Source organism: Centroberyx affinis, unplaced genomic scaffold (assembly GCF_046629955.1).
Source record: "Centroberyx affinis isolate AG114_WGS23_722 - 3 ecotype Tasmania unplaced genomic scaffold, CSIRO-AGI_Caff_v1 ptg004219l_1, whole genome shotgun sequence".
In the NCBI taxonomy this organism is placed as follows: Eukaryota; Metazoa; Chordata; class Actinopteri; order Beryciformes; family Berycidae; genus Centroberyx; species Centroberyx affinis.
The window spans coordinates 1-144,179 of NW_027281963.1; the positions used below are offsets into that span (position 1 = coordinate 1).

The window sequence follows — 144,179 nt, forward strand, 5'->3', positions numbered from 1 at the left end:
ACACTACCCACAGTATATAAATGTTCTCATTCTCTACAGTATAGTTACATAAACACTCACTACAAGGATACACTTTAAAAAAAAAAGCAGACCCTTCATGAAAGGTGTAGGATTTCCTCTTTCAATGTCAAAGTAACTGTGATGACGATGACAACCACTGACCCACATTTATTCACATATCTGAGCTGCTTTCTTTCAACTGTTTTTTTCTATCACTTATTTTCTGAATAGCAGAATCCAGGGTTCACTTTCCAACAATGTGTCACCACGACTAATTTTATCTAATCATAGCAATACAGGCCCGTGAATGAGAAAATCCTTCACATCGCACCTTTAAATGAGGCAAATACTTCAGTCTGAACCTTGGTCAGTGGCACAATATGCAGCGTCGGTTGTTAATTTGAAGCGGGCTGTGCGGCACTGTCCTCTTTCTTAGCTGGAGCGTCCTTCCCTTCTGTGTCTTGAGCTTTGGGTCCCTCCAGCTCAGAGCCGGCCGTCAGCATGGAAACCCTCTGGGCCAGCCGCTGCAGGACCAGATCCGCAGTGCTGGTGAGGCTATGCTGAAAAGACAAAGGGGGAGCAAGGTGTGTCAGATGGGAAATAACCAAGTCTGTTTGAAACCTCATGCCTGAGCTACTTCAAGACATCGCTTTAGAAGTGGTGCAGCCGTTGTCTTGTGGGTTCAAAACTGGCCCTTCCTACAGCAAACTGCATTTATGATATTATCCCCTTTTCATTTGGATCTCATGGTTGAGCCTTGAGTTGGTTAAAGGAATAGTTCACCCAAAAATGAAAATTCTGTCATCATCTACTCACCCTCATGCCAAATGAAACACAGGTGAAATGTGTTAGTCCATATAACACACAGGGAGGCTGCCAGCACAACTTGGTAGCAGCCTTCTCCAAAACAACTGAAGTCAATGGGGACCTGTTCTTTAGAGTTCCAAAACAAAAACAGCCAAACAATCACACTGTGAATAGAAAGACCTATACACCATTATTTGTTGCAAATCAATCAGCTGTAGTTAAGATTTGCACTAAATGATGGTGTAAATATACTGTAGGTCTTTTTGGAACTCTGAAGAACTGGTCCCCACTGACTTGAGTTGTTTTGGAGAAGGCTGCTATGGAGTTGTGCTGGCAGCCTCCCTGTGTGTTATATGGACAAACTTCACCTGTGTTTCAACTGGCATGAGGGTGAGGAGATGATGACAGAATTTTCATTTTTGGGTGAACTATTCCTTTAAAAAGGGGAAATAAGTACGATTTTTCTGCTCAAAATGAGCATAATACATCTGCGGGGGTGGGTAGGGTTCTTTATCAATAACGATGACGCACCGATCACTTTGCCGGGCGCTGAGATTTCTGGCTTTCAAAACTCACTTCCCAGCCGAGACTATTTTGGAACAAAACTCCCCACCCATTGGCATTTCAAAAGAGTCCCAGTCTCATCCGCCCACCTGCTGGCATTTTCAGCTGCTCAGCGATGGCGGACGGTGCTACGGGTTCACCACCGCTGTCGCAACACAGTCCAGCCACCAGGGCTAAAGAGCCTCATTTTCAAGCCAAAAAAAACAAATGACAATGCGGTATTATTATTCCAGTATTTAGCGTGGCGATACCTCTTCAGTAGACTTCGGTGCTCTAATTCGCTAGCTTACTCCTCTCTATTGTGAAAAGAAGCTCTAGAGAAGTTCTATCAATGTCGTTGCACTTCCGAACGCTTGATGAAGGACTGACCTTCCTCTGTGACCCAGGCCCTTGCGCCGACTGTCACATACCTGCAAAATGTGCAGTCCCTTTAGCGTGAGGATAGCCAGCTCTCTCAAGCCGTCCCCTGTCAGGTCTAAGTAGATGATGGACAGCAGAGGGCTCTTGAAGCTCCGCCTCCACAGCAGCTGAAACTGTCCGTCTCCTCCGCTCATTGGCGGCTGGAATTTATAACAAAGCAGCTCCTGTGTGGCAGAAAGATACGCGAGATAACCTTGTTACCACCGAGGCCTCGACCGCTTCAGACTGTCATTCTTATCAGATGCTTGGAAAACATCAGTCATGTCTTATTCCGCCAGGTTTCACGGTATTCAGTTATACTAGCCATTTGACTTTTTGTAGATAAGGCAAAGACGCTTTCAGTTCACATGCTCCGACCTGTCCGTAAGTTCCCAGCAGCACCTCCTTCTGCCCGTCAAAATCCAGGTCAATGACCAGAGCACAGAGCACCGCGTCCCACTGGTCACTCTCCGAGAGGTACATCGGATGAGACACGCCACGCTCCTGGACATCTCTGAGAACACACACACACAAAAACACTGTCCTGACCTCTGCCAGATGCTATATTGAGAGAGGAACTCTAAACGCTACTGAAATGGCAGGATTACTAGAATCTGCCGACCTGTAGACAACCGCCATCTCTATAGTGCTGGTTACCAGAAGGTTGTAGCCTTCTATTTCCACACCTGGAAAAGAAAAGAGGCACCGATCATCACCCAAAAATGCAGAAAGTGTGGAGAAGTGAAAGTGGAACGGTTTGAGACGTGAAACTGCGGCGGACCGACTGCTTACTTTTCTCTGCGGCGGTGTGGTCGGCCTCGGTCTGGCAGCTCAGAGGGAACAGCAGCACGGAAGAGATCGGACTGTCCTGCTGCACCCGCCAGCTCTGCAAAACCTCTGACACACACACACACACACACACACACACAGAAACACACATGATCTTTATGAGAAACACACTTGAGAGTCAGTTCCAAGAAGAGAGAGCTGGGGCTGAAACAACATGAACATAAACGCTATTCCCAAATATGATCCAGTCTCTTATATCAATAATCACTGCATGATAATCACTCGCCATACCCTTTTTAAGTGAGTCCAGATTTGATCTTGTGGGTTTTTATCGTTATAAAGGATTGAGAGAAATTGCCAGAAATGTCATTGTAAGCCATATCTTAAAAATCACATCAGGAAGCATTCAAGACCAATGTTCCCTCTATAAGCTGATAGTTTGGTGACCAACAGTCCGTCTAATAGTCATTGACCAAATAATAATATCTTGTCAGTCATAAGTCTTTGCTCAATTTTGTATGGGTCAGATTTTAATTAATATTTACACAAGCTGAATGGGGTTCAACGATACACACAACCCAACTGTCATCTTCCACGAAGCGTAAACAGGAATTTACTTCTTCACACATCATTTCTTAGGCTTATGCACAGGGGGAACAACATGACACAGACCCCCCCCCCCTCTCCTCACCTGGTCCGGCCTGGTTGACCAGAGCCAGTCCCACGCAGCCGTTTTGACAGCCGAACGCCGAGAGGCGCCGACCCCCGGCGGTACTCAGCATGTCCAGCCACAAGACACTGCAGGGAGGCAGGACAGAGGCAACACACACACACACACACACACACACACACGACAATGAAACCACCATTCAGCATGGGGCGTTATGGGCCGGGTCAAACAGATACAATGAGATCCATACGTGTTTTGGACATCGACATACAATGTTTTATCCCTATATAGTGACTATGAGATTAAATTATAAACTGTCAATTGGAATTTGAGGGCAGCTCTTCCCATATCCAATGAGCTAAATGAGCTATTTGCACATTTCAAGATGGCAAATGGACAAGATCCTAGTAGACTCTTGTGTGTCTGTAACCTATACACAACACTTTACTCTTTATATTATCTAAAAGTCTTCCTTCCAGCCTTTGTTTGCATTTCAGTTTCTCTCTATGTGGAATCTTCTGTAGACAACATTTACAGTTGTGGAGTACAGAGTGCCTGGTTGGCCCAGAAGAGTCTGTTATTGATCCAGTCATCTTGCTCCTGCTACAGAGCGTCATGACAGGCACGGATAACTTCAGCTGTCGTTTCTCCTTACTGTTTTCAGCAGAGAAACTGCTAGAGAGAAGCAAACATAACGTGTGAAGTTATCCATCCACTCTGACAATGTAATGAAACACAGATCAGACGCACTGACTGCACGCACAAAAGATTATTTGGGTGACAATTTGAGAAACAAGGAAATTGGATTACACAGGAAAATCATATGCCTGACTCACATACACACACAGCAATATGGCTCACAGGCTGCTGATGGTGTCAATCACTCACCACATACACACACACACACACACACTCACACACACACACACACACACACACAGACTGACTTGCTGGGCAGTTGTTGCAGCTCGGGGAAGAGTCTCTCCACTGGCTGCTCTTCAAACTGGTGGAGGGAGGCGTTCTGTGGGAAACAGGAGAGCCGGGTGAGCGATGCCCTGCTGTTCGCATGATGAATCAAAGTGTTTGGAAAGTCTTCTAATTTGCAAGATTCATTATCATTTTTTTTTTCGCTCTCATGCTGGCAAGTAAAAACTCTTCGTCTTGCTTTCATCCCTTTTAATGAGCCCTCTGCTTGACAAGGAACCAACCAATCACAGCAATGTTTTTTTTTTTGTTTACTTATTTTTCATCAGACTTTCATTTTTTTCCACACAAAGAACAAGTCGCAAGTCATCATCTTGTATATAAAATGTTACACCTCTAATAAAAATATAGGATAAATTACTTCTTATGCAATCTCATTATCAATTTAAATTTATATTCCACAGGTCCATGCACAAAAGAGGGGGAAAATACAATGGGATGCACTGAAAATAAGTTAATAAATAAACAAACAAATGTAATTAAATGATATCATATAAATGTTTAAAGATAAAATAAGATAAGTACATGAAGCAAATTATCTCATTTTTACCCCCAAGTGTTGGGGGTAAAAAATAAAGAATAGATATACAGTACATACACACATATACTCACATATACACATATATACATACACTCATATATACATATACTATACATATAGGGGAGAGAAAAAGAGACCTTCTACATTTTAAAGTGGCAAAAGGTGGTGATCTGATCAAAATATATGCTAGTATATATTAGAATCACACACACACACACACACACACACACACAGACATCCTACCTCCTTGTACAGGTGGATCCTCTGGTCATGACCGCTGAGCAGGAACACCGTCTCGCTGCCTCCGCCGTCACACTGCACCCTGACAGAGAACCAGCAGGTTACAGAAGGTTACTGACGTTCCCTGTCAGCCAGACTCTGCCCTGCCTTCTGTCTTTATTCCACATTCTGTTCATCTGAGCCACAAAAACACCTGGTACCATTCTTCGGGACGAGTTGTTAAATGTTTCACAGTAGACTCTCAGGCAGCAGAATACTTAGCAGTATTGCAGGGATGCTATACTGACACATATACCGATATTGTTTGTACTGAAGCTGCCGATATTCAATATTTTCAAATTTGACCATGCCAAAAAGATTAAAAAAATTGCAAATATTCAGTGTTTTCCCAAGAATTGTATTCTTGTCAGGGTGGAAAAGCCTCTTAAACAGCATGTAGACCATGGGATACTAAAATGATCCATTGTAAACCAGGATAATAATAATAATCATAGTGACACAACATATTCATGCTTATTCATGTGGAATCCAATCAAAATGTTGCATTAGAATCAATTCAGGTTAAGGTTTTCCCAATAGACAACCAGTGTAGTTTTGATCAATTATACAATAAATATGTGATTAATCAACCTGCATCATATCCATCATATCAGAGGTGGACGACACTGACTAGACCAGATCAGATTTGTAATACAGTATATATCAGTCTGACCCTAACGGCCTACTTACTCTGTGTGGTACAGTTGGAAGGGAGTAAACTGCAGCTCCAGATTCAGGCAGCTTTCTATTGAGGGCACAGAGAGAAACATTGACATCAGAGTGTTATAGTAAGCAGGCAGTGAACAGTGTGAACAGTGTGAACAGTGTGTACGGCCGGAGACCGTCTGACTCACGGGCGATGGACTCCAGGTTGAACTCGGAGCCCGGCTCGTAGTCACAGTAGATATTAAGGAACGGAGTGGCTTTGTCACCAGAGTCCTGACAGAGGAGATGAGGAGACCGAATGTTTCTATCACTGCAGACAGCATTCATAAACAATTACAGTGTAGTGGACTTTGGTATGAAAGTACCTTTATGAAGGTGATGCCCACTACCAGCCCTCTGTTGGGTGGAGACTTGTTGAAGGCATCAATTGATACAATCTCTGCATCAACTGGATAAAGAAGACAGGATGTAGTACCAATGCATGTCACAGCATCCAACACATATGGAAGACAACATTAAAATACAGTTAGGGAGTTTACACATTACATGTATCAGGACTAACGTAATCTGATACAAAAACATGTTAAAAACTCAAGAGGGAAAAGGGATTTTGACTGAAATTCTATGCATACAATCTTGTATACCATTATCTTGACAGAATGGTTGATAATGGCTGTAGATTATTAAAGTAACAGTGGATAAAACTCAAACTGTGTGATGATATTTTGTGATGAACAATTTTTATACTCACATGAAAAGGATTTAAGAAGAAGTTTATCACCTCTAAATAGGCTGTTTAGCTGAACACACATTTTGACAATCTCTAAATTCAGCTTTTTAATGGCTATCAGCTTCTAATGCACATACAGCACTAAAGAGGTTTAATCTATAACATACAGTGCTGACTCTGTATAAGGTCTGAGCTCTCTGAAATCTGGCATCTTTCCATGTGAACCATAAGATTCAAGTGCTATAAAAATTAACTGCACATGTAATATATGAGGTGGAAATTAAAGAGTAGGCTAGTCCATAATTGGTGAAGTTCATATTTAATGGATTTGGATGATATTAAAGGTAATATTTTTTCAAAGCATGGATCATTTTGTCTTTTAGCATGGCACAGCTCAGGAGCAGTCAACATTCAGCATTATACATTCCTCTGGAAGAAGAGGCTGTAGATCAAAACATATAAATATCACACACCAAGTTCACACAAAACAACAAAAATGAAGAGGAAGAAGCCCCATTGCAAGTCAAATTAGACAGGTACTGAATAAAACACACTGTGGGTGCTATGGAGTGGTAAAGGTCTTGACCCATAGATACAAATTTTAGACAGTTGAAGTTTTCCTATCCTTGCCACCATGTTTTTACATAGTGATTTTCAAGTTGATGAATCATTTTTAAGTTATATGTTGATTCTTGGCATTCTTGGTATGCCACTGTAAAACAGACATATTAGTGTGGATATTTCTGTCAACAAAACTAGCCTGTTAGTTATCTTTAAACATAGTTCCATAGGTTGTGTGCTTGTGAATAATCTTGCTTGTGAATAATCTTTTACGAAATTTCACTATCTTGAGATATGAACATTCAATATAGCCTTAATGCAGCCACACAGACCTTGTTGTACTTTAAGGTTTATTTATTTATTTATTTGTATCTACGGTACCACTGTATTAGTTTTGCTGTGATGTTTAGTATTGCTCTGAAATGTATTATTGGGGTACTATTAGTTCTTGAGGTCACTATTAAGAGATCAGTGGAGTTCACTGTTCACTGTCTGATTATGCATTAAATAAGACAATGCAATTAAAGCAGCTTTCCAGTGTACCTGGTATGTAGGTGAACTGCACCTCCTTGGCCACAGGTCTGATCTTCTGCTGCAGGTCCTGGTATCTGAAACACACCACCTTCCCTTTGAGAGTGGCGGCCAGCAGCTCCTGTTCCCCAGCCTGGCAGAGTCCGTAAATGTTACTCTGCGACGGGAAACGGCTGAAGCTGTCTTCCGCGAAGGGATACGAGTCTCGAGGCATCCCGGCGATTCAAACGAAATCCGCTGTTTTTATCTGAAATGACAAGTTGGACTACTCATGGTCACCGGCGGCTCTGCTCCCCAACGCCATTTACAGCAGTGTCAAACCAGCCCGGCTAACGAACAGCAGTTCCGGTTATACATAGCAAAATAACGCACCCTATGACGAACAGGTGTTATAACGGCGGGTTGGGTGAAAGTTATGCTTTTATTTTGAAGGCAAAATCTTCCTACCGCCGGTCCTGTCCTGACTAATTATGGTTAGCTTGATACAATTATTAACAGGAGCAGCAAAACATCCGGGTTTGGGAGGAGCTCTAAAGCTGCATTCAGGTACAGTGGGGAATATTGGACTCAGCACTCGAACGACCCAACAAAACGATAAAGACTGGGAAAGTCGAAGCTTTCTTTTTCTTTTTCTTTTTTTCTTGAGGAAAAAAATTGCATCACATCAAAGTCTTTGTTTAACTTTTAGTTATTCTGCAATTTTGTTTTTAATTAATGAAAACGTCAAGTAAATGGCTGGTGTATTTTTCCCTCTTCATTATGCCACTGCAGCAAAAGGCAGCTCTGTGCTGATCCAAAATAAACAACACATGTTATTTATGCTTTTGTTACACTGTCCCTTTTGTTATTATTTCTAAACCAAAAGCATTTTAATGCGCGACAAGTTGTATTTTCGACTATATTGATTGGAAGTACGAGTTTACGAAGAGCACTGGAAGGCAGCACACGGCTATTCTACTTCTTCTTGTAGCTTTATAGCAGATTACACGCATCTAATCTGTATTGCTGCCCTCCACCGGTATCATATTGTATCACAAACAAAATAAAGATATCATAGTCCATTTAAATTCTTGTGGTCCTGTTATTCTGCTTTAGTCGACATAAATCCCACCTCATCACTTAGTACAAAACCCATTACACTGCATTATATTCCAGAGAGACAATGAAATCCTTTACTATAGGTAATTCTCAAAGATGCAAACCTGCCATTTTCACTATCCAGAGCTCTTCTGCCTGCAGCTATCTGCTCCTGCTGCCCACTGCAGTTTAACCACAGCAATAAATGCACAAATCTTGCTTTATCCAAATTAATAACCTGACACTCTCAAGTCTACTCTTACAGAAAAGATCTACATTCTACAAAAGTATCAAAGCAAAACTTTAAAAAAAATCATACCACAGATAATTAGACAATAATACCATAGGTGATACAATTATTGTGTAACCAAATAAGTGTAACCATTAAGTGTAATAAAGCCACTACTGAGTACCAGACACACTATAAGCACCTATAGGAATATCAAAGAAATAATACATGTATTTTTCATTAGGACTCCCCTCACAGCAATGGGAAACTACTGTATGTGCGTTTCTGAATCCACAGCAAGGTAACTAATGATATTTGTCCACCAGATGTCAGTGAAAACTCACACATCAAGTGTCTACTTGTCTGGCACTGAGTTTGAGCCCAGCAGTGACCGATCAGTCTGTTGTGGAAAGGGAGAGTAGCAACAAGCCCTCCTGCTGCTCAGCTTTACTCCTGAGCAGATCCAGGTCGGCCCAGAGGCCAGAGGCTGAGCAACAGGCTGAGTGAAAGGTAAACCTGGACTCCAACAGTGAGCTGGTAATACATCTATGATGCCCAATAAACCCACTGAAGTTTCCTAAACCAACATTTAATCATTTCAATGACGGGAAGCAAGTTCCTGGACAACAACTAGCATTTAAATCCAAGTGTGCAGCAGAAACAATGCAGTTCATGCGGGAACTGATAGCTGTGAACTGTATTTAGTCTCATGTGACTTCTTGTTCAAGGTACCCTGCCCCAAAATTTAAAGAACAAAGCCTTGCAAAGGGAAAATGCCTATGAATTATGTAAACTGGAGGTGTGATGAAGGTAATGATAAACAAAAAAAAACAAAAAAACAGTTAAACAGGTTTAAAACAGTTTCCACCTGACCTGCAGTCACACAGCTTTAATGGAGTAATTCAAGAACTGTTTTGGTACCAAGCAGCCAGTCCCAGCTCACCGGGGAATGGGGTAAAAATTTTACTGTGAAATGTCTCTTGAGTCAAACAAATTTTGTATTTGTTAGAATTGAAGAGCCTCTCCTTATATCACTCATTCTAGACATGCTATACCTCATTTAAAATGTCATCACACCTTCATGAATCTTTACATCCAGAAACTAGAGACCTGGAATATTCAGAGGATGTGAGGTTTGTCCATGTAGGTTCAAGATAACGGTCTAGTTCTGAGCCGTTTATAGAAAAAGATGCTCACTATCTTCCACTAAAATGCCCATTTTTTGCAGGAACTTCTTGTTATCAAAGGTTATTGATACCATACCGCTTTATTTTTTTATTTTGTTAGGAGTCTTAGGGTGGAGTTTTAGGGAGATTTATAACCATTTATGTCGACATTTTGTTATTTTTTGAGTGGCCAAAAATGGCTCAAGAATTGACCAAAAGTATTAATGTACTTGTATTAGCTCAAAGTTTGGTGCAGCCACTAATGAAACATAACTCAACTTGGGAATGGCTTTTTTAAAGTGTCCCAAAGCCTTCCACACAATGCATTTTTATTATTTGAATAGATGAGATTCATTCCACCACACACACACAAACACACACACACACACACCATGGCAAGTTTATCTTCATTTAATCATCACTGTGAAGATTTTCTTGCCAAAAACAAGATTTCCCTTTAGCTGACACTTATTTTCCCTTTTGGCAGGGCAAAGTATAAAATAACAACTATATGTGTATAGTGCAATTTCTTTACAAAGTTAAGTGTGACAAAATAAAAGGAACAAAACGCCTTTACAACAAGCAGACTTGCACTGCTGGCTCCATTAAAGGGGCATTAAGTAATGTATGAGACTCCACTCCTCTCACCCCTCCCATCCGCTTGAACTACGGTGGCCTGTAACTGACACAAACAATTAAGTCACAGTTTCACCATAGAGAGGAGTAAACTAACTACTTAGAGTAGAGATCCAACAGAAACGTCTAGTGAAGAGGTAAAATATCACCATGCTGAATACTGGAATAATAGTACAGCTTTGTCAGGTGCTTTTTTTGGCTTGAGAACGAGGCTTTTTCACTTTGGTGCTCCTGTGTTATGGAGACGCCCATTCAGCAGAACTGGAACACCATCAGAATATACAACCTAAAGATAATATTAACACTATAAGCTGCAAAATCCAGACAGCACACTGTTAGTCCGGGATGTCCTTTTGTCCTCACGTCTCCCGTCGGTCCACAGTGTGTGTTACTGTGTGTGTGTGTGTGTGTGTGTGTGTGAGTGTGTGAGGAGGAGAAGCAGACTGGCCGAGGCCCTGGGAGCGGCGGCTCCATATTGTGACAGTTCGGCCGGAGCGCTGCGCTACACCCCCAGTTCTCCTAATACCACCTGCTAATCCATCTGCAGGATTACTGTCCACTGTAATCACTCATCCTCCACACTGACACGTCTCACCTCAGACTGCAACTTCTGACTCATCACACACACACACTCACACACACACACACACAATATTATAAAGTGCACACCGTAAGCATACCTTGTGCTATGGGTTGATTGTGGCTGTATTTAGATTTAGGCTGATATGGGACAGACAATATGGGAATCAAGTTTTCCATTATTGCAGTTTTTGCAGTTATTAGTTATTACCTCTGCTGATACGGCTCCATTCACTTACATCATAAGACAACATAGACAGTAGTACTGTAAAGTAGACACAACTTGAATTAGAATTAGAATTAGAAAACTTTAATGTCCTCAATGAAATTGTTTTGCAGCTTAAAAGTAGTTACAGCAGTTACACTTATTTCAACATTCAGCACACAATCATCACATGATAAAAGTGGAATCACCTCTTAAAATAAAATGCATACTGTGCAGTAATAATACAATTGCAGAGTTTCAGCACTTTATTGTTCATGTCCAGATAAAGCGCATACTATGAAGTGCACACCCCACAATATCATCATATTCATATGCAGCGTCGTATTTTACTGCAAACAAGTTCAAAAACATCATGAGTTAAATCATTTAAGATATGTATGAGGTGAATATAGTAACTATTTCAGAATATCTTAATACAGTAATGGTACATTTGTCCTGTGTAAGTAATATTTGTATATACAAGTATGAGAAATAGTATGTTATATATGAGATATTACGCAGTGACATTTTTGTGAACTAAACTCACACTAAAAATATAAAGGGGTTCTTAGTTAGAGACAGTAAAAGTGTTGTTGACATGTGGCTCCTATGCTGCTCTTGCCTTGGCAGGAGTTGCAGTGATACCTCAGTACTCCACAATAACATCCAGTGTCTCTGAAAACACGTCAAAATACACTGAAATAACCACATTTGATCAAACTGTCATGCTAAGATGGGATCTAGTTTAAGGTAAGCCCAACTAAACTCAGTTTACCCACCTTTTTTAGAATCTTTAGGAAGTAAATTCATTGTATACACCATCGTAGGTTGTATCAAACAGATGTAGGTTATTAGGTACATTACCTTTATTTTTTAAATCTTATTACCTCTTCTCTTTATTATCTTCTGTACTTATTTTTCCCTGGTACTGTTCAGCCAGTTGCTGCTATGCACCCGAATTTCCCCAAGGGGATTAATAAAGTGATATCTTATCTTATCTTATATGAAGATATGATTTTTTTGAGACAAAAACAATCTAAATTTTCAGAAAATATAATCAATTTTAAGTTTATGTTTTGGTTGTTTGCTTTTTAGCGATCACCGACTGGAGGGCATCGTGGTCTCCTTTAGATTTACTGCTGAATCGCTGATTTTAAGGTGTTGCTATTTTTTTGAAAAGCTTTTCATTTATGTCTAAATACTGTATATCTAACGAGGACAAAAAGATGGTTCCTCCTCAAACTACATATATGACGAGGAAGAAAAAGATGTTGAAAAAGATGATAATGCGGCTTATTAATTCCTCTTAAAGCAATAATGACATAAACTGGTACCTCATAGACCCTGGTATTGCTGCTTACAAGATGAAGTTTAGAGCTTTTTGTCGTTGACTAACTTATGAATTTTGTTGAAATATATAGTGGACTGAGATTCATTTTACCTCAGCTTCAGTTATTATTTTATTCATTGAAAATTATTCTGATGTAAGACAGTAAAAATAACAGAGACTAGTGAATTTAAAATTGCCTCATGGGGAAATTTGATAATAGATTCATTCAGTCAAGACTTGGGCTCGGTTCAGATAAACCATCAAAATGGTGTCAAAGAATGTGATTGTAGTTGCAGTTTTCTCTCTGATTCATTTCTAATATCTTAAACTTGCCAATATGAAGAAAACATTTTTAGAATTTTCCTTTTGTGCTTATGGACACACACAAGACATTCAAATACCGGTGGGGTTGAACTAACTGTTTCTTCATGTTTATTATCATTATCCACTTATTAACTCTATTGGTAAGTGTTCATTAACTAATGTTAACTAATGCATTTACTAATGTGAATTAAACATGAATAGCAGCACTAACAAAGATTAGTTAATGGTAAATGCACATGAACAACTGCGTTACTTAATGTTGTTATAAATGTTTGTTAATAATGTTAACTAATGTGTTTACTAACATGAGTTAAGCATGAACAGTGACATTAACAAAGATGAGTTCATATTCAATGCACAACAAACTCTCATAACACAACTCTCATTACCATTCTGTCTTTCTTTATTATCGATGCAGATGAAATGAGAATGCGTGCCTCTGCTCGAATGTGGAAACTTGAGCCACCGTTCTTGACGGTGTGTTTTGTATCAACCTTTTGTTAGCGCTCTACTTCTTCATATGAGTCCATGAATCCATCTCACAGAGGATCCTGTCTGGAACCCACAGTGGGTCTCACATGACAAAGCGAAGCCCTTGTCCGGCCGCACCTTTCTTCTCCAGAGCGCCGGCCGGGTCCTTCGACACGGTACGTCCCATGTTAAATCTGCAGGTCATATTGGGCTTTATGGTGACTCAGCGGGCTGAAGGTGCGTCCATACTCGCTGCGTCATGGGTCTGAATCTGGCCCGCGACCTTCTGTCTCCTGTCGCACCCTCTGTCTCTCTGTCTGTCTCCACTGCAGACTGTCTGATGACTTGAAAACTATGTTAAAAAACCACCATAAATGTGATACTGAGTGTTGAATATTGTGCTTGGTGTGACTGACTGTCCTGTATCACAGTGTTGTCTGACTGGATGGAGCTCCAGTGTCTCCAGCACAGCCAACTGGTATCCGTCCTGACTGGGAAGGGGTGTGGGGGTGGGGGGTTGGGGGTTGTGCTGAGCTGCTGGTGGCACCTGGTTTGCACAGAAGAGATTATTACAGTCTCTCTCTGTGTGTGTGTGTGTGTGTGTGTGTGTGTGTGTGTGTGTGTGGTGAGTGATTGGGACTGACAGCGGCCTCTGTATTGCTGGCTGGCCCGCAGATTTAGTCGACCTGTTTTAGACACTCTAATCTGGATTAACCGCAGCAGTGTGTCAGTGGGGACGTGAGCGGGAGCCTCCCCCCCCTTCCCACCCCCCACCCCTCTCTGCCCCTTCACCTGCTTCTCCTCCTCCACCCCCCTCCATCGCTTCCTCCTCCTCCTCCTCCTCCTCCGTTCGCCTGACTTACATCGGACTGCGTCTACCTGCCTGTCTCTCTGCTCTCGTCTCTCCTTTCCTTCTTTTCTGCCCCTCTCTCTGTTTTCAGGCCTCAATCTGGCCCATTAAGTCGCTCCATGCAGTTTTGCAATAAAAGCTCTTGCTTGCATCATTGCGAGTGTGTCTCTTTTGCTGGGGGAGGGGGGGGGGGGGGCAGTCGGACGGGGATTACGGAGGCTCAGTCCTCTTCCCCACTTCCCTATTTGCTCTTGCAGCTGCGGGACGAGCTGCTCTCCTATTGGCCGATGAGCGCATCATCCTCATCCTCATCTCTGGGACAGTGTGTGTACATTTGTGGACTCTTCGCCGGCTGAAAAAATAAGTCTGTTTATGTGCCACAGAAACGATCACCCGGTCCAAAAATGACGCCCTAACCGCCACATTTTGGCCGGCGATTCCGATTTGTCGACTGCAAAATCCTTCAAAAATATAATAGATGATATCGGTTATATAAAAAAAAAATGTCATGTGTACAAAAACTTGATCGAGAAGTCATAAAACGTCAGTCATTTCCAAGTCTTTCAGTCCATGCACAATACATACAGTCACAATACATATAGATATGTCAATGTCTTTTTCTGTAGTCCCTCAAAACACAGTGGGACTCCCAGGGTCCTTCATCCATCTCTATGTAAATCTGTCCTCTCCTCTTCTAGATCCCTCAACCATATGGAGTGTCTTCAGTTGTAGGTGTCCATCCATGCAGCAGATGTCTCCTCGCTCTGAATCCTCTGTCCACGTCGCTCTCTCTCTCTCTCTCTCTCCCTCTCTTCCCTTCCACCTTAACCATCTGCCCATCGCCCCCGTGCCCCAACTTCTGCCGTTTTTTTCTCGTCTTTCCCTCCTTTGTCCCATCCACACCCATCCACGTCCCGTCCGTTTTCTCCTTTGGGGTGGCTCCTTCCTTCCCTCCGTCCTCCTTTCCCTCTCTCCCACTGGACGGATTGCTCTGTCTTTCCTGCCTTTATCTGGAGATAAGATACTTACTTTTCAGATAAAGCATATTATGATAAATCAAATGAGCTTTGTCGGTTTTGTGCCTCTGCGTGTTTGTGTGTGTGTGTGTGTGTGTGTGGGTGTGTGTGTGTGTGTGTGTATGCAGTGTGTACAGCGTGTTTGTGAGGTAAATGTAATCTGTCAATTATGTGTCAATGTATGAAGTGCAGCAGGTCTGATGGACTGGATCAGGACTGGAAAAGGGAAAGGGAGAGAAGGTTAATGAGTTTGAAGGATGGCAAAATGAGAAATGAAATTAACTGCATTTCCACAACTATGGTGATTCATATAAAATTGAAATTCTTGTTGTTGTTGTTTTTTTTGTTTTGTTTTTTCATTTTTCTGAACTCACCTGTTAGTTATATAAGCAAATTGAGATATATCAAATAAAAATGTATTATTTAGGTGGTACATTTTACACCAAATACACAGAATCAGAAACAAAACATTTTTTATGTAATATCATATGTGGACTGATGGTGTTGATGGAGCCAAGCCCAGTTTATCTGATAACAGTTGTATTTATTTACTTGGACCACTTTCTTTTTCATGTTTCTCTTTTCTTTTTATGCTTGCAATCTCAGTATTTGCAAATCCAGAATAAGCGAGGCTTATTCATGTCTGGGGAAACTGCAAAATGATCACATGATCAAACTAATAATTCAGAACTTTATTCAAAATAAACTTTGCTCGGATAGCTAGGCCTACAGTATGTGTGTAGCCTGTTGGCGAGGATAGCCTATTACAGCATGTTCACTTACCTTGAGTGTGCGTGTGTGTGTGCGTGTGTGTGTGTGAGTGCGCTCGTGCGTGCATAGTGGGAGGGGTTTTCTGGAGCCACTTGCTCCCTCTAATTAGCAGAGTGTGCCGGTAAAGGAACTCAGTGGAGCAACCTCACCAAGGCGCGAAGGCATCAGGGGCCACTTCACCTGTCATGACTTAACTGTGTGAAATTTACTTCCGACAAGCAGCTCGAATGCTCGCTGTGCTTAAAGTGTATAGTCTGCTGGTAAACTGAGAGTAAAAGCGAGAAAAAGTGCAGGTAAAAGAACTTTCAGGTTCCTCCAGACTTCACCGGCGCGTCCCGCTCCTCTCCGCGGCAGGTTGGAGAGTTTGGATCGGACGCACCGACTCGTCGCCGCGGCAGAGCTCCCAGGGGCCCCGCAGTTGTTGCGTTGCGTGTCCGAGAGACAAGTGAGGGAGAGGACTTAAAAGCCCGCTGTAATGATGATGTCCTACATAAAGCAGCCCCATTACGCCATGAACGGGTTAAATTTGCCTGGCCCCGGAATGGACCTGCTTCACACAACCGTGGCGTATCCATGTGAGTATAAACTGTAATATTTCGTTCATATATTCTACTTTTACGCATTTGTCTGATGCTATTTCAACATTTTACGTAACGCGGTGGCCGAACGAAAATAAACTAAAGGAGAAGATAAACTATTTTTATGAGCGCCTCTGTTTTTGATAAAAGTTTGGATAATGATGACATGATTAAATGATTTATATATTGATATTTATGATAATTCCATTGACATTCTCTGATAAAATAGGCCTATAGAATAATTCGTTATTATATGAGAAATTATTTGATGGTAACCAAATATGCCCATTCATTCATTAATGTCCATAATGGTAAACTGTAAAAAAGTTGATTTTAGTATAAGGTTATGTATATGCAGCTATATTTAAACTCTTAGAGATAGTATTTTTGTAAAGAAATTTCATGTAATCTTTGTATACTCCTGGCTTCATTTATTAGGGAATCGAATAACATTTTTTTTTTTTCATACATTTCCTCTATGTCTCAGCTATCTTTTACCTCAAGGCGTCTCAGACTTTTTCCTACCGGTGCCCCTCAGATAAATACAGATATAGACGGAGACTTTTATTGTGGTAAATGTTAAATTCAGTAGCGAAATTTAACTACTGCTCACTTTTCTATTTCTGAGAGGGCCACCAAATATCCAGACAGATAGTGACTTTGACTGTGCTAACTGGTTAAGTGAATCATAATACCATTTAACTGAACTGGATGGAACCCTGTGAAGGACCAGTGACTAACCCAGTCAGGTTAATATAGTGAGCAAACACGTTTGGCCCCATATTGGTCACATGCAGTGAAAGTGTAAAAGTCAGACTGTCACTCAAACAATATCACTGTATTTCATGGATTGAAACTAAATTTAGAGTTTCTCATCACCATTTTTATCCAGTATCACACTCAGTATATTGGCTTGCACATGTCTGCACTATGCCACAGACACAGATAGTAGAAGAGCCTATGCTCTCATTACCTAAATAATTGTGGATTTACAGCATTCTTTCCTTAATTCTAACTTGCACTCATAATTCATGCTCCCTATTGCTGCCAATATCATAATCCTGTCTCTGTATGTGTTGGATTTCCAGCCACTCCCCGGAAGCAGCGCAGAGAGCGCACCACCTTCACCCGGACGCAGCTGGACATCCTGGAGGCGCTGTTCTCCAAGACCCGCTACCCAGACATCTTCATGAGGGAGGAGGTGGCCCTCAAGATCAACCTGCCGGAGTCACGTGTCCAGGTACTGGAGGGCCGCCAGCCGAGATGGAGGCCACTCTGTTCAGTTCTTTGCCTAATGTGACACTAGAGCTTGATACCTGAGGTTAACTGGGCTGCAGACAGAGAACAGGATTTGGAAGAACAGATTATCCAGTGTAATGTTGGTCACAAGTCTGGTCTCTCTGGCGTACTTTACCAAGTAACAGTACTGGTAAAGCTGGTACAGGCAACCTGCAGTAATTCACCAAGAATTAATTCATGCTTTATATATGGGAGGCCTTATCCCTTCTCTATTCACATGATATAATCATTCAATCACGTAATTACAAATATATCTTAACATAACAATGGCATTACTGCTGCCAAAGCACAAAGTTTCTAAGACATTGTCGCCCCTGAGAGCTTTATCACCTCTGTACCACAAACATCTATCAAAACTATTCATTTAGAGACTTATATTTCCGAGTGTCACTTGTTTTCCATGCTGACGGACTGCGTCTTTTCCTGTGTTTCTGCAGGTTTGGTTTAAAAACCGCCGTGCCAAGTGTCGTCAGCAGCAGCAGCAGAGCAGTGGCCAGTCCAAGCCCCGCCCTCCCAAGAAGAAGGCGTCCCCTGCCCAGGAGCCCAGCGCCCCCGATCCCGTCTCCAACCCCTCCGGTTCTTACAGCCCCACCTCGGCCCCGTCGGGCCCCGCTCTGGCCCCGAGCTCCAGCGCCGGGAACACGGCCGTGTCCATCTGGAGCCCGGCCATCTCGCCCCTTCCCGACCCCCTGGCCTCCTCCTCGGCCCCCTGCATGCAGCGGCCCTCGCCCTACCCCATGAGCTACGGTCAGCCCTCGGCCTACACCCAGGGCTACGCCGGCACCACCTCCTACTTCACCGGCCTGGACTGCAGCGCCTACCTGTCCCCCATGCACTCGCAGCTGTCGGGCACCGGGGGCGCGCTCAGCCCCATCACCGTGCCCTCGATGGGGGGGTCCCTAAGCCAATCCCCGGCCTCGCTGTCCTCCCAGGGCTACGGCACCGCCTCGTCCCTGGGCTTCACCTCCGTCGACTGCCTGGACTACAAGGACCAGCAGGCCTGGAAACTGGGCTTCACCACGATGGACTGCCTGGACCACAAAGACCAAAACTCCTGGAAGTTCCAGGTCCTCTAGAGGGAGGCGAAGGGCGCCGTTCGGGAGAGTCAACTTGTCAGAGTGCGTCCCGTCCGCGTGGGGACGAGGCGATTCTGCCAGAGGACTTGTTATCTTTTATTCTCAGTTTCTTGTTTGTAAGATTTTTTTTTTTTTTTTTCTAAAGGCAACCTCTGTAGAAAATGCATTTTATTTGAGCGAGAGCGGAGACGAGGGGACCGGTGACGATCATCGATTGCTGCCTCGCCGCAAATCATCGTCTGTTCTCTTCCTCATGCTGCGTTAAATAAGAGAACAAAAGCCTTTGAGAGAGTTTGTAGGAAGAGACTCCTGGTGGAAGCTGAACTGACTGTCCGTAGTTCCAGTGGAGTCCTACCTGTGGAAACACACTAAGACACCCCTCCTTCTGACATGAGCGTCTGATTCAGCCACATATCTACACACCACACCTGTTCGTTTCCATTTGTTGCGGATGGCTTACACTTTTGTTTTAAAGTTGCATTATCATAGAGTAAAAGGAGAGACGCTTTCACAGCATGGAGATCTGAAGTTCCTATAGTCTTCTGAAAGAGCCATCAGGGTTGATTTATTTAAATGTATTTATTCTTATTATTGTATGCTACACGTAAATATTTCATTTGGTTGCATTTAGATTTTTGGATCATATGTGTTACGTGTTACAGTGTTAGCCTAGTGTCACCCCAATCTGTTTGATGGAAAAAAAAATAGATCTTCTGTTTAGTTGTGTGACATATTAAAGCAATCTTGTCTTTACACTTTTGTGCACTGATAATCATTGGGACTACTGTATATAAGCTTGTATTTGAGTTGTGAGCGGCCAGTATGAACAGTGACACATTATCGATATCGATGTGAAGTGACCATGTTCTGCCCCTGTCATGTTTGTCATATGGCCTGCATGGCTCTCACTGGTCCATCTTGGTTATTTTAGCTTATCTGATTCTGGGAGTGTCCCAATCCTCTTAGCCTCCCTTCAGCAATGCCCTAAGTGAATTAGTTAGGATTATTCCCCTATCCCCCTCTGTCTCTTTCTCTCTCTCTCTTTCTCTCTCTCTCTCTCACCCATCTTGGCCTCCCCTTCCTTTCCTGGCTCTCTCCTTGCTTTTTTTTTTTTTGTCCATCGTCTTCTCCGTCTTCGTCTCTCGCCTCGCCCCATCTCTCTCCCTCTTCTCCCTCCACTTCTACCTGTTTGCTCTCCTCAGGTTGTCTGTCCTTGCTACTTCCTATCTGAAGTTCTCAGTTTCCAAAAATGACAGACAAAACGTCTTAATCACTGATAGCAGTATGAAGTATAATAAAGCCCTTTTCCTGAGTTTCTTTACTTAATGGTATCAGCTGTCAAAAACAACAAAACATCTCTCCCCGCTGTTTCCCCGTCTTTCTCTCTGCCCCCCCCCACCCCCCCCCCTCCCCCCGCCACTCCACCCATCTCCCCGACTCCTCTGACAAGTTGGTAATCCCTAGATGACCTGATTACAGCCACGCAAACTTGACTAGGAGTACAAATATGTGAGTGTATAGTGTGTGTGTTGTGTGTTTTGTAAGTTTAAGTGGAAGGGGAGAAGGGGAGGGACGGAGAGGTTTGATTCTGAGAATAAAGAGTGTTACTAAACGAAGACAGCCTTTCCAACACAGATGACCACAATTATTTGTTTGTTGTCGCATAAATCTGATCAAATCTTCCATTCCCTTCTGGATTAAAGGGCATATTTTGCCATGTTGGGTAAAGTTCATTTAAATTCTAGGCTTGTCAATCTAGATGAATTATAATAAAATTTCATTTTATCTAACTTTAAGTTTTTATTGCCATTTGGCAATCAGATTAAAATTACGCAAGTGACTAAATAAAGTGCTTCATATCAACTAAAATAAATTGCTAGGGACAGAGAAAGTAATACATCTATGATATAATTCTGATGTAAGTAATAATAACTCATGTTATTTTGTTTTGCTACATATAAACTAATTTGATCCCTGTTTCAACCACGTAAAGTGCCACAATATTTTGAACATAAATGCAGATCTACTGCTCTGAGAAGTAAACGGGTAACAAGAGACATTTCAAAGCATTTCTGTGCACTCAACACTGACCTAATCCCACTCTGTACTGGGTTTAATCCCTTTGCCCTCCCTCTCTCTGGTGTGATTGGTTAATCCCTGTGTCTCTGCGCCCCGATTGGTTAATCTCTCTTGGAGGGTGCAGTGCACTTGTAATCTTCCCCCTCAGCACTGAGAGTTTCAGACAGACATTTGCGCTGTAATCCCAGGGAGGAGCAGATGTGATGGGGGATGGACAGTGCTGACCAGACCTTGAGGAAGGTGAACACAGAAAAACACAGCACATGGTCCGCTACTTTGACAAGGAAACCTCCCTGCCTGCCTTAGTTGACGTTAACAGTGTCATTCAAAACAGTCGTGGAAAGAAATGCATTCAAAAAGCTAAGAAATGGGTTGAAATTGATTGTTACAGGTCAAAAACACACCCATAAATATCAGGTTATTGATTATTTGACTATATGAGATAATACTTACACACCTTTTAAGGCAGATTTTCTAAGGATACATTTACCTTTAACTCCCGACAACCCAGGCTCAATTGCCAACTAATGACAAGAAACTTTCTCCTGTTTAATTTTTAGTGAAGGTTTTTCTTATTCAACCATGACCACAACCCTAAACCTAACCAAACTGTTGTAGTTGCCCAACCTTAACCAAAGCTTTAGTCGCCTAAAGCTGTTAGCGAACCTTTTTACCTGACGAACAGGAGAAAATGGCACTTCCAATTCATGTTTTTGTCGCATAGCATGTCACATACAGTAGACACACAATTGGTGGTGAAGGATCTTAATGGTTACATAATTCATGTCCACAACACGTAATCTGCATTTCAGAGTTGTGCTCATTTCACAGCATTTTATGAGACCGTGTTTTCTGGGTAATGAAGTCCTTCAAACTTAAAAAAAAAAATCAAAAAGTTATCCCTTGCTGTCACTTGGGGTTGCCAAGTTGACAAATGCAAATTTAAGTTTTGCAAGGGACCTGGTGCATAAAGATGGCAGCTTCCTGGAATGACGCCATTGAGTCCTCCCTATCTGGCAAGCTTGGCCTTTGGTTTTAGAGGCACGGAGGAAATATTTGAGTTTCCAGCAATAAGGAGTATTGTGTTAACAGACCTGTGTGGAAACAGCAGCTTCAGTAAAGAAATATGAAGCACTGATGAAACGCACTGCGACAGTGCTTTGGACTTAGTAGTGAGTGATGTCGTTTCTCATTTGAGTATAATGAGTTGGCACAAGTTGACACATCACTACATACTGAAAAAACCCCATAAAAAACTCAGGCTACTATATATGTTTAGACACATTTCATAATATGTAAAAATAGACAAAACATGTATTTCTACATGTAGATGACATCCATTCGGAATATTTTGGACACTGAATATACATTTACCTGCATGTGATTCACTTTTTCCATTACCTACTAAAGGCACAGGAATACTACTCTATAGAGAAACTCATTATTAAGGGGCGTGAGCCAAATTAATCCCTCAATAGATACAGCTACATCATTTAGTCACACCTGGAAGACAGATGGAGTTAAAAATGAAAAACACTGTGAGACGAGTTCAGCTAGGTTGAAATGAACTGTGAATGTGTGTGTGCAATTTTGCCTCCATGTTTCCTGCCAAAGGACTTACTTCAAAACCTTATTCTTGTTTTAATGATGCAGATATTACACACTCTCACCACACTACATGCTTTCTATCTGTAGACTCTTACTTGCCTCCTAACTACAGATATACAGTATATTAAATGGAACTGATGTTGAGATTGCATGTAGTCTAGTTGTAAAGGCACTTCTCTATTATCTATCGATACAAAATCAACAAAATTATGCATATATAAAATGTTTTGGGTAAAGTGCCAAGATTTTCATCTTCAATAATATTTTCAGTGAGTTATTATTTAGAACAGTGATTCTCAACATTTTTCATATCAAGGACCCCTAATTTAATACACATTAGAGCCGTGGGCCTCCATTTGATGAGATTTTATCTCCTGGACACAAATCTGAGAATATTTTTATTGTTCGATATGATTTTGTCCAGAATTCCATGACTCTCTGTATTGTAGGTAGAGAGATAACAGTGAAACTATGATCAAAACAGTCATTCTTCTACTCTTCTTCTCTCTTTGTGTTAACTTCTTGTAAATGAAGTAATGGTGAAGTTTAACAATTCATCATTTTGCTGGGATCCCCTGGAACCCTCTCAGGATCCCTGGTGGTCCCTGGACCCCACTTTGAGAACCACTGATTTAGAAAATAGAGGGCCCTTGAGTATTTTCGTTTCTGCGGTGAAAGGCTCTCCATGGCTGCCTTGTTTAATGTCTCCCCCATGTGGTAGACTGGTTCCACAGCACTGTGACACATATTGCAGTACATTGCAGGTCTGACATATCCAACCTGTAATATGCTGTTCACATACTGTAATAAACTGTATCCCCACAAACTCATGTTTATGTGGGCTTTCCTTTTAGCCACTGCCACATATCCTTATATGTAATACACTGCAGACTGAATAACAAATGAGGCAGACCAACCGAAATCAGTTTTTTTGTAACACCTATTTATTACCACCATAATATGAGAAATTTGGAAAATACAAAGATCAGCTTATTTATACGTCTGAAAATCTCGAGGAATAAGAAAAAATATAAAAGAAAACAAATATGAGGTTATATTGTGTATCACAAATTTTGAGAAACAGACAGATTCTACAGTCAGATCTACACAGGAAGCAGGAGACACAAGAACCTAAACATGCAGAGAAAAACTCTCGCTACACTGTCATTTATACTGTTGTGACAGGTCTAATGCCTATCTAGAGAGATAGAGATAGGGTAAGAGAGACAGAGTAGCAGAATGTGAGGTGAAAGATGTAGTGAGAAACTGAATAGGAAAGGAGCTGGTAAATCGTCGCCCCCATGTGGCTGCCATCAGAATACAAGTTAATTTGGGAAACACAGAAGCCCTTCCTGATTTTCTAAAACAAAACAGATCACTGTAAAAAAAAAAAAACATGTTGACAATATCAATCACTTTTTCCTCTTATTTTGATGATTCTGGAAGTGGTAAAATGAAGAGATGTTCTTCCATGAAGTATATAGGTAAAAAAAAAAAAATAGACACCATATCCACAACGATAATCAATATTCTTAAGCAACCAAGAGATACTCGTTTGTTTGAATACAATGGGTTTGGCAGATCAGAGCTCACACACACACACATAAACAGGCCAACAGACAACCATCCCCTCCCACCAGAGGTTACAGAGGGAAGTGGTTTCAAAAGGTATAGCGAGCCGTTCTGGATGTGGCTGGAGAACGAGGGAGGGGAGTCGGGGTGTAGAGGGACGGACTGGGCGGGAGGGGAGGAGTGTGCTCAGATGGGGCGGAGGCCTCGGGACTAGTTTTATTAGCACCCTGCTGTGGAAGTTGCAGCTCCCCTTAAGCAGACTAGACCACACCCCTCCGGACTCCGTGTGTCGGGGCGCTGTGATCGGTGTGTGTTTTGTATGTGTGTGCATGCATCTGATCAGCGAAACCTGTTACATGCACGAAAAAAGTACCCTAAAACATTTGGTGAAGACAAAAAAAACCTATGAGAGACCAGACGTCAACATATTTCTATCTCTTCATAATCAGGATTACTCTAAAGTCTACTGAGAAAGCAGGGTGGGCTGGGGGAGCGGGTGGGACGGGGACGGGTGGATGTGGGTGCGGGTGGGTGGGAAGGAAGGAGACAGTGACAGGTAGAGAAAAAAAGAGGACAGAGGTGAAACATTGCGGAGGCTGTCTAAGCGCGCTCCCCGCGGATGCGGCGTGCCAGCTGGATATCTTTGGGCATGATGGTGACACGCTTGGCATGGATGGCGCACAGGTTGGTGTCCTCAAACAGACCCACCAGGTACGCCTCGCTGGCCTCCTGCGGGGGGGAGAGGGACAATAAAAAGGTGAGGAGGAGGATCAGCGTGGCCTCGTGTAGTTTTGTTTTATATCTGTGCACACGCGCGTACGTACCTGCAGGGCTCCGATGGCGGCGCTCTGGAAACGCAGGTCGGTCTTGAAGTCCTGGGCGATTTCCCTCACCAGGCGCTGGAAGGGCAGCTTGCGGATCAGCAGCTCGGTGGACTTCTGGTACCGACGGATCTCTCTCAAAGCCACGGTGCCGGGCCTGGAACAAGCACAGAAGATCAACACCTGGCTTACTCCTGGTGTTTCATTACGCATTTCCATGCCCACTACATAAATGGTTCCAATTCAATAGCTCTCATTGAGCAAGTCAAGATATGACAATCTGATCTCAAAATGTGCCTGAAAAAAACAAACTATTACTAGAAATTAACTTGATTGTACAACAAGATCAAACTCAAATCTAATCTCAAAGCATGTGAGCCTATACTCAGTAGCAGAGGTGGACAAGTGGTTTGCTACACGTTACAGAACACAAACAAAAAAGAATAATGCCTGTTGCATTATTCATCTAATCTTATTGAAGAATCCCCCAACAGTCTTTTTTGCAATTACATTATATAGTCAGTTTATCCTATCCAATTTGTCCTGCTGGAACTAAGCTAAATAGGCACATACTCCAATGAAATAATGCTGCCATGGTTTTATTTTGGACTGTTTATTTTGTTTAGTGCAGACTTCTTCTAGTTGCCTTGCTACGCATGAATTGGTTTAGTATTGGGCAGCGTTCAGCTGCACAAACAGAATTTAAATAATGAATATCTATACACTCTTGTGTGCAAATTAGCTGGTTCAGCTTGATTTATTTGACTGGAGGTGCATGTGAAAACTATGGTGCTTGATTGTAGACAAGTTATAATGCTGATCAATGTGCCTATGTTTCATTTCGTGCGACCAAGAAAGTTTAGTAACTCAGGATGTCAAAACATCATCAAGATAAATTCGACACCTTTTTAATATTAGTTAGAATGTAATATAAGCCCAATTAAGCAACCAAAAACAAATGAAAATGAAAACAACCATAGACTCAATCTATCACAATGTATTGGTCCTTGTGACTGGGCTGATTTCTTACTGGAAACACACTGCATTGAGAAACCACAGCATTTTTAGCACCTCAAAGTCTGATTGTTAAGACTTTGCTAAAATGCTGAAATGCTATACTGAACTGTATACAAGACTGTTTAAGGCCTTGAGTGTAGACAATATAACGTAGGACATGTTAAGTTGTTTTCGGGATCAGTAGACACCTTGGTAAATCAGTGAAGATGAGCTCCAACTGATAACCTCAGTGTTTATAATAGTGTTGGTTTCGACAAAGTGAGGGTCAAAATGAGTCAGACAGACAGCTGTTTGTTCACCTGTAACGATGGGGCTTCTTGACTCCACCGGTGGAGGGGGCGCTCTTGCGGGCAGCCTTGGTGGCCAGCTGCTTACGAGGAGCCTTTCCTCCAGTGGACTTACGAGCTGTTTGCTTGGTACGAGCCATTACAACAAAATATCACCTGGAGAGAAAATTATAACACATACAGATGTTAAACAATTACGCTTAGTACAGCTGAACTAAGGCAAAAGCTAATAATTATTGTTTTCTTCATATTAGCATATTTTCTAACTTGTGAGATATTATCTTTAGATTTTTCATTATTTTCATTAATTTTCATACTGCATAGGCTACATTTCGTGTTTTTCATATATTTTCATATTGTTAATATTTTTCATTTGTTTATTTCCTTTGTCTCTGTATGTTTTACTGCTATTTTTGCACATCCTGCATACACACAATAATGAATGCATTTTCATACATTTCCTGTATTTATTTCTACTGAATACATTCTGGTGTTGTTTAATGTCATCTATTCTCATGGGTGTCATTTGGGAGCATTCAGGACCAATGTTCCCCTCGAAGCTGATAGTTTGGTAATCCATGTCTAATAATTCATCACACTGACCAAATAATATCTTGTCAGTCATCTGAAAATTGTTTCACTTATATCACCAGATATTTAGCCTATACAAGCGGTTTTTAAATTCTGGTGATACATAGTATTAAAATGCAGGAACTTGGTCATATCTTAACCTTAAACCTTATCTACGTGATCATTAAAATGCCATCTTATCTTTAGGTTTTAATCTATTCCACAGTATATGCCTTTTGTTGTTTTTTAACTCGCACAATGTGAAACTCTTCGGTGATCAGTTATTATGTATTTGGCCGCCTGGGAAAACTTTTCCTCCAGTCTGGCAGCTGCACAAACAGAGCCATGCCGGGCCGATCCATGCACTGTGGGACCCCGACCAAACCAATCACAATGGTATGCAGATCATCATCGGAAAATACACCAATCCTATGTAGCTATGTGGTATTTTAGGACCAATGGGGTTTTGTTGTGCAGTTTTAGGGCGGGCCGACCGGCCCTAACCCCGCCTCGTACCGCAAGATTATGGCCGCAGATCAGAATGAACCTACCAATATACAGGCAAAGAGCGGGACGTAAACTTTCAAATTTTTCCACAAAACTGGACAATGTGTACACACACGACTATCACAAAACAGTAGGAGACAAGTGTGGCTATCAGAAAAGCGTCACAGATATGTGAAGCGACGACAGTTTACAGCGAAGAAGCGAGGTAGAAAATGCCTATGAAAGTGGAGCGGAAATTTCTCTGCCTCGGCAGTGCAGTGGAAGTAGAAAGCCGTTTTTCTCTCTGGGCATCGCGGCAGCTGGTTTTTCCGTTTCTACAACGTCGAAATAAAAGGCTATTTCAACATAAAATTAAGTTTATCCGTCCTAATTTTTTCACAAAACGGTTAATAGTAGTTTAGTGTGAAAAAATCATGACAAAAATCTAACTTACCGAGGGTGAATTTTACGTTTTTCTTCGCAAGGATACAAGTGTTATGGTTGTCTAGCAGTGTCAGATATTTACTATCTCTCACACAATGGAAGCAGAGAGACCAGGAGCAAAATGGCCGCCGTGTCAATCATCTGTCTCCCATAATGCAACTGCCAACATTTGTAAACACTGTAATGGACATTTCCTGAAAATAACTTTATAACTTTATTTTTATCTGTTTTAAACCTCGTTGTCGTTTAATACCGTATGATGTTTAAATAATTTTAAAAAATCTCGAACATTTATCTGTTATATGCCTCGTGGGTTTTGAACATTGTATGTTGTTTGAATAAAATAAAACTTGAATATTTATCTGTTATATATGCGTTGTTGATTTTTAGTGTATGTTTAAATCATTTAAAAACGAACATTTACCCGTTATATGCCTTGCTGGTTTTCAATATTGTATGTTTGAATAAAACCAAAACTTTGAATATTTATCTTACATGCCTCATTTTTCAGTATTTTATGTGATTTAATTAAATAAAATAAAAAACAACTGACCATTGATCTATTATATGTGTTTGATGAAAGAAAACATACCACTGCAAAATATTACCAACCATAAACCACCATGAAAAACAGAAAAATTAGCTGTAGACATATCACACAATATCACAAGTTCTAATATTCATCAGACTAAGAGCATTGGATTGAATTGTACTTTATTAATCCCCATGTCAACTTCATGGCCATTATATGAAACAGGAAGGAAACTAGAAAACTTTAGGTGTAAGGCATGTTTTCAGAGTTCAAGCCTACATTGCGATGATATCTAAAGCTTTCACCATTCAAAAGCTAAATGGGAATGATTAATGGTTATGTTTTGACACCGCAGGTTTAATCCATATTTATGATGACATTACTGTTTTCTATTTCTATGCCTATTCTAATGCCTTTTACATCCTGCAAACAGTCATCCTGACATGCAGCCAGTGCCAAAGTTACAAACTGATCATGGAAACCCCCTTTCATTCATAACAAGTCGTCATGTAGGCCTAGTGATGAGTAATTGGCCCTGGAGAAGTCAAATAAATGTTTATCATTTGTAGTACCCCCTGTTGGCCTAAAACATTTTGATTTGGCTGCCTTTGTTGCAAATGCATCCCAACTTTCATAACTATTGAATGTCCTTACTAGAATACAGCTGAATCCGAGTCAGCAGCCATAAAGTTAGGTAAAGGAAGAGCTCTGTTTGGTCATTAGTATGGATTAGCACTCCCATCTCCCACAGCACCAGTACTGAATCAGCTTGGATCCAGACTGTAGCGGGACACCAGGCCTACTGAGGCCTCTGACCCAGCCGTGGCAGCACTGACCAGGCTAGAGAAACTCACCTGGCCAGGTTAGACTCCACAGTCTGTGGTTGAAGCTGCTTAATAAGCTCCATGCATGCTGCGTCAGCAAAGACTCATCAAATGTTCCCAGCAGGAAGAGCTGTGTCCTACTCAATCCTCTCCAGACCCAACACACTTCAGCCACAACACACCCAGCCTCTATTATGCATTAAAAAGACAGGTCATTTGAAAATATATGGAGATATGAACATGTATGTATTATGTATTTAGATAGCAACAATTACACATAATGTAATAATTTAGATCCCTATCATGTTAAACAACATAACATTGTTGCTCCTCCTTTATCTTTTATGTGAAGGGCCATCATTATGGTATAATGTTTTCAATATTTAACACTCACTGACAGTGAATCAATCCCCTTTTTATTCACATTCAAAATGTAGACATCTCAGATTATTAACACTAGGGAGCCAATTAATGCACATAAGTAACCGGCTGCAGTCTGAGTTACATCTCCATTACTTAGTTGTCAGCAATCAAATATTGCAATAGACCCACGGAGTCATTGTACAGTATAACACACAGCAGACTCCGTGTATGGTGAGCTGAACATGGGGAAGTGGTCTGCTTCATGCACTAGTTTCAGTTAAGATTATTGTTGCTAATAGATTCTCCAGAGAGGCATCTCAGATATCCAAAAACCTTGATCAATATAATTTGGACAATAGTTTAGGAGGAAAGATGAAAAGAAATGTACTGATGAAAACAGATAATTGACTGTTAAGAGGAAAGCTTACCCAATGGTTTGTCACTCAGCTCTTAGTGAAAGCTTTCCCACCCAGCATGGTTTGACAATCACTGCAGAGGATGCGTGGATGTCTGGAGATGTGTTATGTTTTTATGGAAAGGCACTGGTGATGGAGTAATGCAAAAACGTTTTGCACTTTTTCCACTTGAGCACGTCATGATATTGGTCAGGTGTAGAATAAAAATGGCAACTCTGCATTTTACCATTTTAGAAGGTTTTTCCTTCCATCTCCCCTTGCTTGTAGTCTTTATGGAAAGTGAGGAATTGAACTTGGCACATACACAAACATTACACATGGACTGAAAGTATAGCGGTTCCCCAGAGCAGCACCTTTAGCGCTGTAAGATGTCAATCAAAATGTCCTGGCCCCATGTGCAGGTTGAGTAAGCTAATCTTCACTGAGCGTTTGTAAGAAGAACCAAGATTGATTCTGGCTTGTTTACACCACAGATTTCTTGTATGCTTTGAGGGCCCATTCTTAAACCCATTTATCATGCTTTTCTAAATCATGGGCTGAACGTTACTGCACAGTAACTCAATAACCAATGACCAGTCAATGTAATAACAAAGATGGAGTGCAGTTATTCTGAATGCTACTATACTATTAAATGTACTGTATGCATGGAGACTTTCTGTCATGAGCTATTTACATCAAGGGACTGCATGGTGCATGTCAAGTCATTTCCAATGTAACAACTATGCAACAGAGGTTTTGTACTGTTGATGTTTTTCTTCTAAGTTTCCATGTTTCTCTGTTGTTTTCTCAGTTCTATAAAGAGAAAGGATGTTGCTGCACACCCATCACCTCTGCATCTTTTTATTGACGCTTGGACCAAAGGACCAATGTAATGGTTTTGTTACATCTTGAGAAAGATCCTTTGATGCATTTAAAAGTGATGAGAAAGCAGGAATCTTTCTCTTTACGGATTCTGAACGAAGGAAAGCAGTGTAGTGCTCGTTATTCCTCTCTCTGCAGGTTTTATAAGTTCCAAGCACAAGTTATTGAGGTCAAGAAACTGCAAGTCTATAATAACCGCCTTACTACACTGCCTGAAAGGAAATGACTAGTTATTTCCCCCCCAACTTATATTGAACATATTCATTTTTCGCATAATCTACCATATATCAATGTAGAGTTGTAATCTATGTAAATATTTGGATTCTTTGTCCTAAAATCCACAGAGGTGCAATCACACACTGCCTACCATCATATTATGCTGTGGCCCAAACCTCCCATGATAAGGAGGTAAACAATTCTGCTTTGAATGCAGAGGTCCACAGACTGATACAGAAAGGTTGCCGTTTCAGCACATATTTACATTGCTATCAAAAGCAGTGTGTAGAAAAAAGCTCTTGGTTGCTCAAAGCACTTTATAGCAACTGTAGAGTTCATGGGTATGGCAGTCACAATAAAGCTTCAGTATAAGGGTGAAGATTTCAAGTTGCTTACTTTTATACTTGTAGAACTACAGTAGGCCAACAGAAAACGTTTGAAAATGACTATACCCACCACTTAAAGTGATTGGAATTCCAGATTATGTTATGGCATGATTTACCACAGAGAAAATCATTATTTCTACATTTTGTTGATGACATCTTGAATGCTGTGCTGCTCTAGCATGAAAGACACTAAAAGACCTGCAAATTGTGGGCCAGAACCTAGAAAACTTTTTGGCATTGTGGGGACACTTTACTGTAATTGAAGACACTTTGGTGTAACGGCACACCCAGGACCAATTCTGTATATAGAATAATCCTGGTGGAAGGTGCAGTAATCCAGGATTATTCAAGTACATGTCTTCAATAATGGGGAAATTAAACACCAAACACCAGAATTGCTTGTTTTACAAGTTGATCCATTTCATCTGTTTCAAACAATATTTGTCTAAGATCATTTTTGGACTAAATACTTGAAGGATTTATGACTGCAGAACCAGAAATGTTTTCCACTGTCAAACTATAACCTCCCCAAAACGTGCATTCCTCAGTATGGGCACAGTATTAGACTGAACCAATCAGCAGTGTATCAGTGACACGCACATATTAATAGACATGAATATATAGCTATTCCTGAACAGTTTTATTTATTTATTTCATATCTAACTTTAGATACCTCCAGTTTGAGACAAGAGTGTTTTCACATTCAAGTACACAGCGCCTTACTTCAATGCCCCATCTGAAAAGGTAGGGGTTATAGATAAGGCAAGAGGAGCAAAACCTGCAAGCGATATAGAAGTGAAACAGTTACAGAGTACAACCTGGATTTAGACATATTGAAACATATTGGAATCCATCCATTGTGGTCAACCAATAATAATAATATTGGATGAATGGTACCATTATTTGCCAGCCTGAAAATAATTGGCCCTACATGTCTTCCAAAAAAATAACATTTCCTTACCATTTTGAATTCAGAACCCATGAGGAGATACAAAATTGAATAACTTCAGAAGCTCGCCTGTCAACCCTGAACTGTCAAAAATAAAGAGTGGTCTTAAATCAAAATATCACAATATTTGTGCATTATGACATTGGAGTTAACGTAACAATAACAGTGAACAAAGTATGGTTTGTAGGAACAAAATGTAAGGCTCGTCACCAACTTGTTTTTCCAACACAAAAATTCAACACAGCAGCGGCAACATGTACTTCACCACATTGTTTGAGAAGACATTGTTTTCAGGTAACTTTATTCAGTTATTCCAGTTCACGCAAGTTCTTTGAAAGTGGTGAAAAAAAAAGAAAAGAAATAAAAATAACCTTACACATCCGAAGCTATCATAGGCATTCATCCATCTTCCCCTCTTAATCCCACATGTGCAAGAATACTCTGATGAGCCCAGACTTCGCCAAGTTGTTTGGTCCCTCTTACAATGAAGAACAAACAAGTACCAAAACATTCCATTAGAAGTCACTGAAATCTGTTTATAGCAAAGTTACATAAAAATGGCACAGTCACAGAGTAAATAAGACATTAATAACCACTATATTAATTGAAAGTAACCCATTGCAGCTCCTTAACTAACATCTCGCTCTCGGGTCTCAATCCCAAGCGACAGACGTTTGAAGACAAACGTGGACACGCTGTAACGCCTAGTTGTATAGTAGAGGGAGGGCGCCATGACTTACATATTTCCTCCTTCAATGACTTGTGCTGTGACATCCAGAATGTACACAATGGATATTGAAGTACACAGAACTGTTCTGTAAGAGATAAAGAGTACATGCATTTCTAAAATGCAAACCTTAATCCCAGTTGTTTGTACCCAGCGCCTCGCCTAAAAAAAGGAAAAAAAAACAACAACTAAAAATCCCTTTTTACTAGTGATTCTATTCATATATATATTTTACATTTTTCGTGGTTCCTGTTAAATGTACCTTGCGTCTTTCATATCATATACATTTATGACTGGTACTGCCTCAGTCAATCAGAACTATATGACCCCTTGGACAATAATTTCAGGTACATTCAGTACTTTCTGTAAAAAGTCTCGAGATTTTCTTTACAATTCAATAAAAATACAGAGGAACAAAAATAATGGTGATACGACAGTCCACTGTCCTGCAGAGGCTGCTCAACCTTCGCTCATTAGAGTCTATTATCTGCTTTCTTTAACACAGCTAAAGACATGTTTCCCCCAAATCGCTTCATTCTGTACGTATTTCTGTCTCTGGCCTTTGGATGGCCAAATCAGTCTGAATAAAGGCGCCCTGGCCCAAGGCTGTGGAGTAGGCTCTGTTGCCGTGGGTCACTGTGAATCCAGGGGCGGGGCAGGTGCTGGAGCCTCCACGTTTTTGAACAGGGGCCTGCGGCTGAGGTACTGGGTGGTAGTCGTCCAAGTTGTCATAGTGGGACTGCACCACTTTGGTGCCGTGTTTCTGATACGAGTAGTCTCTGTCCAGGTCGGGGTTGCCCTGGCTGTAATGCTGCTGCTCCCGGACGCTGTGTGACCGCTCCGGCTTCGAACGGGCCAGTTGTTCCCTAGGAGCCGCCGGCTGTTCGTCTGTACTGTGGTAGCCGCTAGACGTTTTCACCTTATTCTGGTGGTGGTCGGGATCGGGGCACTCGTAACGTGGTTGGAAGTTCCTCTTGTTGGGATACTCTTGCTGCCAGTGTTTAGACCTGCTGCCATCCCCGCTGAGCTTGTCGTCTCCGGACTCGTACTTGGCCTCGTGTCGGTTGCTCTCCTGCTGATGGGAAAGACTGTGGCTCAGAGTAGCTGGAAGGGAGTGTGAGGATTGGCATTTCTTGGAGCCGCTTTGTTTGACGAGCCCGTCCGACTTTTCACTCATTGCGTTGCCCTGGCCGTGCTTGTCAGTCTCCATGTACATGAGGACATCAGGGTCTGACACCAGGTGTCTGGCGTGGTATCGCCCGTCTTTGCTCTCGGCTGCAACCAGTATAGCTTTACCTGGGTCAGATTTACTGCGCAAGTGCAGCGTTTCATAGCCTGATATATCTGCTGGTGTGAACAAGCCTACGTTGTCATACTGAGACAGGACAGGACCTTTAATCTTCTGTCTAGCCCTGCTCTCCCTGCGGATGGAGTGCATGCGGAGCCTTTCTGACTCCTCAGGGTCCCAAGCAAAGTAAACAGCAGCTCCCTTGGGCCCGTGACTGGGGGGCATGTCCCTGCTCACGAAGCTGTGCTCTGCCCCAGGTGGGAGAACGTGGCGAGAGAGATAGTGGTACCCACTCGCCTTCCCTCCCGATCGGCCGACGTTGGCTCCACCATCTTTGCCATAGGAATGGAAGTGCCGGAGGCGGATGGTGCCGTAAGGGTCCACATCATAGTAAGGCGCCTCCAGCGGGTTGGGACCAGAGTATGGACTGTAGCGGTACTGGACCCGTCCATTCTCAAAGTAAGGCTGTAGCTGGGTGACGTGGTAGTCGGCCTGTGAGGACTGCTGCGGTTGCTGCTGCGGTGGCTGCTGGTAGGCCTTACACTGGTACACGGGGCGGTGGTAAAAGAACATGTCATCGTCTGGAGGAACCTCGGTCCTTTGGATGGGCACTGAGCGGATAGTGGAAGGTACGTGGAGCGAGTGCACTCTGCGGATGGTGGGATAGCCATGGGCTCTGTCCATCGGGCTGTAGCCCTGACCTTGATGCCCAGACCCAGGGGAAACATACACACTCCTGGAGTTGCTCCTGGACTTCATGGAGTGGTGGTAGGACCTGGGGCCCAAAGTGCTGTAGCGGTTGTCTACTCGGGCACTATAAGGTATCTGAGGCTCAGACTTGGACACGTGGGAGAGGTGCGGGGGTACGCTGTCTGGCCGGTAGTGGTGCGGCATGGACTGCGGCCCCAGAGGAATGGGCCTCTGGTGGTAGTACGCAGCCCCTGGAGACTCCATTAGGACCGGCTCTCCTTTAGTGTGGTACAGGTAGGCTGCCTGGTGCGTGGAAGATTTACGAGGAGATGGAGGATGGTGTGGCAGAGCATCCTCCAGAAGGCCAGGCGTAGCGCCCTCACCCAGGACATGGAAGGAGGCCTCAGTTTGGCTGAGCGCTGCTGTGGCCAGTTTGCTCTCAAGGGTGCGAATGGGAGGCGTTGGAGGTGTGGGTCCATGCGGGTCGTGGTGTTTCGCAGGCTCTGTGCAGGGCTGTACCGGCTTTATGGCCTCCCAAGGCTTCTCTACAGGCTCAGCAGAGGTGGGGGCCACTCTAGCGCTGGCCTTCGAGTGTGACTGAAGTTGGGGCAAGGGCTGGGTTTGCGTCTGAGGGTGGATTTGTGTGTGAGACTGTGTATGAGGCTGCGACTGCGGATGAGGCTGCATCTGAGGCTGAGGCTGTGCTGGAGGATGAGGCTGTATCTGAGCTTGAGGCTGGGCTTGCAGCTGAGTTTGTATTTGAGGTTGGGGAATTGAGACAGACGGCTTTTTAGGCGGCTGAGCTGTCGGAGGCTGCTGCAGTGAGGGTTTTGGAAGGGTTGGGGGCGGTGCAGTCTCCTCCGCTTTGACCTGGGAATGAAACAACACAACAGAATGTTTTGTGACCCTTATTTAATGAGGGGAGTTTATAAAGAACATGTAGTTGCTGCAGCAGGACAGAGGGTCTCACACACACACACACACACACATATAAACATGCTAATAGACACAAAGCTGATGTGCAATTGATAGTTTGTAACAATTGCACATCAGGAAAGCGTTAAAGTAGCCAGGTGAAAATCTGTGTGTTAGCAAAGAGCTGTGAGTTTGCAACTGCTGATTAAGTGATTAAAGGTCCCATTTTTACAGGCCCCTTGTAACTGTACTAAATCCATCACAACTGGACTTGGTCCTGATTGGCTCCCCTCACTAAATACTTACTGAAATCTTTCCAATCAGGCTAGTTTGCAGCATTTGAACTAGAAAGCTTCCACTCAGCAGGTTTACTTCATTAAAATTAGAGGACTCATTTGTTGAACAATCAGGATTGCAACATTGTGGCACTTCTGCCTGGGAGGACTCAGTTTTCAAATTCATTCAGTTGAACAAATTCAATTAAATTTATTTGCAAAACTGAAGAACAGTATTCTTATACCATAGTATCATAACCATAGTATATGTGAAAACAAAATCATGGAAACAGAATAATATTGTTGCAAAGATATACAGTACATCAGTGAGGTGACGTATGATCAACAGGGCCATTTGCAGTCAGACCACTGACAGAGCATGATTTGACTGTAAATGGCCCTCTTGATCGTGGGAGATCACTGGAAATGTCCAAGGTCTTCCTAGTGTTAAGTGGCCTTGCTCAAGGGCACATGGACACTCGTTAATTACTCATATTGGGCTGTACATTAATTTTAGCTAATTATGGATCATGTTTATTGCAGCAGGATAATACTTAATATAGTAATACTTAATTTATGAGCTACTCATGAAACTGAGTGGGGTGCAACACTTACCTCAGGAACAGGTTGTGATAAGACTCCTGTCTCCTTGCAGCTGCCACTGGGGGTCCTGGCTGGTGTGCTACTGGACGAGCTGGTACAGACTGGGACCTGAGCCGGAATAGGCTGCTGCCTCTCTGGACTTTTCCGGGTTGGAGAAACCTGGCTGGCTGAACCGGACAGGGGGGCACACTGGTAAAGGGGAGTGCTTGGTGTGATGGTATCCGTTTCCTGCCTTGTTCCAGGTGGAGTGGTGGATGACTTGGCACTGTTTGACGGCTTGGTAGTCATGCTGGTCGACTCTGGCGGCTGCTGTTTGCCTGGAGGGCTGGAAGTCGGGGGATAAGAGGCTGTGGCGAAGGTGGGGGTGGTGACATTTGATATTGGGGAACATCCACTTCCAGTTCCCTCCTCGAAGAGAGCCTGGAACTGTGGGATTGGAGGAAGGGGCGACTCCGGGATGTTGGAGACCTGTGGCTCGTGAGGTGACACCGGTGTGGAGGGCTCAGAGGATCGGGTCTGAGATAGAACGGAGGCCTGCTGGGCGGATTCAGCGAGGGCCAGGGCCAACATGCGGGCAGCGTTTTTAGGAGGGGGAGGGGGAGGGGCAGAAAGGAGGGCCATGGAGCTGAGGGAACCAGGGGAGGGGTCCTTTGGAGAGTCCAGAGCTACGACTCCTGGGAAGGGGACAAAAACAAACAAACATGGGATCTGGAGTTGAAGAACGAATAAACGAGAGAGCACTAGGTGAAGAAAAAGAAATGACAGAATGCAGGCAGGTTTCGAAGTTCTTCAAGAGTAGGAAAGAGATGGAAAAGTTAAGCATGGTGCTAGGGCATCATGTGACAAGATTTCTTTGAGCTGAAATCCATGCAAGGTGTTAAAGGCATGAACCTGGGAAACTAAACCAAGAAAGAAAACAGGCATTTGTTTTAATGGCATATTGAAACATAAAGTCTAGATATCATAAAACAACATGATCATGAGAGAGAAACATGTTAGAAAATGTAATTAACAGGATGTCATTGCTGCACCTACCTTGGTGCTCTTGGCTGCTGGCAGCCGGCGCTTGTAGTATGCTGTCTTCTCCCTTCAGCTCTCGACTATCCACACTGTCGAAGGCAGCGAGCTTACAGTGCAGCTCCATTTGGAAGGCTTCACTCAGCGATGGTTCGGCTGCCCTCAGCAGCACACTGCCCATCAGAGGAGGAGAGTCCCGGGGTACTGAGGGGGGAGATAAACCCTGGGGAGGCACAACCTGCCCTGCTGGGTTCCTGTCAGGCATCTCTGTACAAAAAGTGGCCAGTGGAGCCAAACTGGTGGACTTTCCACATTTAATAGGCGACACAGCCTGCGTGGGTTTATCGGAGTAAGAATAGGAGGTGGTCAGCTTCTTGCTTTCCACCTTCTCTCCAGCAGCTGGGATGAGGTCTGCGGACAACAAGGGGCAGGGCAAGTTGCCCAGGAAGGAGGGAGAGATGAGCTCAGAGCCATTGGCCTTGCCAACAACGCTGCCAGAGCTCCTCTTCAGGGTGGAGCCCTCAGCCCCCGCCGGTGAGTCGTCCAGGGGGAAGGAGTAGGAGGTGCACTGAAAAGACATGGGGTCGAAGTCCAGGGAGGCCATGCCGATGTCTGGTGGGCTGAGGTCTACGTCTTCGCCGGCTGAGCGGGGCGGGGAGATCAGGGCAGGCACACAGATGGGCCCGTCGTCTCCATCGCTGTCCTCCGTGGCGTCCAGGTTGTCGTAGGAGTTGCAGTGCTGCCGGCTGTCCAGCAGCTCGCCGTTGAAGGAGGCTGACAGGGCGTCGCTGCTGGAGCGTGGCCGCCGAGGACGGTACACCTTAGACTCTCCTGCAGGGGTGAAGGTCAATATTATCAGAAACAAATCTCCTGAGACACTGTGGATAAGAGTGGGCCAATAGCTGTGTTGTAAAAATGGCACTTGTGATATACTGAGTGAAAATACAAAACATTACCTTCAACATTGTGTAGGGACGTTAGCGACTCTTCGCTCTTGGCTGATCTTAATGTTCCCGTGTCCCCTCTGCCTCCTGGAACATGACAACAAAGAAGCATTTGTATTTAGTCTGATGATTTGTCAAATAAGGTATTCAGTCAACTTAACTGGCATGTCACAAGATGATTGGTAGCAGCAGAAAACTCTGTATTCCTTTCAGTGGTGGATGGAGGACGTACCAGCTAGAGCCATGGCCTTGAGCTCATTGGGCTCACTGGGGTTGCGGTGCAGCTTGCGCTTGGACATGGAGGAAGACTTGCCCAGGTTGAAGAAGGAGCGCCAACTACCCACAGGAGACTTCTTGGATTTAATGGGAGGCCTCTTCCTGTGATTGAAGAGTAGAGGTGGACAAGCAGGTAGGGATCAGGACAGGCATGAACTGGTTTATTCTGATTGAAGTTAATGTACGTATGTTTCACTGAGAACTCTCACTGACAGTTCTTTAGACACAGGGATGAAAAATAATCACTCAATTGTAGTCAAACATATGTGCTCCTCTCTCCATCTTGTTAGTCAGCATAGTTGTCACAAGTACGTAGCGTTTCATTTTTTGTTAATGGGAAGGCAGTGTTGTTAATTATAATAGTAAAGAGAAGAAGAGCAGCAATAACAATAAAACAACAACAATCCACACTAACAATAACAATAATTAACCCCCTTAATAACCATTAACCGTAACCTACAGTGTTTAATGAGTAAACATTCCATCACAGCATGAGATAAAACATTACAGCATTTAAAGTTCTAACATTTCTAAAATTACCCTTTCAGTTAATTCAGAGTATTTCTGGAGGTCTCACAAAATGTATTCAATCATGTTGCCAATGTGGAATCTATTCAATACATTTATCATAGATCATTGTCTGTCCCTTTTGTTTGACAGAAGAACTAACAGGACTAACAGTCACTATCTCAATGCACTGTTTGCAATCTTACAAGCAAGAAAGGCCACGCCACAAAGAAACTAGGGATCCCTCAACTTCTGCAGTATGCACTTGGAGCCAAATTACACCCGATAATTTCATCAAATGACATGACAGGAAGAGCAGTGACAAACCTCTCGGTGGGGAACTCGATGACGGTGTGGAACTTGCCCTGCAGGGCGGCGGGACCTTCGCCCACCTCAATGTACTTGCTGTCTTCAGTGACTGGCGAGTTGATTTGAGCCTGAGTCCTGGCCTGGGCCTCCTCCAGACTCAGCAGCTTAGTGGAGGGAGAGGAAACCAGCAGGGACTTGGGCCGCGACAGTGAGTTATGACCTGGTGATGTGGAAGGAGGTATAACGATTAATAATGGCTGGAAGGAGCAGTGGCTAAGGAGATGACAATGTGGAAAAGAGCTCTCTGTTATGAATTTTTAAAAATCCTCTAGATTTACTAGAAAAGAAAATTCTCTGGTGCATATACCTGCTCCCTCTCGTATGAGTGAGCTGAGTTTGGTGCTGAAGAGTACGTCCACGTGGTTTAGAATGAACTCTACCACCACCGACTGGATCCGGACTTCCATGAAGGCTGCCGTGCCGCTGAAGCACGCCGACTCAATCTGTTTTGACCTGAGACGGCAAAGGACAAATAACAGAACAAAAGGGGAGGATTAACTTTGATTAGAATTTACCACTTGAATTTGTTTAAGTGGTTATATTTAGACTTACAGAATTTTCTAAAATCCATTATTTTTGACATGTGGCTTCAGAGTAGCTCCATTTGACTTCCACTTGATCAGTGCCCATTATTGTGGCTGTTCTATGTTTGGCAATAAACTACACTTATGTCAAAACATGGAGCACATTGTTCTTATCCTGGGACGTACGTTTGAAAACAACTTCATTAACAGTTATGGAAACTTTAAATCTAATGCCAATTCAGAGAACTTTTGGATGTAAATTTACACTATAATCAAAAACAATATAATACGCATGCTGTGGCTGTTGAAACAAAAACATTTTATAGAGCAGGATATCATCTCACCTCAGCAGGTTGGGAGCCCAGACAATGGCCAGGTTCTTGCTGTGCATGTTGGTGATGTAGCTGAATGTGGCCAAATGGGAAAGGTGTCTCATGAGGAACTCCAGCGTCCTAGGAACCAAATATTCATTCATTCAGCTTTAATTGGCTTCCAGTAGTGATCTGCACACTAATGTCATTGATGGAGCTGAAAATTCAATGAATCATCAGCAGATTCATGTTAACACTAATAGACACCAAATAGATCGACACAACTGATGTGATGTTAGTTTTGTGTGTGATCATCTGCTGGCGTTTCCCGTTGCTGCCAAAGGGGGGCACTGTGCCTCCACACTGACCTGTAATGCGGCGGAGGAAGCTGCTGGATGACATCATGGATTTTGATGAGTCGCTCCTCGTCCGTCGCTGCTGATACAGCGTCCTTCAGGATGAGAAGAAAGGGAAAGATGGAAAGATGGAGAGAGAGAGAGAGAGCGAGAGAGAGAGAGAGAGAGAGAGAGAGAGAAGGGTTAGATAGTGGGATGTATCAGAGTATCAACATTCAACTCGTCCACTTGACACCTTGGGCTCACGCTGCTGCATTGAGCAAGAGGGAAGAGGGGAGCATCAGGCTGCAGCCACGCTTTCCTCTTTCCTCCCTCTCTTTCTTCCCCCTGTCCTCAGCTGCCATAACAACCAGCAAACATTTACTCCATCTTCAGGGACGGCTCTGTTGTGCTTGGAGAAGGTTTTTATTCCAAGTCACACAGAGAGCAGTTTGCTGCATTGGTAATGACAGGGTGCGTCGAGTACAATGCTATTATTTTAGGGGCGTCTATGACCTATAACTATTAGTGGTTGAAGAAACTCAGGGTGAAGAGTTCCTTAGAACCCCTGTAGATAAAGAAGAGTCAAAGGGAGAATTTGGACACAATTAATACTGTCAACAACGCCCAATCGGTGTCTTTTGGGGTTAACAAATGTCCTTCGGGCATTACGAAGCACTGAAACTCAAAACAACCTCAAAATGACAATGACTTAATACTTAATAGAATGACTTACACTCGCACATTAGTGTAAGAAAGTGGGGTGTGTGTGTGAGAGAGAGAGGGCTAAAGTGTATATGTGAGTGTGTAGCAGGAGTTGGTGGTCTTGCCAGGGCTTTACTTACAGAGAATTTCTCATAGAGCTGGTAGGTGAGCAGCGGGTTGGGCAGCTCCCTGAAGTAGAGCTTGCACAGCGAACCAACACAGTGGATGTCCTGGATGTACACATCTTTGGTCAGGTCGGGGATCTGCTCCGAGTCAAACTCATGCCTGAAGAGAGAGAGGAGGGGAACAAAGGCAGAGAGTCAACTCATTCTCAAGGAAAACGGGTCAAACACACCACTGGACTGCTGCTGAACATGTGATGGATGGATTCGTGACATACAAAAAACCCCAAAAGCATCATTTCAATTATGTTTTTGAAAAGATAAAAGTATTGGTATTTCCCAGTGTGCCTTCACAATGCTTTGAAAAAAATCCTACCCATTTCCTAAGGTTCAAACAACTCAAAGATTGTCGTAATCTCTTCTTAGGTTACATACAAAGAGTGAAGTGTGTTGATGTCATCCCCACACAAGCAGGGGCTGGAAATGCATTTGTAATGCGAGGCACCTTTTGAATCTTCCTTCAAAGCCTCCTAATCCTCAATCATACTCTGAGCACAATCCTATACATCTACATGTAAACCTTTGCATTTGGCTAGTACAACCCTTATACAGCTTACTCACTGCATAGAAGAAAAAAAGACAACAATCAAAACTCCCATAATATGAGCACATCTCTTTCTCTGTTCAAGCCAAAAATGCCATAAATGTTCTGATAACCAAAGTACAAGTCCTTATCCTAGCAGGGCAATGTAAGATAGCAAAAATTGTTGACAAGGAATGCCTGTTTCCACGCATACCGGAGTAAACCCTCATCATCATGTGGCCGTGCAAAAGATAATGTTTTTTTTTTCTTTTACAATGGCAATAATCCTGGATGGAATTCATATGCTATCAGTCTTCAGATGTGGGCTCAAGTAGGATTAGATTTGTGAGCTCCACCTATGACAGGACATTCCTGTGAAAGCAGCCAGCTTTGATGAATGACACGCTGTATCGAATGTGTCCTACCGCAATTTCTGGATATTAGAGGCGATTCCAGAGAGGCGGTAGATACCATCCACCACGCCATGCTTCTCGATGAACTCTGTGCAGCTCTTGAGGACCTGGGGAACTGGGAACAGAAAAACAGCATGTCATCACATACGCATCTCTTTCCGTAAATATTTGTCCGGTGTTCGCCGAGTGCTACAAGGTCAAGAATCGGATGGCTTCCCTCTTTGAAGTGTGTGTAGTGTGCGTTCAGGCTAGGGCTCAGGGGCTTCCAGATAAGAGGCTGCAGAGCTCAGAGCGAATATTGACTTGTGAAAACCTTTTTTTTTTTTTGGGGACGTTTTTGGAAGGAAAAGCACATTCCAAGCTGCCAGCCGGTTAAAAAATCTGTTCATTTCCACCATGATAATATGGAATTTCCACATTTCCAAAAGTAAAAATCGTAGGGAAGAAACATTTCAACTCTGTACATATGCCTTTGCAAGTGGCAGTAAATATGTATTTACCATTGTTTCACAAACATTTTATTCCTTCATTTGATATGTGGCAATGCCTTCAGTCGGCCTAAACTGTTTTTATATAGATGCAGTTTCCTACGTGAGAACAAAACACCCAGCTAAAAGTGCAGCAGACCTGGCAGTTAGCTGAACCCGATCGTCAGATAACATGTTATTGCCTGTGAGAGACATATCAAGTGATATACACACAGCTCTCAAGTGTGTGTGAGTGAGAGACGCAGAAAGAGAGCTTCTTCACCCGACCTTAGCGACCGTGTATCATAAAGACATGTTATTTAGCAGTGTGTGTATTGGAGATAAGGACTGTGTGTGTGTGTGTGTGTGTGTGTGTGTAAGAGAGAATGTCTATGTGTATGAGGAGGTTCCCAGGCCTCCCACTCCTCACACATCATTCAGAGGGTGACAGAGAGTGGGACCCTCGCCGAAGCAGCTGTTCAGACAAATTCCACACATAGCGAAGGAGGAAAGGAGGAGAGATTGGAGGGAACTAGAGGCTAAACCGCTGGCATTCTCCAGCAGAGGAGATTTACACTTCAGGACAGTGGAGGTGGATAAACCCACTCCAGGGTCTTCACTTACTTTGCAAATATTTTGTTATGAGATCTAACTGATCATAAAGATGTGTAATGTGTATGTATATGGTATCAATGTTAGATACGCTACACAAATTCATCCTCATTTAGCTAAGTGATGTACAGAAAGGTCATTAGTTATAGGGAATTGAATTGAAAGTGAACAAAAATGTGAAAAATCTTTATTTCTGCATGGATTATTTAGTAGTAATAGTTTCAGCACTCTACTTTAAAACACTTTTCGAAGCTAGAAGTCAAAATCATTAGTTTGGTTTGTTAAAATGTGTTACCCTCTCACCACTACATCACAGTTACCTTTGAATCTTCACAAGTCACTGGAGCAGGCAGAGCGCCTTGACCCTTTGACCCCGCAAAGTGTGACAGAATGGCTTATCTCTCTTTGTCAAGGTAAGCCAAGATTTACAGAGGACAAGGTTTGACTCCTTCACCCATGAATGTGTGACCACGATGCAGAACGCCCCACACTGATCTCCTACCATAAGCCTGTTAAATGGACAGGACTCTGACCCTTTTACCAATGGATGTGTAAGGTGAATACACAATGCAGAAGGCAAAGGTCAGCTCTGATGCAACTGTGTGAATGCTGTGTAAATTGATGCGCTAGCAAGATTTGAATATTCCATTTATGCCATAAGATAGCATATGTTCAATAACTTGAATGAGTTTTCAAGTTGCCTTCAAAATGACCGAGTTATCGATCAAAGCTCATGGAAATAGTGGCTTAATAACATTGTTTAGGCCTGATCTTACAATGCAATCACCATTATCCTCCCACTCTGGCATCACATCAGCTCAGCTGCCAGACACCAAGCCTCTAATAGCTAAAACCTCCATGTGAAATTTGTGCCTGCAGCAGCTAAATGTATGTGTGGAAAAATGATTTCTTTCCAACTAATATCTTGGTTGCAACAAGAAAGGGCTAACAAAGCCATCCTGTGTTTATATATGTGGTATGTGTTTGGTTTGAGAATTTCCATTTTGGATTTGGGCTAGAAAGCATGAGCTCACCAGTTGGAAGGCAGGAAGCAGCAGGTGTGTGTGTGTGTGTGTGTGTGTGTGTGTGTGTGTGTGTGTGTGTGTGTGTGTGTGTGTGTGTGTGGTGCAGAGCAGCAACAGAAGTTGTGAAGGGACTCTCTTTCTTAAATTTAGCTGCAAAAAGGCCCAAGTACAATTCACTCTAACATATATGGACACTTTTGTTTGGCAAGTGCTCATGATGTAAGCGGTGTAAGCCCTTTGAGGTGTACGTTAAGCAATTTGAATGAATGACACACAGGAACCACCCAATGCAAATTCGTTTGACCCAGAGGTTAAACACACACCTCGTTGGATGTTATCTCTGGCACATTCTCTCCCTTATGTACAGAGCCGTAATTTAGCATTAGTCATATTGATGACAGAGGATATGTCGAGCTACTGCATCTTGCATTTCTAAATGATCTTTTTTTTTTTTTAAGCACATTGCCCACCACCCATGTTGCACCTGGGGATGTAGTGATGGGTAAACACATCTAAACACAGTCTGACATTAATCTTTATCATATAAACACTGCATAGTAATGAGTAGCAAACCAGAGTAACTTATATGAAGATAGGGTTTTAAGCGCAAATGAATCTATTAATCTATCTATCGATTTCTATTCATATGGGTGGCTGCTTGCTTTATGACTATCACTGACTGGAGGTCACAGTTCACCCATGTTTTTCTTTACCCCTACATCATTGCCTGTGGTCCTACATTTAAATAGTTTGGACATCCTGCAATAAGAGGTGAGCATTTGTTGCTATCTATGAAAATCACCACATGTGTTTCTATGTCTGCATGTGACTGCGTTTCTCACCATCATGGCCTGAGTTGAGGAGGTGTTCTCCCAGGTCGCAGCCGAACACCCTCTCGCGGAGGATGCCCCGCTGCTTCAGCTTCTGCTTGGTGGGCCTCGACTTCATGAAGGTACGCAAGAATGTGATCAATTTCCCGTGCTTCTTAGACACTGAGGGAGGGAGGAAGGACACAAACGTCAAACATCATACTCTCAAACACACACTCAAAGCTGTTCAAACCATTACCATGAACCATGATTGTTAGAAGCCTTGCACATCTGTTTACTACTCTAAGTGGTGCAACTCAGTTTTCAAACTAGGTCTTTGTGAGGTGCAGAGCTACTATCCATGCATTGGTATGAAACCCCAAGTTTGTCTCATTGTGGATTTTAACCTCATTCTAATGCAAACCCTTCCATTATGCATGTGTAGTTTCCTTGAAGCATAAGCTTCACTCTTAAATACCACCTCCCTGGCAACTACAAAGGAATCCTCCTCCTTCAATACCCAGTATCCTTTGCTCCCCTTCAAAACAAAAAACTAGGTTTTGGTTCAAAACCAAAACCGCATTAATCAGATAATGTGTCTGGAAAAGGGTCTTAAGCTTCTTTAAGTGTAGACGAGTTGTTTTCTCCATTTTGGAGTGATGTGGAAAAGCTATCAAGTGAATAAAAAAATTAATCTGCATTTAGACACCAAACATTTATTCACTACTGAGATTGTAGGCAGAGCATTTTTCTCCCATCAGGTCAGCTCACTTGCTGCTGCCTAGCCACTGTTGTGCGAGTGAAAGGAACTTGCCTTGTCAAAACTCTAATTTCCCTTAAACTGAACATTCAGTACAGCACCTATAAGCCACCAATCAGTCTTGGTATTGGTCACTCTAGACTGCTTCAAACCAACTTTTTCACCAACTGCCCAATTCATTATCACAGCGCACCAGTCTATCCTATTTTGTAATTAAATGCGCTAATGCCTTCTTCTCCTTCTAAATCTGTGTCAGACTAGATGCTATATATTTGAATCGCTCCTTTCTAGGGTTACTGAACAAATAGGCTAATTGTAGGGGGAAAAAACAAATGATTCCACTTCACTTACTTACTAAATTAACTACTAAACTACATTCTAATATTCAGACCAGTGGGTTTAAGCGATCCCTGCTAAACCATGAATATCAAACTCTTAGCTGCAGCGTCCATGACCCTGTCTGTCCTCTGAGCTTTTCAACCTTCAGCTTATAACTTTTGAAATAAAAGCAAGAAATCTCAAAGAATCTAAGAACATACTGATCCTCTCTCATCTTTTGTTTTCTCTGTTCTCTTGCTGATGTCTCTGATCTGCCCTCAGCGCTTTTCACTACTTCAGGAATCTGAAGCAGTGAAGATCTCACCTTTTCTAGTTGTCTCTCTTTAATCATTTGCAGACACGTTAGTGAACTTGTATCATGTTGCCCTTGTCCGACAACTTTCCCTCTTCTTGATTCAGTTCGCAGTCCTCCACTGTGCAACTATGCTTTCCAAATCTTCCACACTAACTAGCCATATGCTCCTGATATCTGACACATTCAAGTTGAAAGTGCCACAGTCTCACTCAGTTTTCTATTAAGGACAATACTGACAACTTTATTTCCCAATCCAATCTGTGATGATGGTATTCTGTCAGTCTCTTAGCCGCACAAACACCTGGAACTTCACTAAATCTTGCAAAACTCACTAACGTCTCCTTTCTGAGGTGCCTTGGGGTGAAGTGGAAAAACCGCTGTGGCCCATCAGTTTTTTTAAAATTCCAGGGCACATTCTTTGAACTGATTATAAACGCAGTCTCAGTCACAACCATTCCACTTCTCTCATGCATTTCCCAGACTTGACATCTTCATATTTGCGTAGCACCTCATAGGGATTTGAAAGACAAAACCAAATACACAGGTTGAATTTTGGGATTATTAGGCATTTAAGGTTAATTTAAATAGGCTAAATGGAGTCATGCAAGCTGATACATATACTAGACTTTGGAGAGATACACTTTCTCTTTGCTGTTTGTGGAGCCAAGCTGTGCCTTTCTCATTGCGTTGCAATACAACTGGAAGTAGGCCACTGCTTACCATCCCCTATCTCCCAAAACAAAACAAGCTGAGTTACAGAAAGTTACAGCTGCACTGTTTATTTGGTGGAACAAAAAAGCATTAAGACAGTTTTTTAACTCTTTAGGCTATGATTTGTCATAGGTGATGATATTGTGATGAAATTGGAGAAGAGACGTATGTAGCCTGGTCCTATATGAACCACAGAAATTAGCTGTTATGAACATCATTATTAAACAGGGCTACCCCAAATGACCCATCTTAGTGAAATTTGGCCCTCTTGCCCAGAGACTAGTAAGAGAAAATGAACGAGAGGCTGGTTGTTTTGCATGCTAAATACACACTATGGAGGTAAATAGCCTGAGGCGCACTCAACTGACTGTCTATCATTGAGTACATTTAGAATGCAAAACATCCAGACCAGAGCAAAACTATTGAGTTGCTTGGATGGACAGTCTCATTAATGTGCTGGCAGAATACTTACGACAAGATTGACATTTACTCAGTCTGGGAAAGAGTTACTTTGGATAGGTATGTAAGGATGCACCAACATAAATTACCATTTTAGGGCTTAATAAATCTGGCAAAACAACCTGGTTAATGTATGGATTAATATTTGAGTCACAGGTAGACAGTCGATTGTTAGAAAATAATTTCAGTACACTTTCAATTGTTGAGAGGCAATTTTCCGAAAATGGGGTTCAAACTTTGCTTTGCTTTCCCTTGCAGTTCCACCCCCCAAACACCCAATAAGGTACTTTGCTCAGATTGTGGAATGGATTTTCCCGTTTCAAGTTTCTGTAAATGGCTTTTCTGCCTTTGGTTAGCAACCCGATTCTAATTATGTCATTAGTGTTTACTAAAGTTCAATTTTATTTGGCTGACATTCATAACACACTCTGTAGTCTCAAAATAAATACGCCCTTGCCAAGGCAGATTTATAGCTACTTCACTCTTCCCAGTAAATAACCGATGTATGAAACAAACTTTTGAATGAGTTTCCATTGTGTGCCATTTTTATGAGAGTTGCACAGCAGCAGAATCAATTCCGAATCAACAGCCGGCCTCTGAGGCAGCATCCACAAACAAGACCCATCGTTCCATTTCAGGGAAAACTGGAGCTTCAATTCGCCCCTCTGGGAGAAATTCCTTTTGTGCTGCTGTACCCACAGACAAAACCGCTGAGGCAGCTTTGTTTACTCACTGTTGAGGCATCAAAAGGGCCTTCAATATCATGTAGGGGGCTGACGGTGCAACTGTGCTGGCTTACACTGACACGTCGCTTTTATTTAGGAACCCAGATTGACTCTAAGCCGTGAGGGGGAGTGCAGTGGCAAGCATGACTTTCCAGAGAGCGGACTGGGACTCCCATCTGCTTACTGTCAACCCAGAACACAGCCTCGGGGCCAGCAGCTCTTCAAGCGCTGGAGCATCAACACTACCTGCAGTAGCACTGACAAACTCACTGCTGCAATCCAGCAGGGTGAAAACCATTTCATTTAAGTATAGCAGACAGGATTGGAAAGAGCCCTGAAATTGTCCCCTGCAACATTAATTCCAAGATTCATAGCTTGGGGGAAGCTGAACACAACCAGCTGGAGTTAGCTGTTTTTCTATTATGTAAAACTTTTCCAGGCAGTCGCTAAAAGCACAGAATCTGATGGTATGTGCGTGATATGTGATAGAACAGGCTGAGTCATCACCAGGAGGGTCAGAGTTGCTTTTCTGGTGGTGAAATGTTTTCCGAAGTGCTCGAGGAGGGGGTGGAGGCCCTGCTGGTCACAGCTAGAGAAATGACAGCCAGCAGCCCCTGCCTGGCATTTGCATGTGTATCAGATAAACTCCAGAAGGCACAAAACTAAACAAAGTGACGTTTGGGGAAAACTGACAGGTTTCAGCTGCAGCATTCAAACTGAAACGGTCGGCCCTGAAGTGATTGTGTTGCTCTGACAGAGGCTTTTCCCAAGAGAACCCAGTGAGAGGTTGGACTATGACGAGTGAGAGCAGGATGAGGAGGAAAGAGGCCAAGCATTACAGCAGTAACAATTAAAGACGTAATGGCAAACATCATGCTCTCTTTCTCAGCTCCAACTCCAAACCAATTGCCTCATTCCATTCAGTCAGGCAGGAGTTTTTCAAAGGATGCACGCTAAACTTACAACTTAACGGGGAAATTAAAGGAAAATTCCACCTTCATAACAACACAACAGATGCTGCCGCTGCTCCCAAAGTAGAGCAGTGACAGCATGGAGCCAATCAGCAACCTCTAGCCTGAGATATTTGATACAATTACTGTGCATGGCAGTTTTCCCTGAATACAGATGAACCACGAGTAGGCGTGACCTCTGCTCCTCTGGGATTTCACAATGCTCTCATCCCAGCTCCGCTCAGCCTTTTCACTTAAGCCAGCCCCCCCCCCCCCCCAGAATGAATGGCCATGCACGCCCATGTAGGCAGGGAAGCGGGAAAATCAAACTGCACTCCATTCTTGTTATACTTTTTTTTTATTTTATTTTTTATATCTGAATGGGTTGGATATGATTACATTATCCATCTCAGAAATCCACATGCTGTGAGACTGCGGGTTTTGACTAGAATGTGCTCTGTTCAGCTATACTAAGGCATCTGCATGAGCCAAAACCTCCGCTACATGGGCTAAATGTTGTTTTACAGTGGCGTGTCCCTTTAATGACAGCGCTGTTCCTCTGGGATAACTTCATTAAATGTATGCCTACCACCGTGTTCACATTAACGCAGAAATCTAGAGGAGTTTGACAATGTTGTGAAATCAATTTTCCAAATGTGTGTTCCAAAAGTATGTCAACCAGTTAAAGTCTCCTTCAATGTTTTTGAATTCACTAAAGACACCTTTGATGATGAATATAAAGTAACAAAAAATTCTAGAGATATAAAAGTCTACATTATATCCCTTTGCCACAATTTTTGACAGCCAAATTTGAGGGATTTCTTTCCAATGAGTTTATCTTTATCTTTCGAGTTTATCTTTAACAGTCACCAAAGACACTGTTGGCTGGTAAACTTAACAGATGTTGCTTATTTCTGCTCCCTGATCACCGTCAATGGAAATATATGTAAAAACCCGGCATTGGTTCAGGACGTCCTACCAGCCACACGTCCACAGATAGCTCAGAGTGGGAGGAGGCTGCTACTACTATGGCGACAATGTTTACATAACTTATCAAGCTAGGAGGAACCAGGAGAAACCACTACTGAGAGACACTGTGTTAACACAATAGGTGCTACACATTAACACATCATAACCATGTCCCGTTGGTGTTGTTGGAGGGCCGTTTAGTGTCTAGTGTAAACAGCAGAGCAGTGTCCGCCCATTAAAAAGGCGGTCGTGAGTGACAGTGACCTCTGTTTGGAAATGAGAGCTTGAATGTGTGCTGATAGCAGCAGCAAAATGGCTTATTGTTCCATCTCTGAATGAACACACTGAACACAACTTGAGTTGAGGGAAGAGAGGACAGAGGGGCTACGTCAGCTAGGCCATGTGTGGTCTCACCCAATACTTATACCAAATGGGTCTAACTGCAGAGAGTAGGAAAGAAATCACACTTTGTTCATTTTCCAGTGTTACTTGTACAAAGAATTTGTCCTGGTAGAGCCTGATAGGTCAAACCTAAATAGTAAAACAAAGATCAAAAATCATCATAAGGAAAAAAAGAAAGATTTACTTGTGCATAACGTGTGAAGGGGAAATCATTTAACAAATACAATGCCTTCTCCTTTTCAATAGTAGCCTCAACAAATATCTTTAACATATCAGCACCAACCACTAATCACACCAAGATGAATTTTCAAACCACTGAGCAGCATATGGATGAAACTCCTCCAAAACCACTTTTGGTTATATTCAATTAAGAAACCAGAGGCAGGCTATTCTAAAAAGTAACGTCATTTTCAAATTTCAGTAATGAGCAACTGAATGCCTTTCATAGACTGGTAATTTGTAATCAGACAAAATTAGACTATATTTTCTGAGCACAATGGCAATAATACATCTTATGGGGTTGCTGTTTTGTTAATGTTGTGTCTATTATACAGTAATAAATGGTTGTTCAGACGCTAAACATCTATACATTTAAAATGTTCAGATACTTTTTCTGCTTACAACTGGTTCCTTCCAAACTCCATTTCAAAAATCCATTCTTTTCCCAAACCTTCAATAGCTTGATTTCAAGTTTTTAATTCTTTGTTCAGTATGATAATTATCAGAATATATCATTGGCAATATGACTAGACCTCATCACTCTATGGTGAAAAAAGTGAAGATTGTTCTTAAATTATTACAATATGTGAAATGGCAGTGGATAAAATGTGTCGCCATATATATGGGGACTGAGCAATATTTTCCGCACTTTTCTCGACTTTTTCTGTAAGACCTGGAAATTACCCAACTACTTTTCCATACTTTTTTAGACATTGGAGACGCCTTCAAAGGGCTACCTCCTAAAAGTCTACGACTAGATTATATGCTTCACATAGTTTATTCACAAAGAAACAAACAGGCTACATCTAATTGCTACATTCGATTTAGAAAACGGGATATCCATGATACGGGAATCTTTCAGTGAATAAAGAGGCCGGCAGAGAGAGAGAAAGACAGGCGTCCCCTCACTCAGAAAATATACAGCCTAAGGACTATCGAGTAGAAATGTAAACTCCAAACGCCTTTTCTTACCTTTGCTCCATAACGTGGGACTTGTTTTAGCCTATATGACAGGATTTTAACACGTCCGAAGTAAACTTAACGAGCCATCGTTTTCCTTTCGATACGCGTAAAGCTGGGCAATACAGCGGCGGATCTCCACCTGAACGTCGCAAAAGCGGCGAGTTTTTTTTTTTTTTTTTAACCCAAATAGAAGGATAAGAAAAGTTTCAAGTTTACACACACCGAGCACGGGAGCGTCGCAAACTTTCCTCTTTGCCCTGTCAGCTAATACCCAAACCTCTTCTTCCCCCGAATCAGTTTACAACCCGACAGATGCTGCCTTCATGTACACTCGGAAATTTGAGTATTACCAGGTGATCGCACTTGAACGACCAATAACGTGGCAAGTGCTACAAGGAAAGTGCAAATGTTCTATGAAACCTAAGTTGTCAGGGAGCGAGTATGGAGCCGTGTCAACAATTGATGGTAAAAGTGATGTTAGTAACAACTTTATAGATAGATAGATTAACACATCAATGCCTGATGCTCATTCTCCCCTCTTCAGTCTGTCACTGCAGCTTAAAGCAGCTTTGTGCTGCTTTGTTTCTAAAGTAAAACAGCTACCCCCTACTTTTTGCTGTATTCAAGTGCTTCTCTTAAGCTCCTATTTAATAAGTTTAATTTATAAGTTCAGAGGCTGTAAATACAACTTGTCACACATTCAAGTGCTTTTGGTCAGAAATGAAAGCAAAATGGACCCTGTTACAAAGGCAGCTTCTTGATTGCTGTTGTTTTATTTTATAAATCAAGCGGCGCAGAGCTACTCAAGTCTTTCCTCCTGAACATCACATCTCTGCAACTTTGATATGACAGAAAATTCTGAGTGTCCCAGTCGTATTTAACGCTTTGCTGGTTCGTTCATGTGTGTAATCATGATATTTCCGACAGCACTTGAAGGCAGCATAAGAGTCCAGCAGGCGAAGAGCCATCTGCATGCTGGTGGTTCTCCACAGTGGAAAATGCTGCCTTTACACGGTATTCACAGCCCGCTCTTAACCACCAGCACCCCCACGTTTACTCTCTAATGGTTCAGTCCAAATTCACTTGTTAGTGAGTTTTAACCAGAAGAGTCCAGTAAGATCGAATGAAACACACCTCATATTCACACTGCAGTTACACTGAGGCTGTTAACAGCATTATGGTTGAGTAATTATGCATATTAAGCCCATTTGAAACTCTTTACTATGATGTTTATATGCAGTTTGGTATCAGTCTTTGATGGTGGCCACTCAGAGTAGATAGCAGCAGGGTGCTGCTAGAATATCTGGCCCACCTGACGAGATGTGACACCTCGCCCCCAGCCCAATGCATCTAGAAGCTCAGATCAGACTAAATGACTGGTCTTGAGTAAATGTTTGCCTTGTGGTTGGAAAGGTGTGCACACTGGGCCACACATGAAGACGAGGATCACACACTGCCCGATTTGGTCAATCAAAAAAATGTTTCCCATCTGTCCAGTACAGTTCACTGAAAATACTTTTATAAAATAAGTGTTTCTATCGTTTCTTGCTCCATGGTTCAGAAGCTATAGTTTGCATTTACATTACAAAAGCATTTTGAAGTTACATAATTACAAGGATAACATTGATGAAGACTTTTATACAAGACTTCTTTTGCATAATTTGTAGTTGCATACTTATGTGGATTGGCCAGGCACATTGCCATTACATTCACCATTTTATATGAGGTTTATTCTTTCAAATAAAATTATATAACAACTTACCAAGACTAGAGCAAGAGGAGCTGTGAATCTCTACTGAAGTAAAATTTCTATGAGGGTGGAAGTAGTTAAAGTGATTCCTCTTTCTGTTCACTGTCTTTTATTTCCCCCTTGAGCTGCACTTCCATTGGCTGTTGCCAGGATCGCTGTCAGATTTCAGCCTTTGGTGAGTTCTGGACCGCTCAACACTACACAAGTCCACCCAGACTGAGGCTGACTAAATCAAACATATTTGAAAAAAATCTTGTCAGGGTCCAACTAGTCTGGAGTCGTCACGGGGGCCAAAGTCTCAAACCTTTCACACTACAAGATAATTCTGACCGGCCGTCGGACCCGAGTACCCCCCGGTCCTCCCAGTTCAGACTCACCCAGACAGTCAGAATGGTCCAGTTAGGCTTACAATGGGTGTAAAAATCATCTAGTGTGACATATCCTTAACTTGGGACAGTATCACCTCTCCCCTCTGCAGGGCCCCCTCCAGCTTGGGGCCCCCTGAAAGTACTTCCCCAATTCCCACACTAGCGAAGGCCCTGTATGACGGTAAAAACACAGAGCACTCCCTAAGCAGACATGTTGAGTCAAAATAAAGTCAAACTAATTTGTTGTGGGTCCAGAATCATGGGACTGCAGTCAGACTCTTATGCTGCATGTGATCACTTCAGCTCCAGTATTTAACAACACACAGTTGCAAAAAAGACTTCTTTGGGTTGATCCTCAAGTTCTGTCTTTTTTGCTTCCCAGTAAAAAAAAAAAATATGTTAAGTATTCTGTAAAGTATTAAAGTATATTCTGATAAAGTTTCAGCTTTGAGTTAATTCTAACAACTTCTTTTAGTAATGCCTTTTTCGTGTGTGTGGGATAAGCAGGTATTTGCTAAGCCAGTTACTTGCTGTTGATGCTTGCCCAATTTACATTTATTGCTGCTATAACAGTGTATGTCATATTCTATAATTAATAATCCCTCTTTGCTCTCATAGAAACCAGCACTACTTCCTCCTATTTAGGGAATAAAATGATCAACAAAGTCAAAGTGCAAGTCAAACAAAAGCCACTTCTGTGCAGCACTGGTCACAACTCTATCACCCGTTCTATCTGTATAGTCCAGATATACTTCTTTAAGCAAAACACAAGGTAAAATGTGAATTTTTGAAACTACAAAGTGAAATCTATTACCATCTTCTCCTTAAAGTGTTTGTGAGGACGAGCTGTAACAGATTGCGGGGGAGTGATCACACAGGGATGAGATTGGATTTTTCTCTCCTCCAATCAGTTTTTCCATATGCATTCATTGCCTTTCACTTTCATTTGTAATATCCATTCGGTTTTCAGCACAATAAACACAGCAAGCATTTATTTGTTGGAACTCGCTCTACCTTTGAAATGAAATCACATGAATGCGTTATTATTGATATTTCATAAAAAGCACTGGTAGAATAGTGGGAGGAAGTTGGCCTGCCACTAATACAGTAGAAACAGAAAAGGAGTAGGCGGAGGATGGCCACTACTGATACAGCAGTATGCCAGCAAGGCCCATGGGTGGCTTCTGGGGCAGGATTCCACTGAGGACCATTAGCAAAGTGAAGAGCTAAATGCCAGTCGTCTCCCTGTGGTTACAGCCATCGGGCCACAGACACAGGAAATAGCCACATCTCAGCTAACTGGATGGAAGCTTTGTGTAACTTGATGTAGCACACAACTGCTGTTTTGCATTGATTTGAATCATTTATTTCACTCCTGGTAAGCGCAAAGGATGTGGAAATGTATTTTACAGCTGCAGGCCAGTTTCAATGTACGGGAACAGAATGTCATGCTGTCTGGAATATAAACATGGCTATAAGTTTGACTTTGTAGCTGCTGGCTAAATGCCTGTAAGCTCTAAAGATTGCAATAACATATCTGACATGTAAATTTGTTTTAGTAATGAGACCAATACGATGGTGATCCGATGCAGCTTTGGTTATTGCCACTATGGATATTCATCGGCACACACGATTACACAGAGGGCAGCAAAGGTGTAAACAGTCTGTTTTACACGCTGACCGAGTTCACAACGCAGTCGAAGTTGTTAATACATAAACAAAAGCAGCCTCCCCCTGCATCAAAGCAAACAAAGGTGCGGTCTCCCCTATTGCACTTTGGAGCAACACATTACGGGTCCCAGCGCCTCGCATAGTTTCACAGCCCAGAGCCTGAGCACCAGGAAATGATCTGAGAACCGCGGGAACAGGAGGACAAATCGTACCCTGTCTCACACATTCTCTCTCTCTCCCCCCTTTTTCCCTTCCTCTCTCCTTCACATAACCAGCTGTCTTGGCTCATATATGCTCACAGCTGCCCAAATGACTGGTCCCCAGACATGACGAAGGCCTGCACTGCAGAGTGGGGGGGGGGGGCTACATCTGGACCAGCAACTGGTAGGTCTAATAGGGCTGTCTGGAGAAGCAAGACTGCTGGCCATCACTCTGTGTCCACTGATAGTGTTGTGTGAATAAACTGCAGCTCAGAAACACATCATTCGGAAATTAATATCAACAAAAGAGTTTACTTGAACTGCCGATGGATTAGACTCTACCCCCAGCTCACATTCCCTACGACACAAGACTACAAGTTTATAGGTCAAAGGATTCAAAACACACCCAGATTCTGCGGCCTTCTTTCCAACTGAAGCTGTGCAGTGTATGAACAATTTCCTTCATTTCACTGTGTGAAATCGCAAAGGTAAGTGGTGGCCAGAGTGGATCTAGGCAGAGGAGGCATATTTTTCCAATGCTGTGTGGCTCCCTGCAGGAATGTGCTCTTTCAGTCACCATGGTGAGGGAGACAGAGATTCTTACTGTTGCAGCACAAAGCTTAACGCTCAATGGATGGGTTTACAGGCCCCCTCATTGTAAAAGGATTAAATAAATCAAGGCCGGTCTAGACCTGGCTCCATGGCACCCCTGCCGTGGCCTTTCAGCTTCGACCAAACAGACACACACAAACACAGCTGGCCCTAGTCCAGACACAGGGCTACATTCAACAGCTTGGAGAACCGCTGTAGTAACCTTATACAGTCATTTGCATACACCTTGAGGAGTGAAAACAGTAAAGGAGAGAAAGAATAGTGAGCAAGACAGATATAACACTATTCTTTTTTTTGTGCGTACACTGAAAAGGATTTGCAGCTTTCCTGTTTTCACCCTCAGAAATTGATTTATTTGTTTTTTTTCTTTTACTGAAGACTTGCATACACTGGACTCAGGAACATGAATTCTGACATACCTGAAACGCATACAAAATACAGCAGCACATTGATTATAAGAAGAATCATGCAGAGTACAGAAGGAATCTAAAGGAAAGGGACAAACTGAAAGGGAAGGTGGACGTGGTTTGTATCACACACTCCTAATCTTAGAAGTGAGTTAATTCATATATAGTTAAAGAAAAGTTATCACAAGCTCTACACCAAGATATTCTATGTATAAGTAACTAAGATGTACTTGCTCTACTCTTGGTGCACAACCAGGTGTGGCTAAAAGCTTATTGGACCACTAACTGAGAATGGAAATACTGTGGATACGTGTATTAAAGGACAGAAAGTAGACCGTTTTTCAGTTTATGAGCAAAGAGAAAGATCCTCGTCTTGCAATGCAACACCAAAAAGTGCACAAGATTTTTCATGTGGTAGTGATGTAGACATGACTAAGCCCAGTATTAAAAAACATATCAGTGAAAATCCCCGTGTTACATCCCAAATTTCAAGCTACTTGGCCAGTTTTAGTGTAGTTGTGTTAGAGTCAAATGAAGTGAACTCATCGCTCAAGGGTGTGGAGTTAGCTTCTTGGTTAGGGGAGGCAGTGCGGCACACTTAAGGATCTTTTTTTAACGTTGTCTACCTGAACTTAGGCTGTAGTGGTTTAGCGGGTCGGCCACCCATGCACTGTCCTGCTTTACACTCTCCATCTCCAAGTCTGCATGCAGCCCGATTGACAGATGGACCAACAGACAGATGGATGGATGGATGGATGGAGGCATGGGAGAATCAGCAGAGGGAGAGAAGCACTTAAAGTTAGAGAACATAATAACTGTGTACTTTGGGATTCTGAGGCAGGCAGCTTTGCATAGTTCCATACTTAGATGCAATACTAAGATGCTAAAGCAATAAACAGTGTTTTATCTCAAAGCATACAAAGAAATGTTCTGTAATCAAGCATACCTCATTGAATAAAATTTGCATTCATCAATGAAAGTTTTCATGGACAGGAAAACTTCAGCAGCACTTAAAATTCATTTGCTTAGAGTTATCAGTTCTTGAACTGGAATCATTAGTATCAGTAATAACTAAATCATATGCCAAAATGTGCAATCATCCAAACTCTGAAGAACAAAATGCCATGCAAATGCAAAGGTGTATATGCATGTGTGTGTCTGAGTGTGTGAGGAAGGCTCAGTGGGGGGGTGGATGAAGTGTGTATACCAACACGCACAGGGGGGGAAGAGACTCCAAGAAGCAGGCTGCAGACCAGAGCAGGGGGAGGCTGAGGCAGAGGAGGCGGAGTCACAGTCAAATGCAAAAGAACAAGACAAACTCTAATACTAGATTCCCTGTGCAGTGAGACAACAACAGTATTAAAAATGCATTGAGGCAGTGGAGAACAAGCAGTGCAGTTTTGACACAGAAACGGGCAGCTCAACCACCAAAACACACTGTCAGTTATTTGTTCTGCCTCTGAAAATGATTGAGGGTACAGTACTGGATCCTGGATCTACAGATTTGGGCCATGTTAATGTTACTGAATACAGGGTACCTGCAGGTTTCAGAAAGCCACAGCTAATATTAATATAGCTAATTAAAGTTATAAAACTGGGGATTTTAAGACAAAAGGCACCAGGAAATTAATTGTTATGGGACATTAAGTCTAATTGTATTTCATAAAGCAAATACACAAACAAAAAATACTGCATGTTCTACTACTAACTCTGTTCTGTGTAAATAATATAGAGGGGGGACAAAGAAACCTCTCATGAATCAAACAATAAGACCTCTAATCACTGTGTTTAAGACATTTTAATACTCTGTAAGGACCTTTTAAGCACCTGCAGATACCCTGGAATAAAACAAATACAAAATCATGACTAACAAATAATCAGACATGCAAATGGTTGAGTCAACATAACATGGCAAAGAACAACAGAAACAAGCATTGAAACATCGCCTAAAAGCCGGGGAGCGGGCAAGCAGATTAAGTCAAGCCTTGGACCGAGGAGTGTGCTTTGCGTGCACTGCAACAGTTAACTCTACACCGCAAGATGCAGTTCTGATCACAGTCTCAGTCTAATAGGCTGACACTCTCTGGGCTGAAACTCCAATGGTACATCAGATAACATGGACGTCCAGCAGCATCTGAAACCCTGTGACTATAATGATATCATCCCCCCCATAATTGTGGATCTTGTGGGGATGATTTTTTATTTTTCGCTGCGTCATCACTTCTCCAGTTCCTGGATTCCCCGAGGCTTTTCCATGGTCGGGATCCGGCTCCGCTCGCCCACCCCAAAAGCCAGCCGGATGGTTGTGACAGTGAGTCATATTGGTGGAATCAGTCTTTGGATTTGGAAGATGTGATGTGGATTCATACTGATCAAAAGGGATTAGTCATTCTAGGCGTGACGCAAGCTGCTGTTTTGGCTGGCTGCAGCAGGACGTGATTCAAGGTGTGAGGAGGTGAGGGGCAAAGTTCAAGTACAGCTCCAGTTTGTACTGCAGCTGCTGAATGTCGGAAGCGTACTTTCTGATTGGAGGAGGGTTTGTGCTATACTTGTGTCGTCGTTTGGCTACATTTGCCTTTGACACTCTCAGCAGTGTGCTAAAGGGCTTATCTGTTTGCTTTAATTGGCAATACATCAGCATACTTATTTGCTGTGGATTAGCATTTTGCTGAGTTATTACAACATGATTAGCTGGCTATTTAAGTAGATTATGTCTTGGAATTACAGGTTTCCTTTCACTGTAACTTGCTTATAAGTTGAATTCCCAGTGGGCAGTCTTTATACCACCATGATAACTGTACATTTGATTATAGGCGTAGGTTTGTGACCTTCACCTGGGGCTCTTGGACATAATCACAAGAATATATATTAGAATATATACTGTATATATATTGCATTTCACTCATTCAAAATCAGCTTGATTAACGGTGGAAGGATGAATATTCTCATTATACTAGAGATGTGATGCGATATAAAGCTCTTGTTGCCATTATACAAAAGCACTTCCCTGATGCAACAAGACTCTCAGACTGGCAACAATATTCACTGGCACTTAGTCATTATGATACAAACATACACACACACACACACACACACACACACCTAGCCACATCATCCATCACAGACCTAACCTCTTCCTGAGAATACACGCATATCAGTCAGACATTAACTACCGTCGGTGATAACGTTCTTCCAACACACTTCTTGTAAGTGGTTTAAGAGGAGGCACAATACCTGGTTTTGGCACAGAGTTGGTCACGGACTGCGGCACTTTATCATTTATGAGCTCCACACACTCGCTGGGAAAGAAGCCAACCTGGATAGAGAATAGGAGGGAGGGGGTGGGGGTGGGAGGAACGACAATCACCTTTAGATAATAAAAGCGAAGATTGGAACGGCTACATGTTATCCGCACACTTCATTCCCTCTTTGTGAGCTGTGGCGGTGCTAAAATCCACATATCAGGGATTCTGCATATTATGACTGGCTCTGGAAGGCTCTTGTCTCCAGAATAGAAGCTATTGTATATGGACATACCCAGGGAAAAGACATGTGCCCCACCCAAAGTGGTGCACTTTGTGACAAAAGTTGTCACCTTGGCAAGGAGGTCACATGACTTTGGTACTGTAAGCCCCGTGAAAGAGGTGGCATTTAGGGCTTGGCTCTTCAGATTCAGATCAGGAGGTTTATATGTGAGTTTGTGTCATTTTATCAGAGGCATTTCATCTCTTGAAATATTCATGATCGCTAATGAATAGCAATCACAAGTTTGTCACTGAAAGTATGTCAAAGCATATCATGCCCTTTTCTGTCTAAATTAACATCCTTTTCATCTTATGGTAAAATTGACTGACGGGGGAGCTGATGTCTTTGGTCAAGTGGCCTCACAACTAAACGGAGAACGCACATACAGTATGAAAGGTGAAACCATACTGTGAAACCAAAAGCTCCACAGCAGAAGGTTTCCCAACATTCAAACATGCTCACATCTATCACTATTTTCTGCTTCCCTCTCTCCTTCTGGTTTTCTCTTTCCTCATTCTCCTCCTCCATCCCCATTTCACTGGCAGCTGACTGGCATGCAGTGTGTGTAGCTCCTCCACTCTGCAGCAGACAGTCAGATGCTGCCCTATGGCAACTGGCACTAACACACACCACCTCTGGCAGCACTGACAGACTCACTGACTGCCCCCTAATGGAGAGAGCCGGCACCACAGCTGCGTTTGTGAGTCACTGCACTCCAGCATTTGCTGGTCGTGATCAGTTCACCAGTGCTTGCCTTGGGTGGGAGCTTAAATCTGCCTTGGGTGTGAATCTCAAAAGAGGAGATTTGATGTATCCAACAGTTGGGTTTCCTGGCTGCAGGCAATATAAGAGCGCACAGTCAACATGTATCAATGGAAAATAGCCCATTCATAAAATGCATTCAGAAAGAGCAGCTCTCTTAATCCAGAGTAGGCCAGCCGTCTCTCTATAACATAATGGAACTGATCATTAAATGCCTGAGCATCACTGCTGACTGCCGCCCTGCCAGCGGGCCTGAATGGGAGGACTTCTCCCTGTGGGCAGAGAGCCAAAACACACAAGAGGAGAGGGCAATATGGAGTGAGGGTAGCCTGTTGGCCGTGAACCCGCGGCGGCCAGAACCCACCAGGGCCGCTGCAGAGGTCAGAGGAGGTTCAGCCAGGCTCGAGGCACAAAACCAGGCTTTGTTGCTGCACTCAAAAAGCTATTGATTGGAACTAATGGAATCTCCAGAGACGAGCGTTCGCTCTCAGATTCAAAATGCAAGTTGTTTGAATGAGGGACAATATTGACATGATTTGATCAGACTTCATGGAATTTAAACATGGAGTGGTAATTATTTCCCCTTTTGCTTCACACCAATGTTCTAATTATGTGGCTGGCTCTAGGCTACACACACAAACAGGAACACATTTAGAGATACAACTCTGTTGATCTGTTATGACACTATTACTGTACTTTCACTGTCATCCTTGACAACCATTTGAACATTACACATGTAAAATAGGCTCGTAATTTAATATCTTGCTTTATCATAGCTTCTGAGATGCTTTATAATCACATAAACAATGGGTTATAATAATTTGATTTAACATTTTTACACTCCAGTTCAAGGGAAAACAAGGGATAACACAAGCAATTAAAATGTTAAATTAGACTACAGGATGTGGTGAGTTAAAACTGGTGAAATGTAACAAGATTAATGAATAGCATATGTTTCAATGTATTCTGTACTGGATTATATCAAAGACCATGTATGTATATGAATCAGTTCCAAGTTAATAGGGGGCAACACACACCCCTACAATCTGCTCAACCGGTTTGGCTAACAAGAGGCTTTGTATCTTGCTTCGTCTTTGATAGAACTGAGAGTATTTTTAATTTGCTTTATACGACAATATTCTGTCCTTGTCTGAACAATTTTTTAAGCAGAAATCTAGTTTAATTCTAGTTAAAACAGTTTTATAGCAAGGGAGTGAGAGACAGAGAAAGAGAAAAAAAAATGTGTGTGTGTGTGTGTTTTAGCCCCCAGGCTGTGTGCTATTTTCTGAGCCACCCACCTGAAAGCCATGCTTGCCCCTCCACCATGTGGTGTCTTCTTTGGGGGGCATGTCAATCACCGACACGATGTCGCCAACCTGCAGGGAGGAATAAAGAGAGGAAAGAGAGAGGAGGAAGGTAAAGATGTGTTCAACTGTCCATTTTCCTCTTCTGAATAGAGGAAATCAGTGATCGCTACAACTTTAGGCATTGTACAGCATGGTTCCCACTTGCAAAAGCAGATTTTCAATAAAGATCCTTGAAGTGCTTCATCACTTGAGAAATCTTCCAAGCGAAAATACTTCCTACCCTCAGCCGAACATGTCTAAACACTGATCCATTCAGCTGCTGAGTTAGCTCACAGTGAACATTTTCATTGGAAATGACAGCTTTATTGCTCCTGCAATTCTTTTTCTATCCCCATCTTTCTCACCATCTCTCAAATTCAATGTTATGAAATCTTAATGTAGCAAGGGATAACGCATGAGGAAGTATCTGTTAAGGAATTTTAATGGAAAACGTGGATGTTGAATTTTAATGCAATACTCTTTCGAGAGAGAGAGAGAGAGAGAGAGAGAGAGAGAGAGAGAGAGTGAGAGAGAGAGAGAGAGAGTGTGAGTGTGAGTGTGAGTGTGTGTTGATGGTTGTCACCTCAAAGGACAGCTCGTCGGCTGCCTGGGCAATGTAGCGCTTGATGACGTGGGCGGCAGCAATGGCTGGCACGTTGATGGACGACTCCTCATGGACCAACAGATGATTCCCCTTATTGTCAACCTGGCACACGCACACACACACACACACACAAAAACCTCGTACATGTCATATCAACAGTGGCAGCCATTGGCTATGAAATGACTGGAAAAAAAGACTGCAGCACCTTTCTTGTTTTACACTGTACAGTAGTGAATGAATTGAACTTTCACTGTATGACCATTCAAAGAGTAGAATATACCCATTGAAAGACAGAAACCTGACTAAGTTAGAGCAATACATCAACTTCTTGGCAAATAAGCTCTCAGATCCACTTATCGGTGTACAGCATAAGGATCGGCGCACAAGGGTAAACTGATTGAAGAGTTTTTTGTCAATATGTCAGTGCATTCCTGTAGGATAAGAGGACAGAACAGCCTTACCTCCATCCATGTGAGGGCAGGCCCACAGTTGATCTGGTTGTCAGCAATGGCTGAGAGCCGAGAGAGATAAGCCAATAACATCTGGGAAACTGACTAGCAGGGAACAAAAGGCACAGACCAGTTAGAGAGTCAATCCATTTAGACCTGATTCATCCAATGCTAAACCGCTGAATATCAACCTTACATGATATGACGGGTATTTTCAGCCAAGCAATTTAATTGGTCAAAGACTCTTCCTATTCCCATAAAGCACTGCTAGCAATTTTTAATAGGCATTTGTTGAATGACCTTTATGACTATGACTGTATATGACTTAATTTTCTAGTTTCAAGCACTCACTGAGACAATCCATATGTTTGAGCTAATGCTGACCCTAAACCATGAGTGGGAAGAAGACGTAGCATGCCAAATCCAGCTCTTGTGGCTGAGATCATTTTTGTGTGTTAACCTGGTGTTAAATCACTTGTTAACACTATGACCTGATGGACTTTAGGTTTCAAATACAGCCTCATGCTATATAACAACACTGGTGGGATCCTGGCAGATTTTCTCTGGAACAATTAATCCTATAAACACAGCTTTTGGGGAGTGACTGAAAGCTACAATTGTCTGCTCCGGGCAGCCTTGTAAAACCATTATTCTGAAACTGCCCCCACAACTCGGTGATAAACCGGTTTTACCAGTTTGGTTTTATTCCTATGCATTCCACTGGAGCACCTGAGCTTTTATAGTCAGCTCAACCTGACCATAAAGGTTTACTCCGGTTCAGTATTCACAGGTGGGCTGTATCTCCCACATAACAAGTAAAGTAGTAGCAGTACATTCCCAAACCTAAAGCCATGTATAACAGATGACAGATACACACACATCCAATCATCTTAGTACAGGTGGGTAGGAATAAACGCCAAAGCTTGTATAATTATAGAATGAAGTTCTTGCATACTTTGAACAGAATACATTCCTCTTCAATTTTCTTGAGACACACAGTTATTCAATTCAAGATAGTAATAATTTACACCAAATATTGATCCCCATATGTGACTGATGTAAACAAGCAACAGCTACTCTCTCACACATCTTTTGGCAATGCCAAAAGTTGTTCGATTTCTAGCTTTCAATATTCAATTTTCTTTCAGAGGCTTTAGAGATAACCATAGAGCCCTCTGCCGTTGTTGCAATATTTGGAGTAGTTCCATCTGATATTCCAATCAGGAGACATGCTAAAATAATGATAGCTTTTGCAACTCTTCTGGCTAGAAGATTAATACTATTAAAATGGAAGGATATTTTTTCTCCAACTTTTAGCCACTGGATTAAAGATCTTATGTATCATCTAACATTAGAAAAAAATTGTTGGTCTACAAGGGGATATTCCCTTAGATTTTATGACATATGGCAACCTATACTGACCTGCATAGAGAAGATAGACACTTCTAAGATTTCAACTATTAATAATTAATCTTTTCTAAAATGTTTTCTGCATTAGTGTGCCAGTAGACTGCTGTTTATTGTAAATTTTTGATATTCAGAAACTTTTCATTTCATTAGTTTTGAAAGCATCTTTGCTTTATGGATATCTTTGACATATGCCTAAGACTTTTGCACAGTACTGTATATATTTTTTTATTTTTTATTTTATGATTTTATTTTATTTATTTTTGCCTGAGTATATATGTCTTGACATATTCTCTCGGTGTAAATCTAGTATATATTGTAAATTGAATTGCTAGTCTGGTTTTGCTTAACTAATATTGACTAAAGATGAAGCAATTGTGCAATAGGGGTGGGGCTCTGTTGGAGAATCACTGAGGGAGGGGACGGTGAATATATTGTAAAATTGTCTTGTCATTTGTATACCACTTGGAAAAAAATAAAATAAAAAGACTGAACAAAAAAAAAGAATGAAATTCTTGCACACACTGCTCTTGCAATACACAATTATTTACAGTTATCTTGTCGCCTTGCACTTCAAAAGTGTATAAGCAGCTAATGCTATCAATAACTTCATGTGGGAGCTGATCAAGTGTCGATTGGCTCAGTGAGAATGGAAACAAAGCACTGTGAGAAATCTGAACACAAGAAAATGGGATCTAAATCTGTAAAAGCTCCATATTGGACCTTAAATTATTTTGTTGCCAACTCGGAATGATTTATTCTCTTGTCAAAATACGTGTCTCTGTCTGTGTGTATGCATTGCATGGGGATCTTACCTCTGACTGATCTGTCAGACTGTCGAATCGAGGCAGCTCGGGCAGCTGCGAGAAGCGTCGGTCATAGATGCAGAGGTGCAGGTGCTTGTCCAGGACACGGAAATCCTCATAACTGCGCTTCACAATCCAGCTTCGGCCCTGCGGAAAGACGACAAATATATGGGTGAATTCAGCAAGAAAACAGCTCAAAAGACCAAGGACTTAACAGGGGCTTCATGTATGAGCTGTCAGCACTTTACTGCCTTCAACTGTAAAGTGAATTTTCAGTGAACTTTTGAAATGTCGCAAAAAATAAAATGTGCAAAAGGTGTGGTTCCATCAGCTGGGTTGAAGCGGATAAATAGGATTCCTGAATGTGGAACATAGTCATGTAAAAAACTGAAAGTCTTTCAAGAATTGATTAGTATTGGGCAAGGTGTTATTGTTCTTCATGCCAGCTGATGTTGGCAATATTTCCTGTTGTCTGAAGATGAAAACAAAGAATTCTGCACCCACAATATTCTAATGACACCTTGTAAATGGGAGCGACAACACATACAACATTCTGGAAGGTCATGGTGAAAACTAACTACTCTTATACTTTGTTTATAGCACTGCGTGTTTGCCTGGACATGGTTAAGATGTAAATTTGTACATTACGCACTCCTTGTTTGTTGGGAATGTATGAAATGTAACCTAACTAAATGATTGTCACTGGTTTAGGTGTGGTTTAGTAGGGGAGAATGGTTCCCAATGGTTTTGATCTGGATCAGAAAGAGAGAGACAAGTCCAGTGGAAATAGTGGAAATATGGGAGAGGTGGAAATCTTAATATGATAACAACCACGCACCTGTACATAAACAGTGATTTAAAGGGACAATAAGTATGATTTTTACTGCACCAAAGCACAACATGACCATAATATATCTGCAGGGGTTGATAGGGTTGGTGATCAATGCCAAGGTCTGAATAATTACTTGGCCAGGTGCTGAGATTTCTGGCTTCAAAACTGTCCAGCCTGTACTGTTTTGGAACATAAACTCCCCACCCAGTAGGAATTTCAAGACACTCCCAACTTCAAATTTATCTGCAGGTTGGAGGCACGCTGATGGTGCCTAATGCAAAACAAGTCGCCATAATGTGCCCTCTGTGCGCCTAAGAGGCAACTGCCTCCCAAGGCCAAGACTTCGTCCAACTATTAAAAGCTCTTTGGAAAAAGACCCAAGAGTGAGCCATCTTGTCAGCCATCTTTGGGCAGAGACAGACATAAACAAATATGTCACCACAAACAGCAAGACTTGAGATATTCCAATACTTGCCCATCTTTGATTAGGAAATTACACATTTTAATTATGCCAAATTCTTTGAATATGGAACTGGAATGGCAAAATCTTGCCAAGTGTGTATCAACAAACCAATCATGTTTTCTAATCACAGAAAATAAAAACCCAATCATGTCTTCTAATCACAGAAAATAAAACAAGTTAAACTGTCGCATAGCCAGAATTCATTGGCCATGGACACTGTGTGTAACAAAAAATTTGTATTCATAAAGATTGGTACATATTTTTTGTTTCTGATAATGGAGCATCTACTAGAGTGACCCTTACTCCACCCCATTTGTGGTTTTACCATCTAAATTTATCTGCTGCCATCTTAGTACATACTTCTTGAACAAACCACAGCATGCTGCTTGAGCTGTAGCAAAATCTGGACTACAAATCAAGGTCAAACACTGACACCAACAATTTTGTTGCCAGCAGTTCAACTTTGCAGATAACATTAAAAAGCCACCGGCCTCTGTGTATTCACAAAGACAAGTCCACTACAACCTTTATCAACCCACACTGCTCTCTCTTCTATTTTTCCTTCTTTCCCTTGTATTGTCTAATCTGTTTTTGTCTCCAAAGACTTTCTCTTCTTTTTATCCCTCAAATATAATGGCATTGTCCCTAAAAAAAAAAAAAAAGACTCAAGGCTCCCATGGACTGGTACACTTTGTTTATGAAGACATTCCCAATATCAAAGAACTTCAATGGCTTACTCAGCCCTTCCTAGTAAAATGTGGTGATTAAATGCCAACAGTGCAAGTGCAAACCAAGAGAATTTTGCCCTCGATCCGCCACATTAAATGCAACTTGGCTTACAAAAAAAAGGGGGAAAAAATCATCTTCCAGTTCTTCCATGGATTTGTTGTTTCTTTTTCATCTAGTAAGAAAGGCTTCCAAACCTCAAAAAAACCCAGACTGAGAGAAACTAGTGGTGGTAAAAAAGTCTTTTGCTTTGATTTGGCCTAGAAAGATCCGTCTGTACTGGGGCCAGGGCTTGTGCGACTGGGACTGCAGTGCGCCACTCAGCCCACTGATTCTAGTGCTGTTTTAAAGTGCTGGCTGGGAGAGACACCGCTGGGAGGGCTCTGTGGGCTCGGGGAACTCTTTATGCTTTCCTGTCCCACTTTCAGACGGTGCTTCCAGTTACCATTCCCCCCCCCTTTTCTGGGTCTGTGGAACTGAACCAATCTCACTATGCTGTGCTACTTTCTCTGTTTTATGCTCTGTTCTAAGTGTGGGGCTCAAGGCCAACTCTTTGCCAGTTTTTTTTTTTTTTTTTTTTTTTTTTTTGTAAATGGAACTGGTATACATTTAGCTCTTTTCCGACGGCTTGAAGGAGTTGGAATTTCCAAGTACAGAGGCGCATACTTCTATGGGATTGCCAAGGTCATGCAAACGGAATATGATCTGTGGAGGAAAATGCATGAAACCAGAATCAAAGATGTCATTGAAGGAGGCCGGGGTAAAACTTCTGGGCGGCTGGTGTGCATGTGTGTGTTCTCCCCCAAGGCTATGCCCAATTTTGGGATCAACTAAGTTTCTTGCAAAACGTAATGTGATGTAAACAAAGATAATTTGACCTTTATTTTACTACAAAATCATCTCAAATACTAATTTTGAAGATGACTAAGCCAACTTTTTCCAACTTTGATGAAGTGCATTTTGACAAAGACCTGCACAATTAAATTAAGCAAGGAATTCACAGCTAGCTGGAAATGAAGACCATGGAAAACGGCAGTGCCAGACAAAGAGAACACTCTGCATCACTTTGTTCCACAAGGCCTTTAACCGCACTAACGCTGAGCAGCAGTGGGAGAAGCTGGTGCTTGGTGGACGCTGCCATCAGTGACTGCCAAAAGGAGTGAATTAAAGTTTCAACAATGCCACATGAAAACATCTGACAGGGAAACACTATGACCTATCCTCTGGAGAACTGGAAAGAGATGACCACAATACTAAATAGCCATCCCAGTTCCATTTAAGCATTTAGGCATTTAAACCCTACAAATTGCAGCAGAGCATCCAACCTAAAATATGTGTAAGCACATGCATGTGTGTAAAAGTCAGGGCTTCAGTAATGTGCACTGTCAATGACGGTGAAGACGTATTCTATTTCGCTTTCCTTTTAAGAGTCGCTCACCCATTCTGACATTTGTGCATAGTTCCTCTCACTTCACGGTTCCCACATAACTTGGAGTTTTGAAATAACAAGTAAGGAGGTTTCAGAAATGTCTGAATTTGAGCCAACACTCTGCTCAAAGGGAGGAGTGCACCGTGTATCAGAACAGGTTTTATTGAACCATCATTTGAGGGACGGCAATTGCTTTCGACAAGTTTTTAGAGAAAGGTTCGGTGCATGAATAGGTTTTTACTCATGTCTGGGTGTGTGTGTGCTTGGAGAAGAAATGGAACCTGTGTGGGAGCTCGTATGCAATGCTTATATAAGTGTATGCATGCTTGTGGGAGGTTACATATGTATCTGAAGTTATGTATCGCTGCATCATCGATTGAGAAGGACAGGGGGGGGTTCCTCTCTTACCTGGCAGTAGATTTGAACCAAGTACACCAGCTCCTTGGACTCATAGCCATTCCGCGTCACTTCACACTGTTCATCCCCAAGGGACAACTGGAAGAAAAAAGAGAAAGAGAGGGGGCGGCGCGTTAGATGAACAATTCTTCATGTTCAAGATTTACAAAGTCATGCAGGACAAGGGCTCTAGTCAGATGGTCGGGGTTGGGACAGGAGAGGACAGCAGCTCAGCGTAACAACCTCTTAGCCTTCGTCTTAGCTCATGTGTCTCAGTTACTCTTTCATTAGAAGCGGAACAAAAAACCATCATCCCCGACAAGCTCCTTGCACTTTGTCCTTATTAGAGTGTAACATAGCAGAAAACTCTTCCTCAATACTGCACCAGTCAATCTTAGCTTACGTTTTCACACTCAAATCTCATGGCATCGTTTCTACAGACACGAGACAACAAGGGCAGGACAGAAAATAACTCCAAGGCAAGAAGTTCAAGCGTCTCACTCCGAGACATGCAAACACGGTCCAGGCCAATGAAGCATCTGAAAAGAAATGGATATTCTATAAGAAGGGAGATGATTATGCTCATGAGCTCCCAGCGGAACAGTCCTGACCGCCCACACCTCAATGAAATATAGATGAGGAGGATGAAGCAGTGAGTCACAGTACAGCTAGCATCTGCTGCCGGTCCTCAACAGAGCAATAAAGAGCAAAATACGGACAACTGTGGACTGTAACAAGATAAATTACGTTGAAGAGGAGACTCCTGTGACAGCTTCATCTTATTTTGTGGATATTGGTGAATATATTGACCGTAACAACCAGTCCTCAGTTGGATGTGATCTCTTTTAAAAGCAAACACAATCTACATATAAACTGGAAAATAAATGAAAATTAAACCCAGACTAATGGCTTACATTCTTTCCAAAGGCTCATCATAAGCAATCGTTACAAGCAAAACCATTTCACCACTTAGCTGATGATATACTTTTCTTTTTGTGACATGTGAAATCAATTCTCTCAGCGATTCTTATCCCAGTTTTAATGGTTCTTTGATCCATTTAACAGTGTTCATCCATAGAATGGAGTGTAACACAAGTCATTTGGTGCATGTTTTTATCCATAGCACCCCATGGCGTCATGAGCACACCTAACCCCAGCAGTGTTGGTGCCATGCTCTACCTACTGAGCTACAGAACACCAACTTCACTAACCTATTCATTTTTAATCAGTGTATCAAGGTACAGCATTATCTACTTCACCTAGCCAGGTGGGGTGAGGTCTCTGCACATGTGGAATATGTAGCAGGGTGGAGAGAGTCTTCAGTCAGAGAACAATGGTTATATTGTACAAGTCCAATTTCAGTGCCACTGAAACTCTATTACAACCTGGCAGTACCTACTGTTCAGGACTGGCTCTCTCTGCGTCCACGTCTCACCATTCCTCTCTACCTCTCAATGTTCCTTAAGCTTTTTTCACGCTTGCTACATCTCAGTCACCTCTCTCCCCACTGTCTTTCTCTCTCACTTCGACTTGCATTATTCTCTTAATTTACTAAGTATGTGTTCATTTAAAAATTCTATTTGGCTTAGCCTATTAGGTTAAGTCGGCTACTGTGCTTCAGACAAAAGACACTTTCTGCTCCTAAGACGGAGATCATAAAAAGCGAGACTGAAGGCATTTATGTGCTTCGAAGGTCCACTAAATAGACATTGTCTAAGCAATGACATGGTGCCAGTGATTGGAGAAAAGCACATGGAAGTGTTTCTGTTCCCGTTAAAGTTGGCTTGATTTAAAAAGAGTTGTTAATGGAGGGGCAGGGGTAAATAGAGCCTCTACAGAAAGCAATGCCCTATTCTGTGGTTGTGTTTCTCTTCAAAGACACAAACTAATATGAGTGCAAATGACCTAATTCCCTCTCTCTTCTTCAGTATCAGCACTGAGCAACTAGGAAAGGTTTTGCACTCGATGCACTACCAAAAGCCATTGTCTTCTCAGAGCAGCCAACGAAAGCTATAAAAACAAACTTTAAATGCAAGCCCAGAGAGCCGGGCATTTGGGCGGAGTGCAAAATGCTTTCTCCCTTTTCACTGGGAGGGTTTGAGAGTTTGGACCCTTGTTTCAGAAAGAAAGGGAAGGTGCTCAATGACCAACAGTGATTGAGGAGGAACAGACTGATTGGTTTGTTCAACTGGGATCCCTGCTGTTGCACCACATTTAGGCAACATAAAAACAACAAGACCAAGAGAAACCTTTCTGTATGTAGTCATTAAGTTATGGGATGGTTCAAAAACTCAGAACAAAGAAAAAAGTGCCATTGCAAACTCTAACTAACTGATTTAGTGTATCAAAGATTTCCGACAAGCAAGCAAACCCAAAACTTTCAGCCAATGGATGGTGTTCATTGCCTGTTTTGTTGGGTCTACTTTTAGCCACCACAAATAAGTAACAGCACGCTGCTGAAAATAGTCCCTGTAAAACATGCTAATACTGGCATTACAAAGCAGCATTTGATTCATTCATGCACTGCAACCTTTTTGCAATGATGGATTACATTTCTCAAGCGGGCAGTGTGCTTCTTCATGGCATTCAGCATTACAGGGGCCAAGGTCACTAGACTGTCGTCTCGTAAGGACACAAGTGAAGATGAAGAATGCATGTGTGGGTGTCAAAGTGAGAGTGTTAAGTGAGAGTGTTAAGTAAGAAACAGTGGTTAAGGTTAAGCTTCATATTAAGTAAAGTGTAAAAAGGGTTAGGGTTAGGTTATGCTAAGGCATGACCAATGGTTAGCTAATATTAGCATCAGCCAAAACATCAGCAAAACTTCTATTGATTGTGGGGATAAAACTCAAGGCCTTTGAGTAAAACAATAAAACAGAGCCTCGGGCTGCAGTTCAGATATCAGTCAACACAGAGTGATACTTAAACCAGAGGCTCTCCATTTCTCCTGAGATTTAAAACAACTCTCAGTGAGCAACCCATATTTAAAGATATATACACATACTGTGAAAGGGTAGGACTACTTATAATAATTTAGCAATATTCAGCTCCCTCTGCAATTCCAAATACAGACTATAAGCTAAACTTTGAACACAACCACCAGAGGGTGACATGACTTTCTGGAGAGAAACAGTCCATGCCAGGGCTTCACACTGATGAACTGTCTGCCCCTGTAGCCCTACTAGCCCACCACACAGTCTGTGGATGAACAGTGGTAGCAGCTCCAGCTCCACTCATCTGACACAGAACACAGGAATGCACTTCTCCCATTGTGAAAAGAATAACTCTTCAGACACAACCGGCCAAATGTTCATGTCCTCAATTGTCAACATCTGTTCACAGTGCTTTAAGGAATTAAAGATGGCATTTCTGAATTAGCAAGATAGCGAGGAAGCCTACTACAAGTTGGCTCCCAGCTGCATAATTACAGTACTGTACAACAAACATTTGTAGCCAAGAAGTAACCTAAAGTTGGTGCTTGCAGAAGCATTATTTTCAGCAGTGTATTTAACAGTAAATTCAAAGATCTGTGCCCACTTGACATGACAGTTTAACCACTTATGGAAATAATAGTACAAAGCCAGCAAGTGGTTTTGCTTTTAGCCTGTAGTTTTTCCAAATTACTACACAAGATGAAACATTCACTTGTGCATCCCATACTGAGTGGCATGCTAAACAGGTTGTTTTTTTGGATTTACCATTCTGGGCCTTGTCACAGCAAAAAGCTACACTTTTCTTTTTCCTGTGTGTAATGTATTAAACTTGAACACACCACATTAAAACATGATTTCACCCAAACTTGCACTGCATTAGCACAAATTCTACCCCTAGTCCCTGTAGTTTAACACCAAAGATGGTTGCAATCTGGCCAGTCCAGGGTCATAAATTAATCAACTGAGCAGCACTGGATTTTCATTAGAAGCATAACTGTCAGAATAATTATACGAAAACATTGTCTTTCACAAAATGAAATGCTAAAAAAAAGTTCAAACCTCAGCGTATTCTGGTGAAGACTGAGAAGACGGTGGACATTGCTGTACTTTAAGGAGGGCTTTGCAGCAGCACCAGTCCTCTACGCCTACAGCAAACTGATGGATAGCCTTGCTATTTCTATCTTGATTTATATTTCGCTGTGGAAAAAGTAAACTGAGCACCTACTTCTTACAACAGTCTAGGCTGCTTCCCTAATAAAGAAAACTTAGTAAGCTTTGCTTGCAGCAATTTCAAGCACAAACAAAAGCAACTTGATGAAGTGTGGATAATCTGACTGGCTAATTGGAAGCTGCACCCCGAGTTTGCCTGCTGAACAGTTGGGTAGATTCAGGTGAAGCAGAGCCTCTTTGACACCACAGGTTTCGGTGTGCATTTATTTAGCTCCCAAGAAGAGATGCCTCAGCACTGTACTGTGCTTAGACTGATAGTGTAGGAGATGCAAAGACAGCGCTTAACCATGTATGCTTTAAAGATTTTGCAGCAATGAAATTATCCTCAGACTAATCATTGGGACAAAAACAAGCATTCCAATTATAAATCAGAATTTAATCGGGACGCCTGGTTTCTCTGTGCTCAAGCTGTATACGGTCACATTAGTAATGTGGTACATGATATTCATCCTGCTTTTCCAATTAAGGTCTGTGGGCATGAGCTTGACTGCTTATCATATACAGCTTGAGGCACGGTGGTAGGAGTTTTAGGTTGGTCCACTGCCGCAGAGCTTAGAAGTTAGTTGTAGATCAGCCATAGACCCATCCATGTATTTTTCATACTACTGTAGCATTACAGGGAGAGTATGGGATGCTTTTCAGGTTGGTAGAATATTGCAGTGGAAGATGTCAGCAGTCAAGTAAGGTTCACCGATCACAAACTTCACAGTTATTACATTTAATCAGTTTGTGACAAAAAAAAAAAAAGATCTGTTACTTTGCCTCAGTACTGATTAAATACTTAATGGTGAAACCGAGGGAATGACCACACAAACTGATATTCTTCTAAAATATTATTTCAACATTAAACAAAAAAAAAAAATCAGAAATGATCAGAAATTGACATTTCATTTACTGTATACCATTTCAGCCCTTGACAGGGTCATCACATGCTCCCGGCCAGTAACTTTGCTTTTTTTGCACCAATAAAATAGTGACTTGGTGCATAAATTCATGACAAAGAGAAAGAAGAGATCCCATCCATGATGGTCATTTTCCCAAGAGAGCAGGGAAGACGCAGACAGAGAGACAGGTTCATTTGCACTGTCCCTCTAACAAAGGTTTCTACTGAAAAAGCCCCAAGCATAATGCAACAGCCATATTTTACCCCAAGCTATTTTAATGAGTCTTGCAGACACACAAGGACAAGGGGGAAGCAATGCTGTGATACCTATAGACAAGCAGCATGGAAATGAGTTAAAAAGCAAACAGGAAGAATGGAATAACAGAGGAAGACTGCCATGAAAGAGAGAGAGAGATACACTTTGTACTCACAGTAGTCCTGTCTTCACTCGTTCCCAGTTCCTACACTTTACTTCCATTCATGCCACGGAGCTTAAAGCTGAGAGTTCGCCCCTCCTTAATACTCCAACACCTGTCCCCGGAATCTATTTCTCAGTGTGTGTGTGTGTGTTTCTTGAGTGTGTGAATGTACATCCCGTCCTGCAGAGTCCTGTTTCGCCAGTCCGGAACACAATTCCCCTCGGCAGGACGCAAATGTCAGCTCTCCACTTTCCCTCACAGACAGTGTAAGCTCTCCCTGTGTGGGATTCAGAGATAGCAGGAGGGCAACAATATCAGCAGCAGCGGTGGTGGTGGTGGTGTTGGAGGATGAGAGCTGGTGGTTTGGCGGATTCCTCGACGGGACAGCTTTCATCCCCTCCATTTTGCCCTCTCTCCCATCCCACTGTTGTGATACCTCATCTTCTCTTTCTTGCCTTGTTTCTCTTGCTGGCTTCCTTTTCTCTGGTGGCCGGCACCCAACAGAACTTTCTTAACGCCCAATTTGCTTTGCAGCGGGAAAGAATGGGAGAGGGAGGGAAGAACCGGATAAAAGAGAAAAAAAAGCGATTTTCTTTTCTGTTTTGTTCTTTCGCCGACCTCACCGTCTGCTTTTTCTGTCCCTCCGCCACATGCTATTCTCTCTCCCTTTTTCCTCCTCTCCCCTCTCTGACATGCTGGCTCACCCCTCCCCCTTCTCTTCTCCTCTTCCCCCTCTCTGGTTGGTACATTCCCCGGGACAAAGAGCAGGGATGGAGAGAGAGAGCCAAAAGAAACAGAGGGGAGGGAGAGGGCAGGAGGTAACAGAAAAAAGGGGGGGGATGCACTTGCGGGAGAGCAATTTTCTTTTTCTTCCGCACGTGCCCTCCCTCTCTCTCTCTCTCTCTCTCTTTCTCTACTGTTGTCCTCTATCTTATTGCCATTGCAGGGAAGGGGCCTCTAGTAAGTAGATCTACACCTTTTGCAAGTAGAGAACTAGCAGAGAACCAAGGGACAGATTATCTTGGAGGATCAGATTTTAAAAAGCATCTAAAGATTCAGTAATTTGTGATATACCAACAGTAATGATGCTTTACAGAGCAAACGTGTCACATAAATAGAATATGTTTTGATCATAGGATTGCATCTAAAATGGGCTTCACTGGACTGAAGAGGATCTACCATAGCCAGGACTCTCTGTATGTGTGGACTGTGTGTATCACATAGATTTAGGGCTGGCTTCACCTCCTCATCCTGCCCATTACAGCCAGGCTAAAATGGGAGGCCACTTGGAATCCAGACACTGATGAAATCCTGGTTTTGAAGACTCCCTCCACAATAAATAACCATGCAGTGTGGCAGCTTGCAGGCTACCACACTGGGAAAGGAGAAACAGAGTGACCAAAAATAAAACCTTAACCTCCCTCCTGCAAAACTGCTCGCTCTCAGGTTTCAGCCAAATAACTTAAACAAAAAAAAAGGAAAGAAAAACATTGGTTGCATCAGCTGTGATGACTTCATACGTGCCATCCACCATATGAGATGGATTAAAAAAGGCCTATTGCTGGAGAGGAGAACGGAAAGCCGCGCAGCCAGCCAGCCTTACTGAGGAAGACATGTGGGAGCCAAGAGAAGCCAGAGAGACACTGGGCTGCACAGGACCTGCCCCAGCCGCAAAGTTCCTCCCTGCATCGGCTGAAAAACATGCAAACCGGTGTGTGTGAGAGGAAGACATCTGACAACCAAAGGAGGGAGATCAAATATCCACACAACTCAATGAAACTTATGAGGTGTAACGGTGTAAACATTCAGTAACTGCCCTTTCAAATCTTACTGCTACCTATTTACTGACACCTTCTTTTTGTTCCAGCATCCATCCTTCAATGAGTCAGAGGAAATAATGTGAGGCAGTATTCCACAGAGTGTAGCTGTTCACAATGTCTGCGTTGTTGAGAGAATTTCAACAAAAAAGTTTCAGCCAAAAAGTTGGATCCACAATGTTTTGACGAGAAAACTCAGGCCAACATCAAAAGTTCAAAAGTTTAGGCTGGTTGAAAAAACCAGAACAAATTGTTACTTTACTCAGTTATATTTAGTATAAACATCTGAGAGTCACTTGTAAAGAGACGCCTGCCTAGACTTTTGTCCCCCCCAAAAAACTCATGGTTAATGGAATTCATTTGCCATCATCTGAAATTCCATGTCACAATTTGTTTTTATTTTATTTCTTACACAACTGCCATTTTAAAAAGAGAGTCTCGGGATTCTATGGAATCTATCCTATCGATAACCAAGCCAGTTCTTAGGACTTTTGGCTGGCAATAGGCTTCTATTAGAATTTGATTGCAATAGTGCAGGTCAATGGGGAATGCAACCATTTTTGTGCAATCTGATCAATAGTGAGCTGGCTGTAAGCAGTGTGCAGACCTTGAGCATAACCTGCATAACGTTGGCCATTACTGTGAATAAGTGAATAAATTACATTACGATTTAACTGAATTTTCCTCAAAAAGGCACAAACAGCTATCCAGCCGGTGTTTCACAATAGTGCTTGTATGATCAGATTAGTTTCATTGCTGCAACCTGCGCTTGATTGAAACGTGATTGACAGGACATGGAATGAAAAGGAAAATGTATCCCTAACCAACGCTGGTACAAAACATTTACAGAGGAAACATTGCAATGTGTCAATTTGCTAACAGTCACCACTAAGCCAAAATTGTCCCAGCTTTCCTGAAATAGCAGAGAACAAGGCCCACGGTGAGCCATATTGCTCAATTAGCTGGGATGTCCTGTTGGGGTCGGCTGCCATGGCCCAGCCTGGCTAGGGGATCAGAATATCAAATCATTCTCTACTACAACTCTAGCTATAAATATCAAATGATAATCCAATGGTGACCCAGTTCATTCAGCCCTCTGCTCTACCACGCCAATGACAGGTTGTCTAAGCTACATGTGGGGGACAACCTCTGTGTCAAAGGTTGTCCAGGAAATGTAATCACAATGCAAGTTCCAGGCACTACTGCAAAGCAAAATAGTCATTTAATATCCTCTTTACATTTCTATCCCATGACATACAAAGTTTAAAATGAAAGCTGTAAGCTGCTACAAAACCCGAATGTTCAGCCACATTTCATTTCAAGCAACATATTTTAGTAACATTTCTAAAGGCCTGCCAGGCTGCAGTTCACTACTTTTAAACAGCACTAGCTGTCTGCAAGGTAGCGAACTGATGTACTGAGCCTTCTATGCAGCCCGGTACTTTGCAACTCTTTCACTGAGTGGGTTAGTATTGTAAAGTCCCAGGTGAATGTCCCTTATGCCCAGATATGCGTCTCAAAGAGCTCAATTTGAATCAAGAAATTTGAATTGGAAAGTTAAAAAAAAAAGTTTAACAATTCAATAACAATCATGTTCAATTTAAAGCTATTGCATTACATTTTTTTTTCTCCAGTTTTTTCAGTTCAATACGGGGCACTTTTACATAAGATCCATTAATGTTATATGATATGAATTTAAACAAATGACAGTCTAATTTACCAACAAGTGTAATAGTTTTTGAAAAGCTACTATTTTGATAGTGAGCACACAACCAGTTTGATATGATAAGTTATGATAAGTTTAGTTATGACGGGATATAATTTATTTTTCCTCATTATATACAATTTCGGAATTTTCCTTTATTTAATACTATTGAAAATAAGTGGAGAATAGTTAGAGCCAATCAGTGCAGTAGCCAAAGCATTTAGCTTTAGTTTACTTTTTTCTGAAACTGCAGAATTGTTTTTTCCTCCTTATCTTGTATGATTCACCAAAAACAACCAAAATCAAAACAGATTTTGAATTTTACATAAAGACACAACCGGTTGTAATTGTATATCATTTGGGTATGTTGCCATATTGCAGTAATTTGATATGAGTTAGTACAACATAAGCAGAAGCCCTCTTATTGATTTATTAATTTAAAACATGTGAAGATGGAGGTTTGCAGAAGATGAGTAATGTTGCAATGAAAATAATGGCTGGTCTCCCACGCCACTATTTTCATACTGTGGTATTTTTGTCAGACTGCAGAACTAGAGGGGTTTCAAGTGCAGCGATGCCTATGGGGCTTCACTGCAGCACTTCAGAGCTGAAGGAGGGAAGTGTGAAGGTGCTACACCTGAAATCATTACTAAAGGCTATAAAGACGGATCTAGTAAGGGATTGAAGTCTGCCTTGGGATTTAAACACCGAGAGAGATTGCTGTAAGGGGATGAGATTACGACTTGGAGGGGGCTGACAAAACAAATCCCATTATAAGAAAGATTTGCTTACTCTAGTATATATACACACACACACAGCTACAGTCTAACTCCATTGCAATGACCCAACTCAGCATAACCCCCAATTGACAGGGCACTCACTGGGGCTAAAAATGGATTCTCGCCTTAACACCGAGAGGATATTGTCAATATGTGGGCCTGTTAATGCAGGCCACTCTGTTTGCACACTGCCGTTATCTCGCCTCCTCTAGGCCCATTTCAAACAACGACACACCAGTGTGTTAGATAATGCGTGCAAAGCATTCTAATATTCACAAACACAGCTCATGATCCATATGCTCAGTGGACTGTATCCTTTGACAACAGTCACATAGACAACTCAGGAAATCATGCAGAATGACTGGAATGTACTGAACGCCAAAAACATCTCGCTGTCAGGAGGATATTGCAATTTTGTCTTCTGTATCCCCAATTCATTTCATGAGGCCAAGGAAGGGGCGAGGCGTTCCAAACATGCTTTCAGCGCTCCTGTAGTGAACCGGTTACTCCAACAGCCAACTCAGCAGTTAAAGGTTCCCACGTCCCAGGCATTTCCCCACTGGAGGCCCCCCCCCCCCCAAAGTCAGGTAGGAGAGGGGGGAGAATGTTTTTCAAGTGTGAAGGAGGAAAGGGGAATAAATCAGTCTGGTCTAGCTGCAAATGCTATAACAAGAGAGTATATGGAGCAGAGCTCGAGTTCCAGAATCCATTTTTGCCAAACGGAGAGTCTGGCTGGATGTCAGTTTGCTGGACAAAACGCAAACAATAAAGAAGAACATAGACATATATACTATCTATCGTCGATTGATATAACACAATAGTGATTAAACCCATAGCCAGTTCAAGTGATTATATGCTCTAAAATGACGCTAGTTTGTAAGCACTGAGCATAATACACAGTAGCTTATACCATCAATATAATATCAAAAAGGACACAGTTATATTTTTATGACAGCATTCATTTTGTCAGAGTAGATGTTCAGTTTTCCAAATTGTGAGCATCTCCTTTTGAAATGAAACTCTTCAAATCTCAAACCCTAATGCCAGATTGACCTTACTGGCAAGCCAATTTCTTTCATGGACAATCCAACTGAATTCCAACCATTTCATTTACCAATGCTGGTATGCACATACAGCATGTTATACACCTATCGTGAAGTCTTGTCAACTAAAACTTTTTTAAACCAATAATGGAACAGAAACAGAAAAGCACTTTAAAAGCCTCGACACAATATGCTGACATTATCAAGAGAAGTTGCTGCTGGTCTCCTTCAGGTTTCTGACTCATACTCTTCAAGTGAGCGGATTCTCGAGCACTTGATAACGTGGACTGCGGCTTTAAAGACAATCGCATCTTCAGCAGGGAGGAGAACCCCTCTACACTGTGGCACATTTGTCTTCCAACAATGACGGTGAGAAAGAGAGAGAGAGAAACAGAAAGGTTAAGAGTGTGCGAGCGTGTGTGTGTGTGTGCACTTTGGCTGGTCCTTTGTTTCCCTCCAACAAGGGCAGGATGAATCTAGCAGTTACATCATCCTCTGCTCACAAGGAGTGGAGAATGAACATGTGATGAGGGTTTGACATCATCTCTTTCACAGGCCATGGCCATGAGATTGCCTCGACCGGAGTAACGTCGAGAGCCGAAACAACTCTATTGATATCGATCCGAAGTTTGCTCTTTGGTGCGTTCTCGCTACGGCAAAGTCCTCACTTAAAACCTAGCTTTTTTCGTCACGGATATTCTTAACGGTCCTGCTGTTTGCCCACCCTGTGCCTTTAAAGGACGGGCTTGCTGGGTGTGTGTGCTGGCTGGTGCTGTCTTCGGCGTAGCGCTGCAGTTGATGGATTGGGTCCCACTGGGGGAGGGAATTCATCTCTATGCATGTCTCTTGGTCCTTTGTGAGTGAAAGGGGCGAGTGGGCAGTAGGAGCATATTGTGTCATGATGCTCGGCTAGCGGGGTGGAGGCAAGGAGGGATGGATGGACGGATAACAGGAGAGAGAGCGGTGAGCAATACGCGCCTTACATTTACAGACCGCCTCCGTCCTATCGGTGTCCTTAGGTAGAGAAAGCTGAGGCGAGGCACATCTGCTATACAAGCTATACAGCAACACACACACACCGTTAACTGGCCTGATGAATGGCTGAGAGGGGCGTCAATCTTCATCACGCGCATGACCGCATGCATACATACAAGCCATCTCTCTCATTCACTCGCACACACACAAAATTCGCCCCGTTTATAACTGCACGCACTGTTGTTGAGATGAGAGAGGGGGCACTCCTTCACAGCTGTTAAACTCAGATTGATTGCCGTAATTATTGTAGAAGGTTTGATACGCCCCCCTTCTCCACACACACACACACACACACACACACACAGGCCAGTGTTCTCACTCCATGTTTCATGCAAAACCAGCCTACAGCCTATAAAAGACGCACCATACTTTCTAACATTTTTGTATATTTTCAATCTTCTTTTTGTACTTTACCAGGAAGCATTTGATGGACGGTGACGTGCAGGAGGTGGCCAAGTTCAACATCAACCCAAAATAGCAAAAAATCTTTCACAATATGATATTATGGCACAGTAAAAACTCATGTTAAAACAGTTTTGAAAACGGTTTTGAACTGATATCAGAAAGATATTTAGGTCCAGATTTCATAAAATGATGCAGGTAGCAGCTATGGACGACTACAGACATCATGTTGAATTTCATTTTGGCGCTACATTTACATTTACACAGGTTTTCACATTGCTGCAGGCCATCATATCAACTATTTAAGGTCAAAATATTTGCTGGGATGTGTCTCTTTACTGTTGAGTAATCTTACTACTTTTTATACATTCATTATTATTCTGTATCCCACAACATCAGTGAAATGTTAAATTGTCAATGCGCACAACTCAGTTTGTGTAGTAGTTTTATGTAAAATTCTCACATCAAGATTTTCTAAATCCAGGACTTTGTGGTTCGCAATGTGTTTGCATGTACACACCCTTTATATGTCTGGCCTCTGGCTGTTTGTATGAGAGGGAAAGGCTTTTGAGCAGAGGTGCTGTCTAGCTGGTTGTGATCTTGGCACCACAGCGGACACACCAAGCCTTGACAACAGGAAGACAGAAGGAAAAAGGTAGATGGCTGCTATCAGGTGGATCACACACTCAGAAAGCTAGGGTGGTGAAGACTGAAAGCTTTCAGTAACATGTATGGAAAGCTCTTATGTAAAGCTTGCATATATGGATACATTTAGAATGGAAAGGTATGGAATAGTAAATGGCTCTATGAGTCACAGACCCAGGAGCTGTGGTAATGCAGCAGTTATAGCGCTTCTTTAAACATTTTTGAATAACTTCAAAAATTGTTTATCATCCTACACCATGCAGTAGCTAGGAACTCTGACATGTAGTATTTGGATAGTTCAGCTTGTGCGGTTACGGACTCTCCATTAATAGTAAAATGTGTAAGAGCTTGAGCCTCAGTGTGGTCTATGTGCGACAAGGCGGGACAAAATGGTAGGTTGTAGATAAACCATATGGAAGAGCAGAGCCGAGTGGCAGAGCGGGATAGTGGTAGTGAAGTCAATAAAGTTGTTTTCCTGGTGTCTGGCTGCAGACTGTATCATGTATCCACACTGGCCTGCTAGGGTGGGAGACGGCTGCAGGGAGTGGAGTTGGATAGGGGGAAGTTGGGAGAGACTGAAGAGAGACATCAAGTAGGGGAAAGGCCATGGACAGAGAAGTCAGCTGCAACAGACCAAGTTGTCTGCGGGATAACAGTGGAATATGAATTGAGAATAAGTACAATTTTTACTGTCCCATAGCACGAGATGACCATAATATATCTGCAGAGGTTGATCAATACCAATGACTCAAAGATTACTGCACCAGTTGTTGAATTTTAGCTTTCAAAAATCCCCAGCAAACATTGTGACGTTGAATAGATGTCGATACAACGGCCTGCACCAATGTTGAAAACATAAATATAGCGCCAAAGTTAAAGTTGAGATGATGTCCGTAGTCTTCCATTGGTGCTACCTGCATCATTTTGTGAATCAGGACGTCAACATCTTTCTGATCTCAGTTCAAAAAACTGTTTCTGAAGCTCAAAGCTGTTTTTACTGTGAAAATTTGGAGGGGCGGTTGGGGGGCCAGAGACCTGTGCAGGTGGAGATAAGAGTATCGATGTTGTTGCAATTCCTACTGGTGACTGAGAGAGATCGATAAAGGTAATAATTATTTCATGCCCCTTCAAAATGCAGCAGAGGTAGGGGGAGGTGACTTTGAGGTGACCGCTCTCATCCAATAGGGCCTCAAAATTCTGATTATGGATTATTCAGTGTGTTACTTATGTAGTAAGACTTCTAGCACTGGATGGCACACTGCTCACACAAGGCTCATAAAATAGCCTGCAGCGAACAGAACTGAATGAACAACAAATGCCTGAGCTACAAAGCAAATAAGAAGTAATACATTTGCAAATAACTTACCAAACAAAAGCCTAGACTCATTAGAGCTGTCAATCTTTAAATAAAAATGTATTTCCAGCAAACTAATTGAGGTATGAGGTTTGTAAAGTCATTTAGAAATCCTTGCAATTAGAGATGGTCTGAATGTAGTTGGTGTGACAGCTGTGGCCCTTAACAATTGTTCTTTTCTTGAAAATGTAAGTCTCACAAGCCTTGCAATGTTAACCATATATTTTCCCTAATCGCAGGAAGCAAGATGACACTAGACTCCCACAAAAAAATGGAAATTTGTGCTAAGTCCTCTCCATATGCTGACGTCCTATCACCACCGCTGATAGAGAAAACATTTCAGATTTCTTTATGAAATACTACAATTAGGTTTGCTTGTCTCTCGAAGGCAGAAGAATGAGTATAATTGTTCTTACACTGTGCCGGCATCCTGATTGTCCCATTGTGTCTGATAGCATAACTTTATCTTTAGGTTACTCTATTCTTTCTAGAGGCTCTATAGACATCGTCTTTAAAGTGGAGGATAGAAATTATAGGCCTATCAGCTACTGTCATTGTGTAATTTCCATGAAAAAAGGCCCAAAATCCGCTATCGGGTACAAAGTGGGCAAGATATGGGAAAACAAAGTAGCGTTAGCGAGAGCCTGCAAGTGTCTCATTGTCGATGCATGCACTGTGTCAGATTGCTGTTGTGTCTTAGGTTGAAAAAGGACAAAGTTTAATTCCTGCTTATCATTTTGGCATCACCCAGCCACGACCACCCTGAAATTGTTGGTTCCCAAAATCCTATCCAGACTGCTCTCTGTTCTCACTGACATGTGAACAGAATTTTGGAAAGGTAGGCCTACTGTTCTTCTTTCTATGTGAAAAATGTCATCTCTGAGCCATTACTTCATTGCATTCATGTGATTGTATTGCCACAAGGCAGGTGGATGGAGACACACAGTATAGCAATAGCAAAGCATGAAATGGCTTCTTTAAGTTTGTGTAAGCGCCCATGAAATAAGGAGATGCTGTCTGGATTGAATCGGCCTCAATAGAGGTCTGCACAGGTGGAGAATCCGAGTCCGAGCCTGACCTTGCGTGGCCCGGCCTGAACCAGCCCGTCTCTCTACATTTGATGACCGAACCTGAAATCAGTGAGTGCTGCAGCCCAATTACATGCCAGTCTACCTCTCTCCATCTCCCTCTTCACCTCAAGTGGCTTAGTGTATTGTGTACTCAACACCCCCATGGAGAAAAACACAAAAAAACGCGCACATCCCAAGGTGCTGGACAAAGAAAAATCAAGTAAATCAAAGCAAAGGGGCTCTTCGTCAATGTTTGGCCTTGTGATGAGGAGCATAAGAGCCTGTGTGCTCGAATCGTTACAGCAGTGTAGGTGTTAATAAATACACCGTGGGAGCATTAGACAGTGTGCGGACTTTGTTTGCTTTGATTTACTCACGCACCCACCCACGCAGAAATACACACACACACACACACACACACACACACACACACACAAAAGCACATGTGACACAGTTGGCTGTGCTGAGTCATTAACAGGGAATGCCTGTATGCCATATAATGCCATTTGGGGACACTTTTATTCAAAGCACCTTACAATACCATGTGTACATATTTTTAGTGTGAGTGGCCCCAGTAGGAACTGAACTCCTAAACCATCAGTGGTAGCACTATGCTCTGATTATTAGAGTTTCAGTGAGTATGAAACAATTTGCAAGGAAAAACCCAATCATTTGCAAAGTGTTGCCTATCACTTCGCTACAACAACAAAACAAATGAACGGGAAATTTGACAGTTGGACACCACACAACCTCACCGATATCCACACCCAGCACAAAAACGTCAAGATAAAAAACGACTCCTTTCTGTATTAAAAATGGAAAACTAAAACACCTTGGTTGTGTAACTGAAACTCAAAAATAAAAACTAGAAAATTTGAAAGGGTTTGTTCACTTTTGATAGCCACTATATATTTTGGCCTACACACATAAAGCTAACAACTCCTCGGCCGAATTAATACACAAAAAACATGAAATTATAATAAAGGAACTGCTGTCACACTAATTCATAACATCTACTGGGACAAAAAATCCAAAATCGTAAAAGTAAATCCAATCCCTGCCAATGACTGTGGATGGTTGAACAAAAACAATCTCCTTTGCCAAATGAACTGGCAGGTTACCAGTACCATGTTATCCTCAGTATCCAAAATACCAGCAAAATAAGAAAAAATTGCCATGCGACTGCTGCACTGAATGTAGCCAGCAGGCTCGTCTTTGGCCTTTTGTGACCATGAGATCCTAATGTTTCCACAACAAAACCTTGCCTGACTCACTTGGAAGCAACACGTTTCATTTCCTTGCTAAAGGAAATGAAATGAAAATGAAAGAATATGTCAGTTCACCTCAAGCATACGACCCAAGGCCAACCTGAGAAGTGAGGCAGCACGACTCTGCCTCACTCCAACATACCTCATCAGGCTCTGTAAGGTTGGATTCAGGACGCAGAGCCCTACATCTATTGGCTGATTTCTAACCAACAAATAAATATTCCTAAGCCTCGGCAGCAGGCTTAGGAATCACCGGTGATTACAGCCAGTAATGGGTCACAAAGTTAACTAGGTTTTGTTATTATGAGCACTAAAACAAACCTTCTGCTATTTATGGTGTCTCCTTGCATGACCACAAAGAAAAATACATAATTTATGCATGAAACGTTATCACCATAATGACACCTTTAGTGCTACCACACACGGTTGGGCTGAATTTATTGCATTGAATACGCAGGCAGAACGGTTGCATTGTTCGGCTGCTGCGAGTTGAACATGAATTTCATTTAATTGCGTTGCTATAAAAGGCTTGTGCCCTTCCATACTGTGTGAAGGCCAAACATATTACAAAACAGGGAGAAAAAATGAAGTACAGAACATAATTTCAGCAAAGGGGACAACTATAGAAAGTATTTGTCAATGCATGTGTGTACATCTGTCTGAATCATGAACGGTCTGAATATGTGGGGAACAGAATCAAATGGTACAAAAATTAGTAGCATGTAGCTATAGACTTGTCTGGCAGAGGCTTCTAGCAAATCACCAGTGAAGCCTGACCTACCATCAGAGCAACATCCACTCCATGATGAAGCCTGAACATTCAACTTGCTCTGAATGCTTAACTAAGCAGCAATGTTTTCATCCATCAAAAAATGTTGAAGTATTTATTATCATGTCAGACTCATTCGGGCCGCATTAACTGAATGACTTTGTGACCATTTCATTAAATGAGCGAGCATGCTTATTTGATGTAACGTTATACATAAAACATACTGATTGACATGGGGGAACAAACAGACTAATAGAACCAACAACGAACAAAGGAGGCATCAGTTTTAGCTTGGGGTTGTGCTCACTGAAAAGCGGATTCAGGAGACATGTTCAATACTGAAGCCACACAGCAGCAAACATGCAAGCAATACAAAAGGGAGCACTACTTACAAAGCAATGCTAAAACCACAGCGGCTGAGGCAGTCATGCTGCTCAGTGCCAGTACGGCCGGCCAGCACACACAGCTGGGATAATAAAGCAGAAACAGTCTACTGAGGAGGGAAGAGTCACATTAGCAGGAGAGTTTCCTTTGTGAATGCAGTGAATGAACAGACAGTGATTCTGTAGCATGCCCATGAGTTAAGTCAACAAATACCCTGCTGATTAAGCAGAGAATGACTTTTTAGCAAACACTCTCCTGCTGCACTTCCCAAAGCACTGCCCATCTAATACATGTAGTTGAATGCTGACCCCTACTGGACCCTTATTAGAACAACATCACATCGGATTCTGGGTATGGGCTTAGTGATGATGACAAGCAAATCTGTAGCTGGAAAATCCTCCCGGTTTACTGCTGAGATGCTGAGTGAATTTTAGAAACGCCCGGTTATTTCAAGGGAATGGCAGGTGAAGGTGGAAACGGTCTGGCCAAAGGAAAGTAAATGTTATGAACCTTACACTATGTGAATTCCTACGTTTTGTGTGTGCAAGACGGAAAGAGTCGAAACAAATGAATGATCAAAAATGTGTGTGAACAAGAAGAATTACATCCAAGAAAGATATTGTGTGTGCTCATCATCAACCAGTGCACATCTTCTTATGTAACCACCTTATTCTAATTCTCTACTTCAACAGCTTCTCTCTGATGGCTGGATCTATTGAGATGCAAATAATGGAATATAGGAAGTGCAGCTCAAGGAGGCCAGGCACATAACATACACAATATAGAAACACCACAAGTTAAAATAAGATATGAACACAAGTGATCAAACCCATGGCTCGAGAATCCAAAGTACCAGATGTCTAAGAAAACAGTTTGTGTGTTATGGAAAGGTTGTTTAGGGTGCGCGTCATGCTGGGGTAAAAGCTTCTGTAAAGACAGTCTATGGAGGTTTTATAGAGTAGCAGTGTCACTAACATGCCGAAGAACAAAAAGTATAGTTACAAGATGGCTAGGGTCTTTGACAAAGGTCACTGAACAAGAGCACATTCTGGAGACGGAGATTTCTTTAACTGCAAGGAGATCTGCAGCAATTACACCCGAGGACCTTGTTCTCCTGAGCGGTAAGTGTACGGAACCAGACAGCGACAGAGCAGGTTAAAATACTCTCTATTGTACATCTTTAAAAGCTGCACCGCACAGCGGTATCCATTCCAAATTGCTTGAGCGTTTTAAGAAAGCAAATATCTTTTCAATTCTTTAAACAGGTGCTTCTGTTGCTGATCCAGGAAAGGCCATGAGAAAAAACAGAATGGCAATGCATTTAAAACAACTAAACCTTTCCACTTCTACACACTCTGCATGTAAATGGAGCAGAGTCAACATCAAAATCAATACCTTCCTATCACTTCCTTGGTCTAATTTACATTCATTCTAAGTTGTTAGTACGCTCACCTCAAACAGTGGACTCTGCATCTCACTACTGGCGTTTATAAAGCCGACAACTACAGCGGTGTCATCTGCGTATTTCACAATATGATTATCATGACAGAGGGCTGAACACTCGTAGGGTGCAGATAAAGTATATCATGGGACCTGAAATTAAACCCTTGACGCTGTGCTTAAGATCCAGGAGCACGTACAGTTTAAGTATCTCTGCTAATGCCGCAGGTTTGTGAAAGCCTATCTAACATTCAAGTTGCTTTTACCCAAATTGTTTCAGGTAGAGAGCAGCGTTTTGATGTCAGCATGCAATTTTCCAATTAAACCAACTCATTAAAGGCTAAGCAGCTACCAGTTAGCCCATGAGGCACTAAAAGCTGCACCACTAGTTAGACCTACAAGGAAATTCCAGTAATGCTGTACAAAAAACAATTTTTGCATCAACAAACTTTCTGTTCAGTAGACCAGTCAGCTGAGATCTCTTAAGTTGAGATGAATGAGGTTGTGCTGTACTGTAGCCGACGGGGGCATTCCACAAAATATCAAAGAAATGCAAATCACCTATCATCTCAATGATAACAGCAAAGAGGATAAATTCTACTTAACACCAATTTGAAGAGACACATGAGTCATATTTCTGTCTTCATTGACAGCATCTTTCCATTTTATACCAAACACTGCAGGGGAAAAACTGGAAAGAACATAAATCTTTGAAAACGACGGGGAAGTTCAGAGAGTAGTCTGTCTCTTTGAACAGGAGCACACAGCGCTACATGAATCCACGGTGCCGCAGTATAAAACCGGTTCCACTAAAATCTTAACACCACATCAGTAAAGCAAACACATGGCTCTAAGAAAGCTGGGGTTCGAGTTCTTTACCTGGATTGTGCCGAAATCCACGTTCTCGTAGTGGAAGTGAGCGCACTCTGCCAACTTTGGGAAGTGGCCTTTGGTGAAGCAGAGTCTGAAACACACACACACACACACACGCACACACACACACATCCCTCGGTTATCATCCTCTGGTCATGACGATGCAACGGAGAGAGTGTGTATGACAAGGGGAAGGGGAGTGCGGTGCAGAAAGAAGGTGTGAAGACAGGAATAAGACACAGAAATAGACTCGGGGAATGGAAGGAACTCGGGGAGGAAACGGAGGCGATAAACGGTGAGTTAGGAGCGATAAATAGAGGCAGACAGAGGGAAGGAGAGAGGTGCAGCAGACAGACAGAGGCAGGTGTGTGTGTGTGTGTTTGTGTACGTGTGTGTGTGTGTGTCCACTCACTTCTTGACGTTCTTGACCTTCATGCTGGCCGTGCTGCTGCTGCAGGAGCGCATGAGGGGCTCGGCTCGCAGCTCGGGGATCTCTGCACTTCTTGCCTAAAACACATACACACAAATCAGCTCTCCAGCGGGTGAATACTTGATTTGATAACAACAACATTAAGTACATTTGATATCTGGTCTTAGTTTGTGTGGTGTATGTAGGGTAACTTCATTAATCAAAATCATATTGACAACTGTAATTCCAACTATACCCAACCTGAACAACTATATTAATCAAGCGAGCCAGCAAGTGACTGATTTGTTTGCATAAGTGATTTTCAAAACAATATTTTATGCCATTTAATATGATTAATTATCAGGAACAGCAAGTTCCTTTATAAGTGTGTTTAGCGTTTAGATTAAGAGGTTTAGTAACATGTCAGATTGCTCCAGTTGAGTGGTAATTTGTTGACGCTATTTGAAATTAATTATTGTGACTGACTAATGTAACTGAAGCTATAGTGGATGGCACTGTTTTGTTGCATGTAACCCGTTGTGATGAGCTGACCCCCTCATCTGCCACTGGAACTAATACGATTGATTAGTTACTGGTACCGATTAGTAAACGGTGTCACGGTACCCTGGCAACTCATACACCATCCATGTGTCATCACTGTTACCGGTATGGATTAACACATGCCTTTTCACTGTGTTGTTAAGACAAAAACCTAATTTTGTTAGTGGGCAGACTGTCAGGAGTGATTTTGCTCATTTGAGCTTTGTATTGCATGAGGTCCTAGGGGCCATTAAGGTGATTAATGACATGGGAGAATCCAAGCATCAATAATATTACCAGCATTGCTGTTCCACTGATATTTTGGCTATCTAACATTAGACTGGCAGGCTGAATAGGCGGGTGCAGGTTTCCAAGTACTGCAGAAAACAGTTTGTTTGAAGTTATTACAAGCCGAAATAACAGTTTACTCTGAGACAAGACTATTAAACAGTCTTGATTTTTTTACTCTTTGGCAAACTGGTCACAGTGGCCATTTAATGCACTCCTAGGTCAATGAAATGTTTTTAATGAATGATGCAAAGCCAAACAACCAACAGAGATACCCCGTACATATTACAATGGATTCATTTAACACAAAATGCCTGTTGGATGACAGAAAACTTAAAGCAATATTTCAGTTCAGTACGGCTTTAGGCCAAGATATCCGCATGGGGTTTTATGAACAATCAGCCGCCGACGCTGGCTTTTTCAGTATTCCTTAGTGAAGCCACTCGCTTGCTTTATTTAGCTTAAATTAGTCTGAAAATTATGTGTAGCTGCGGTCAACAAAACATAAAAAGAGCCTAGGGAATCCATTTCGGTGCAAACAGATTTTATCAGTGCCTGTTTTCAGGATGGAATTTCCATTTAGAGAGCTGCCTGCCTACCTGTAAGAGCATGTCTTAATCTGACAGCAGGCTGTTGGAAACCACTTGAGAAACAATAAGACAACAACAAAAAAAGAGAAAAATAGATAAATACAAAAAGATAAAGAGATACAGAAAACAACTATGGGCAAGGAATTGAAAAGGTCTGTGATACAAAGATGAGTGAGAAAATAGCACCAAAGAGCTGCTGGCCAAATGAGGTGCGACTAAGTAGATAAAGTGAGGGAGGTGGGAATTGTAAAACTTCCCTTTATTCAGCTTGTGGCCTGCACAGCCAGACGGTCATTGACAGCTAAGGTGGTATGCAGATGAGGTCAGGGTTTTTAAGACAGCCAAGAACAACCGCACCACCTCTCTACAAGCTGTGAAGTGGACAAGGCTGACGCAGACGGCTACGGGACGGTGGCTCCTCTGCCACAGCGGTCGCTTTAATTGTTCATCTATGGGGCTTATCAAGTCCGGCCAAAACACGCCGGAGGTTCACATCTCGCTATGAAATATTCAGCTGAGCCTCTGCAAAGCTCGCTGCCAGGGAGAGAGAGAGATAGAGAGTGAGAAATCCCTCAGACAGCCACAGGCACATTCCAAATGCAAGGACTGGTTTTCTGACTGTGTGATTTTGCTGTTGTAAATTAATATGAAAGCTGAGTACTCGCTTGTCTGAGCTTAGAACTTGTTCAAGCCTAGGTTGCCTCTATGAAAACAACAACCAATCATGTTGATGCAATATGCCATGTAAACTGTACAATTACTGGAAAAGACTATTGTTCATTTAATTTTTACTTTGGAGGGATTTTGGAACGTATAGCTCTTTCATCCATTGCACTGCAGTCAACAAAGAGCATTATCTACACCATACAGTGCAACAGGGCGCTAGCACTGTGACAGCTTACGCTAACTCTCTTAGCATTTCTCATCGCCACCTCGAACCACCAGAGACATATATAATGCATGCCATTCCAGTACAGAGTCCCTCCCGTATCAAATATTGAACAAAGAATAGCAGATATGCAGTATTAATGTTTCAAAAGCCCCGCCTCTATGATCAATATTCATTGGCCTGGCAAGATTGTTGTCTCTCTTCCTCTCTGTTGCCCGATCGAAGTGAACACTTGCGATAGGGATCCAACCACGCGCCGACCACGGGTGGCTCGGCATGTTACCATGGAGACGGCCTCATTTCCACCGTGCTGTTGATGCCAAGTAGCGAGAACCAACCAAAGATAGGAGGCGAAAAAATAATGAATGATACCGTCTGGTGAATCGAGGGATCGGGTGAAATAGACGAATGACACGGGAGCTGACGGGCGGCAGGTAGATGACCATCTATGCAAAGTGCTTTTAGTAGGGTAGGTTTAAAAACGCCAAGGCTCATCTGCATTAATCATGAATGCGCGGTGGCGTTTCGGGAGCAGAGGAGGCACAGTTTTGATAGGAGCGAAAGTGACAGCTAATCAATCCACTGGGTTGAAAACATAAGATAAGAATGTGACAGGCAGCAAACAAGCTGATCACGGCGGCGAGGTGTTATCACCGAGTTTGACATGTCATTAAAGACACTCCATATGAGTCTCAGTTGACCTGGGGTGAGAGCAAGACATTGATGAATGCAGCGTGTGTGTGCGTGTACAAAACAGTGACTGTCCCACTAATTTTCATCATGGAGTGCATTTTGTGTGTGTATGCAAAAGACTGAACATCCCACTGATGTTCCCCCTGTGAAGCCATTTTCACCATGATGTGAAACCGTGCGTGTGTGAGCGGGTCTCACCATGGCACTGATGGTCTCCTCCCAGTCAGGTCTGTCTCGGGGGTGGATGTGAGCCAGTTCAGGCACAATGTCGTCCTCCTCTGGGTGACGCCCAGGCCTCAGGCCCCTACAGCGGGCACACACACACACACAAACACACACAAATACAAAGTTAGAACTACATTTAGTACCATTTCACTTGGATGACATTTAGTTGATGTCAAAGCAACTCCCAATATGTGCAACAATAACAAAGGTTGACGCTTGAATCCCAGAGTTGTAAATAGAAAGAAAGTACAAAGGGAAACTAAATATTTATAATACACTGCAAAAATATCAGCAATAAAAAGGTAATTTAATCTAGTATTGTCTAGTATAGTCTTCAATTCTTATTTGTTTTAGCCAGTGGGGTAAAATACTTTCACTTGTTTTTAATGCAAATCAACTTGAATCAAGTGTCATTTTCTTGATACTAGTGGGCTTGTTAAGATGGACTTTTTGCAGAGTAGAAACAATACAATACATTTGAATAAATGTAAAAGGATAAAATTGTAAAAAGATAGAGGAACTTTTTTTTAGATGCAAGGGACAACTAATAGCAAACTGCAGTAGGAAGAGGAGTATAGAGAAGTAGGTAGGCCTGAAAAGGGTGTTCTTATAGCCTGGGAAAGAAGATAGGAAGGTAGGAAGCTACCATCCTGACTGAAGTGGGAAGATGTTTGCACCTCTATGGAGCCACGAGGAAGAAGAGTCTAAAATGGGTGATGCGATGACAGAGTGTCAAGCGTCCAGTAGCTAGCTGCAGAGCACAGTTCCGGACAGTTTGAATATAATGTGGTCAGCAACTGTGAGCGGAGGAAGAGCAGAGGAAGTGAAAGAGGAGAAGGACATCGGAAAAGTTGAAGGTTGAAGACGAGGCAGGCTGCAGCTTTCTGGGTAAACAGGCAGGGATTCCCGTCAGAATGATGCAGTGAAGTCAACAGATGACCAGAGCATGAGAGTGGGTACATTTTCAGGGGAAAAGGAGCTTAGTCTGGTTTTAAGCTCGAGGTGGTGAGCACACAAACCGAAGTAGAGGAGAGAGAGAATTGAAAGAGGAAAAGCCCTCTGGTTTGGGAAGGACGGGGCAGTCAGTAGCAGCTGCAGGATGACAGCGTCTAGCGGCCACTGAAACACAACATCTCTGCATTGAGATAATTGGACTCAAGGGCTGGGGAGACTGAGTCAAGGATCAGGGAGGAACGGTTTGGTAATGAGCAATTCTCTGAAAGCCCCCACCCTCTCCCCCCACCTTAGTACTCACTGAAATTATTTCATCATTCAGTCAAACACAGAGGCAATTATGCATCTTTTTCTCAGCATATGCAGATGCAAAAATAAGGTTTTCTTAACTTTTCCAAAACACGCACATTCATTTTATTCCAGCACTTTCAATTCAGTTCAACAGCATGTTCCTTGTCACACAGGGACAACTGCTTTACATGGCAACGCCTTGTAAAACCTTCAAAATCTGCCTTTTAAATTTATTCAAAATAGTGTCAGTGCTTACATCAATAATTGTGTGAATTAATGATTTGGTTTTCTGTGGCAGAGCAAACTTTGGATTACTATTTTTTAAAAGCAGCTCTCAAAAGAAAAACATATTTTCCTGGGAAACATGCCTCTGGACCCTGCTAGCGGCTATAGGGGAAAAGTAACGTTTTTCAAATTTTCACCCGTGCCTCTAAGAGTCTGTTTGCCACAGATTACCACACTCAGACAGCACATATAAAACGAATGACCCTCTAATCAAATTATGTTCAAAAGATTGTGCCCTCTTGACCTTTTGCGATATTGTGAGTGAAGTGAGGAGAGAAACCTTTACTAATGAATGGGCCAAGAACATCTATCAATGCACTGATAGATCCTAAGCCCATACAAAGGCAACGTTCAGCACAGTCGACAGTTGCAAATACTAACACTGAAGCTAAACTAAAGAAATGCTAAAATTAGGAAACTCGTTCTGAATGAATACAAATTCTAATCAAAATTTAAAAAATATATAATAAAACCAGAAACTAATAGAAAATGCAAAACTATTAGAACCCTGGCACTTTAAGCCACTTCACCACATCCTGAACTAAGCACTACACACACACACACACACACACACACACACACACACAGCTTGATTCCCAATGGACCTTGTTATAGTCAGTGAGGCCAATAAAGGTCACTGAGATGCTTTATAAATCTTGCAGACACCTCAAAGCTTTGGGACTCAAAAGGTCATTAACATAGCCTTGATTAGAAATGACTAAGCTATGGGTGAAGGAGAAAATGAGCGAGGGGAAAGGGAACTGTGACATATAATAAAGTAAAAAAAAAAGTATATTCAAAGAATGGTTGAAAATTTAGAATAGCCTATATACTCTACACATAGATTTAAACATACTGCGCTGTTTAACCATGCACTGGCTACAGCCTTGTGATTTTCTACAGCAAAAATCATAGGTAGGTACACAGCTATAATAACAGGTATAACCATGTTAAAAAGTTAACATTTCATAGTGCATGACACGACTAATTCAAAAAAACAAAAATAAATGAAGTTGGGTAAACCCTATTCTGCCCATGTTATCTCTACCTAGTTCTGTGGAAACCTTTAGGACTACAAGTTTTGGTCATGCACTGCACATCCATGGGTTGTAATCAACATAAAGGTGAAATATTATAGCTTCATGAACCGTTTCTTTACTGTGTTGGCCGCACCATACATTACACATATTAACCCACTGACACAAACACCTCCTCCTACCCTCTGCACCCACTTATTATATTTTATGGCCTAATGCACGTTGGCAGTCACAATGCACATACTCAACATTAATCAGATCATGATTACCATACTCCGTGGACATTCATTTTTCCACCTTCAATAACTTGTAAAGCAAACAAGTAAAATCACATTAATAAATATATTTGTGATAACTGGCAGAGGAAGAATAATTTACAACCGCTTTTTTTCCAATATCTGAGAAGATATTTTTCTTATGCAACCTCCAGTTCATACAGGTACCAAGCTACTGAAATTTGAATGTGTTCACAGCTCATAAAGTAGAAAAATATGTGAAACCAGTGGTGGTAAACTGTTCATCTTCCACATCTTCAACTATCCAGTGAATATTCAATATCAAGCTAACTTCACTCGTGCAGGTGGAGAGAGTAATAGCAGTACTGTAGTACTCGCTGTTGTTACCAGCGGAGTAAAAGTGACAGTTGTGTCCTTTACGCAAAATGCAACATGTCTTGTGGCTGTGCTGCATCATGGACTATTGAGGTTACTGTTGTGGAGACACTGGTCTCTCTGCCTCTTTGATGGATTTCTCCCTGTATGACTGTTGAACGTCGGTGTAGAATGATTAGTCTAGACAGAAGCCCTTGCTCTTTGATTCTGAGAGGAGACACAAACACCTGATGATGTTTTAGACAGCTGAAATTTTTTCTCCTATTAAACTCCATTGAAGCTGTACTGGAAATATCTCAACGTGACCTTGTCAACATTTGGCCATGCAAGGTACATTGCCAATAGCTGTTTTCCAACAATGTTCAGGTGTTTTAGGGAGGATTTTTCCTTCATGTGTTAAATGTAAATGTCAGAATTGTCATGAGTGTGTCTTCCCCCATGTGTCTGTCATGGTTTGGCCAGCCAGTTTGTTTTTAGTCAGTTTGTTCTGTTCAGTTGTCGAGTTCAGTTATGCACGTTATTTTTGAGTTCTGTTCTGTTTAGTTGACATTTCTAATTGGGCCCAGAACAGCTTATGTTTTTCCTGTACTTTCTCTTCAGTTTTGCTACCAGTGCTTTGTTTTTGGGTAAATAAAACCCTTATTTTTGTGTACTCTACCTGCCACTCCTTGTCCCTTACAAAAACATTTTGCCATTTTATCATGACCATAGTTAATTTCTGGCTAAAACCCAAGAACAGCACAAGAGCTATGCCCTCTATCAATGTCCACTTGCCTTTGAAACTGTGCACTCTTCATCACTGAGGCTTCTTCCTTTAACAGATTTTGTCAGTCGTTTACCCCACAGCATGAGGCAGCGGTGGTCTTCAGCAATCTGGATTTCTCGGTATGTCCCTGTCATGTGTTATGATAAGTGACAGGGAAGCCTATACCATGAGAAGGGACTGAGGAGGCCTCCAGAATTTCTGGGCAGATCCTCAGCTCAACTGTCCCCATTGGCTTGGCAGGACGTCCCTCAGCAAAGATGACCTTAATGATATGCTTCAAGTACCACTTACCAGGGAGGGCTTAAGCGTTACTGGAGCAGCCAAGCGCTTTCAGAAGCTGGAGAAGAAGGCCAAGCTTCAACACTACATTTCACTCACCAAGTCCACCTCCTCACTCAGTAGTGCTGTGCACTCCCAGCATTCCCAGCATTCTTTGGTGAAGAGGCATGCAAGGAGAAAAGAACCGCTGCTTCCAGCACCTGCTCCAGCCACTCTAGTTGCACCACAGCCCGAAAACCTTCTGTGTTGAGAAGAGCTCTTGCCTGCTTTTCATCCCCCCCTCCCCTCTTCTACCACCACATAAGAGGAAAATCTGATTGAAGGAAGGCAGACTTCCTCAGCTTCAAGGGTCGTGTTCCCAGCCCGCTGTGTTTTTTACTTTAGCTTCCCTCTCCTACCCTGTGAGATGCAAGAGAGAGAACCCTCCATTTGCATGAATGTTTCAATCTAGCCAATTTCCACAGATTTCCAACATCGTCACTGAAAAAGAGCAGCTCCAGATGACACTGTGGAAACAATCTCTTCCCCTTCCTATTACTCCATTTCTGTGCATAAAAACAACAGCGGCTTTATTTTGCTCTGTAAGTGAAAGCCATGAATCTCTTTCTGCTTTCATCCTCCTCTAGGCTCTCTAGCTCAGCCACTCTCTCACGTCTCTAATACTAGGCTGGCTAGCCAGCCAATGAAGGCCTGACTCAACAGATGTTCTACCTGAGACAGAAATTATGTAGGTTTTATACACTGACATTTCAACACATTAGCCACTGCCAGCTTAGGGCTCTTCCCCTCACATAGAGCACCAGATTTAAGTGTGGCGGAGATGCACATTGCCAGGCTGGATTGAAAGTACCGGTATCACAGAACCCATTTTCTGTTCTCAAAGACATTAGTGTCACCAGCAGCATCACAAGCCCTTTCCATCTTTACCAAGGAAATCGCATAACACAGCATTTACAGTACAGTTTGCAATCCAATTACTTGTTTGTTCAAAGGGAAGCTGAATTCTTCTGGACAATCAATCCAGATTCTTACTGGATTGATCTCCAGACAGTGGACTGGTTCATCACAATAGACCAAAGAACAGGAATGAAGCAGAATTCTATCAAGCCACTCTACTCTATGGCTAGTATTCTTTTATGGCAAGTTGGCAACATGTCAGTATGAAGTTATTGTCACTTGCAGTATACTGCATAAATTTAAAGTGCTTCATATTCACACAGTAGAAGCTTATTATTGAAACAGTTTGAGATTTTGCTCACTTGTCAGACCAATCATGTAGTTGGCTAATGTACGGATATAGACATACACCATTGGGGCAGGGTGTCTAGCCAACTGCCTACCGTCTTGCTAACATTAGGTTTTGGCTTTCATAGAGTGTGTGTGTGTGTGTGTGTGCGTGCATATGTGTGTGACAGACCACAGGTCTGATAGCTACAGCCAAAGAAGCAGCAAGAATGGACATGACATTTTTTTTTTTTTCAAAATGCCAAAGTGTGACATTACAACAGTAGCTAGTAATTGTAATTGACAATTAGTCAATTTGGGCCTAATAAGCAGCATGAATCAATTTAGCATTTTAGCCGACAATAAATGAATAAATCCAGCCGCAGGAAGGCAAGCAGGGCTGCCAGTTTGGGTGGTTATGATCTGTGCTTAAAAGAGGGGCTCTTTCAAGTGCATAGCATGTTTTCTGTCCTGGACTAACACACATGGATACATGCCACTTTTAGAACTGCCAATGATACCCACCAGAGAATATCATGGCACTGGTATGATGAAGGAGACATCCGATGAGTGGCGACTACAGCCTGAGTGGAGTGGAGTGCCTCATATTCAGCTCCGAGTGGATTTACTGGGATTTTGGTTTAGTTAAAATTGTTCTTTGTAGCCAACAAACCATCTATGGGGAATGAACTATTGATTGAAATTCTGTCTATGAATTAGTTGTCTGAAACTTCTGTCTTAGTAAACAGCCATAACTGTTTCCCATGAAAGAAGAGTGTAGCCTTTTTTCTGGTTTGAACCTACAAGCGGTAAAATTATCTAAACTTTCTTTTTTTTAGGACAGTATGATGAGCAGCTTCAGGCTATGGCATAACAGACAAATATCTTTGTTCTCTCATTTCCAGCTTTGAGGAAAAGTTGTTCATGTTGAAAAAATACTAATTACCCGATTTGTGGCTGTAAGATTAACATATTAATTTTTAAACTACTCCTACTAAACATACTCCTACAGAATTCGCATATCTATTCACCTATGTTGATTTTGGATAGTTAAATCAATAATTGTGAACATGAATCGTCAAGAGACTCTGCTGGATTCTGCTCCATTGACATGTCATGAGAGTCTGACATTGTGGCCTCACAAAATGTCTGTCTGGGCTTTTACACAGATAAAAGCTTTATTTTGTCCATGATAAAATTTTTAAGCTAGAAAAATGTATTCAGATCCCCAGAAAAATATCCAATCCGCTTTTCATCATTAATGGAGCAGCTCCAAAAAGTGCTGTTTAATGACATCACTAAGTCTTAGTTGTTTTTTTCTTGCTTTGGGAGATACTAGTACATGAATAGTAGCAAATCTAGGCTAAGCTATACAATATCAAAAGAATGATATGTGAAATCTATCTTAAGAGTTTAATACTACTACTTTAATACTACTACTGTGATGGCAGAATTTTTGAACGTGAAATTCATACTTCAGGGTTGCTACAGATAACTTGCAGTTGTATGGACATTTGATTGATGGCAGGGAATGGTTGTGCTGCTCTGCAGAAATCATCAGCAAAGCAATAGAAAGAGGTCACACAGAGCAGGGATCTCCCACAGATATTCTCACTGCAGCGCGGCAATATCCGTTTTCACCCATAGTGTAAAACCTAGTTAAGCATCTTTCACTTAAAACGCTGGAGAGAAAAACACACAAGTCTTAAAAGAAGAGAGAGAAGAGGTTAAAAGACTGAGGGTAAATAAAACATGACTCATCACAGCGCTTCTTGGGACGCATGTAATGAGTTATGAAGATTAATGTGGCCCGTGCTGGGTAAATAATGAACAGCAAAATGCATTGTGGACGCTGCACTCGGTTAATTTCCACTGCACTTGAAAAAGCCTCGGAAAGCAAGAAATCAGTAACAAAAGAGAAAGAGAAGGAGAGACAGAGAGGAGGGTATTAGTAGGCAATGCACGGGATTTCAACCTTATGCATGTTCTGGATTTCATCCATTGACTGAATAACTCTCCAGTCGGCCAGCAGTTTAGCTCCTTCTGTCTCACTGAGACTGTTTCTGTGTCCTGCATTGGGCATAGCAGACCAAAACCAACAGGCAATTGTCTATGTAATCTTATTTCTTTTAAGTCCTGCTATCCAGATATCTACACCAGTAGATGAATTAATGATTAATTATCATTCTACAAGGGGTAATTCTGGCTACAAGGGATAAAACCTGATTGGGCAAATTGTGGTGCTTCAGCCATGCTTCAAATCAGCACTACAGCTCAGCTGGTCGTGCTAAACTGAAATGTACCTTGTTGTCACCATAAATACTAATAATTTCCATGGTCACCATTTGGTTACTTTTACCGAACCTGAAATCAGGTATGGATCTTATGGACAGCTGTATCAGCAACTGTTCATCACTAGCAGTATGCCTATTCTCTAGCATCAATTGCTAGAGAAGCAATGCATGTGAGGTCTGTACGCCTGAGACCTAATTATTCTCCCTTGCACAAGCCGACACACTGTAGCTGATGCTGCTGGGGAATATTGATTGATGGGCTGCATACAAATATTAACTTTGTGGCTGCCATGCTCTTCATGATGAGCTCTGTTTTAACATGTTGTTCTGCATCCTTGATGTCTAAATGGCATATTTCATGCTTGAATTAATAAATAACAATTTCTGCTCCCTCTCGAAAAGATAGAAAGTTCACAAACTAAATAAGCTGCTTAGCAAACTACATTATATGAGGAACTCAGTCTGGGTTTTCAGGCAGCTCTTTTCCAGGCTCCATATGGTAACTAAGGAACTACTTTACCAACTTGCCAGTTTTCTGATGATATATTTAGATTTTCATATATGGACAATACAGGACAAACACTAGTGCTTCAAATGGATGCGGCTGGATGTTGCCCAGAAGCACACCTACAGCCACCCAGACCAATGATGAGCGAGTTTATTTGTTAAGTCAAAATTCAAATGGCCATCTTAATCGGTTTAGCTGCAGGCAGAAAAGTGAAGTGGAATGATGCCTGTCTCTGGAAAGGTACAAGATTGCATAAGAAACACAAAAGGAAGGGCTGAAGAGGGAAGGCTGTGAACCAAATGGTGAAGAAATACAATTTGTAGAATTTAAGCTTTAGAGGCCAATCCTCATCTTTAATCTTTATAAGCAGCAGGCAGGCTAAAGCTAGAAAGAGCTGGCGACTAGGCTACTGTTTTTACTTTTCATGTATGAGAAGAAAGCGTTCTTTTAGATAGGCATAGTCCTACATTTAAATTATCAGCTCAGTGCAGGATCTTGGGATTATCATGAATAATGCACTTCATTCTCTGAAGTGAAATATTGGTAAAAATATGAATTCCCTGTGTCTGCCGGCTTTATCTCCTGAGCTTCGGATCTTCAATAGTCCAGAGTGACGGCCTATATGTCAGCAACTACTAACGCTTCTTTTCTAGTGTTTGTTTATGTGTCTGTATTACTATGATTTTTATTTCTATAACTGTGTCAAGAGGACTGTGGGGTGGGAATTATCTAGTGAGCTCATAGGAGCCCTGATTTGAGGGAAAGTAGGTCTGGGATGATAGTGTTGTGAAAATAGAAAATACCTGTTCTTTTATAATTGTACTTTTGTACTATATTCTTGTGCCAATAAAATATATGAAAAAAATAACATAAAATATGAATTCCCCAGTTTGGATGAGGTCAACTAACTACCACTGACAAAAAGTGAGAAAAAGTAAATGTGACAAAAAGCAGATGTTCAAGAAAGAGCCACTTCCCTGTGGTGCATCTCCACAAACTATGTAACCCTAACCTCAGCCTGACCCTAAACCCAACCCTCTTTTTAAACCTAACCCCAACCATAACCTCACCCTATTTCTAACATTAACCCCAGCCCAGACATTGAATATCTATAGACTACTTTTCACACTGTTATGTGTATCACCTGAAACTCAGCGGACTTTTTAGTGACACATGATAGTCACTTGATAGGAAGTTGAGTATCAACACTGGACTTTCCAAATAAACATAGTGAACCAATTGGTTATTATCTACTGGTTATACTACACAATATATTCAAGGATGTTCTGGTTTCACTTCTTTTGAAAGTCCTGACAGTGACACTGGTAATTTTCGAACCTTTACAAAGTATTAGCAAAAGCTGTTGCACACATAGTAACAACACAAAATCTATGAAGTACTGTGCCTCCACACTCAAATAACCCCACCAAATGACATCACTTGAGATCACAATCACAGTGCCATTTCTGTCTTCTTAGAAGTTAGTATCACTTTTGATTCTGTCTACCAAGAAATTGTCCTGAATAAACTATCATGTTGGCATCCCATGGGACAAGCTATGCCAGACTTAGTTCATTTGTGTCCAGTAGATAACAGTTTGTTCAGCGTATTCATGATCACTCATAACACTGACAAGTCAAGTATAGAGTCACCCAGGGTTGAGTGCTATAGTCATTGCATCCATTCTATATATGCTGCCTTTTGGTAACATAATTTGTAAATAGTATGTGGGTTTTCACTGTTACATGGATACTCAGTCATGCATGTGAATCCCAGAGACACCAAACAACTCTCCTACCTGTAGTAGTCATGATTGTAGAGCACAAAACGGACAAAACCTATCACACCCACCGCAATCTGAATAGCTGGTGTGTGACATTTTATAAAAGACCTTTGTGCAAGTGTGTATTCCAGCCTGCAGGTACACTCTCAATGTTGTCATGATTCTGAAAATTAAATTCATGCCTTCTAGGTTGGGTTGCACCAACATTTGTTACCGTTTGATTTAAAACATAAATTAACCCCAAGGGCTATTCATGTGGTGTTAAATTTGAATGAAAATGTGTTTTTGTTACCGTTTGATTTTCTAACAAACATTATATTGTTGCCCCGCTCCACTGTGTTAGCTTAATTTGGCTAGCATGCCAACATCAGCTTTGACAAAAGTTGTCATGGCCTGGCAGAGAAGCTCAAATTTCTCTTTTGACACAAATCTTGTGTCGAGTTAATGAAGCATTTCGGTCCAGTTTTGGAGACAATAAAACAGATAACACCACCATCAAGAAAAAAGACTATTCATGGAAGCCTTTAATGGATCAGCAGGAGTGGAGGAGCGGGGAGACAATCCCAATTTAAAGCCTGTTGGAAGAAAATGAAAATGTTGGAGGCTGCCCCTTATCTTACTTTGAGGAACACTCATTTTCCTCCATCCACCTCAAAGTTAACCCCTGATCCAAGGTTAAATTGGAATTCAAAGTTTTAGAGCAACAGGGTTAAAGTTAATCTAGGTTTAAAGTAAAAGCTGAACTGAGATTTAAAAGATTAAACTAAAAGGTTTCTTAAATTAGGTTTAAAGTTTGATGCAACAGAAGTTATTCATAAACCATGATTTAATCCAGTTTAAAAGTTTATCCTTGTTGGTGCAACCCAACCTAATGCATCATGACTTGACTACTGTCTTGCTCTACCATCTATTGCCACAGATGCCTCTATCAACAAGGCAACAGTTAACATGTAGTCCTCAGCGAATGATGCAGTCTCAAATGTCACCTTGTTTGGACCTGTAATTGTAGCTCCCTCCTTGGGCCAATCAGTGTGGTTTTGAAAATGCCGGAACGCAGTAGTGACATGCATCACTTCCTTCAAAATCCAATCCACAATGCCTGAGATATTGTATGACACATGGACAAATGAACAAACAAACAAACGGAAGGAAGGCAACAATATGCAAATAATTCAGCATGTTGTCGTCCACTAAAACTAACCCTAAAAAATTGACCATAACTCCCCTTACTGTCAATTTAAATACTGCCAACAATAAATGACTAGCCTTAAAAATAACCGCCTACTCTGTGTAGCTGCCTACACAAATGGAATGCTATGCCCCTACCAGCCTAAGCGTGCGCTAAAGTCGCAGCTATGTGATCTATTAGTTATAGGTTGAAGAGCAGCTCGGTGGCTGGTACGGGCCTTCTTCCTGCAGAGCCCTGCTCTGCTGTGGGCTGGTCTGTCTGACTGGATTAGGGAATGTGAAACAGTATACAATTTTACAACTCTTTATTCTCTTTCTCTGTGTCACCTCCTGGGGGCCTTGTGTCCCCAATCCGCCTTCCCCGTTCCCCGCTCTGCCCGTTGATCCTTTGATCCACCCTTCTCCACCAGGCATCACCATACAACTTTTAGAATGCACCAGCCCCGGCCCAAACTTCCTCCCTGTCGTCACTGATAAAAGGAATAATCTGCTGCAATGGACAACAGACAAAGCACACACACACGCACACACACAGGACAATAGATATGGACTATTTTCATCGAGAACTATTAGATTAAAACCGTCATTTACTGAGCAGGAGGAAACAAAAATGTCCTTCCCTTTCCCTTCTTCCCCGCGCCTTTCCCTCGCTCCTCTCCTCTTTATCACTCTCCATTGCTCTTCCCCCTTTCACTCTTATTTTCTCTTTCTTTTCACTCACTCACTCTCTCTCACACAGTTGTAATGTTGGGCCAGTGTCTAATGTATGCTAAGCTGCTGCTGCCATGGTAACCCCGGTGCAGGATTTAGACCCAGTTCAGGACTGAGAAGGGGGGAGGGGGTGGGTGGGGAGGGGGTTGAATAGCCGTAACTGTAATCCACCCCAAAAAAAAATGGGCCAATTCCCAACACACATGTGTGCAAAAACATGGACAGATGCACACAAGTGGAGGTCCACACACACACCTAATCCAGCAGTGGGAATAAACCCAAATTAGGCTGCCCTGCCAATAAACTATGGGAGAAAAGAAGGGGCGTGTCACACAGTCAAAGCATGTGAGCAGCCATTGGCTAGTTGGTAGGATGGCAGGGGAACAGTTGTGCATGCGGATGTAAATTTTACTAGCCCACAGGCAGTATATTTCAGACCAGGCTGGTGCAAATTTATCTTCGCCCATCAGAATTTTAATAGGGACTAAAGGAAATGGTATGGAAATGACAGCCAAATTAGTCAACACAACAACCTTAATTTTCATCTCTGGTTGTGTGTCTGTCAAAAGGAGATGCCAAGGCAATGTATGGGAGATCAGTGACACCTCAATGGCATGAAATGTAACAATGGAAATATACAGGGGATGATCTCAATAGTATCTGCTCGGTGCTGGGGGAAGGCTCAGCATGGCTCCACCTGCACAGAAAAACATGATGAAAACCCCCTAACAACTAAGATAAATGGGGGTTTGTTGTGTGTGTACACCGCATGCGAGTGTGACAACTAGAGGCTTGTGCTAAAACATCCCTGAGATGTAGTCTGTTTGTCTGCGCATGCATTAGTGTGTATTTGTTGGACGCAAGCCTATATGTGCTTTTGTGTGTACAAATGCGAGAGGGTGTGTGTGTGTGTGTTGACAGTGCACAGGCATGTGGGTGTGGGTGTCCAGCTGTAGCGATGACGTAACTCTCAGAAAGCTGATATACTTGCCCCCTCAGTGGAGGCAATGGTTGCTGGAGCTGGGAGTGACTCGCTCCGTCAATAAGGGAAATCTGAATGAGGGTTTCCAGCGCTGACGGTTAGTGATGGCTGTTGCAGAGTTGCTATGGCTCAGAGTGGGGGGGGGGGGTGGGGGGGGTGGAGGAGGTGATTGTGCAAGCTCACCCTCTCGGCTCAGCTACAGCGCTCAGGCACGTCTACCGATCCCTCTCCCCTCCTCCCCAGCCTGCGCATACCCTGGTGTCATTTCTCCTTGAGGCATAGAGGAAGCCAAGTAACACCCCCCTACCACCATCAACACACACACACAAACACACATAAACTCCAGCACACACACACACACACACACGTGTACGCTCATACAAACTAGCGCAGCCACAAACACAAACCAGCTAGCACTTCCCTGACTGTCAGAAGCTGAGCACAACATTTGCTGTACATACAGCAAGTATGCCCAATGACACAGGAAAAGACACACACACGCACACAGTGTAAGATGATATGCTTCCTGTATGTGCGCACACATGCACGTGCACACACACATACACACACACACAACATGCCCCTACTCTGACCATAAACAAACCAACACGCTCACTAAACCAAAACCTAAGGTGTGGTCCCTCTCTCACTCCACACACATTCTCTTCCTCCCCTCTTCACTCTGATGTAAAATGTATGGGGCAGTCTGTTCCTGAGGCTGTGGGCCAGCCTGGTCCCGTCTCTTACCTGTCCAAGATGTCATGGCTGGACGTGGCTGTGGCTCCCAGCAGTCCTAGTGCTGCACTCCCCACCGCTGCGGCAGCCCCGCTGCCTGCCTCCATGATACTGACTCACTGCAATGAGCAGCCTTCCAGAGAGGCAGGGAGGGAGGGAGGGAGGGAAGGAGGGAGGGGGGAGAGGATGTGAAGAGGTAGAGCGGGAGGGAGAAAGACGAATGAGATAAGAGAAATCACATGTAGTAGAGAGAGGGAGGATGACGGCGGGGAAAAAAGCAGAAGGAGAGAAGTACGTGAGGAATAATGAGAGAGGAGACGGGACTGTGAAAAAGATGTGTGGGGAGAGGGAAGAAAGGAAGGTTTAGAGGGAAGATTGACATGGGAATGGGATGAGAGAAAATAAGAAGAGAAGGGAGAGAGAGAGTGAAAATCATTAATTGTGTGCTTGTAGCCCATAGATCAAATAAGTCCTGAATGATGGAACTTTTTGCAGCAGAATTTCACTTTGGTGTTAACACATGGAGCTTCTGGCACACACATTCCAGTGTGAATCAACTGTCACTATCTATCACTAGGGTATTATCCTCAACCCAGAATTTCCATGGTCAAACAATTTCTTCTGGCCAATCGACAATTTAAAATGTTGATTTGTTTTGTTATTTATAACCAGACAATTTATCTACAACACAGAATTGCAGAGTTGCCGACTTAAAACTAGCGCCAATTCATGCAACCTTGTTTGAATTAGGTGCAAAATTAACAAACTACAATACTACTACTAGTTATGAATGTAGCACTTTTCAAAACACTTACAGAGTGCTTTACAAAGCAGTAAAAAAACAATCAACCGCAAAAGCAATGAAAGCAATGTAAGAAGTAAGAAAGAAAGGCAAGAACCATACAAAGGCAGTCAAAAATAATAAAAGGTCAACTGAGCTAACATAATGTGGTGCTAATCCGTTTACCCTCTGCTGACAGTTAACATATAAATAAAGCAAACAACATGTAAAAATAAGTTGGGAGTAAACTGATGGCTAAAGCTTTGTTGGAACAGTACGGCTTGCAATGAGAGCAAAGAGCTTTTAGTTTGTGCCAAGGCATGATGACATCCTGCCCCAGACCGAAGATTATGTAAAAACTGGACAATTTACAGCTCAGATTTGACTGACTTTCAGTCACTGAGTGACCCACCTGGCAATCTCATCTGCTGCAGCATCAATTCAAACATAAACCCTGAAGGGTCTTATCCTACTTATACTACTGCCAAATGCCATAGAAGAAAAATAAAAAGTGTTTCCCAGCTTTGGCATTCCATTTTTTGCATCAATATCTCTATTTCCCTAAAAAATGGAACACAACCAATCCCATTCTATAATTAACATGAGATTCTCATGCAATGGAAAAGTCACTATAATATTCCAGCAAATACAACAAACCTTAAAATGTGCTGACAACCAAAAGGTTTTATGGTCCCAGAATAGCTATGAGTCAGCAAATTAATGTTACGCTAGTGAACCTTATGTCCCTGACGTTACCAACGCTCTGCAATTAACTAATACGATCTGACAGTCTGTTTACGATAGCTTGCGAGCACATTAACCATTTCACTGTCCCCAAAACAAACATTATCTCCCCAAACAGTTCATAAAGTATGTCCGTTACTAATCTTAATCAAAGGTGGCATAACTGTGTGAAGTGGCAAGATGTAATGCCATCACCACGTAATTTTGTATCAAGTTTCAGAAAACTTTGGTACCAAGAGTGTATTGATAGTTTTGTGTTGCTTCTTATGTAATGCTTTGTCGCCAACCTGTGGAGTTACAAGGACAATAAAGCAGACAGTGTGATGTCTATCTCCTAGATGTCTTAACTACCATGTCCTTGCAAGAGCATTAATTTAGAGCTAATTTAATGTTCAAACAATTGCATCAGAAATGTCTAGCTATAGTACATACAAAACAATCTTAAAGGACAGCCCTCCAGCCAATCAGAATTGAGTATTCTCTCAGACCGTGGTATAAAGCAGTTAAGGGGTAGTTTCAGCCAACCAGAGAATTAGTTAGCAATCTTTCTTGTTATTCTTATGTATGCACACTACTTTGAAGACAACTTTTTTGACAGTACACATGCGTTGGTATCCGTTGTATAAAACCCATAATACCCTTGAGTACGTTCTTTACTGTGATTATGGCTACTTTGGGGCTGTCAACAGTACTCAGCTATGCCTCGCACCTACTGCATCATCGCTTTACCCATAATCACAGTAAAGAGCACCCTCTCGGGTATTATTGCCATAATACGACCCACCACATGACAACCTCCCAATGAAATCCAAATGTGGCGTTGTCAACAGACCAAAATAGATGACAGGGACACAACAGGAATGACCCAATAAAAACAGGGGATGAAAGAAAAGCCCATACAGCCCGTTTTCTGTGACAGTCAATGGCTATGCGCTGTAATCCCAGGAGGCCGATGCCAGGAGAAGAAATGTGGGGGGCGGGGGGGGATAGGTGGCGGGGGAGGAGGGGGGTGGCAGGAAGGAGAAAGCGTGGGAGGAGAGGATCCTCACAGGCCACAGGAAAAGCAGCTGGTTCTGAGTCAGAGGGAGACATAATCCCCGGTGCTCTCAGTGGTGTACAATTCAATCAAAAATACATCACAATACAGTATAACTCAAGGATATAATAATAGATATAAGAGGTATAATAACAGATATTATTAATAGAATTCGTCTAGTCTCAAACCCAGACACTGCTTTTTCTTGCTGAATTTCAATGTATGTCTTTAAGACTTTTTTCATTTGTAGTGATTCAGTGTTCATTGTTCCAAAAATAACAAGGCAACAGTAAACATGAATCATGAGTGATGCAGTTCCCCTCTGGGCCAATCACTAACAACCACGTCACCTTGTTTTACAGCAAAATCCGATCAGAAGTGTCTGAGATATCATGCGTGACACATGGACACATGAATGAACGAACACCGCTGTGCCCCCTTTGGGCTAATCAATGTGGGTTTTGCAACTGCATTTTTAAGCAGGTAAAACTATGTAAAGCAGTTTTAAGTGGAAAAGACACACGGATGTATCAATAGTTCATATATACGTATATCTTAAGAGTAACGGCATAGGATCCTCCAGAAGTCTAAACAACCTGACTGACAACCTTTGACTGACTCTATATAGAAACTGTACACACCTCAACAGCTCTGTGCAAGATCCCATCAATTTCAGCCAACAGAGCATTGACCAGACAGCTACAGTGCATGATGATATCGACTGCTTCGAACGAGTGAGTGAGTAATACGGCAGGAAGGTGCTGGTGTGACATGGACATGAAGGCAGGGTGAGACGTGGCACGGGAGCAACACAGACTGAATGTTGAAATTCAACTCATGTCCTGGGCTTCTCCCACTCGGGCTACTGTAAACCCCTCTTCTTAAATCATCCAGGAACGACTCCCTGTCGCATAACAATGACTTGCGCTCAGTCCGTTCCACAGCGAGTGTGTGAATGTGTGCGTGCGCGCTCGCATGTGTATGTGTGAGCTTGCAAATACATGTCTCTTTTGTGATGACGTGTGCGAGGGGGGAAAAAGTGTGTGCGTTAGTTAAAAGAGGAAGTGAGTTTGTGTATGCCAGGCAGGCAGGCAGGCAGGGCAAAGCAGGCTGAGCTTCCCACAAATACCTGATGCAGCAGAAAACCCATAAAATGGCCGACCTTGGGAGAGGACACTGCCTCAGCTCCAAAGAGATTAAAAATCTAGACTGAATAGTCCCTACATACACAATAAACATCCTTCATTCTCATGAGGACGGCATTAGTGAGGACGAAATTGCTCTAATCAGAATTAAAGATCATTGGCTACCAGGATCTGAGTCAGGAAACTTTATACTCTGGCCCACTAAATAGTGTGCGGCACAGCGGCTGTAGAATTAATTAGGGCCGAAAGCTTAAAGGAATACACCGACTTTTTGGTAATGACGCTTTTCAAATTAATGTTGTATAATGACATGTTTAGTATCTGCTTCACCTTCATGCGTCCAGTAAGCTATTTGGTGCACTACAGTACAAACAAACCACTTTTAGATGATATAAAACAAGGTTTACTGTCCACAACAGGTAACCAGCAAGATAAATGAAACTGTTACCAAGAATAACACTGTTACCAATCTTCAAGTCGCATAAAAGTACGCACAACAGAGTTTATAAAGTCTGTGTATTCCTTTAAGCTTTGGTCTCAATTCTTGCTGCAATTACTGCCTTTTCACTCTCAGAAGGTCACTCACATCAAATCAATACTAGGGAAGGTGAAGTTCACTTGGATGATCTTCCAGTTGGAGATATTATCTAAGATTAAAAGAGAAAATGAAAGCCTTGTTAGACAGAACTGCAAGGGCAGTTCTGTCTAACAAGGCATCTAATTGTATGCAAGGGATTTTGGGGTAACAAAGTCTGTCAAATGTTTTCTCAGTTGAAGATCTTCCATCCAAGTCCCTAATGACTGAGGCAAAAGCAATTTGGGATTGAGACATGTCACTAGACCCAGACAACAGATGGCATCTGACAAGGACTACTAACCTTCCTTAAGCCCTAGTATCTTATCCATCAGTCTAAGGCCACATCCACACTAATACGTTTTCATTTTAAAACGCATAACTTTTGCTATGTTTACGCCTAGCGTCCACCCTACTCCGGCGTTTTCGGACCCCTAAAACGAAGACTTTTGAAAACGCTGCTGACCCCGTTTTTGTTTTAAAACGCTGTTTTAAAACGAAAACGTATTAGTGTGGATGTGGGATGCACCAAATGCTACTTGCTTCTCTAACACAAAGATGTCTGATGATCACAGCACTTCCCATAGATGGTGTAGCTCTCTCCCTCTGCTGAGAATGGGGACTGTACAAAATATATTGATATGCAAATTAGCATATGATGTCATCTGGCAACTTCTAGCAACTTTTTGAGCAGCCAAAAACAGCAGCAACTTTCCTTGGAGAAGAGTTGGCACAGTGTGTGACTGCCTAGCAAAAATGTCAGCAGTGTGGAGCTATTTCACGGTTTCTGATACGGACAGCAGAGTAGTGATTTGTAAAGCTTGTTCTGCTGAAATATCAAGAGGGGGTATATCGCCAAGGAGTTTCTCCACTACAAATTTAATTTACCACCCGAAAGCACGATACCCCGATCAGCTTGCAGACTTCACCAAAACAACGTCAAGTAAGAAGAAAAAACGTCCCGCTCCCAAAACACAGACTCCCATCTGTGGCAGAGGTGTTTGAAAATGCAAAGACATTTGGCTGTGACGGTGTCAAAGCAAAAAACATTACTCAAAAAACCATGGAATTCATCTCTTTGGATAACCAAATGTTTTCTGTGATGGAGGATGTGGGGTTTCGTAGATTATTAAGCAAATTGAGTCCCTAGTAGACAATATTTTGTAGATGTGTGACTAATGTAATTGAAAGTCACACTCATGAGCTCCTGGCTACAGACACCCACCTTATACACACGTTAAACATTATATAATAAGAATCTGTAGCAAAAATGTGTTTAATTTATGCAACGATATACACCAAAACAATGGTTTTGGCAACCATGTCGGACAAAATATTTTATTTCATATCAGTATCAGCAAAGAACCTTCATTCTGGCGCATTCCTACCTAAAAGTATGTTGGAGGAGCATACACAAAGTTTCTTAGATTTTCACTTTAAACTCCATACCCTCAGATGTGTTCATCAACATTTAACCATCAACACTGATTGCCATGAGTATTCATAATCAGGAGCAGGAACAAATACATGTTTTATGGTTAATTATGGGGAATAAAATTAGTAGTAGTAGTTAGTATTAGTAGTTAAACTAAACTGAACAACACCTCAATATTTTTGGCAAGACAGTTGGCAGGTAAATTTAGTCTAACTTGCAAATTTGCCCATATTTCAGAATTGCTGTGATTCATGTTTGCCCTCTTGTCATTAGAATTCAAGGGTACAAAGTCATAAGAATGTGTAGCTTAGATTAATAAATTCCAGAGAAAATTAGATTTTTACCATTAGATGTCAGACTTTACATAGATTTGGGTTTGGTGTTTATTTAGTCTTTATAGAGTAAGTCAACACAAAATCACATAGTGTAGAAAGTCGTCATAGGTTTCAACATGGCCCTGATCCATCAGCTGTCAAAGGCAAAATAGCTGCGTTGACATCACTGATTGAGGTGTGGCCAGAAGTGCAATATGCTTGAAAGTTTCAACCCACAGACAGCAGTGGAGCAGAAGTTTTCTTTCCTAGGTGATTCACTCTTTAAAAGCACAATGTTCATTGGAAGGTAACTGAGACTTCAACTGAGTTGGAAGACAATGCATGAAAAATAACTTAATTATGTCTGTTTTGACATATTTCTATTTTCAGACCTGTCTTTACAGCCATTGCTGTCCTATGCCATACCTGACATTTTGACATCAGTGAAATTAGTCAGACTCTATCAGTAGAGTTCGAAAACAAACTCAACAGAGGTGGTGAAGATGGATTCAGCAAATGTTGGAGGTTGACTGTTCATATGTCACATCTAGGCATTTGTGCTATAAAATGAAAATGTTATGTTCTACCAAAGCTAAATTAATTTTGCTTTAAAATGGAGGAGGATAGATCCAAAGGAGTCAACTAGTTTTTGTTAAAAAATGTTCAGCATTTTCAGAAACACGTTTATTTTTGAGTGAATTATCTATTCAAGCAGCCTGGAATTGTCCTTGGTGCCTAATCTGTCCCTGCACACTCACACGCTTCACTGTAACTATATCCTGCCTGAGTCAGACCTGGCATTTACATTATGATACCCACTCTTTGTCATTTAACGAGACTGGAATTACACTCACATTTCTCTAATTGAGTCAAACCCCATTCTATGTAGCCTCTTCACATTGGCATCCTGCTTGAACCCTTCTGTTATCCTTTAGAAATATGCTATGTGTCAGTGAATGTATGCGGATTTGTAGTGACAATACACAGGCTACAACATGTATAGAAATGTCCTTGTTTGCTAAAGGTTGTAGAGTCCTCATACTCCCAATTGAAAATGGAGTGCCAAAGACAGTTGGCAACACTCACGTGGCTTTTCAGCGGCCAATATCTATGTAAATAGCCAGCTAATTAATGAACTTACACTCACTGGCATCTTATCCGTCCTGCATCTAGTCTTTATTCTCTATTCAAGCGCCGTCATCGAGCAGTGCAGCAATGGGCAGCTGGGTGGCCTACTGATTAGAGAGAGACTGTCCTGAAAGGTCAGTTGTCCTCAACTCAAAGGGCACAAGTTCGATCCCTGCAAAAGCAATCTGTCCGGTCAGTGTCCTTGAGCAAGACACTGAACCTGAACTGAACCTGGTCGCTCTGGATAAGAGCATCAGTACCTAAAATGCAAAACTTTAAAAATGTAGTAGTTCACAAAGCCAAAATGAGAAATAAATGTAAGAAAGCTAACAGAGAACATGATATCACTGGTAGTGTATCTAGTCTTCCAACTCTATCATTATGCATATGCTATTAACACGTGTGATTGAAACACTTTGTATAGAAAGTGATGGATTCACTGCTCTTGATGCATTGATCTGGGGGAGTGGGACCAGGAGCAGATACCGTTGAAGAGCCTTGGGGACGACATCTGCCTTTTGCATCAGAGACATCTGAGACTAGATAAAACGGATCATATATCTGAGCAGCTCATTACTTATGCAAGCCTTCAGAGTAGTAGCGAATATCCAAGGCAGATGGAGACTCTAGCTCCAAATGAAACATCAGCCAACTGAAGTGGTCAAAAGTAGTAGACTCAGTGCTCCCACCTTGAAAGGTTTGAAAACCAGGAGTTGATCAAGACAATGCAAAGTGTGGACAGAATTCAACCACTTTAGGTAATGAATCAGCCCTACCCAAAATGCACTCTACAAATATAACCCACAGGAATATAGATCAGCTGCATGAACATCAAAGCTGACATCAGGCTGGAGCAAATCCTAAATCACAAAAGCAGCCCAGGATATCTCCCTCTGGAATGGGTCTGGTCAATTATGTGTGGCTCCCACAGAGGCTTGACTAAAGACGCTCCCATCCAAAAATTATTCACAATACAATATTCTGCAGGGTGAGAGGCTGGGATACCTTCTGGCAATTGGTTATTTAAAGTGAATAGCTGGTGTCTCTGGATTTATCTCAACTATTCAAACATCACAATACTTCTTAATATGTGTACTCATCCATTCCCTTAATCTAGGGAAAGGCCTATACTTTTTTCCAAACTAGAATTCAGTGAATAGATGAGTATTTTTGACAGGCGGTTTAAAGCCGAGATAGGATGGGCTGATCCTTCAGTTGGTCCTTCTCCCAGGCATCGCCCCTGATGGACTCGCCCCTGATCTTAGCCGTAGAAGCCTGTTTAATGCACTGGCATGTGGTTGGGTCTCAGGAGATCAAGCGGGGGATTTGACGAACTAGACTACATTTGGGTTAGCATCAGGAAAGCTAATCTCACAGGCAGCAAAACATGCAAGGCTGCCAGAACAAGATAGAGCAAAACTACTCTACCATCGACACTCCAGCATTGCTGTATGGAATGGAGCCCGATTTAAATTTGCTGTCTGTTGATACATTTTGCCTGATTGAAAAGGGATATAATACCGGTGCTGCAGTAAAATTTGAAAGAGAGCTAATAAATCAACCAATGTGATTATGGAATATTTGCAGCCAAACCAGGGCAAATATTTCCATTTCATAAGTGAATCTCACCAATGAGGCACGTGTCACCAACTCAAAGCACCCAGCAAAATGTGAAAGCAATATTTTGGATGATGAAACCAACAACAGGATGCATTGCATTGGTGTGGAATTTGATCCGTCTGTCGATGAAGTCTGCTCCACTGTCATACACAGCTGAACCTATTATTGCTAACTGGCTGGAGACCTTCAGTGACGTCAAATGACATCAAGGAATTAGGTGTCCTCCCCAAAGAGGTTGACCTCATCTGAGGTTTGGTTAGATGACTATCGGACAGAACATGGGCGAGACGAGTCTGCTGATATACTAAGCCTAAGTGTGAATCATTGACTGGGGATGGATGCCAATGGAAGTTTTTCAATGCCGTTCTGATACTGTGAATGAGATACAGGTTTTAAAAAACGTTTTTCAATGCTTTCCTCTTGAGTACAAGAGTACATTTCTTTGAGCCACATTTTCTATGTACTAGCCCCAACCTGCTCATCCCGGTTTCTCCTGTCACAATATATACTGGTCTCTCTTTCTCTTTGTACGGAGGAGAATATCAAATTCCATTGGCAAATCTGGCAGTTTAATGTTACTTTGTTTATTGGCAAACATACACACCTCAAAGAACATGACTTAAGACTTTTTCCAAATGGTTAAGGTCTGCTGATGAATTCAGAATACACTAGGATCCACCAAGCAGCACTTATTTTATTAAAATCTCAACTTTTGTGTGCAGTTCAAATCAATTATCAAAACTGATTTGCAATATTATCACACTGCACACGTATGTAGATCAACACACATATACACACAGTGGGAGCCTCAAAACAGCACTGACCCAAAAGTAAGCTATTATTCAGTGGCTATATCATGGCCTGGGTGTATACACATGACTGGCTAGAGAGCATCCTGGAAACTATTTCAGGTATAAAATGCAGATATGTGCCAAAATGCCCTTAAATGCTGACATTTTAGCCATCCTGTGCTATATATTGACAGAAAAAGTATTTGTAGTGACAAACATACATGTGCACATAAACTGAATGACCTTGAAGGTGATTTAGAAGCTCTTTAGGGCTGCCTCATAGGAAATGGGAGAAATAGCCAGACTGTCCATCAGTAGATCTCGGAGGATTTCCTCTGTGCTGCTCCACTTTTGGGCCAGTCTGGCCAATCCTCACAGGGGATTTTTCAGAAGTATGTAAATACAGCAAGCATTTTATCCCTGGGATGGTTGATGGCCCCGGTCCCGGCCTGGCCACCAGGTAAGCGCAACCTGATCCTGCATGGTAAACTAACTTGTAACTGATCCACATCTTTGCAACATTAAAAACACATTGTAGGTCCTCTAAAATATCATCCACTTAAATGTGAGATTCTCTTTTTTTTTGTATGATTTTCTTTTTGTTTCTTTATAGACACAAAACATGACACACAAAACATAAATGTGAGATTCTCAATGAGAAGTGTTGATAAAAACCATATGCTGCACAAATGGCATAATTTGTAGTTTTGACAACTGTATGGTTTGAACAACTATAATTAATGAATTGCAAAATTTAGCACAACCAGGGTGAAACACATTGAACAAATACAGTGGGAGGGGGAAGCGTTTCCTTGTGCATTATCTTGATCTGTAATCATCATGTTCGATTGGGCTTTACAAAAAATTGTACCAACAAAGCTTCGGCTACAAATTAAAACACCATGCTATACGTCTCAGTTTTTAAGAATGCCAGTTAATTGTTGTAAGCTCAATCAAGTGGAAGGGCAAAAATACCAGAGCTGTTTTTCTGTCTGCATTTTTAATTATTCATCCAGACTTATCATCCTACATTCACACGTCGGATTTACTGGAAACCATTATTTTAATTGCAATGTCTATTTGGCAGCAGCCGTACAGTACAATCACTTAGTAGTCCAAAAACAAAGTAGATAAGACAGTGACAGAGGAGCTGTAACTTCATTGAGGCCGGGGGTTCAAATTTGTTCTCTTTATGGCCTCTGCAGTGCATCTGTGCAATGGCTTGGCAACTTTGCATGGAATGACTCTGGCTGAACGAAAAGTGTCTTGCAGAGGCGTGACGCCACTGCGTAGAGAGGGGAGAGGAGAGGAGAGGTTGGGATAGGGCAACACCCTGCCCCCTTGTCCCCAGCACAGCATATTGGCTCACTGTGACAAATACAAATCAATATATGATTTATCAGGGATCCTTAGACATAAATCTCTTGGAAAGCTGTGCTTAAAATGCTGGCGAGATCAGCTGCAACTGATTCTGTGTCTCGGTGTGACATCTCTCCTGTCAATTATCTTTGGGAGCATTTACAACTACAGAAAGACAAGCTAGCACAAACCCATGGCCCTCTGATTGGATGCTTCCCTGCATGTCTTGTCTTCATTACCTTGCCTCTTGCTCTGATTAATGAGGGAAAGATAGCTCGCCGAAGCCAATCCCTGTCAGCAGAAGTGCAGCTCTAATGCTATACGCCAGCTCAACAAGCTGGGGAAAAGACACCTGTTCCGTAATAAACCGAGCGCTCCTCTCCACAGCCAATGACTCTGGGAAGACACCAATTTAGGCATGCCTCTGCTTTGAGACTCGAGCCATGTCATCCTTTTTAATGAGTCACAACACTTAGCAAAGTGAGACTGGAAGTGAAGTAAAGTAAGTAGGCCAGCAGCCACCATTAAGCTACATGTTAAGGAGAGGACATCCATATTCATAAGGGAAGATGAATATTTTCTGAAGTGTGCATTTTCTAGGCATGCACTCGTCTCACTCTCATGTCCCTAGGATACGGCAAACAGTGTGTGCGTTGATGGTGCGAGATACTGAAATACATTTTGTGTCTCAGCGGTATAGTATCAGGGGCGTTCATAGTTGTATTCTTTCACTGCCTGGCATCAGGTGCTATTGGACAGCAAAGAGGCCAGAGATCAGCCTATTATCAGTTATCTGAAAGAGCACAAGTGAGAATGACACAGGGTTCCTGAAAGTTACACAGAGGTGGCGGTATAAGGGGTCGGTTTGAGACTGGATTGAAGCCGAGCCAGTTGCCCATCCCTGCTTCACTATTACAATAGGACAGAGCTGTGAGCTGAAAAGATGTTTGTAACCAATAACGACTGTTGCACGAGTTGTTAAACTTATTTAATACCTAGCACAAGGCATCAAGCTTTAAAGTGGAAGTTTAGTTATTATGCTACCGAAAAATACATTTTCATATTTTGTTTTCTTTTTTCTTTAGAAACTCACAAACTTGAAAACTATATCCTCCTAACAGTATTCCTCTGTAAGGCAGTAGGCATGTTTTTTTGTTTTTTTTGTTATTTTACTGTGCTCTATCCAACACTACGATTTTTGGAATATGTGTTGTTCAGATGACATCAAAGGGAAAAATTATCTACTTACTAACTCAGTAACTCTCGAAAGATATGAATTTGTGCAAGACTTAACCGTTTCTGGCACAGTTTCTGTCAGATTCTGTAAATAATAAGTTCAATTTGTTTAAGTTTCTGGTTAAAGTCATCCAGAGGCATAAAGGACAAGATCCATTGACAGTTCTTTCTACATTATTAATCTCTCCCAGTGCCAAGGCTGGCCACCCACGGCTCAGACCTTTTGAAAAAAACCCATCCTTGTAGAGATAGAGAACTCCTCCCATGTGAACACACAAATGAATATGAAAAGCTAGACAAAAGTCAGAATAGTGGAAAAACAAGTGCAAATTCGCAATAGCTGCGACCACGTATGCGCATGCATACACGCATGGGGAAATTTGTGTGGACCGACCGACCGACCAACCGAGCGAGCGAGCTATAGAGCTGCTGGTCGCAGCTAAAAAAATCCCACTGACCTCCTGCTAACTCAAAAGAACACACAGAGTGTGAGACTGCAGGTGTGACTTTCCGTTCTACTTGAACAGCAATTTAAAATTAGAGACTAGTGTGAAATATGCAGGCAGAAAGACAGGCTGTAAAATTAGCCTGATTAAATCACATGAAAGCTGTAATGTAATGTTTCTGTTAGAACAGTAGGCAATGTAGTGCCTTTCTTGCCCAAAGCTTCAGTGCAAGTATGTGATCTTTCAAATTATTTTTGAAAACGTAATTTTGCACCATAGTTCACAACAGTCTGAGTTTGTTGCTTTTCCTCACACATCTGTTAAGTAATCCCTCAATAATTAATGTTCACAGGAATATTAGGGAAGAATGGTTCTGACCCCTACACTCATTATTGGTTGCTTGTACTGTTGGTGATGTAGGAATTGATGCTTATTCTATTGATGTACTTATGGTAAGACGCTCTGGATAAGAGCATCACCTAAATGCCTAAAATAGGAGAAAACCTGCAGCGCTTCACTGCAGGTTTCCTCCTTTTTATTTGCTCATTTATTGGCCAAACCTGCTTGATGTCGACCGCACTGACAGGCACTGACCTTAATTCAGAGGGTAGCGCATATTCATGGGGTAATTTGGAGCTGAATGGGAATTAGGCCATGACACGGCAGTCTGCTGTGTGTCTATTGGAAATGTGAAAATGACAAGAGTACTTTTACACTGTAGCTGCAGTTCAAGATGAGCACCATATCTCGCATTAAGAAACAAAATGCTGCAAATTGCAAAGCAAACAATACTGTCGATAACATTGGACATAAGCCTGTAGGTCAATTCAAATTCTCATGCCTTACTCTCTCAGATGACTTCAAGTGCTCTCTCAGCTGTTTATTCATCTAGCCAGTGAAATGTAGTCCAAAGTGATTGTCCAAAGGCATACCAGATCTGGTCATTAGGCTACGGTCCCATATTGAGGTCCCTTCGTGTCCACCACCTCCATCATTGCCCTATGTGGAGTCAGCCAGTCAGCAGTCAGCAGTTAGCTGTCCCGGGACAAACTCGAGACAAAAATCAATGTGTGAGACAGCCTGTACAATTCTTTTTCAACACTGCTTTTTTATCTGCCTCCTTATGCTTGTCATCCGATGCCTACTCTAAAGTCTCCTTTCTTCAGCCTCTGGGGACTGGATGTCAGGAAAGTGACCTTGCTAACTCAATTCACCTTCGTAAGCTGAATACAAAGTTTGGCTGCCAAGGGAGGGAGTTGGGTATCAGAGCCGGACACTTTATAGACAACGTAACAGCTCTGCAGGGTATCGAGTGTGAAACATGAGCTGAGCTTCTGTGTCCCATCCAGTCATTAAGTATAGTAGATGAGAAACAGTATGTAAGCTCTGTGTTGTCTAGAGATGTCTTCAGGGCCAGTAACAGGGGCCTCAGCTTTATCCGGTTTTATTTTTGCACAAAGCAGATAATCTGTTATGGCCTTGGTGAGGTTGCTCAAGAAGGTAACAGTTATTGTACAACAATAACCAACAATGATGCCCAAGGCATTTTTCCTAGGTGACCTGAACTGCCTTCCTTATGTGGGCTGGAAGAATGTCCCTTTTGCAACAAAAGGGCACTGCGTAGAGACACTGCCAGGATAAAACATTTGGTAGGGGAGAATACTTGGAACAGGGATCAATGTTGTTGATACATGGAATGTCAGTTTTTTAGCAAAGTGCATCATCAGAGGTGATAGTATAGATTCACAACTTCTGGAGCCAACAATACAATGCTTTTGGAGTACCTTTTTAATCGATTTCCATTTTCATCGTTGATTAGCAAGTCTCCCCACACGGGTGTGTTCACATTTAATTGCTCCCATCCTTAGTCACGGATGTTGAGAGCTGTGAATATCAATCACATTATTATCAGCCATTTTTCTCCTTAAACTGCTCTCTCACCAAATATCAAAATTCCTCAGCAAACCAAAATCCTTTTATCAACACTAGCAGGTGTCAGACAAACTCAAGAGTAGTGTTTATTTATTTTTCTTTTTGCAGCTCAGAACATGCAATATCTCCAAGAACAAGCACATTCAGACATGCTTGGAATTCTCAACTATTTCTATGTTCAGTATAGAAGTAGGGTCTTTGTTGACAGACAAATTATACTTAGATTAGACTTGTTTCTTGTCAAGAACTTGCAAATATTTATCAAATCAAAAAGCTTATCAAGTGATTTTGCAGAAGAAACTATGTATTCAAATAAACTACTACTTTAAGCAACTAACTTGCATTGGACTTGCATTTCTTTGAGGGAAATGTCTGACAACACACCAACTGAATAAAAAAGGGAGACTGAAGGTGGTAATATTCCTGAATCAGTGAGTGGATAGAGCTAGCCAAGTGATGTTTTGGTGTTAGCTGGCTCAAGCGTTTGAAAGCCTTTAAAATGGAGTGAAGAGTGGACATTATAATAGATGGATCATTGCTGGAATAATGTTACAGGATAAAGAGAGGCACCAGAGAGCAGTGTTAATCAGATCTGGAATATTAATTATTTTCATCAATGTGGTCGTGAATGGTAAAAGTCTGCAAACTGGCAAAGGGAACCTGAAATAATTCATTAGCATTGGAAATGAAAATGCAGACAGAGGAGGTCAATTGGACAAGTCTGAGCAAGCACATCAAGAAAAGACAAATAAATTAATTAGGTCAGGCAATCATAACACATTGTCCATATTGAATTAGAGGCCTGGAGCACAAATGACTCATGGTTCTCTAAAGATAGTGCGGTGGTGATAGACTACACAGAGTGAGAGAAGGACAAAATGTGCTTCATTGACCAGCATGCCCGTTTAATGCAGTCTGTCACACGTTATGGGAGTGAATATCTCTAACTGTTGCCAACTACTACTGCTCTATTGTTACCATGCAATCAATAATGTTTTCTACCACAACTGCACAGTCGATAAATTATAATAGCATACCATTTCAAAAAGGGATTCAAAAAAGGTACTCCACCCTGTTGAAGGTATAAGTGTACTGACAAGCAAAATTGTTAACAGCATCCTTTTTCTCTCACTTGCCCCTTTACATGCTTTGCAGTAGTCAGGGTGAGATAACATAAGAGTGGGTAAAATTCTCTTAGCATCATTAAAATACAATCTAGTACATTGCTTGAGGTTTTAAAAACAATCTTGGAAAAGTAAAAGTACAGGACCAAGAGATTGGTGAATTGTCTTCGGGGCCAATAACACGTTTTGTCCAAATTTAGTTAAAAGGAAGTTCTGGGACATCCAGAACTTAAAACAATCAAAACAAACACAGCTCATCTTTGATCAAGCCTGGTTTTGCACCTTAATATATTTAATTTTTTCTACGTTTTTCAGTGCAGTATTTCTCAAAGCAGCCGCAGACAGAAAGTCTTGTTCCTGCTCTTACCATCTTACTCTTATTGTGATGTAGGAACCGAAACAATATTTTCACGTTCAGACTTAGCAGAAGGATTTTCCTCTCCAACATTGGGCCGATCCATTATTTTCTGCACAATTTACACAATTATTAATCATGGAAACATAAAATAGCGATATATGAATATCTACGATTAGGCTAATTGTGCAGTCCTAGAACTGACCGGGAGATATGGCTGAGTAGAGCTGCAACGATTAATCGATTAGTTGTCAACTATTAAATTAATCGCCAACTATTTTGATAATCGATTAATCGGTTTGAGTAATTTTTTAACAAAAATAAGTCAAAATTCTCTGATTCCAGCTTCTTAAATGTGAATATTTTCTGGTTTCTTTACTCCTCTATGACAGTAAACTGAATATCTTTGGGTTGTGGACAAAACAAGACATTTGAGGACGTCATCTTGGGCTTTGGGAAACACTGATCCACATTTTTCACCATTTTCTGACATTTTATAGACCAAACAACTAATCGATTAATCGAGAAAATAATCGACAGATTAATTGACAATGAAAATAATCTTTAGTTGCAGCCCTACTGTAAACCTACTACTTTAAGCATTTATCACCATGAATTTGGAACAGCCTTGCTCCATTCACATGTCTTTGCACATGATACCATTTTTGAGCTTCAGAAATTACACCCATTTTCTATGATGCTCATGATATATATTTAATTTATTTTGTTTCTCAGCCTATTCAGTAGAACTACCTTATGATACACTGGTCTAATGCACTGCCAGACATATCATGCCTCCTCCACAGCTCCAATCATTCTGTATGCCATGCTAACTGTAAGCACAGTGTCTGAATGTTGTATGTATATTTGTAGAGTTCTATATATAGTCTTATGTAATGTCTCTCACACAGTATGTCTTGCACTGCTCTTTTGCACCATACCGTGTGTCAGCATGTACCGTGATGCTATGCAAACGCATGTTAATATGTCTGTGAACAAATGCCGCCAAAACAAATCCCAGTACATTTATTGTACTGCAATTTGTAATTCCCCATTCTCCGGTCTCTATCTGTCCTTTCTAATACAGCAGAAGTGCCAGGAACCCCAAAACTGTTTTAAGAGTTGTGTCTCTGTCTCTCCATGTAAAGTGTGTTTTGTAATAACATGAGGGTTATACTTTGGTTTGTGAATTATGTTTTTTCAGGCCATTTCACAATGTTACAGTGTGTTTATGGGCAATTTCTTTTGGCAGGAAAACAAGCTGAGGGTATATAGGGACTCTCCACTGATTATTCATCACTTAAAGTGCCTGTTCACCATAGCTGATGGATCAGGCACAGTTAAGCTTGCTTTGAATAATGCTCTTGGGAGACACACTTTGGTTGTGGTGGCAAACAAACCTCTTGGTTCTTCTCTTTAAGCTGTTTGTGCTGCTGTATTAAAATCAACTGGAGGGTCTCGCAACTCCTACTTGCAGTAGAGATGTACTGCCACAGAGTGTCAGCAGGTTTCAGCAGGTTAGGTTTAGGTGTTTGTTTGTTTTTTAAACCTTTTTTAATGCCAGTAAGAATGAATTTCAGGACATCTTTTTTGCACCAAATCAAACATGAAAGGTAAAAAAATAATAATAAAAATAAATATCCAAATTACAGTTCAATCATGACTGAGTTGACATGGAGACTTTTGTTCAAAACTGTGATATCTACCATGTCAAAATACTGACACCTGATCACTTAGATCTAGTTAGGCTCATTCTCTGTAAAGTCCTCTGAGACATGCTTGTGATAAAGGGCTATATAAATAAACAAACTTGAACTTACCAAATGCTACTTGACAAATGTAAAGGATACTATTCAAGTTATGAGTCATTTTAAGATCTTTAATAAAATAGATCTGTTTTTGAGGACAAAATAATGTGTTTTTCAAATATCATTCATATCTTTCAAATATCAACACACTTTTTTCCAAAATGTATATCAAGTGTTTTGGAATGTTTTGGTAGCAGAATGAGAAAACACAATATTTACCATCTCCGAAACTGTATTTCAAGACCATAATGCTATATCTATCTGTGTTTAAAACCTCCTCCATCCCTTGAGTAGCATTCAGTTAATTCAATTTATGCTTCGACTGAATGCTACTCAAGGGATGGAGGAGGTTTTAAAGTATTCTTTTTGGATAAAGGGGTAGCGTGGGAAGCTTCAGACAATCATCTGGTGAAATCCTGAGGAAGAGGAGGAGAGAAAAGCAAAAGGAGCGAGACACAAAGTCCAGGCTGGACAACGAGATACACCCTCAGTGAAAACAACTGGCATCAACATGGAGGGAGGTTTACAATCAGGGTTTTTGAAGTTGAAACTTCTCTTCAAAGTGATGGGAAGCAGTAAAGTGTTATTGATGCCTGCTCACTGGTCTCTGTCCAAACAGTTAAGAAAAAAGGAGTACACATCAAAAGGATTCCTCAGCACTTGGCAGAAATATTAATGAAACAAACACCACCTGAATAAAATTATGGGCCAAATCATGCATTAAATGAGTAGGCACATTTTGCATAACACATATCCTAGGACAGGTCTCATGGCAATTGCAAAAAACAAAGGCTGAAGACACAAAGGGACCATTTCATTTTCATCCTATTTGATAACAGCTTTTTCCCCAAAATTCAAAACGTTAAACTATCTCTGGAATTTTAACAACTTGTCAACATGTTCTAGGTTTGAAATGGTTGGTTGAGGATGTTCATATAGTCCACATTGGCTTTATTCTAATTCTTTTTTTTCTTTTCTTCCTTTTACCATTTACTGATGCAATCACCCAGTTTCTCCACGGGGATCATTAAGGTTTCATCTTATCTCGTCTTTGATCAATAAGCATTATTGCAAAACAGATGTGGGCTACATTATTCAATACAACAGTCCTACTAAGAATAAATGAATATAGCTTGTGTGCACAAAAAACATTTTGGGAAGTGACAAAGATCCTGTTGAAGCACGATAGGTGAATCTGACCTTAATGCATACGGACAACGTGACACCCATCAACCTAATTACTGGCTGCCAATTCTACAGCTAAGTGGGGGGAGGTATGGGAAGTGGGTGTCCAATGAACCCCAACTGTCACTAATAGATACAATCTCAGTGAATGTGCGAGTGTGACCTACTACACAACTAAGCTTTAGGCAAGGTTTTGCTTCACTGGGCCTTTGCTGTCTGGGGCCCCTGGGCTTTGGAGCACCCTACCGGAAGATCTTCGCCTGGAAGAATCAGGCTACAACATGAACCGTAGTGTATGGCAAAGCAAAACAAGAAGAGCCAAATGAATAGCTTACATGACAAGGTCAATGTGAGTAAATCGCTGCTGAAGAATATTAAATGACCTTTGACATGCAACTATTTTATATAGATTGAGAATTGTCTGCTAAATCTTCTTAATGGACTGAGCTCATCTGATTGATGTGTATCTGTATTTGATCTAGAGCTCATTCTTCTAAAACACTCTCCTCAGTTTGAATTAAATGGCAAAAGCCTCCGAGATAAAAATGGATCAAGTGTGTGTTTAGAGAGGGGCTTGTAAAGTCACTCTCCAACGCAGGAGAAAGCTCTCACACTCTTAACACATGACCACGCCACCCTAAAAAAGGAATATACAGTACACTTACGGTTTAAAGTTTAACTCAGTGGCTTTACATATCTCACTCAACTTTACCTTGGTCACTCAGAATATCTCTAGAATAAGTGGACATGCTCACTTCAAAGGTTCAACCCTGCTCTCACATATTAATGTATTCTGTGAGTGAGGAAAACAAAATATAGCCTACTGTAAAGGTTGCGTATATAAAGGCATGTTTCTTCCAGGAGAACACAAATAGAGAGTATTAAGTGTTAGCCTACTATAAACACCACTCACCGCTGCTGACCAATGGCATGGAAACTGATCGAAAGATGTGTAGCAAATATTCTATGAGTGCATTTATTGAAAGGTGGCATGTAGTAGATTGGTATTCTGTTTTTCAGGTTTCCAAACAACATGACTAAGCCATTGCTCACACTGATGGTCTGACTCTGAGGAAGACCACTGTCTGTCAATAACTTTTTTTGTAGCAGTAGTGACTGAATGTTAGTTGTACATTTAGTATGGCTGTAACTGTAGTACTTTTAGCCAACACATAGCTAGCTTATAGCCAGAGATTTATGGATTCAGTTGCTGGCATGGATAACTTATGGTAACATACTATAGTACACACATTAACAGCAATGTATTTGATTAAAGTTAAAACGAATTACTCATTGAATAGGATTTTTAAAATGTTTCAACTGAGAATAAATTCTAAACTATTCTTTCCCACTATAATACAGAGGAATTGCCTTGTCAAAAGATAAGAGTGCCATGCACAGGACCCGATGCAGTTTGATAATCACTGCCCAATAGAATATTTAGCTCCCTCTCTGTCCATTTGCACAAGTGTCTCAGACATTGGACAGTTAGGCTAAACTTTCTGCTACTATTATTGGTGCTCCAATATGTCTACAAGATTAGGTGGAAATCACTGTCTTTGGTCACATGAATTGTTTGTCTGTCCTTAATGTCCAAACTGAATTAGGAAAAAGGGTTGTGTTGTGTACTCGGCTCCCTCAGCTTAGAACTCATTGCCAAATGACTTAAAACTAAAAGAGCTGGTCTCTCTTCATGTTTCTTTTTAGTCAGTCAAAACTCTTAGCATCATGGAAATGCTACATCTTTAATATTTCACTTTATTATATTTATCCCTTATTGCCTTTTTGTTTTGCTTTTTATTCATATGCTTTAGTACCTTTTATTCTTTTCATGCCTCTATTTGTTGCTGCTGCAATGACCCAATTTCCCCTTGGGGATCAATAAAATTCATCCCATCTTATCCTATCCGCCAATAAATGGGAGTAAAACTGGAAACCGTGGTAATATATGTTTTTACTGCAACATAGTTTCGACAACACCTCACTCTTACAGCTCCAGTAAAGAGGCCTTAAAAATGCTGACAGGATACATAGCAAAGAAAAATCTCTGAACTCCACTCTGATACAAGTAGCTCTGACAGCTTCCAATGCGTACTGGATGCTTTCCCCGCGTTGACGGAACAATGTGTTGGATGGTGGTGAGATGGTTTTGGTAAGACAGCAAGCTCAACTCTCAGCTACGTGGCTTCCTCAAGTGCTTTCAGTGTAGTTTCACACAACTTGTTGCCAACGCAGCCCTGAATGAGAACTCCGTTTTGTCAATCCTACCTCATTATCCTCCGCTCTGCCATTGTGGGAATACCCCGGCAGCTCGCTAACCACCCCCTATCTCAATGCCAGGATTGTTTACGGGGGAATGGAATCTCCTTTGGGAATGTCATGGCATCCTCAGAGGCCTGTGACTGTGCAGGGAGCTTGGAGGGAGATGCTTTTTCATCCTGAGAACGGAGAGTCTGCGGTTCTGGTTATGTGTGGGACCAGGCCCGAGGATAGTGGAGCATGCATTATGTATAATTAATGAACATGCGGAAGGGAGTCACAATAGGCGCTCAGCCCCGCACAATGCGTCAGTATCTATGGCCGGGGTCAGGGGTCATGTCTGGCTTTGTGCGTGGCCGCCGAGGATGGAGACAAACAACGAGACCTTTGAGAGTGCGGGAGGTTTCATGTACATAACAAGTAAACAAAAGAAAGCGGTTGGTTGCATAACAGAGGAAAAGGGGCCAATCTGTCTGCACACCGTTTTGAATTGTGTTTGATTTATGCCAAGTATAATGCTGAATTTATGGTGTATTTATTGTGTCCCAAAACAGATAGTCCTGTCCAATAAGCAGTCACCTAGGTCTGTCTGAGTAAGATAAAAGCATTTGTACAAAGATATGTTTGTAAGATTATGTTCTGAAGTACTGTACCTTTGAAATCTGTTTAACTGTGTGTTCAATTTTTAACAGGTTTTTTTTCTTGTGCTCCTTTATGTAACTGTGTATAAGTGTTTGCGAGTGTGAGTGGATTAGGTGTGTTTCCCTTTCTTTGTTTTGGTCATTTCCATGAGATGAGGTAGATTACTGTTTTGATCTTTGTTGTCTTGAACAGTTCCAACATCTCCCTTTCAAAACATAATAGTTGTGAGACTTCAAGTAGAATGATTTAATCTTCAATGTAATTAAAGTTGTCTCCTACATCAAATACTGCACAGGCTGAATACATGTTGCCACATTAGCTGCGGAGAGAGAGAGAGATAGCAACAAACTATTTCTCATTACTGGTAGGAAGGAACTAGTGACACATCTGACAAAGAAAACTGGTGTTTGTAAAATATTCACTGCTTTTCATAAGAGATGGTACAATGTAATGAAGCACTTTAAAACACAGCAATGAATACAGCTACAAGTTCTCGCAATAAGCAAAAGCCGCACAAGCTCTTTGGTTAAAGATATTGCATCCCCTTTCAAGGACAAGAGCATTGGTATTAAGATAAAAGCAAAGCAGAACACAGGCCTGCTTTCAAAGAGCATCACTTGAAGAGTTTGCATTACCTGTGCGCTTCCACTCAGAGTGGAGCATCAAAATTAAGTTTGAAAAACTGCTCCAGAAAGTGTGTTTGAATGTTCCATTTGTTAAATGGATTCAAAGGCCTGCCACGGTTATCATTACCTCACCAACACAATCCTGAAACACAAAGCCAAGGAGGAAGTGACTTTCTGCGAGTTCAGACACAGCTCTCTCCTCGTACAGCCTGCTTCTCTACTCCTCTTTGTACATCGTTTTCACTATCTGGGCCTAAATTGTTTTACTTTCTCAACCTCTTCCCTTCTTTATGTGTGATTCTTATCTGTCTACTGGTGCAATTTCTGAGGTCAAACTGCAATGCAACAGTCCGAGTTGTGTGACAATAACTCAGCTGCCTTCAAGATTTACATAAGGGATGCCATTGAGAATCAATTATTTGTATTCTCTGTAAGACATATGGCTATCCATGAAGTTACCACATCAGTGTTTTGTTGTTAATCCAACTGCAACTGACCTGTCCAAACTGCAGCAACATTAGTTTTCCTTATTTGGTTCCACCTAGTACCTTATCTTAGTAGTGTAAACAGTGCTTTTGACAACACTCCAATTGAACCTGACAGATTTAGAAGTCGGCCACGAGACACAACAACTCTTCATATATTCAGCAATTCTGGCACATCCCTAATTAATAGAGGTCTCATCTCCTAATTTCCTAATCCTTCCCCTCCTCATCCCATACAGGGCTGGAGTAAATCACTGGCACAGGCAGCCAGCAGAAACACTGAACTCCACAGCAAGAACTCCACTGACCAATAATTAACAGACTGTCAGGTGTTTATTTAGGCATGTGACACACCGTTATGAATGCCAAATAAATATGCATTTACATTCATGCAGGGTTCATTAGAAAGGCTGTTACTCTGAGAGACTGCAGGTAAATGGGCTGCAGAGACGAGGCTGAGCAGCTCGTTCTCATCGCTTTTATGTTCAGATCTCAGCACTCCCTTTAAACAAGCCACATTCATCTGCTACACCAAATCAAATACAGACTGAGTAGAAAAGCCAGTTTGCTGGCAGTAGTCACCTGATGCAACGGCCTCTAAGATGGAGGACATGGCAGCTTCTAAAGCCACTTCATACTTGTCGATTTTACAAGTGGTTTGAACACAGGAATGTGGCATAGCAGATGAAAAATGAGATAGTCTTTAATCTGAGACAAAAGACAAACTAACAATGATTCATAATATGTTGAGTATTTTACAGTTAGTGTTTTCTTTACATTCATTTCATTGCAGTGCCCCCCCACCGCTGCAAAATTGCCCCCTCAGCTAGAAAAATGTAAGTACAAAGGAAATTAATCATCTACTTTATGGCCCAGCCGACCAAAACAGTGAGCACAATCGTCCAGATGTCATGATGCAGCCTAAATCTCCAAATAAGTGCCATTCATAAACTGCAACACCTACAGAAACTGGTCCTGGAATGAAGTGAACCTTGAGCCTCAGGACCAAAATTACCTCCACCCCCAGCATCTACAAAACACTGTACAGGAAACATGGAGTTATGATTGCAACTGAATTTAGAAGCTGTTGTGGAGGTGCACTTGGTCTCTTTCCCTGCATCGACTGAAATGGCAGATGAAAATAAATAAAAGATTAGTTAGTAGAGCACTCTTCAAAACAGACCTCAAGTGCTTTACAGACAATTTAACTCTGATAAATAGAAGCCAATACAATAAACAATTAAAAAGCAATACTTGAATTAAAAACGGGGTTAAAGGGAATAAAACAGGCAAATACAGCTGATAAAATAAAATAAGCTAATAAAATAGATTAAAGAAAGAAATGAAAGTTCAGTTCAGCCATTGCTGGGTCCATCAGTGGTGACAACCCAATGGCACATGGCCTGGACTTTATAATTATTGGTCAAATGTCCCTGACCAGTTCCATCGTATTTCACAAGCAATATCATGAAGAAACAAACATTCACCCTGCTTTTTCTCTGCCATGTGACCACTTTAGTCCTCTGCATTGTGCTGCTTCTGACTTCTCAGGCTGAAGGCTATGCTGTCAGAAAAAGGTAAACCAATGCACTCGTTGCCAGTGGGGTGAGACAGAGAGCGAGAGCGAGAGCGAGAGGCATGGCTAGCTTGCTCTGTTGGGTGGTGAAAATGTAAGCAGGTGCGACAAATTACAAACCTGAGAACCTGTGAGAGTTATTTTCTCACAGAAGCAACAAAAAGAAGGTGAAGTGGAAGGCTGGATCAAAATAACATCAAATATAAACCTGCTAGGGATGCAAGCACAGCTGTACAAACAAATGCAGAAAAAAGTTAGCGTTTGTTTTAACAAATACACAAAAAGGCAACTGGCGCAGGCACTTTTTCCCCTGCTGTACTGAAAATTTACTAAACCATGAGCCCAATACCAAAATACGTATGAACCGTGACTTGTAAACCATTCCACCCGAAGCGTGGAGGCGGCAACAACGTAATGGTTTGAGAGGCATGTTGCTAGTGCTAATCCATCATGCTGACTGGGAAAATCTAGACAGGGAGATGAATGGAAAACGCTCAGTCCTCCCCTGGCAACTAGGACTGAGGTGCCCTTGAGCAAGGCACTTACTGCCCAACTGCTCAGTGCTGTAATTGTACTAGGCATCTTAGATATGAGTGATGTGTATGCATGTTACCCTCCCTGTTTGTAGTTGACTAGCCTTGTTAGATAAGGATTAAATTGCCTGCATGGATATCTGATTAAACTGTAATCTAATACAAGGAATAAAGCACTAGAAAGATGATAAGAATGGTAAATCAAATAATGTGCTGCGGTAGCTATCTGATTATCCCTCTGAGGACACCCCCCCCCCCCCCCCTTCCCCTCCTAATTTAGGCTTCAACATTTCAAATGAAAGCATTTTAAAACAGATAGGATGGCAAATACCAAATGTTGACTAATTAGTTTCTGATAGAAGCAATGGTATCTTTACAGCTTCTTCTTGAAACATGTGCTTTCAACTGGTGATATTCACTGATATGCTAGTGTAATACAACACACACACCAAACTGGAGTTTGTAGTAAGAGTGGGATTGAACTGGGTAGACTGGTGTATGCCAGCTTTTAGCCCAGACACGTGCCGTTCTCTTGTATAGAGAAGACCTTAAGCCAAACTCTATTAAACAATCTGGCAGTTTAATGTTCCCTTGTTTAACGACAAACGTACGTAGCTGACAGGACATAACGAATGACTTTTTACGACTAGTTAGGGTCTGTTGGTGAATTCGGCAAACATTTGATCTACCAAGCAGCATGCGTAAAAATACAGTTTTATAAAACATCAACTTTTAGAATTGTTCACGCAGCGCGCTACAGTACAGTGTATTTTGGAAGATGGCTGTTGGAGTAACAGGCGAACCAATTATAAAATATGAAAATGTATTAAAATAAGTGCTGCATTGTGTATTGGGTGTATGCCGAAATGACGAGAGAAACCTCGGGATTTGTGTAATGCATTAAATCGTATTTTCCGAGGAATGTAGCTTTGCAGATAAGCAAGGAAGCATTCAATTGTCAGATTTCTGAATAGACTTACAGTACAGTTACTCCATAGAAGACAGAACGGAACGTACCGGGACTGGCCAGCTATATGCACGCTTATGAGACTAGCTGGAGAGTAGGGTTATTCACCCGGTGGCCAATAGTAAGTGAAATAGTACACTTTAACATTAACAACCATTAAAGGACAAGAAGAAGAGAACATTAACAACCCCCCCCCCCCCCCCCCCTCTCTCTCTCTCTCTCTCTCTCCCTTTCTCCCTCTCACACACACACACACACACACTCACTCTTTCTCTCTCTCTCTCCCTTTCTCCCTCTCACACACACACAAACACATTCACACATGCGCGCGCCGGCTAACATTTGCAGTAATTTCACTACTGGCCATTACCAACTATAGCACGAATTAACGTTATCTAGCAAATGAATACGAATGAATGCAACTCACACACCACAAGCATGTAACATTATTGTGGTAAAGTAAAATTACCTGTATTGTTGTCGAGGTTGTGTCGTTGCCAACGCTTGGCTGAGTTGGGCTTAGCTTTCGCTGTCTCTCTTTAGCGTCTCACCACTGTTAATATCTCCCCACAGCAGCTCCACAGACACAGCTTGATCCATAGAGTCAAAACACATCAGGGAGAAGATATCAGACAATATCTTTCAATTTATCTCCAAACTAAAGCCGTGGAGGCAACCGCGCCAGTTGTTGTATTCACATTTAACCCTAAACAAAAAGGCTCCCCTGGGACAACAGGGCTCACGGACAGCGTTCAATCAGTTGTTGTGCTTTCTGGATAAAACACTGACTTCTATTTTTCCAAAGATTAACTTGATACGTCCCCTGCTTTCCAAAGCAACACGCTGACCAATTTCGCTTTTTTTGGAGTCACAAGTCGCTATTTCCAGGTTAAAACTTAAAGAGAAGCTATCCTCCGTACCGCAACTTAACCGAGCACACCTCGGAGTGAATGGAGCTCAGAGGCGCAGCGCTATCATTATGCTGCCTTCAGGTGCTGTCGGAAATATCGGTGTTACGAGTTGAGCGTTTCTGAATGACCATAACAAGGAGGAAAATGTGACTGCAAAAGAGGGAATTTTCTGTTACCCGAGGCGCTGAGATGTGATGTTTAGGGGCGTGCCTTGAAGACAAATGGCTAAAACCACGAAAGCCATGTAATAAGTTAATTTAAACATCAATTCCATCCCTGAAGTGCATTTTCTCCTCCTCTATCTGCCGCTGCAACACAAAGTATCTTAGTGCCATTTGATTTCTCAAATAAAACAACAACCACATTAAAACTACTTTAGATACAGAGTCAGTTTTGTTATCATTTCCAACCAAATCCACTTGAATAGAACAGCTTTGTATTTACATCTGAAATATCCCAGCATACATGGCTGGCGCCATCTTGGATGTCTATTGGAAAATTGGCCATTCATTAATGGCTAAACATATAACAACCAGGCCAGAAAAAGTGAGGTCTTTTAAGATACCAGTCGTAGGTGTACAGTAATCTTGTTGATAAAGGTAAATGGTCTGATAATGTACATTTGTTTCTGAATTGAGTAGCCTACTCTACTGTGACACAATAAACTGTTGTCTTTAGCCCTCAACGCACAAATTGAAGTTTGAGGACTCAGTTAATCTAAACAGTGGGATTAGGCTTTCTTAGCTAACCAGCCAGTAAACTAACGTAGCAATGTCGCAAATGCTGAAGTTAACATGCCACTACTAGCCGCTGATAGGTGTAGACAATAAATATGAGCAAATGAGACGCATTAACAAGACAGCAATAGCAAGCTCAGCAGGTGCTGTGGTTAACTAGCTAACAAGATGAAATCAATTAAAAATACAAAATTGGTCAGATGTATCAGTGACTATGATCAGATGTATCAGTGATGAACTGATCAGTCACCAGCCAAAACAGCACAGAAATTAACCTCAAAAATCAATATGTATTAAATGATAATTTTCCTAGTTTTTACCATCATGACAATTGATTGTGTTCAAAATTGAATCACTTCACTGTAGAACGCTCATACCTTCAGGCCGAATTGTTAGCTTGGCTGCATTAGCACATGAATCATATACTGTAAAAAAAAAAAAAAAAAAAAAAAAAATGCTTTCCACGACAACCTGGTGTTTGGTAAAGTCTTGGCTGCAGTGTATTTTGCTCAGTCAAAGAGAGGATGAAGCTCCCCCATTCCATAACACAAGGTCAATTCTAATGTATTCTGAGGTGTCTGGAGTCTGGTTCACCTTCACAGATTAGTTGGGGTTGGTGGGGGCGATGGAGGCTGAAGTGTGGCTCGCTGTTGGCTGGACAGTAAGCCTGAATAAGTGGGTAGCAGCTGGAAGAAACCATGGAGGCTGTGACACCCAGGGGAATGAGGAAGACCAGGGTGAGGTTCCTCCTGCTAAACATACACACACACACACACACACACAGATGTGGTACACAGGTGTGACCTTCTGACAGTTACAGACTTCCCTTCATAGGAAGACTCAAAGAGAGCTTGTATCTGACTCCAGCATTTTGCAGTCTCTTCGTTTTTTTAGCCAGCAACACCAAACAGATGCTTGAGGGAAGCGCTGGTCTTGGCTCCCACTGTTAAGAGACCGTTGAAAACCAAGTTTGAAACTCAGCTCCTTTTTATAAAAGTTTTGAACTGAGTGCTAAAAGCATGCCAAGCTCTCAGCGCTGTCAGGAATGCGTAACAGTGTGTCCTTTCCTTTGAAAAGAGTGGAAAAAATGAAGCCAGCGCTGCGAAGAGAGGTTCCTGGTGGACAAGAAGCCGTACTTTTCTACACAGGCTAGATCCTAGATGTCTCAGAGGAGAAGAAGTGTATATCTACATCTCTACAATCACATAGTTTCTCTACAGATGATCTGAAGCTTGGTTGTGACCTCTAGTGGTTCCATGTGGCAGAATAGGGCCCATGTACAGGACTTATTAGAATGGGGTCACAACTACTACTCCTGATAGTTAACAGAATGAAATTAAACTAAATGAAAAACTTAAGTACTGTTGTTGAAGTGGTCTGAGAATGAGCATGCTTGGATGTTAGATCCACAGGCGTTCATACGATCCGTCTCCGGCCGTGAAACTCTCCATTCCAGCACCGTCAAACCGAATAACAGACGAGAAAAAACAGGGGATTCGACAAACATCTGGCCAAGCCACAAGATGAATGAATTTTTGTATCAACCAGCCACTGTGGCTGGCTGGAAGGGAAAGTTTTCCTTCCTCAGACTGCGCTGCAGAAAATGTTCAACTTGCAACAACTCCTCTTCCTGTCTGCTCTCCCGCTGTCTTTGAAGGTCTCGGTCGGTTTGTCTGAAGTCCCACAGAGGACAGACAGCAGAGAGGCGTCAGACAGGCACAGCTTGGCTTACAGTGAACATGCATACACATAAACACACACATTCTGTGCAGGACATACCGTTATGATGCTGGAAAACTTTTCCAACTCTTCTTTCTTTTGTTTCACCTGCAAAGAACTGAAGAACACAACGACTCAATCATGAACCGTGTTGCTGTAACTGGCTGATAAGATACTATGGAGATGGGTGAAAGCTGTGCAGGAAAGTGGCTTCCATTCTATGTATTAATACAAAATTGTGTATTACTGTTACTAGCATTGATTACAGCCAATTTGTGTGTGTATGTCATGTCAATGAAGTGGAGTACAGTGCATTGCGTTACCTGACGTTGTTTACCTCCTCCCTATTCTTCTCTCTCTGGGTTTGGAGGCTGGCCAGCTGAAAGACAACCAAGTCAGAATGAGAGTGGAACGGAGAGAGGAGGATGCTGGGAAATGAACACCGGCAGACACCAGCTAAATACTGCTACATTTTGGCTTTACCAGCCACTTTGGCAGGTAGCCAGCCCTCGACCGCTTCTTTTACACGCTATGTAATGTACTGTAAGACTTCATATTTGGCTGCAAAGATAGTGAGAGCGACTGGTGTGTTGTGGGATTCACTCGCCGCTGTGACCGGTGGATGGAAAAGTAAGAGGAGACACATGGGATGAATGAGAGTATATGGCTGAACATTGTGCTGGTGAAAAGCTGAAAGGTCAAAGGTCATACAGTCATCTCCTCCTGTTTCTTGAGGACCTGCAGCTGCGCTTTCTGCACAAAGCAAAGACCAGAGATAGAAAGCTGGAAGGACATCAAAATACCTCATAGTTTGAATGTTGTTTGTGATACAACCTCATAAACCCTAAACTGCCTTGTACTCATTCCCTTTATATACAGGATATGTAATGTTTTTTTGAGGTGAATACAAGGAAGTGAAGAAGAACTCGGAGCCCGGTCACTCACCAGTTTCCTGATCCAGATCTCTTTGTTCCTGTTGATGCTCTTCTCCTCAGACAGACGGTCCCAAAGCCTGTTTCGGTTCACTTTCAACCTCGCAGGCTTTAGTGACAGACTGCCGCAGCCCAGGGATAAAAACAAGCGAGTGTATAACCTCCTGTCAGATCCGTCAGCTCCGACAGATGTCTGTCAGGGAGGGAAATGACCGGCAGCCACCAGCCAAATGCCAATAAACATTCTGTAGGAAATACCAAAGGAGCACAACAACACCTTGGCTCACGTCTCTCATCATGTCATGTGAGGCTGCGGATAGACAAAACAGACGCTGGACATTTCGCAATCATTCCAAGCAAGTTGTGTGGATTCATGGAAACTCGCATTTGTTGCTGCTGCAGCAGAAAGCCTCATCCTTCTGTGGCTTTTCTGAAATATTTGGCCTGTAACACTAGAAAGGCCAGGCTGCTGAACCTGATCTGCAGAGGCTTCAGTCCTGCCCCGCATTACAGCGTTGATGTCTGCAACCCCTGCAGCCTTAGACACTCAGTATTACAACTTTATGCTATATTTTGTTTAAATAAAAACGACAGAACTGAATAGATTTTGAGATTTAAAAAAAAAAAAAAAGTGTTTTTTTTTATTTTGTAAGCTTTTTTGAAGGAATAAGTGTTCCAATAACTTGTAGCCGACTATCCCCTTTTTCAAGTCATTCCTCCAACTGAAGTAAGTCCCTTCAGTACATACTGCTGTATGAAATACCAAACATAAAACTACCAGAGAAATCTCTTCAGTTATTCCAATATCCATTCTAACGCATGAATACAGACTGGAGGCTAACATGCCCAATTAATCAAACCCCTTGAAACCCAAACAATCTATACATACAGTATATATGGTTCTTACATTTTATACATGTCATGATGTGTGCCTTTTAGGTGTGTGCACTTACATACACATAAAGGATTTTATTCAGGCATACAATCAATAACTGCACCACAGCACCATGCAGAATTCATATTCTCTTCACAGCACAGTACTTCATTCACATGGCTCATAAAAGCATGCTCAGGCACTTTGGTTTATCGATTACAACACATGCACAATTTTAATTCGCTTATACAAGTAACTTTTATTCTGGCAAATTCAAATTCATATTCAAAGGCAAAGGCAACCACTTTTAAGTACCAGGCCAAGGCCAAGCACCACAGACTGAAGTATGTTTTTTTTATTGGGAGAAGAGCCTCTTTCTACTGAGTCTTTGGGACATTTTGTCATGACTAATGTCTTCTCTGCTGACTTAGACAAGAGGCAAGGCGTTCAATCACCTGCCATTCCATTCCATGTCAAAGTCTTTAGTTCAGTTAGATGAGATGGAAAGCCAGTGGCAGGATTGGCAATTGTGTCTCTCGATACTTTACACCTGTCTGCAAATATTTGTTGTACTTTTTCCAACATATTTTAATGCTGTCTTTTCATATGTAGCTACACAATAACATGCTCTGGCCAACACTTACATACTGTATATACAGTATATGTCAAGCACAGGGCGTTTCAGAGGAGGCTTATTCACTTATTACACTCTTTCAGCAGGAAATACCATGCTCCATTATACAATATCATCCTTTTAGTATCTATTTAACAGCTAGAGTTTCACTCCATATTCCATATTCCATGATTCCAGTATTTTGATAACATTTTTGTTATTCTGTACACCCCAATACTTAATTATTTAGATTTTTCCAGGAGTGACTTTTGCACTTTTATTTTGAAGGCAAAATCATTTTGCGTCCAGTCTTCCTCTGGCTCTCTCTGGCACAGTCACTTAGCATTGGGATGGGATGATTCTCTAAAGACTATATCATGAATGAATGGCAAATGTAATCATTGCAGGTTATCACTTAATAATCATTTCATTTCTAAACACTCCCTCATTATTCTTTATAGTCTGTTACCTTTGCAGTAATGCAGATTAACAGTAGTCTTTTCTTACCATAACTTATTTCATTCCATGCCCTGATAGTTTTGTTCAGAAAGAAATTTGATCCAAACCTGCCCTCTACTGTCAATAGTTGCTCCACACAGTGAGAATTACACTGGGGATTGACTGTAAAACCATCAACAGTGACTTTTACTGAAATCAATCAAGAGTTCACAATTCCAAATGCTAATCCAACCACAAAGAGAACAGCAGATCCAACACTCAAAACTAGTAACTGGGATTTTAGGCTTTCAAATTAATAAACTGAGATACGCTGCTGCAAGAACCACACATACTGTATGCAGTGGTCAAACCTGTATTATTCATAAATGTATTTAAAGCTCTTGTACCAGTATGACTCATTCAAGAATCAGTGTGAAAATGCCCAGTATTTATCAGATTTCAATAAATTCCAAGTTTGCCAATACCTGACACCAACAGAAGGAAGGGTGCCTACAAGGGTCATGGTTGCCTGGCCCCCCCATGGTCCCCCCCCCCCCCTCCTCCCTCCTCCTCCTGACCTCCCCGCGAACCCCTATATTAAGCATTAAGATGAAAAGACATGTGTTCAAGCATATATTCTGTTATGTCTGTGTCTTGTACCTGCCATGGAAATAGCCTTGTAGGAATTAATTAAGTTTACTGAAAATTGAAAACCACAGACATAACCTTGAAATATAGTCACTGCCTATTCATTTAGAAAAGCAAGAAATTGTTTTGTGATGTCACAGAGTCGGAACGGGCTAAACTGAAAGCAGAGAAGGTTCAGTAATGCAGATCTAAGACACAGGGAGAGTACATTTGAGTTGGCATTTCACTTTATACAAAATAACGTCAGGAATTAAAACAAAGACGATGTGTGTTTTCAGTGGCTCTCTTTTAATTCAAAGTAAAATAGGAATATAAAATGATTAAATCAATGTTTATAGACAGAAAGATAAACATGACATAAACATAAACAACAAAGGAGGAGGGTTGCATTTACATTGTGCATTTGTGTTCTACATTTCATCTTTTTTTTTTTTATCTCAGTTCACTCCATCACAAATTGAGTTAGTTTACCTATGTCTGTACCAGTACTGGCAAAGATAAAATCACAGCCACATACAAAAACAAACAAACAAACAAACATTATGTATGTATTCCGAAGTTGTTTTGGGTTGCTTGAATGATACAATTGAATTTTTTTTCCAACAGATTTCAATGAACAATTATCATATCAATGGCGGTAACTGCCAAAATAAAGGATGCTGAGTAAAAAAAAAAAAAATTTCTGGTGAAGGAACAGTCTCATCCCTCCAGTCAAGCTCCAGACACTTAATTGATCTCAAATCAACACACACCAGGCTGGTGTTTCCTCTATTTTAGCAGTTACCTGAACAGCAATCTGGTGACAATGGAAATGTCTCTTCAGCACAATAGCGTACTAAAAAAATACACCATACCCTACTGCCGAGCAAAGTATGAAATATAAAAATGTCAGGCTAAAACTCTCATGTGATACACAGTGATATATTTTGCACAGAATAAGCGTGTCGAGCGAAAAGTAGCAGGTCAGGACTATTTAAGGACAACAGGCTGAGCGCTGGGGTTCAGTTTCAGTGCTTCACACTCAAGAGCTCATGCTCTCCTCGAGTATGAAAAGAAATCTATTTTAGAAAGGAAGCAATGGCACTGTAACTCAATGATCCGATCCGCCTGACCAGGAGAAACAATAAACCTAATTATGCTTGTTTAGAAAATATATTGAGTTTGGGATTTTTAGTTGTAGCATACTTCGGATGACAAGAGTCGAGCCTTCCAATACATTCATTATCCCACCATAAAAAATGATCCAAAATCCATGTTAGACTGAATCCTATGTTCAATTCTACTATGTTCAATTCTACTTACTTAATAAAAAGTGACTGCAGCAGATAAACTTGATGAACACAATCTGCACTACATGGGAAGAACGGGCATGGCAGTAAACTGACATTATTTTTCTCTAGTATTGCACTGAAACAATTTGGCAATAAACCCTTAGGCACAAAGCTAACTAACCAACACTAGATCTCAGTGTTAGATCTACAGGGAAGCCCAACAGTCATTTGCACCAAAACCTACAGAAAACACATAGGCTGGATTCACAAGCATCTGTGTTGGCGTTGTTACTGCACACAGGTGTAATACTGACTATATTGGATATATGTGATACCCGGGTTTTTTTTTAAAAGTTTTTTCTTTTTACACAACCCCTGGCCCTCGCCGTGAGTCCATTTCATCAACAGCACTGAGAACAGAAAGAGCAAAATTAGATCATAGTGCAAATAGGAAAACAGGGCTACAAAAACACCAGAGACCACGTTCATCACCTGGCGATGTAAGAAAATCCCCACGACAACCACAATTGCCACATTTGTTTTAGCAGCAGTGGTGACACTTGACGCGAAAGCCGCGATGCTCCTGGTTTCATCATTTGACCGACTGATGCATTAAACATGTAAAATGCTGGTAAAAAGATGAAGTACATAAAAAAATTGGATTGTTTAAAAATAAATATCCCATAATCACACCTATTGCTGATGAAAGCCCTGGAATGTATGAAAACATTTGAAGCCTTGTCTTATACAAATGTGTCATCGTTGTGTTTGCCATAATGTACAATTCGTTCAGTGCATTTTTTTTTTAATTTGCACTTAATCTTGCACTCCCTGCGTACGAAGAGGCATTGCTTGTTTCGTAAAGTTAAGAAGCAAAAGTCAAAACTTAAAGTAATAGGAGCTGTTTTCCAGCAGAGGGCATGGAGGCAAAACAATCTCAGCTTAATGCAAATGAAGTAAGTCAAAATGTCACATTCCTTTGAGGTGAGATTTAAAAGTTTAAGATCTATTTTTCACCCTTTTTTTTTTGTAAATGTACTGTATTTGACTACAGTTACTGTACAGCGCTCTCTTCCAGCCAAGTGGATCATTTTTGAAGGAATGGGCCGTGTTAGAAATACACCCGAGGTGACTGTCTGTCACATACATTCATACACACACACACACAGACACACACACACACACACACACACACACAGGAATTCAAGATATGGGTCAAACAGTATGCAAACCATTCTTAGGTGTACCAGATGGGTGAAGAATGCCAGAGAATGTACTCAATCACAGCAAAGTAGCTGAAAGTCAATTTCGTGTGGTTTTCTGTGAATGTGAAATTAGCGGACACTATCCAGTTTGACCTGATGTGGTAAACCCCACCCACCTGGCACTCCAAGCAGGTTAAAACAAACAGAATAAACTTGCTACTACTCTCTGACCCAGGTCTGACTGCTTGTTCCTCTGACAAAACACATGCTGTCATGTTTCAAATCCTCTCACACACACGTCCTGTAAAACACTGCGGCACATTCTACCTCAACGCAAACAAATACAGAATGACGTTCACATTCAGAATTTTGCTGACCATTTTTGCACTGTGTTCGCTTGAAGGTGAACACACACACACACTCACACACACACACACACACACACTGGGCTTTAGCTGCTGTCCTCCATGCACTGGGCCAGGGCTTTCTCTGCGCTGGAGGAGCCCTCGAAGCGCTGGGAGGCGATGGCTGCTTGGTGAGACATGCTCTTCCTCACGATGTCGCCTTTCCTCCACAGCGTGATCTCCTGCAACCTCACAACAGGTTAGGAGGGATTCAGCCTCAAAAGTAAATGTTGCTATTGAATCGTGAACCCCATATTGTGTATTGAATCGTATCATGAGATAAGCGTATCGTCCCATCCCTAAAAGTTACCCAAACATTAGAACTGTCAAGTGTGGTGGAAATTTGACAGCCAGAAACTCTGGTTTTAGATATCCAG

The 144,179-nt window shown here is 41.8% G+C and overlaps 5 protein-coding genes across 6 annotated transcripts in view; 1 reads left to right on the top strand and 4 right to left on the bottom strand.

Moving 5' to 3' along the window:
- Positions 1-6: 6 nt before the first annotated feature.
- kptn (kaptin (actin binding protein)) lies at positions 7-7,816 on the bottom strand. The gene is made up of 12 exons (XM_071543096.1): positions 7,534-7,816; positions 6,065-6,147; positions 5,888-5,972; positions 5,724-5,778; positions 4,998-5,076; positions 4,177-4,250; positions 3,251-3,357; positions 2,563-2,667; positions 2,393-2,456; positions 2,149-2,284; positions 1,782-1,955; positions 7-560 (listed from the first exon to the last, which is right to left on the bottom strand). Exons 1-12 carry the CDS (start codon positions 7,733-7,735, stop codon positions 396-398), a joined length of 1,329 nt encoding a protein of 442 aa, XP_071399197.1. The 5' UTR covers positions 7,736-7,816; the 3' UTR covers positions 7-395.
- An 8,809-nt stretch (positions 7,817-16,625) lies between these two features.
- crx (cone-rod homeobox) lies at positions 16,626-19,865 on the top strand. 2 transcript variants are annotated; one of them, XM_071543092.1, is made up of 3 exons: positions 16,626-16,750; positions 17,842-17,993; positions 18,490-19,865. In XM_071543092.1, the coding sequence occupies exons 1-3, from the start codon at positions 16,651-16,653 to the stop codon at positions 19,126-19,128; spliced, it is 891 nt and encodes a 296-aa protein (XP_071399193.1). In that variant the 5' UTR covers positions 16,626-16,650; the 3' UTR covers positions 19,129-19,865. The 2 variants fall into 2 exon arrangements, with proteins under 2 accessions (XP_071399193.1, XP_071399192.1); XM_071543091.1 differs by having other exon boundaries at positions 16,654-16,748; positions 17,810-17,993.
- Positions 19,866-24,061: 4,196 nt separating this feature from the next.
- Positions 24,062-28,236, bottom strand: h3f3c (H3 histone, family 3C). Its single transcript, XM_071543090.1, has 4 exons — positions 28,023-28,236; positions 26,525-26,668; positions 25,212-25,365; positions 24,062-25,116 (listed from the first exon to the last, which is right to left on the bottom strand). Exons 2-4 carry the CDS (start codon positions 26,650-26,652, stop codon positions 24,988-24,990), a joined length of 411 nt encoding a protein of 136 aa, XP_071399191.1. The 5' UTR covers positions 26,653-26,668; positions 28,023-28,236; the 3' UTR covers positions 24,062-24,987.
- A 4,032-nt stretch (positions 28,237-32,268) lies between these two features.
- On the bottom strand, positions 32,269-70,719 carry arhgap32b (Rho GTPase activating protein 32b). Its single transcript, XM_071543089.1, has 20 exons — positions 70,634-70,719; positions 66,785-66,922; positions 64,575-64,667; positions 64,093-64,215; positions 63,462-63,539; positions 61,111-61,192; positions 59,094-59,144; positions 58,503-58,577; positions 46,110-46,259; positions 43,176-43,278; positions 42,186-42,330; positions 41,374-41,456; positions 41,039-41,146; positions 40,478-40,623; positions 40,129-40,330; positions 39,251-39,396; positions 39,031-39,105; positions 38,093-38,905; positions 37,070-37,731; positions 32,269-36,134 (listed from the first exon to the last, which is right to left on the bottom strand). The coding sequence occupies exons 3-20, from the start codon at positions 64,653-64,655 to the stop codon at positions 33,819-33,821; spliced, it is 5,439 nt and encodes a 1,812-aa protein (XP_071399190.1). The 5' UTR covers positions 64,656-64,667; positions 66,785-66,922; positions 70,634-70,719; the 3' UTR covers positions 32,269-33,818.
- A 70,477-nt stretch (positions 70,720-141,196) lies between these two features.
- Positions 141,197-144,179, bottom strand: part of LOC139664305 (vacuolar protein sorting-associated protein 26B-like) — a 7,629-nt gene continuing 4,646 nt past the window's right edge. The window contains exon 6 of the mRNA XM_071543094.1: positions 141,197-143,984. Coding sequence (XP_071399195.1) covers positions 143,850-143,984 — 135 coding nt within the window. The 3' untranslated portion in view covers positions 141,197-143,849. The remainder of the gene's footprint in view (positions 143,985-144,179) is intronic.

Bases quoted from the DNA above. Each gene is read 5' to 3' on its own strand.
- kptn (XM_071543096.1), bottom strand. From the start codon at position 7,735: ATGCCTCGAGACTCGTATCCCTTCGCGGAAGACAGCTTCAGCCGTTTC. The intron at 4,251-4,997 runs GTAGGATGTCTG...TGTTTCCCACAG, and splicing joins GGATCCACCTGTACAAGGAG to AACGCCTCCCTCCACCAGTT. The intron at 1,956-2,148 runs GTCGGAGCATGT...TCTGCCACACAG, and splicing joins TGCTGGGAACTTACGGACAG to GAGCTGCTTTGTTATAAATT.
- crx (XM_071543091.1), top strand. From the start codon at position 16,654: ATGATGTCCTACATAAAGCAGCCCCATTACGCCATGAACGGGTTAAAT. The intron at 16,749-17,809 runs ATGTGAGTATAA...CTGCCAATATCA, and splicing joins CACACAACCGTGGCGTATCC to TAATCCTGTCTCTGTATGTG. The intron at 17,994-18,489 runs GTACTGGAGGGC...GTGTTTCTGCAG, and splicing joins TGCCGGAGTCACGTGTCCAG to GTTTGGTTTAAAAACCGCCG.
- h3f3c (XM_071543090.1), bottom strand. From the start codon at position 26,652: ATGGCTCGTACCAAGCAAACAGCTCGTAAGTCCACTGGAGGAAAGGCT. The intron at 25,366-26,524 runs GTGAACAAACAG...TGCTTGTTCCAG, and splicing joins AAGAAGCCCCATCGTTACAG to GCCCGGCACCGTGGCTTTGA. The intron at 25,117-25,211 runs GTACGTACGCGC...TCCCCCCCGCAG, and splicing joins CCGCCATCGGAGCCCTGCAG to GAGGCCAGCGAGGCGTACCT.
- arhgap32b (XM_071543089.1), bottom strand. From the start codon at position 64,655: ATGTTATTGGCTTATCTCTCTCGGCTCTCAGCCATTGCTGACAACCAG. The intron at 63,540-64,092 runs GTGACAACCATC...TCCTCCCTGCAG, and splicing joins CCGACGAGCTGTCCTTTGAG to GTTGGCGACATCGTGTCGGT. The intron at 39,106-39,250 runs GTACGTCCTCCA...GTCATGTTCCAG, and splicing joins CAAGGCCATGGCTCTAGCTG to GAGGCAGAGGGGACACGGGA.